At 63.2% G+C, this 135,387-nt stretch overlaps 6 protein-coding genes and 1 long non-coding RNA gene across 19 annotated transcripts; 5 read left to right on the top strand and 2 right to left on the bottom strand.

Annotated features, from left to right (window-relative positions):
* The first annotated feature begins 10,942 nt into the window (after positions 1–10,942).
* On the top strand, positions 10,943–16,874 carry SYT8 (synaptotagmin 8). The gene is made up of 10 exons (XM_072970876.1): positions 10,943–11,671; positions 13,941–14,114; positions 14,563–14,672; positions 14,772–14,941; positions 15,390–15,488; positions 15,623–15,790; positions 15,873–16,040; positions 16,122–16,227; positions 16,325–16,458; positions 16,559–16,874. The coding sequence occupies exons 1-10, from the start codon at positions 11,298–11,300 to the stop codon at positions 16,790–16,792; spliced, it is 1,737 nt and encodes a 578-aa protein (XP_072826977.1). The 5' UTR covers positions 10,943–11,297; the 3' UTR covers positions 16,793–16,874.
* A 1,365-nt stretch (positions 16,875–18,239) lies between these two features.
* Positions 18,240–20,702, top strand: TNNI2 (troponin I2, fast skeletal type; the record flags this gene model as incomplete). The annotated part of the gene is made up of 8 exons (XM_072970738.1): positions 18,240–18,271; positions 18,871–18,900; positions 19,101–19,107; positions 19,564–19,605; positions 19,691–19,819; positions 19,945–20,034; positions 20,134–20,310; positions 20,487–20,702. Coding segments are annotated over 8 exons (603 nt in total), but the record flags the coding sequence as incomplete, so codon positions are not given.
* An 8,952-nt stretch (positions 20,703–29,654) lies between these two features.
* Positions 29,655–64,489, top strand: LSP1 (lymphocyte specific protein 1). 3 transcript variants are annotated; one of them, XM_072970548.1, is made up of 11 exons: positions 29,655–29,843; positions 54,245–54,382; positions 55,467–55,631; positions 57,313–57,412; positions 57,879–57,968; positions 58,180–58,223; positions 58,331–58,412; positions 59,167–59,301; positions 59,628–59,705; positions 59,837–59,939; positions 64,083–64,489. In XM_072970548.1, exons 1-10 carry the CDS (start codon positions 29,776–29,778, stop codon positions 59,924–59,926), a joined length of 990 nt encoding a protein of 329 aa, XP_072826649.1. In that variant the 5' UTR covers positions 29,655–29,775; the 3' UTR covers positions 59,927–59,939; positions 64,083–64,489. The 3 variants fall into 3 exon arrangements, with proteins under 3 accessions (XP_072826649.1, XP_072826646.1, XP_072826648.1); XM_072970545.1 differs by having other exon boundaries at positions 29,660–29,843; positions 57,313–57,508; XM_072970547.1 differs by lacking the exon at positions 29,655–29,843 and adding an exon at positions 40,787–41,315 and having other exon boundaries at positions 57,313–57,508.
* PRR33 (proline rich 33) lies at positions 59,950–63,696 on the bottom strand. The gene has a single exon (XM_072970544.1). It carries the CDS (start codon positions 62,964–62,966, stop codon positions 61,605–61,607), a length of 1,362 nt encoding a protein of 453 aa, XP_072826645.1. The 5' UTR covers positions 62,967–63,696; the 3' UTR covers positions 59,950–61,604.
* A 606-nt stretch (positions 64,490–65,095) lies between the features above and the next one.
* On the top strand, positions 65,096–85,923 carry TNNT3 (troponin T3, fast skeletal type). The gene is made up of 16 exons (XM_072970875.1): positions 65,096–65,124; positions 71,828–71,859; positions 71,993–72,006; positions 72,506–72,523; positions 73,816–73,833; positions 73,994–74,035; positions 77,257–77,280; positions 77,974–77,992; positions 80,554–80,599; positions 81,400–81,516; positions 81,609–81,686; positions 81,934–82,047; positions 82,136–82,245; positions 82,335–82,425; positions 84,101–84,141; positions 85,771–85,923. Exons 2-16 carry the CDS (start codon positions 71,843–71,845, stop codon positions 85,823–85,825), a joined length of 804 nt encoding a protein of 267 aa, XP_072826976.1. The 5' UTR covers positions 65,096–65,124; positions 71,828–71,842; the 3' UTR covers positions 85,826–85,923.
* A 10,892-nt stretch (positions 85,924–96,815) lies between these two features.
* LOC140698856 (uncharacterized) lies at positions 96,816–109,240 on the bottom strand. Of its 11 annotated transcripts, none has more exons than XR_012076868.1 (9): positions 108,962–109,240; positions 108,041–108,172; positions 105,592–105,802; positions 105,288–105,459; positions 104,140–104,288; positions 102,976–103,653; positions 102,307–102,388; positions 101,833–101,930; positions 96,816–97,804 (listed from the first exon to the last, which is right to left on the bottom strand). It is a non-coding gene; the product is annotated as an uncharacterized lncRNA (long non-coding RNA). The 11 variants fall into 11 exon arrangements; XR_012076869.1 differs by having other exon boundaries at positions 104,140–104,283; positions 105,293–105,459; positions 108,962–109,239; XR_012076862.1 differs by having other exon boundaries at positions 102,976–103,076; positions 103,559–103,653; positions 104,118–105,459; positions 108,962–109,238.
* MRPL23 (mitochondrial ribosomal protein L23) lies at positions 109,230–116,216 on the top strand. The gene is made up of 5 exons (XM_072970543.1): positions 109,230–109,330; positions 111,338–111,460; positions 112,385–112,467; positions 113,018–113,091; positions 115,998–116,216. Exons 1-5 carry the CDS (start codon positions 109,314–109,316, stop codon positions 116,163–116,165), a joined length of 465 nt encoding a protein of 154 aa, XP_072826644.1. The 5' UTR covers positions 109,230–109,313; the 3' UTR covers positions 116,166–116,216.
* The last annotated feature ends 19,171 nt before the right edge of the window (positions 116,217–135,387 follow it).

Raw genomic sequence — 135,387 nt, 5'->3', positions numbered from 1 at the left:
ATTCCTTTTAGGTTCTTTGGTTTCTTAAACATCGTAGTCAGAGTTATAGCAAAGTGACGCCTGACAAGTCAGTGTCTGAGGCTTTTCTTGGTCTGTTCCTGCTGCTGCTGTTTCTCTCTGCTCTGGTTCGCACATTTCTCCGCGCTTGCTGACTTCTGACTGCTCAGCAGACCTGTGGTGGGACAGTCCCCGAGCTGGCGGGAGGCGCTGGGTGGTATTAGCGCCCTCCAGAGAGGGTTCCCTTCTGCATCTATGCAGATGTCCACCCACCATGCTCAGAGGATGGTTTTCATTCAGTCGAGGATGAAGTCGATCCAAAATGCATCTGTCTTTTTTTAAAACTTGTATCTGTTTGTTTATTTTTGTTGAAGTACAGTTACAACGTGTCAGTCTCTGGTGTCCAGCACAATGTCCCAGCCATGCACAGACATACACACATGTTAGCTTTCATATTCTTTTTCATTAAAGGTCATCACAAGATACTGAATACAGCTCCCTGTGCAAAGTGGATCAGTCCCGATGGGGACCCTTCCTCCTCGGGTGTGGCGCTCCAGGCCCCCCCAGGATCTCCTGGACATGCTCTGTGCCCCCAGCCACGGGAGACGCCAGCCTCTCCTCGCCTCCCCCAACTTTCAGCTGCAGGAGTTGCTTTAGGGCTGTGTCAGCTTCTGAAGGGAAGAGCAGCCCCAGGCCTGACCTCGCCACTCTTATCTGCCGCCTCCTGCTGCTTCTTGGACACATAAATCCTCGCAGCCACGCCGAGCCTCCCATTGTCTCCAGAACGTCGTCTTATTTTTCCTTCCTTGCTGTTTTCTCCTGCCGCTCTCATCGGGGAGGTCGGCCCTCTGACCCCCTGCCGGAAGCCGGGCCCCTCCGCCCGCTTGTATTATCTGGGAGGGACTGTTGTTTTCTGGAAGGCCCAGCGCACTTGTTCTGAAGGGTCATCGTTCAGCCCGCCGGGCCGCTTGCACAGGGGGAGAGCTGAGGGGCTTGCTGTCCGCGCCGCTGTGAGTTATGTCTCTGCTCACGTCCTCAGTGGCGTCCCAGAAGGGCGAGGGCGCGGCGCTGGCGCAGCGCCGGGCTCCTGGGAGCAGGGGCATCGCAGAGCCGCGTGTCCCTGCTGGTGGCCGGCAGCGCGCGGGTCGGCTGCCCCGGAGCCGCTGGAAGTAAAATCCCCTTCCCGCCTTGACGGGACTGAGTCTGAGCGCGGCCCTGGCCTCTACACCGGGCCCCGGGGCACGTGCGTCCCGCGCCTGGGACCCCCGCCGCGCCCGGGGCCCGCGGCACAGCGGAGGCGGCCGGCTCGGGGTGGCCCCGGGCGGCAGGGCCGGGGGCCCAGGTTTTGGAGCAAGCACCCCCGAGGGCCGAGGCGCCCAGTCCTGCAGCCCCTGGGGCTGGCGTGTCGCCTGCGGGGAAGCCCGCAGCGCGGGCCGAGCCCGCGCCCGCCCAGCTCCCGCTCCCGCTGCTGCGCGCGCCCGTGAGCCGCGCTCTGTGGGACCCGGTCGCTGACGGTGGTGCCCGGGAGAGGTGGCTGTGAGCCAAGCCCGAGAAGGACCCGCTGGTCCAGGCCCCCGTGTCCCCGGCCCGCACCAAGGCCACAAGCGGCTCCCGTGTGACCAGGTGGAAGGAAGGAGGAGGCCCCGCCCAGTGTCCCTGCTCCGCACGCAGGTGCTAGGCGAGGAGGACAGTGGGCCGCTGCACTCATGGCCTCGGGTGGCCTTGAGAGATCTTGGAGCAGGAAACCTCGCAGGTGGGGCCGAGAGCAGCCCAGCCGACCGCGCACCTGTGCGGGAGGAGGAGCGGCCCCCGCGGAGAAAACACGGATTCCTGGGCAGGGACCTGAGGCCGCGCCTCTCCACTCAGGGGCCTGGAAGGAAGGGGATGGAGGACGGGAGATGAGGGTCAGTGGGAGAGGCGTGGGCGGGGCGGGCAGGGGCGGGGCCGGGGGAGGTCCTCGCGTCCCACGTGAGCACCCACTAGAGAGCAGCCCCGGGGGAGCCGTGACCACCCCGCGGACAGGACGCGTGGGGCAGCCTTCCCGGGAGCCGTCCAGGCCAGGCACCGTGCACGTGGACGGAGTGACCACAGATGGGTGGACGCCTGGGAGGCCTTGACCTGCCAAGGTCAGTCCGGCCACTGCTGCCTCTGGAGCCCAAATGTCAGCTACAAAGATCAACGCTGGGTCCCCATTCGGTTTCTCTTGGAGGCACGTCAACTACAGGGAGTCTGCCGTCCTGGAGGGATAGCAGTTCCCTCTTGTGAAGACACCAAGCTCTCCTAAGCATGGGTGTCCTTTCCTGCCTGTAGAGCCCACGGGCACGGGGTCCCACGTGACAGAGCGTCCAGCCAGGGAGCCCCAGGGAGGGTGCGGGGAGTGGGCCCACGAACGCCGGACCCGCTGGTGTGCGCACACCCCGCCGCGTGGAGGGCGGGCACAGCCTTCTGCAGGCGTTGCTGAAGCACCACTTGGAGACAACACCACGCTCAACATTGCTAATTATCAGAGAAACGCAAATCAAAATTACTATGAGGTAGCACCTCACACCGCTCAGGACGGCCATCATCAGAAAGTCTACAAACAACGAATGCTGGAGAGGCTGTGGAGGAAAGGGAGCCCTCCTACACTGCTGGTGGGAACACAGGCTGGTGCAGCCGTTATGGGAAACAGTATGGAGATTCCTCAAAAACCTAAAAATAGACTCACCATATGATCCAGCAATCCCACTTCTGAGTATGTATCTGGAGGGAACTCTAATTCGAAAAGACACCTGCACCGCAGTGTTCACAACAGCACTATCGCAACAGCCAAGGCATGGAAACAGCCCAAATGTCCATCGACAGATGCCTGGATAAGGAAGAGGTGAATATATTTATATAATGGAATACTACGCATCCATAAAAAAGAATGAAAGAATGCCATTTGCAGCAACATGGATGGACCTGGAGATCATCATTCTAAGAGATGTGAGCCAGAAAGAGAAAGAAAAATACCATATGAGATCGCTCACATGTGGAATCTAAAAAAAGACACAAATGAACTTATTTACAAAACAGAAACTGACTCACAGACACAGACAACAAGCTCGTGGTTACTGAGGAGGGGTTGGGGTGGGAAGGGATAAACTGGGATAATAAGGGTGGCGAACTGAAATGCGTAGGGGTGGGCACAGCTGGCGCGGCCCCCGCGAGTCAGGCTGGGATGCAACCAGCGCCCTCCCCTCCGGCGCGGGTGGGGTCTGCGACTTGCTTCTGACCAACATACGGGAGCCAAGGACTTTCGAGGGTAACCGAGGGCTTTTGAGGTCATTGAGGGCAGCATTTCCTGGTGGGCCTGACCTGATCAGGCAAGCCCTTTCTGAGAGGGTCCGGGCTGTCCCTGGAGCTGAGGCTCAGAGACACAGAGGCTCTCCCTGGGGGCAGGCTTTGAGGAAGAGGCCAGCATGGAAACACGCTTTGTCACCAGCTGGGGGTACCTTCTCCAGCCCAGCCTCCCAGCGGCAGCTCCGCCCAGCACACACCTGCACCTCCGCTCCGGGAGGCCCGAGCAGAGGGCTGAGTGGAGTCATGAATTACAGATGGACTTCTGACCCACAGGAGGGCGAGGCGACAAAGGTGTGTGATTTTCAAACCCTGAGGCTTGTGGTGACTGCTGCGCAGCAACAAGAATGGCTACGTGAACAAAACGCATTTAAACAATGTGCTCAAATTCGTGAGTCCCTGGTGAGACGTGAACATAAATGGTGCCTCTGTGTGGGCACGTGCGCCGTGGTTGGCGTCTCCGTGCCTCCTCTGCCTTCCCTGTCCCACGTCCGCGACACACGCGTCCTTAGAGAAGAATTCGCACAAGCAAACGCTGGAGAAATGCCGGCCTTGGAAACCTACTGTGCTGAGTGGGCAGCCTGCCGCCCCCCAGGCTCCAGCCCTTGTGGGAAGGGGCCCGGGCTTGGCACTGGCAGCAGGTGCGGCTAAGGGCTGGCGCGCCACCGCGAGGACGCTGGGGCCTGGGGAGGGCCACCGTGTGCCAACAGCCTGCGGACGGGCTCGTGTGACGGGGACCTGCGGCGCCCCGAGGAGGTGAGGGCCAGCTTCTGAAGCCAGGAGCTGAACTCCACGCACTGGCTCCAGCTCGGAAGTGCCCCCTACAGTCGAAGTTCAGACCCAGCGGCCTGGTCGAGCTGAACCACAAAGTGGGCGAGAGAGCAGCGGTGGGGGCTGTTCTCGGCACTGCACGTCCACACGCACCACGGGGCGTGTGCCTGCCTGAGTCATCGCCTCTGCCAGTTCCACCCTGCTCTCTGGGCCCTGTCAGTCAGTCAGCGCCTACCCTTGTGCATGCGTGTCTGTCCATCCCTCCTCCACCCTCTGCTGATCCCCCATCCCTCCCTCACCCACCCACCCAGCCACCCAGCCATCTACCCAGCCATCCACTCACCCACCCACCCATCCATCCTCCACCCACTCATCCAGCCACCCACCCACCCGCCTGCCCACCTGCCCATCCACCCAGCCACCCGCCCACCTACTCAACCACCCAGCCACCCGCCCATCCGTCCCTCACCTACCCTATCCCTCACCCACCCACCCAGCCACCCACCTACCCAGCCATCCTCCATCTGCCCATTGCCATTCTTCTCTCCTTTCCTCCTTCCCTCTCTCCCTCCCTCCTTCTCTCCTTCTCTCTTCCTCCCTCCCTCCCAACTCTGACCTCATGTTGCTCTGACCCAGGGACTCCCCAGGGCCCACTTCCCGCAGCCAGGGAAGCTGTTGGAGACATTAGGCCTGAGGGACGAGCAAGGGTGCACTTCCCTGAGTCCATCCTGGGGGCGGGCACGGAAGCTCACCCACGAGGACCCTGCCAGTCTGGGGGCTCCCTGTGTAGGTGCAGCCGCCGGGCAGCTCTCATGGGGGCTTCCGCCACCAGGATGCGGCGCCTCAAGCCCCGGGTCCCCCATGACCTTGCTGGGTAAAGATCCCAGGGCCTCGCTGGCTGAAGGTGCAAGAGCACCTTGCTTGCCTGCTGTGGCTGGGGCCCTGCCGTCACCACGCACTGCTGGCACAGGGACCGGCAGGGGTGGCCTCGGAGGGCGCTGGCCGGGTCTCCCGGTGGGGAAGGGGCTGACGCCTCTCCCCTCCCCCTCTTCTCTGTGTCCTGGGGACACAGCCCCGATGGAGTTTCACTTCCTGCCTCCTTGGGTCTGCCGGGGGTGTTGGGGGGGGTGGGCACACGCTGTGCTGGCTGGAGGAGAGTGGTGGAGAGCTAGGCTGCTGGCTGGGTGGGGCTGTGCAGCGGGCGCCCAGGAGAGGAGCGTGCCACCTCTTCCCACCTGCCGCACAAGGCTGTTCTGGACCAGGTGCTGGCCACGTCGGACCCCACATGCCCCGCTTGGGGCCCAGTGATTAGGAGCAGGGGTGGAGGCGGCCCGAGCCCTGCAGGGAAGCCCTGGGCAGCCTGGCCAGGGTCCACTCGTGCCCTGCCTGAGGCTGTCTGCTCCCGGGGCCGAGGCAGGGCCCGCAGGGTCTGTGTGCCTGTCCAGCGGGGCAGTGAGGGTGCGTGGGAGCCGGTGGCTGTTGTGGGACCAAGAGCCCTTTTTCCTCCCACACAGGTGAGGCTGAGACAGTGAGGGGGATGGCGAGGCAGAGGATACGCTGGCCCAGCAGTGTGGCATCAACCGGGAGAGGGAGCGTGCACTTGTGTGTGTGCACGTGTGTGGGTGTGTGCACGGTCCATGCACGCAGATGAGGGGAGTCCCCGCATGTCCTGGAGGAGCCTGCCGTCCCTGAGGCCTCTTGGCTGGGCGCGCTGCTGCCTCATAACCCAGGAGAGGGGCTGCTCAGCATCCTCTGGCCGGGGTCTGCGGGCAGCCTGAGGCCCGCGCTCCCCTCCCACTCGGCCCTTGAGCTGCCCCGCGCCCACCCCTCTGCCTTCATCCCGCCCATCGCCCGTCCTTACAGCTCCGGCCCAGCTGGTCACTCTCCACCTCACCCCCTTCCCTGCTCCCCCAGGGCTGCCACCTCTCCCTCCGCCTTGGAATGGCGGCCTTTGCATCCCACTGGATGGTGCTGGCCGTCCCCAGGCCCTGGGTGGTGCCCCTGTGCCTCCCTGGTTCCCTTATCCTCTGTGCCAGCCGCGTGGGTCACCCCGTCAGTGGCCTTTGATCCCTTGACGGGGGCCCTCTGGGCGGCGTCTGGGAAAGGCTGGAGATCAGGAAACAGCAGCTCTTTCCCGGAAGGCCCAGCTGTCCCGGGGCCCAGTGCGCCCTGCCCACGGCTTGTTCATTGTCGGGTGGGGGGGGCCCAGGGTGCAGAGCTGCGCGGAAGGGGCCTGAGTTCTGAGGTTTCTGCACAGACTGGACCCCCGGGGAGGGGGTCTTTTATCCAGGACGAGGGTCCCATCATGGCAGTTCTTTGGGGAGGACACCAGGGTGGAGAGTTCTGGAAAGTCAGGGGTCCCAGGACCCCCCCACTGGGAGAAGGCGGGTCAGACCTGCGACCGCGCGGACAGGGGCCCAGGGAGAGGCCTGGGTGCAGAAGCGGGCGCCCACACGCCTGCCAGGGCGCGGGGCCAGGGCGGGCAGGCAGCGGGCGGAGCCAGGCCGGGCTGGCGGGGAGGCAGCCCGGGGTCGGGCGGGAGCAGGGGGTTGGGCGACTTCCAGGGGCAGACCCCCCGCGGACAGCAGGGGAGGTTGGGACCTGACTGATTGTGGCCCTGCCAGGGCCACCCGGCCACCTGGGCCCTGGACCCACTGCCCCGGCCTCCTCGGCAGAGGTGCTGATGGGCCGGTTGGTTCTCCCTGGCCCCCGCTGCCATGGGGGCCACCTGGGAGACTGAGAAAGGTCCACAAGAAGGCAGTTGTGGGGACAGATCCCGAGCCATCCAGAGCTCACCTCAGTCACCTTAGACAGAGCAGGGGTCCCAGTCAGGGCCCAGCAGAGACTGGCTGGCTGTTGGTGGCCGGAACCCACGGTGTCCGCTGAGCTGGGTTTGGCATGGCCCGCCCAGCCACCCCCCCAGGCCTGCTTTGAAAGGGCCACTTGCCAGAAACCCAGGTGCACCCACCACAGACCTGGGGCGCCTGGGGAGGGTCAGGGTCAGAAGAGGGCTGGAGGCCAGGCCCTGAGCCCTGGCTGAGCGGCAAGGGGCAGGGCACCGGCAGCCCCAGGTCCCTAGCCAGCAGGACAGGCAAGGACCACGGTGGGGGAGGGGAGCCGGCCCTCCACCCTGGGGAACACTTGGACCTCCAGGTCCTGAGGGGGCCCCCGCTGGGCAGGCCCACCCGGAGAAGACAAAGCAGCCCCCGCCCTGAGAGCCTGGACCAGAGAACCTGCGGGGCCCCCTCCCACCCTCAAGATGGACCAGGCCCTGTGTGCAGGGGCCCTGGAAGGTGAGACTTCCGGGAAGCTGGGGCAGCTCACCGACACCCAGGACCCTCTGGGCAGGCAGGGGTCGTGTGTACCCCCTTCACACTCCTGACAGGAGTGGGGCGGACAGTGGTGCCACCCCCAACCAGAGACCGATGGGGAAGGGGTCCTGGAGCACCGAGGCAGGGAGGTGGCCAGCCAGCCCTTTGGCCTGGGTCGTGGCAGGGGGCAGGGCTCTGCGGCCACCAGAGGCATTGCTCCCCTCCAGCCACCTCTGCTCCCGACTCTGGCCTGGGACCCTGGAACCCCATCCTGCAGCCCGGGACGACGTGGCTCATCTTGCAGCCAGGTCGCCCCCACCCACTTGGCCAGGCGGCCCCGGGGGCGAGGGCGGGCTGCGGGGCAGCCTGGGCAGGACGTGTCTGCACAGAGGAGAGGCCTGGAATGCGCAGCTGCCCCCGCTGGCAGGCCGTCCAGGGACTCACCATGTGGGGAAGGCTTTGACCGCATGCTCCCAAACCAAGGGTCCCCATTCCCCTCCGCGGTCGTCCCAGCCCTGCCCCCCACTCGCTGCTGGTGCCGGCAACACCGGGGTATGTGTTGGCTTCCAGCCAGACCCCAGAGGGCGCCCGCTGGCTGCCCGGCGGCTGTTCCTGGAACTGCCTTGGAGACGCGGGCGGACGGGGTGCAGCCTGCCCAGAGCCACGCATGAATAGGGCACAGAGGCACCGGGACCACGATGAATGGGCTCACAGAGGCCCAGACGCCCATGAATGGGCACCGGGTATCCAAACGCGCAGAGGAGCTTGGAAGCGGCCACCGGGGGCCCGAGACCTGGGATGTGAGCCTATGTGAGAGGCAGGTAGTGAGGGGTTAGGCTGCCCAAGCCCCCGATGAACAGGAGATTCAGGCGACAAATGTGAATGAGGGCACACGTCGCCCAGCACTGCAATGGGTGGGGTGCACCGATGCCCAGATGAAGGCGGTGGACCGCCCGGAGGTCCTGGGAACTGGGGGGCAGGGGACCCGTCAGGTTGACGTTTGAAGTCTTGCCACCGAGATGATCAGAGGAGTGGGGGACAGGCTCAGAAAACCGTGGACCAGCGCCTTGCGACGCGAGCCAGTGGTTTCTGCACCTGGGGCTTCACGTGGAGAGGGTGAGGCTGCAGCCGGCCCCGGAGGGTGGGGCCCGAGGCGCCTGCACCTGCAGCAGAGACTCAGGGTGACAGATGCCTGGCCCCGTCTGTCGAGGGGAACGAGGTTAGGTCCGAAAGCCTCAGGCGAGCAGGGTGCAGAGACAGGGAAAGCTCCGCAGGCCGGCTAGGGATCCAGATACACGTCGCTCAGGACGCGGGTGCGGGCGCCGGCCGCACCTGCCGAGATTCCCAGACTGGGCGCTCAGACCCGCACACGAGTGGCAGGAGGCGGCCAGCCTCAAGGGGTCCAGGGCTGGGATACCAGGTTCCCAGATGCTTGGACTGCTGGGTCCGTGTGGCCCTGGTGCCCCATCCCGGGGGCGCCGGTCCTGGGCCCCTCAGCCTGACCAGTGTCCATCAAGGTGACAGAAAGGCTGAGAGGGATGACATCGAAGCCACCCTGTTCTCCAGAGAGTGGGGTGCAGGCCCCAGGGCCCCAAGAGCAGAGTCTGCAAGGACTCAGTGACCGAGGCGCGTCCAGGCTGTCGATCTTGAGGTGATGTGGGCTGGACAACTCAGCTCTCCCGCAGACTGGGGTCCGGGACCCAGACTCTCCGCTAATGGGAACAGGACCCAGACATGTCTAGGGTGGGGTCCGCTCTCGGGAAGCCTGGGTGCGCGTCCCGGACACTGGCTGTGGGGAGGGCAGGCAGCCCGGCACAGAGGGAGGCACACAGAGCCCGAGACCAGGACGAGCGGGACACATGCAGGCGGAGAGCGCGGACGGGCACAGGGCGCCAGAAGCCCAGGAGCGAGGCCGCTGGCCTGGCCTGGCACTCAGGCTCACGTGAGGCGTGTCGGGGGTGGGGTCCAGGCACCCAGGGGCCCAACAGATGGGCCCAGGCTTTCCAGGAATCAGGCAGCCACAGAGCAGAGAGTCCCCCCAGACTATGGGGAGCTCAGCCCCAGGGTGTCGGGAATGAGGGGAGAAGGCTGCCTGGTGACTCAGATGCGCAGGTGTGTCCCTGGGTGTTCGCAGGGGTTGGGGAAAGATGTTCTGACAGCAGGGGTGCCCTGATGAATAGATACCCCAGGAGAAGGTGAGAGGGGCCCCCCAAAGCTGCAGAGGAACCAGGCTCTGGCCAACAGGGTCCCAGAGACCCGTGCGAGATGCGATCAATGGGGAGGGGGCATAGGCGGCCCCAGGAGAGACCCCGATGCCTGGGTCGCAGAGAAGCCAGGCTCTTTGCCCGGGTGCTTGTGAGTGGATACACACTGTACGTGCAGTCAGGTGACGGGACGTGTGTCCCCTCGGCCCCCAGGCAGACAGGATGTAACTTGCCCAGATACTCCAAGAGTTGGGGTTCCCATCCCATGGAGACCAGACACACAGCACCACGCACAGGCTCCTAGAAGATGGAGATGTTCAAGGAATCAGCTTCACTGTGCCGACACTCAGGGAGGGGCACAGAGTGGGGTGCAGGCTCCCAGGGGAAGTGGGCGGGGTCAGCCTGCGGCCCACACAGGCTGGGAGCCAGTGAATGGGCACGGGGCTCCCCAGCCCACAAGGACAGGGGTGAGCTCGGCGCCCGCTCATCCTTGCCTTGAGCACAGCTGAACAGGGTGCCCAGCCGAGTGGGGTGCCCGCAGCGTGGCAGTGCTGGCAGGGTGCACGTGTGCCGTCCAGGCATGCCTCCCGGTTCCTCGCCAGCAGCGCCCGGCTCCCCGCAGCCAGCGACTGCCGTGAGTTCCGACCTTCTGCATTCCCTAGGCAACCTCAGAGGAAGCGTCTCCATCCAGGAGCCCCACCAGGGCCTCCACGTGGCCCTTGGCTGCCTAGTCGCCGTCTCGGGAGCTGTGGGGCTGGCCTGGGGCTGCCAGCTCTGTTTGGTTTTCTCCTTCCTGCCCTGAACCTCAGACGCCCGTCTTGCCACGGAGGCACCTGGACCCTGGGAAAGGCACAAAGGCCTCACACAGTCAGGCTGCAGAAAGTGTACGCGGGGCAAATGCAATCCGGCTCTGCCGAGTGTGTGCCCACATCCCGTCCACCCACGCATCTTGCCCCTGCAGCCCGGGTGCCTCCCCTGCCCCTCCAGGATGCTGCCGTGGCAGCTCCTGGCCCCCATCACTGGGTGGGCCTGGCAGAGGACCCAGGCTTTGGACAGGAGAACATGGGCCCAAAGGGACATGCACGCCTCATGTGCCCCTGGAGCCACGCGTGACCAGCATGGGCACACATCCCATCTGCCGTGTCCCCAGAGCAGCCTCAGGCCCTGGTCCGGTCTCCCGGAAGTCCTGTGGACTGGCTAAGTATTAACCACCTCTACGTCTGGCGCCGGCCGATAGTGGGTTTGGAGAGACACCCAGACCTGGGAGGGTCCCTCAGAGCTGGGCCCAGGGGAGGGGCCGGACCCGGAGTGGCTGGACCAGATGAACTGGCCAGAGCAGAGAGAAACTCAGATTACAGGCCCTGCTGGCCTGGCTAAAGCAAGAGGTGCTGAGGGTAGACCAGAGCAGGACTTCCACCCATTGGCTCCACCAGCTGCGGGGCTGAGGCATGGACAGAATGACCTCCAGAGGCTTGCCTGGGCTCCAGAAGCTGGGCAGCAGCAAGGCCATGCAGGCCGGGTAGTGGCCCAGGGAGAGTGCCGTGTGGCCGGCCTGCCCATCCCGCGCACGGCAGCTCGCCCTGCCGGGCACAGGCCTCCCTGAGCTCGGTTCTGGCAGCACCGGAAAGCTACCCCCCCTGCAAACCCAGACGTCCCTGTGACTTGGGCACCCTCCTTCGTGGGTAGAACGTTTATGAACCAAGTCCGGCCTGGCCTCCCTCCCGCTGCCCCACCTGAAGGTCACCCCAGATGGGCCAGCACCTCCTCTTGCAAAGCCTCTGGGGGGCCCTTGCAGGTGGCCCCGGGCTCAGATGTCCGGCCTGTGGGTCTCCGGAGGGACCCTTCTCCCAAGGGAGTTCCCCGTCTCCTGAGGACCAGTAGTTCCGGCCCTGAGGTGGGGCTCCCCGAAGCCCTGCCTCCCACACCCCCTCCCCCAAAACCAACAAGAATTTCCCAGTCACTAGAGGCCCAGGAGAGACAGGCTCCGGCCAAAGGCTCAGAACACCACCCTCCAGGGCCCAGGGTCGGAGCGGAGGCGGGGCGGGCCCCAGGAAGCGCAGGTATCAGGTGAGAGCATGCGACACCCGGGGGGCCGCCACCCCCAATGCCGGGGGAGCTTGCTCTTTGGGAGGGGGGCCCACAAAAGCCTGGTCCCATTGAAGCATAAAAAGTTCCAGCCAGACCAAAGGTGGAAGGGGTCAGTTAGCACAGCTTTCATGGGTGCCTGGCCCCAGGCCGGCAGGGAGGGCCCTTCCCCTGGGAGGGCTGGCATTCCCGGCTGGGGGAGGGCACAGGGTGGAACCCACAGCTGCAGGCAGGTCTGAGGGCCAGGAACGACCAGGGAGGGCTTCCTGGAGGAGGTGGGGCTCAAGCCGCAGGACGGGGATGGGCCTGGGAGGGCCTGGGGCAGCGGGAGCAAACATGGCAGCCGCAGGAATGAACTGGCCTGCACCCGTGTGGGGAGGCGGTGAGGAGGAGGCTGTCCCGCGGGGCAGCCCCGGAGGGAGCCCTGAGGAGGTGGCTGGGACCCCGACTCCAATCAAGAAGGGTGCTTGCCTGCCTTTCTGGGGAAAAATAGCCTTAGCGTCTAGAGAGGATGTCCCCCAGCTGGGCCACAGGGGAGGGACCCCAGGAGGAACTCCCTACCTTCTGAGGGAGGCCAAGGAAGGTCCTGCCCAGAGGCAGCCCAGGCAAGGAGGGCTTCCAGAGGCATGACCTGGGGAGAGGGAGAACCAGGCAGCCCCCACAGGGCCTGGAGGGCCACCCCCGGGGCACCTGCCGGTTTGGGGCTCCTGTGAACTTTTCCCAGAAGCCCCCCGCCCCCGCCTGAAGGCAGGACCATGACCAAGCTGGGGCCAGTGGAGCAGATGGTGCCACCTGGTGGCCGTGCACCAGCCTGCAGCTTCCCCACCACGGGGACCCGGCAGTCCCGAGGGGCCTGGCACCTCCCCAGGCCTAGGGTCCCCCGTTGCTTGTGGCTGGTGTGCCCAGGGACTCCGGGTTCTCTTAGGCTGGCTTCCAGGCCCTGCTGTGGTTCTGAGGCTCAGCCTCTTCCAGGCTGGCCAGGCAATCCTGGCGGATTTGCCGAGAACCGAATGCCTGTGACTCAACGCCCACCCTGCCCCAGGCAAGTCGGAGATAAGGGTGCCAGCCGAGCAGGCATGCAGGGAGAGGCACGTGCAAGCACGTGTATGCACGCACACACACCTGCACGCACACGATCATACAGGTGTGCACACGCGTGTAGGCTCTCACACGCACACACAGATGTAAGTTCTGTGCTGACAGCTGACTCCCCGCTTTCAACCATATGAATCTCAAAGGAAGTTGTTTTAATTCCAGAACACACAGAGGCTCTGACATTCCAACAAGTAAAGGTTGGCTTTAAGTCCCACCCCCGGGGCCAGGCCTCTCTGACTCTGCATGGGGACCCTCAGCCCTCGGGCCAGCCCGTGCCATCAGCCACCACCAGGGGCACTCTGCCGGGACCTCCGAGTGTCCCGGCAGGACGTGGAGGCAGGAGGGCGGGCAGCTCCGGGGAAGCCCCGCACTCCACCACGGGGGCCCCAGGCAGGATCCGCTCCTGAGACTGCAGGGCCTGTGCAGGACGTGTGCAGCCTCCTGTTCAAAAATGGCCGAAAACTCAAGTCGGCAGCGGCAGGCATTAAAGCCAGCGTGAGGCCTGGCGCATAGCTGCCTCCACGTTCCCTCCTGGCTGTGACTCCCCGGAGACCTCGCAGGGACAGCATGTGCACAGCCCTGGTGGCGGGGCCCGGGCGCCCCCTGTGAGCTGCAGCCCCTCCTGAGGGCCATGAGGGGGCTGTGACGGGAGGGTGCGCGGCTGCCGTGGGTGTCATCTGCTGAATCACGGCGGACTCCCTTCTGCCTCCCCCCACACTCGGCACCGTGGTGGGCAGGGGTGCAGAGGTGAGGGGATACCAGCCCGGACGCCCCATTACTCCTGGAGAGGGTGGGCTGGGCTTGGTCCCAGAGGCCAGGGAAGTGGCAGCTCTTGTGGACAAAGATGGGGAGGCTCCAGGTTGGAGAGAGGGACTCTTGGCTGCCCGTGCTCCCCAGAGGAGGGGGCACTGGGAGGCAGCGTGCCAGGGAGACTCGCCCATGGGCCTGGGGTCACAGTCCTTGCCATGGGTGGGAAGAGACAGCCCACCGCTGTGTCCTCCTTGGGCCCCTGCAGGTAGGCTGCGCCAGCCCCACCCTCCTTCCCACCCACGAGCCAGCCGCTGAGGGGGGCAGGGCAGGTAGGTGGGCAGGAATGTTCTGGCCGCTCCCAGCTACACCCTGCCTCTGCCTGCCCACACCGCGCCCTCCTCCCCAGGCACCCAGCTGGCCCTGCTCCAGGAATGCACCTTCAGCCCGGACTCGCCCAGACCAGCTCCCACCCTGACTCCTCACGCCACCTGCCTGTCCTCATGACCCTAGCAGAGCCCCAACCCTTCAGAACCCACATCCCCAAGCTCCCCAGCCACTCCAGGGCTGGTGACCCACATGTGTAAATGTGATCTATATGTACTACTGGCAAACTATAGGGGGCCCGAGGTCAAGGGCAGGGATGGGACCCAAAGCAGCAAACCCCAGGAGTGCCCAGGGTCCAGGGAGAAAGGCCATGAAGGAGGGAGCTTCCTGGAGAAGGAGGCTCTGTGGCGAGGACCAGGGAGGGCAGGACCCCGGCTGCCCAGGCCTAGCTTGCTTGGCTAGGCTGGGGGCTGGGAGAGGTGGCCAGGAGGCCGGGCCTGCGACAGCTAAGCCAGCACTTTGCCCAAGGCCCAGCACCTCCCTCCCCTTGGCTCCACTCAGAACCCTTGCCCCTGGCCACCCCAGGCTGCCTCTTTGCTCACACAGACCCACAGCTGGCCGCTGCTGGGCAGATGGGATGGTGGGCAGGGGCCCGAGGGGTCTTCCTCTCAAGTGACCTGGCTGCCCTGGCCATCTGCTCCAAGCCGGCAGGGTGCGGAGATGGGGCACCCCCCAGACCCCCACAGTGTCCCGGCCCCAAGGGGCACCTCGGCTGGCCCTGGACTCGTTCCAGACCTCATCACCAGGATCCCTTGTGAGTTTCAGGGCCTCTGGGAGGGGCACAGAGATGGCCCGGCTGGGTGGGGGTGCCGCTGCCCACAGGGGCATCTCAGGACCCTCTGCGCCCCCGCAGGGCCCCACTGGGCACTCGTTGTCGCCGCCGTCCTGGCTGGCGTCCTCCTGGTTTCTTGCCTTCTCTGTGCCTTCTGCTGCTGCTGCCGCCACGGCCGCCACAGGAAGAAGCCCAGAGACAAGGAGGCCGTGGGTCTGGGCAGGGCCCGTGGCACCACCACCACCCACCTGGTGAGGAGAGCGCACCCAGCTCCCATCTGGGTCAGTCCCAGAGGGCAACTCAAGGTCCAGGCTGGAGGGAGATCTTAGCCCCCAGGATGGTCTGGTCTGCCCAGAGCAGAGACGGGGGGGGGGGGCCCTCCTGCAGGCAGCTCAGACGATGAACAAAGGGGAGGGAGGCAGGACCACGAGGTCCTGGATGGCCAGCCGCAGGGCTGGGGCCGCAGGGCTGGGGCCGCAGGGAGCTGCAGAGGTTCTGAAGGAAGGCGGTGGTGTGCGAGGTGGATCGGGGCAGTTGCAGCCCGTCTTGCAGAGCTGAGCTAAGGCGTGAGCCCTTCTGGTGGCCTGGCCTGGAGGGAGGTGGTTTGACCCATCACAGACCTGCTGCCCGGAGGCCCAGGGGTCTGAGGGGGCCACATTCCCAGCAGCACATGTCACCAGTCCCTGTGACGTGACTCAGGTTCAGCCAGATGTGGATAACGTGGAGTCTGGCCCTGGAGGACCCCAGCAGTGGGGGCGCCTGCAGCTCTCTCTGGAATACGACTTTGGAAGCCAGGAGGTGAGGGGCCCACTTTGTGGGCCCATGGGATCTGTAGGTTTCGGGAGGGTGAGCGGGGCAAGGTGAGCACTGGGTGCTGGGACATGCGGGGCTGAAGAGGGAGAGGCCGTGGATGAAGCACTGCCGGCTCCTAGATCAAGGTGGGCCTCAGGCAAGCGGCTGATCTGAGACCCGGAGGCCTGCGGGCCACAGCGGACCCCTACGCCCGCGTCAGCCTCTCTCCCCCGGCTGGGCACAGCCATGAGACGAAGGTGCACCGCAGCACACTCTGCCCGGAGTTTGACGAGACCTGCTGCTTCCACGTGAGTCTGGGGTCCGCGGGCTGGGGGACCAGGCCGGGGGCCCAGGCCGGGTGGCGGGGCCGGCTCACACCACTGCTCGCAGGTCCCGCCGGATGAGCTGCCCCAGACTGCCCTGCGGGTGCAGGTGCTGGACGGCAGGAGCCTCTCCCAGCACCAGCCGCTGGCCGAGCTCAGCCTGCCGCTGGGCGCCGTGGACCTGCAGCACGTCCTGGAGCTCTGGCTCCAGCTGGGCCCGCCCGGCGCTGCTGAGGTGAGGATGCCGAGCCGGGCTTCAGCCCGGTCCTGCCCAGGGTGCCGGCGGGGAAACTGAGGCCCCTCCTGCCGCCCGCAGCCTGAGCAGGTGGGGGAGCTGTGCTTCTCGCTCCGGTACGTGCCCGGCTCGGGCCGGCTGACCGTGGTCGTGCTGGAGGCCCGAGGCCTGAGCCCCGGGCTGACAGGTGAGAGCCAGAGCGGCCCCTCCACGCAGACGGAGGGAGGAAGCCTGTGCTCGGCCCTCGGACCGGCGACACCCTCTGACCGCTTTCGCTTGCCCAGAGCCCTACGTGAAGGTCCAGCTCCTGCTGAAGCAGAGGAAGTGGAAGAAGAGGAAGACGTCAGCCAGTAAGGGCACGGCCGCCCCTTACTTCAATGAAGCCTTCACCTTCCCCGTGCCCTTCAGCCAGATCCAGGTGGGCTGCCTGGAGAAGGGGGCGGGCGGGACCTCGCTGAGGACCAGACTGACTGCTGCCTCTCTCCTCCTCCGTCACACCTCGGCCTGCCTCTCCCCAGAGCGTGGACCTGGTGCTGGCCGTCTGGGCCCGGGGCCCACAGTCCCGGGCCGAGCCCGTGGGCAAGGTTCTGCTTGGTGCCCGGGCCTCTGGTCAGCCCCTGCAGCACTGGGCGGACATGTTGGCCCACGCCCAGCGGCCCGTCGTGCAGTGGCACCGCCTGCAGCCGGCCAGGGAGGTGGACCGGGCCTTGGCCTTGCAGCCCCGCCGGCGCCTGCCCCTGCCTGGCTCCTGAAAGTAGCCCCGGGCCTCTGTCCCGTGGGCTGGGCCTGGGCCTCTGTGCAGGCTGGGCTGGGGTCCCACAGCAATAAACTCCTCCTCCCGCTGCCATCGTGTGTCTTTCCTGAGCCGGCCGGCATGCTAGGGTCAGGGCTCCCCTGCCATCGCCAAGGACAGGGAGAGGGGCTCTCCAGACTCGGCCAGTCCCTGAGGCCCCTGACCATGCCTGAGTCCCGAGTGAAGGTGAAGGGCCCCTCCCAGTCCCCATGGGGACGATACCGGGAGGGGGGGAGCTGGAGAGTCAGGGGTGGCCCCATGCGGACACTGTGGGCAACTGGGACACTTTGGGGGTGGTGAAAGTGGAAGGAGGGGACCCCAGCCCCCCACAGGCCCCCCAAACCCTTGGGCTGGTGGCTGTGGGGCCTCCCCCTCGCGAGCAGCAGGGGGCAGTAGACGCCTTTTGAAGCCGCACTGGGCCTTTGGGGGCTCAGCCTGGCCCGGAAAGCGGCTCTAATCCCTGCACATCTGGACGGCTTTAGCGCTCCCTGACCCTCCCCAAGGCCCCCGAGAAGCCGGCTGGGCTGGGGCCTTGCACCCCCAGCTTGGAGGACGCCAAGTCATGGTTCTCCGGATGCCTCTGCTGGGCGGGGGCCATGGGCGGGGGGCGCGGGCCCTGGGCCGGGGTGAGAAGGGCAGTGCCGGGCCTGCCCAGGCAGCCAGGCGGGCCCCAGGCCCCCTCGGGTCAGGGAGAGGTTCCCAGGTGGGTGGCGCCGAAATCCTGGGGTTGAAGGACGTGTTCCGAGCCGTGCAGGGAACCGGCCCACGGGCAGGGCGTTCCAGGCAAAACTGCACGTCTGTCCATCCATCTAGGACGCCCCCCATCCTGCTCGGGGCGGGAAGCCGGGATCACACCCGGGGAGGGCAGTCTCCAACACGGAGGCCCCTGGCCGCTGCTGTAGGCTCCAGAGGTTGTGTTTGGGGGTCCTGCCTGGTCCCAGGCCAGCTTGGAGAAGAGGGGGAACGTGGCCAGCTGGTGCCTGAGATGCCCACCAGGCTAAAGGGGACAGTCAGTCCAGTGAGAGGCGCCTGCCGTCCCCAGGGGCCAGGGAGACTGTGGGGAAACCACAGTGTGGACCCTGACTCAGGACAGGTGGGGCCGACTGGAGTGACCTCACACTGTCCTCAAGCTCCTTGCAAGAACCAGGGTGGCATCTCGAAGTCGTCACTGAGCCCTAAATAGAGCAACGAGCAACCCAACCTCGGCACCACCCGCCCCAAGACTTCTTGGCCTGGACAGCAGCACGAGGCTGGGCCGGCAGGCGGCCTGGGCAGGTGGGGAGGTCCCTGCGCCCCCATTGGTCTGAGGAGGGCTCCATGCCCTTTCCGAGCGGGGGCCCAGCCTGGGGGAGGCCTTTTATACCCTCCCCTGGGCCCACCAGCCCAGCTCGCCGCTGCCGGCCTGACCTCGCTCCCAGCACTGCTGCCCAGACGCAAGGTGAGGCCGGCCCGGCTGGCCGAGGCCAGGGACAGGGCCGCAGGACAGCTTGCAGGAGGACTTCCCAGGGCGGGGCCTGGGGAGGGGGCCATCGCCTGCAGCCTCTCTGGGGGATGGCGTCTGCCGAGCAGGGGGCTGGAGGGAGACGCATCCGGAGGCGGGCTGGGGTGGGGCCGGAGTTCCAGGCAGCACCCTGATGGCCAGATCTCGCTGTGGGACACGTGAAGGGGACTTTATGGGTTGAAGGACCCTGGGCCCGACTTGGGGGCAGTTTCTTGTATGCACTTGGGCTCAAAACTGAAGGAGCAGAGCTAAAAATAACTGGTGGCTCTGGCAGCCACCTGTGCTGGCCAGACCCGCCCTCCCTCAGGGACAGCTGCTGTGACTCCAGGCCTGCCGGGGACATTTTGGGAACACTTTCTCCTCTTATGTCCCCCCCTCCCTGGGGGAATTCCAAGACATCACCCTCCAAGGAGGTCGGGCTTGGAGGCGGGGCTGCCGGAGGGCTGGGCTAGCACAAGGCCCTGCAGCCCCTGGACGGCCGGCGTCCAGGGCAGGAGGGCAGCGGCCCTAAGAGCCCTCGCCTCTCTCTCCCACAGGCTCGAAGCCCAGGACCTCACGATGGGGGAGTAAGTGTAGCCCCAAGCCTGGTGCCCCTGCTGCAGCCCACCACTCCCTGACCCCGCCCCTGGGCAAGGGTCACTGCATCTCCCTCCCCCCACCCCCCTGCTCACCTCCTGCCCCTCGCCCGCCTGCCCACCACATGGCCCCATCGCATGGCCCTAACCTCTCTTCTCTCCCCCCTCCACCGCCTGCCCTCCTGGGACAGTGAGGAGGTGAGTACGTGTGCTGGGCGTGGAGCACTGAGGGAAGGGGCCCCCCACTCAGGATAAGTCAGAGGTCAGAGTTTCGAGGCTGCCCCAGGCCTCCCCTCACCCTCGCAGGTGCCCCACCCCGCCCACCGAGACACTTGACAGAGGAAGTGGCGGCCTGGCGCCTCACGAAGCAGCGGAAGCAAGGCTGGTCCCCGGGGAATGGCTTCTTCTTTCTGAAGACCACACCCCCCACCTCCTGGGCCCTGCATCCCCCAGCCCCTCTCTGCCTCTGAAGCACAGCCTCTCCTCCCCACCCGAAGGGCCACCTGCCAAGGGTCAGCACACAGCACCGTGGCTTGGGCCTGGACTCCTCCTTGGGCAGGACCCCCTCGGCGAGGCAGACGAGCGAGAAAGGATGTGGGTGGCTGGGGAGCCCCGGGCTGGCCCTGACTCTGCCTCTTCTCCTCTGCCCTGCAGAAGCGCCACAGGGCCATCACGGCCCGGAGACAGCACCTGAAGGTAGGTGCGGCCCGGGGAGGGCCGCCCGGGGGTCTGCGGGGCGGGCCTGCCACAGCCCCTCACCACCTGCCCCCCCGTCCCCCAGAGCGTCATGCTCCAGATCGCGGCCACGGAGCTGGAGAAGGAGGAGAGCCGCCGGGAGGCAGAGAAGCAGAACTACCTGTCCGAGCACTGCCCTCCGCTGAGCATCCCTGGGCCCATGGCCGAGGTGCAGGTACCGGGTGCGCCCCGCCAGCCGCCCTGGTCAAGAGGGCAAGAGGGGCTCAGGGCGGGTGGAGGCCCCAGTGGGGGTGGGGGGACAGACGCGCGCCCACCCGCCCACCCACCCACGGCCCCCAGGAGCTCTGCAAACAGCTGCACTCCAAGATCGACGCGGCTGAGGAGGAAAAGTATGACATGGAGGTGAAGGTGCAAAAGAGCACCAAGGAGGTGAGGGGGCTGCGGGAGGGCCCAGGTGAGGTGGGGCGGGCCCCCGCTGCCGGGACCAGGGACCCACCAGGGCTGGCCCCTGCCGTCTCCCTCCCGCAGCTGGAGGACATGAACCAGAAGCTGTTCGACCTGAGAGGCAAGTTCAAGAGGCCCCCCCTGAGAAGGGTGCGCATGTCAGCAGACGCCATGCTCAAGGCGCTGCTGGGCTCCAAGCACAAGGTGTGCATGGACCTGCGGGCCAACCTGAAGCAGGTCAAGAAGGAGGACACCGAGAAGGTGGGCGCCCCGCCGCATCGGTCTGGCTCAGGCTCGGGGGTGGGTCTGCAGGGCGGGCGCCCACCTCCCTGGCCGGGCGCTGGGACCCCATTCAGAGGGGAAGCTGAGGCTGGCGGTGGATGGGGCTCTGGCCTCCTGGGGAGGGGGCTGAGCCCTGTCTCCCGGCCCCACTGCAGGAGCGGGACCTGCGCGACGTGGGTGACTGGAGGAAGAACATCGAGGAGAAGTCGGGCATGGAGGGCCGCAAGAAGATGTTCGAGTCGGAGTCCTAGGCCGCTCGCCGCCCCCCTCGCCGCCCCCACGCCTCCTGCACGCCACCCAGGGCTCCCAGCTCCCGGGGCCCCGCCCGGACGCCCAGGCCTGTGGGCAATAAAGAATTCCAACCCCTGTGACTGCTCTGGTCTGGTCTGGTCCAGCCCTGCCCCAGCCTCAGGGCCCACAGGCAGCCCTGGGAAGGCCCCTCGTGGCCGAGCGGGGCAGCCGTGGGGAGGGGCTGGGGGGGCCCGCTCCTGGGCTTGTGGGGGTTCCTTCCAGGGCTGCCTGCTGGTGTCGGTGGTCAGACCCTGCAGGCCTGGACGTGGGTGGCCGGGCCGCGTCAGATGTTCACCTCGGCCATGTTTGTTGTCACAGTCACCATGAAGGTCCCCCCCTAGGCCCAGAGACCCTGTCCTTGGGGCACAGGGTGCCCCCTTTCTCCCAGTCTGCTCCTCCCTGGACCCCAGCCTCCCACAGGCGCATGTGGGGCAGTTCCAGATCAGACGACCCTCCCGGGGTCTTGTGCCCGTGGGACAGGGCACACCGGGCTGGGGTCCAGGGACGGATGGCAGGCCACCCAGGCGGCATGCCGAGCCCAGCAGAGAGGCGGGCTTTGCGTCTCCTTTCTGCTCCGCCCTTGGCCCTGGCCCCCATCAGACATCAAGGGGCAGTGTCCCCGACAGGCCCAGACAGGCTGTCCCAGCAAGCCTTTCCCGTGAGGGATGATGCAGGGGCCCGCCAAGGTCCCGCGCTCAGATCTTTGCTGGGGACCCCGGGGATGCCAGGCCTCGGTGCGTGATGGAGTAGCTGTCTGCCCTGCCCTTGCCCTCCGGAGGGCCTGGCGACTGATGTGCTGGGGCCAGAGACAGGAGGGCAGCCGCCTGCAGCCTTGAGCCTCAAGGGACAGACGTCAGCCTGCGCTGCCGGCCTTGGAGAGAGAGTGCTGCCGCTCCCACCCCAGCTCCAGCCCCAGGATCAGGCTCCCCACAGGCTCCCGGCCACCCTGAAGCTCCTGCGGCCCCAGGCCTGGTGACTTGGCTGTGGGCTCACGCTCCTGTGGGCTGGATGGAGGGGACCGAGGGACGCTCCAGGCCGAGGCTCACCCCGGGCGGAGGCGGAGCCCAGAGCCAGCAGGGAGATGGTGAATTCAGAGAGTGGGATTTGGCGGTCAGGGTGCCCAGTGATAGAGGCGGGACCCTGCCTCGGACCCAGCAAAGTGAACCGGGCCGCCGTGCAGGGACTGTGCCCACCAGGAAAGGGAGCGTGAATCCATCCCGGGGGCCGTGGGGAGTCAGGGACGCCAGGGACGCGGCTCCCACAGGCAGGATGCAACTCCACTGGGCGTGGGAAGCCATCTTCTTTCTAAAAGGCAAGGACTACTGCACAGCACATGGAACTATCCTCAACGTCTTGTAACTGCCTACAGTGAGAAAGAACATGCAGAGGAACATATACGTATTTACAGCTGAATCGCTGTAAATCAGCCATGCTTCAGGTTTTACAAAGGGCAAGGAGATGTCAAGCACAAATCCCAGGCAGCGACTCCCCGGGGTGGGGGCCGAGCGGGGAGCAGGTGGGCTGGAAGCGCCTAGGGGGACGTGGCTGCTGGGGCGCGTTGGTGTTCGTGGGTGGGACGGTGGGTTTACAGCTGCTGGCTACACTTCCCACTGAGTGAAGTGAACCATGCCAACCAAACGCAGCCGGCACTCATCCAGCCAGGGCCGCCCAGCCCGGCTCCACGCCCCTCTGCTGCCCCACCACTGCCCCTGCCGGGTGACCCCATGTCCCCACGTCCACGCGGCTGCGGGGAGTGCCGAACAGGGCGATCCCAGGGAAGCGTGCAGTCCAGCACCTGGCGTGTTTTGAGGACTCTGCATGCTAGAAAGATCTCTGCAGGGTGGAGAAGGGGCGAGGCTGGGGGTGGGAGATGGGGGAGAGGTCGCCGTCACCTCCTGGGAGGTGAAGCCCCCAGGACTCGGTGGACGAGGGAGACGGGGCATCCGGCCTGGGCTGACAGGGGAGGACGGAGGGCTGTCCTCCGGGGAGGGAGCCGGGAGCGGGGGAGGGGCTGGCTCTGGGCCAAGCCTTGGGGATGGGGGTGTAGTTCCCACCCCCAGACAGCTGGGTGTAGGGGCCCAGCTGGAGATGGGGTCTGGGTGCCCTCCCAAGTGCATGCTGGGCGATGGCCCCAAAAATGGGCAAGTAGAAGACAGCACCCTCCGGAGGGCCTGAGCTGGACACTGCCCAGGAAGGACCCCTGGAGGCAAGAGGAGGTCAGCAAAGGCACCTGGAACGCGGCCCACCTGTGGGCGATACCAGCGCTCAGGGAGGGGCTGCAGCCATAGGAAGCCCCAGGGGCCTCACTCGGCGGGGCTGTTGGGGGTGAGGCTGGCGCCCCTGCGGGGGGCGCACACCTGCATGGGGCAGGGCCTGTGCGGGTTTGGGCCCACTGCTGTCTCCCCGCGCTGCTCCTGCGGGGTCAGGCAGCAAGGAGCACCTGGGCTGTGGGCCCTGACGCTCCCCAGGGAGGGACCCGGGCTCCGGGAGGAGCGGCTGAGCATGGGGGCAGCAGGTGCACAGGGAGCCTGGATGGTCTCCGTGAGTCAGAAAGCACACGGGGCAGAGCAGGCAGAAACCGTGTAAAGTCACCGCGGGGAGCTGGTCACAAGCACACAGACTGGAGGGTGAGGTGGACGTGGGTTTCACATTGAGGAGCTGAGGCTGGCGTCCGCACTGTGGCTGGGGGAGAGGACGCGGTCTCCAGGTTTGGGGAACAGACCCTGAGCAGAGAAGGGACGGGGAGAGACCAAGGCGAGCGCCCACGGCAGCAGGTGACGGCGTGAAGGAGGCGCAGGTGCTCTTTGTATTAATCTTGAAACTTTCCTGTACATTTAAAATCTTTTCCGTCAAATTAGACTTTTCTTTAAATGTCAAAACACAACAAACCCTCTTAAGCAACCATAAAATAGAATAAGCAAAATCAACAAAGATGAATCCCCCGAACTTCCAAAGCTGGGGGTGTGGGCAGGAGAGGTCCAGAGAGCTCAGGAGACCGGGTGGGGCCAGGGCTGAGGACCGAGGGAGGGAGCTTGGCGGTGGGAGGGTCGGGGACCCAGGCTGGAATCTGGGGAAGATTCTGGATGCACAATTCTTCAGCAGGCCTGGGTGAGTGCCACGGGCCAAGGAGACAGGGCAGGGCCGGCAGCACCGCCCTCGGGGACCGTGGGGCAGAGGTCAGGGCAGGACCGGGTGAGGGGACAGAGCTGGGGGCCAGCTGGAAGTGGGCAGAGCTGTGAGGACTGGAATGGGGTGCTGTCCCTGGGTTCCCTGCATCTGTGAGACAGGCCTCTTGTCCCCTTCACCTGCACCCCCACGGATTGACCCCGGAGGACACAGGGTTCCACTGTGAGTGTTTTCCTGCCGGCCCACAGTGCCTCCCCCTCTTCTTCGGTACCCAAGCACTGGCTCCTTCTGGGCCCAGACCTGCCTCCTCCACCCCCCACCCCCGCCTCTGACCGACAAGCCAAGGCCTTCTCCATCACCCTCCTTCCTGACCCCCACTGGCTCCTCTTCACGGCACCCTGACAGGCCTCAGTCTACCCAGCTACAAGATGGGTGTGGAGGTGAGCGCACTTGCTTCTCAGGACGGACAGGTGAGGTGGGCCCTCCGGCACCTCCTAGGGGTTGGCCAGGCCCCACTCAGCCTCTCGTGCCCGCCGTGCCCGTCAAGCCCACATCAGCACAGTGTGGAGGGAGGAGGGCCTCAGGTGGGGCAGGGGTCTGAGCCCACTGTGCAGGCTGCTCCCCCACTCCCACCACCAAAGTCTTCTCTGGACCCAAGACTTCGTCCCCCGTCATCTTGCGGAGATGCTCTGGACAGCTTCCCACTGTGCCCACGGCAGGTGGCCATCACAGACTCCCCACTTCTGTATCCTTCCAGGCCAGCCCAGGGGGCCTCCCACCCTGCACCCCTCTCCTTGCAGCTTCTCCTGCTTCCCGGGCCCACCCCAAGCTCCATGGGGGAATTTCTGGCAGCTCCAGGCTTGCTCACCACAGCTGTCCCCTTCCAGGGAGACCCCGCTAGGTGCAGACAGGTCCCAGCCGTCCCCTCTGCCTGACCCCCAGCCCCCACCAGGGGACCCCAGTGTGCATGGCCACTCATCCAGACAGCGCCCCCGTCACCTGCTTACCTGTCTCTTCTGCCCTCACTTGTTCCCTCAGTGGCTCGAGAATCCACCTGCCGCCCCTCGGCTCCCACCTCACGCGGCCTCTCAGGGCATCCTCTGCCTGCCTGCCCATCGCCGTCCTCCCTGGCATCCTCTGCCCGCCCGCCCCTCGCCGTCCTCCCTGGCATCCTCTGCCCGCCGCCCGCCCCTCGCCGTCCTCCCTGGCATCCTCTGCCTGCCTGCCCATCGCCGTCCTCCCTGGCATCCTCTGCCCGCCCCCACTGGTCCCCAGGCTCCTCGGGCTCCCAGGCCAGGACTCCTGGACCCAGATCATCTGACGGGGAGGAGGGATGGACTCACACCAGCAAACTGCGCATCTCCTCCCCATGGCAAAGCGTGGACGGCCCCGACACTCGCCCACGGAGTGACGGCCCCCGGAATCCTTAGTGCAGGAGAGATGGCCAAACTCCCCGGAGACCCGGGGCACCCCTCCAGCTGTCCCGCCCGCCGGGTTCTACCTCCCGGGTCTCCGCGCCCCGCCTGCGTCCCCACCACCACCCCGGTCACCTCTGCCTGGGCTTCCTCTGGCCCAGGGTGCCCACGTCCAGAGCCTCGTGCTCCCCGACCTTCTCCTGCTTCCTGCCTGTGCTGGCTGGTGGCGCATTTGGACCCCTAGAGCATCCTGGGTACCTGGCTTCTCGCTCCCTGGTCCCCGCTCCTCACAGACTGGGGAGGCAGGGACTGGCTGGCTGCCTGCCCATGGGCGTGCCTACCTCTTCCTCCTGGGCACACACCTGAGGATAGGTGAGGCCAGGGACCACCATGCCCCAGCGTCCCTCACGGTCCCCCGCCCCTCCCCTGCTAGCTGGGATTCTGAGGCCCTCTGAAGGGGAAGCCTGGGGTCTCAGAATGAATACAGAGCCCCCTCTCCAGCCACTTGGCTTGGACGCGCGTGAGAATGGCGCGCCCTCAGCGCCTGGGTCGTGTTACAGTAGCGCCTTCTTCTCTGACAGCACGACCCCTGCGCCAGCCGGAGAAAAGCCCTGCAGCCCGGGAGGCTCAGGCAGCAGCGGCACCCGCCCGCCCGGAGGCCAGGCCGGGCCCCCAGGTCCGGGCGTGGGCGGGGCCGGCTCTGCCCGGGGCCTCTCCCCTTGGCGGCGTGGAGACGGCCGTCTTCTCCCGCGTCCTCACGTGGTGTCCCTCTGCGTGTGTCTGCGTCCTGATCTCCTCTTGTAAGGACGCTGGCCCTGTGGGATCAGGACCCACCCAGTGACCTCATCTAACCTGACCGTCTGCAAAGACCTGAATTCTTTATAAGCTCACAGGTGCGGGGGCTCAGGACCAGACGTGCGGGTTTTTAGGGGACACAGCTCAGCCCGCAGCGCTCCCAAGCCCGCCTGTCTCTCCAGCCCACACTGCTGTCTCCAGTCTCAACGTTTCTCTCCTGGATCCTCCAAGCGCCCTCCCTCCTCATCCTCTGTCTGCCTCTCCCCCGACCCGCCCTCCAACCCGCAGAGGCTCCAGCTGCAGCCCAGTGGCTCTGCCGGCAGCCTCGCCGCCCCACCGGCCCTGGAAGCCGCATTCCTGCCCTCTCGCGGCCGCTGGTCTCAGGCTTCGGCTGGTTGACTCGAGCCCTGGGTGCTCCAGCCAAAGCAGACAAGTAGCATCCTCTTCTGGCTTGACCTGCCCGGCTGCCCACTTCCCCATCCCTGACCCCTCCCCTGCGCTGCTTCCTCCCGCTCTCTCCCAGCCCCTCCTGAGCGTCTCGTCCTCGGTGTCTCTTGAGCGTGTGGTCCTGACAGTGCTCTCCCCGGGGACCCACTCCACTTGGGCTCTGCAGGCCACCACGTCCATGGACCCAGCTTCCCCTGGATGGTCCGCCTCAGTGCCCCACAGGCAACAGGGTGTCTGTGTGTCCCGAGTCCCTCTGCCCCTGTCTGCCTTGCACAGAGCACCCCCCAGCGCCCTGGGGCCCCGCACCCGTGACTCAGCGCCTCCAGACCAGAAGCTCCCCTGGTGCCCGCCTCGCCCGCCCGCAGGGCTGGCTCCGTCCTGGCCTCTGACTAGCTCGTCGCTCCCCTTGGTCACTCACCGTGTCGCTGGGCACTGCAGCGGGTTTGGGAAGGGTGGACAAGCAGTGGTCTCCGCTCTTCCCACGGCCCCTCTAGAGTTTGGGTGACTGTGGCCAGGTGGGCAAATAATGGCATATCTCCTCGAGGAGACTTGGCTCTCGGGAGGAGGGCCCCGCCCTGCCTCACCGGCCGCCCAGCAGGGCACAGGCCCTGAATGTGGGCTGCCATTTGCTGGTCGCTGGGCTCCCCAGAGATGTTTCTCGCCTTGTGGGGGTGAAGGATGGAGGCAAAGAGGTGGCTGTGGTGGGGGGTGGGGGTCAGAGAAGGGCCAGCAGCCAGGGCTGAGCGGCTCCAGGGTGTTTCTCTTTGTTTTTAAGATGTTTGAACTTCTGCACATAAAAGCAGAGTAGGTGGAGTTGGGGGAGAGGCTGGAGGGATGGGGAGAGGGGCACCCAGTAGTAAGATGGCCCTGGGATTCGGCCGGAGGAGCTGAGTGCTGGGGAGAGCAGGGTCTCTGAGCAGGAGCGGAGCTCGGGGGAGAGGGAGACGGGGGTCCGGGGGGAGCGAGGACGGTGCGGTCCTCCTGGCTGGTGCTTCCTCTGTGGAGCCGGAGGGTGAGGATGAGAAGGGGAGGCCCTGGGGTGACCCCACGGAGGGCACTGTGTCCGGGCCCCCCCAGCACCCTGTGGGCCCCGGAGCATCTTTGGGTGTGGCCGCCTCGTGCCCCACCTGCTGCTCCCGGAGAACCGGCCCCTCCCAAGCTCGGGCCTCAGTGAGCCCTGGGACTGTCAGCAGGGCGCAAAGAGGGAGGCAGGGATGTCAGTGTCCCGGGGCGGCTGGAACAAAGTCCCACAGATGGGGATCCAGGGGTCATGGGCCGGGCTCTTCCCGAGACTCCGAGCAGGAGTCTGTTTCGGGCCCCTCCCCCAGTTCTGGTGGTTTCCTGGGGATCTTCGGCTCGTAGACGCACCACCCCCATCTCTTCCTTCGCCATCACACGCCCTTCTCCCTGCATGCAAGTCTGTCTCCAAACTTCCGCTTTTTAGAAGGACACCAGTCATAGTGTATGAATGACCTCATCTCAGCCAAGTGCATCTGCAGTGGCCCTGCTTTCATACAAGGTCCCGCTCCGAGGCGCGGGGGTCAGGGCTTGCACGTGAGACGGGGTCTGGTGAGCACTCGCAGGGCTCAGAGGAGACTGAAAAGTTGGGCTGGGGCTGGTCAGCGCAGGCCTCCAAGGCTAGCCCAGGGCCTCTGGAGTTTACCTTTCAGGGAAGGCCTGCTTTGTGGGCCTGGAAGGGTCTCCCTACTGAAATTCTTAATAGCTTCTGAAGCAGAGGACCCCAGCTTTCATCTTGCACTGGACCCCACAAATGAGGGCACCAGTGCAGCCCTCAGGCAGCGAATGGCAGGGCAGGAGGCCACTGGGGGCACCCTCGGCCTCTGCCTGCCCTCCCGCGTCCTGGCAAGGCCTCTAGACATCCCAGCTGTGTTGTTGGAGCTGACCTAACCAAAGGCCAGAGGAAGGACCTGGACAGCAGGTAGACCCCGGGTCGCCCCCGCGGACGAGGTGCCCAGGCATGTGGGGCAGGCGAGCTGAGCGCCTGCTCCTTGGGGATGCAGTCAGCCAGCCAGGGTGCTGAGGCCTGGCCCCCACGCACGTGGGTGTCCAGACAACCCCGCGTCCAAGGTGGACAGCGAGTGACCCCAGGAATCCATGAGGCAGCAACCCTGACTTCGCAGGGACAGCGCCCCAAGGGCCCGCCAGCGGCGCTGAGTCCCACTTGACTCGGGCCCACCCGACATTCTCAAGCGCGGGACCCCTCCTGGAGCCTCCCCTTGCAGGGCGAGCCTTCTTGGTGTCTCCCAGGTTGTCCCTGGGAGGGGCCCGCCCTGGTGGGTGAGTGTCCTGGGCCTCCTGCCTTCCCCAGCCCGGTGCCCTGGGGCCACTCGAAGCCCCTTCCGTCTGGGTTTCTCGGGCCCACCGCTGGCCAGGGCTTGGCAAGCTGCCAGGGCTCCCTCTTCCCTTCTCCCGTGCCCGGGGGTGACCCGGGTCTGCCCACCTCTGTGGCTGTCCCAGCATGGCTTCATGGTGACGGCTGAGTCCCCAGTTGTGGGGTCTGCCCCCCACCACAGTGGCTCACCGCTCACTGATTTCTGAGCCCCTCGTCTGGCCACTCCCAGCGGCCGAGCACAGTGAGGGTGAAGCGGCCCCGATCCATCACCTCTTCCTGCTGGTCCCTCCTGGGAAGTCCCTGAGCACCCCGCCAGCCTAGTGACACTAACCACCCACCCAGTCAGTTCTGAGCTCCCGAAGCTTGGAGGGTGAGGGGAGGCAGGTCAAGGGGACAGCGGGAGGTGCGGTGGAGAGACCAGGGACCCCGACAGTTCGGGAAAGGAAAGCAAGTGCTAAGAGAATGTGTGGGCCAGCAGGTGGGACAGCTCAGGCTGGGCCCAGAAGTCGCCTGGAGAGCTCGGCCCAGGGCCCCGGGCACCAGGCGACGGCCGGAGCCCTGCGGTACCGGAGCATCTGTGCTGGGAACACACCCAGATCTCCACCCTGAGGGTCGCCATGCTGAACGTGGAGGCTTAGGGACCAGGACAGCGCCCTGGTGCCTGGGGACCCAGCCTCGCACAGGTGGGCTCCAAGGCGGGGCTGCTGGGGGCCTAGGGGGATCGTGGGGGCTCATGTGCGGGGGTCCCTGCCCCGTCCCGCCCCTCTCTGCCCTCCAGGCCCCTGCTGCTTGCTTAGCGCTTCCTGACGGCGGTTTTTTTCTCTTCTGCTCTTGCAGCAACAGATTAAAAAACAACACCCCAGCCCAAGCCCACATAGGTTCCAAACCCCAACCTGCTGCCGGAGGGGGAAGTGAAACCCGGCCGGCGGGGGGGCTCCAGGGCCCGCCGCCCCAGGAAGCGCCGAGAGCCACAGCTCGCACACACAGCCCTCAGCGGGACCAGCCCGACACCAGGCGATGGCAGAGGCGCCCAGCCACCCCGGCTCCGAGGAGCAGCAGGAGCTGCTGGGGGTCGAAGACTCAGGGTAAGGCCGGGGCCAGGCCGTGGTCCGCAGGACTCTTTGCCTTTACACGGTGGGGGGGCACCCGGGGATCCGCAGCACCGCGGGGGCTGGGGGCAGCACGCTGGCTGCAGGGCACCTTCCTGGGCCCCCTTCTCACCCGCCGTGGGGAGCTGCCCCTTCCCTCTGCCTCTGCCGCTGGGCCTCACTGGGGGAGGCCGGGTTGCCCCACCAGCTGGCGGGGTGCTAACCTAGGGCAAGGTGGGCTGAACGCCGGATATGGGAACCAGGACTCGGCCTAGACCGCGGGGCGAGAGACCGGGCCTTGGGCAGGCAGGGCCGAGGCTGTGAGGGCTGGAGGAGGTGGCGCCCGGGGCCAGGAAGCCCGGCCAAGCCTGGCCTGGCCTCAGGGCCTCTGAGCCTGTACCCGAGGCCCATCCCCTCCTCCGGGCCGCCCATCCCGGTGGTGATGGAGAAGGGGGTCTATCTCCAGCAGGTTCTATCTGAGTGTCAGGCAGGCGCGGCTGGTTGGGAGTGGACGTGAGGGGATGTGAGCAGAGGCTGTGTGTGGGTTGCCCTGGAAAAGGACTGCCTGTGTGTCCACAGCCAGAGCTGGGCATTGGAACCATGCAGCCCAGGCCTCGTCCGGGGATGCCCGGTCTGCACAGGGGCAGAGGAGGAGGCTTCCCGGCTGGGGCATGGGCTGTGGATGCGCCGGCGAGCAGGCTGAGCCATGCCATGGGGATCCATCTGCCCCAGGGTGCAGGTCCCAGAGAGATGGGAGCAGTCAGGGCTTGGGGACAGTCAGGAGGAGGACAGTGGGGGCTGCTGCCCAGGTGAAGGGAAGGCAAGGGGCCTCGGCGAGGAGGTGAGACACCCAGAGCCACAGGGTGGAGACTGAGCCCCCCGGGGCCATCTCCAGTTTGCCCCAGAGCTACTGCTGTGGGGGCAGTTGGGGAGAAGGCAGAGGAGGGGGGCCCACCATGACCTCCCCTGAGCAGCCACGGGCAGGGGTCCCCACAGCCTCAGGGTTGACTTGCAAAGTGGGTTCTGCCCCCCGCTCTCATGCAGGAGGCTAGAGGTGGAGGTACCACGCCTGTGTGATGCTTCACTGATAACCCGGGGAGGGCGGAAGTGTCTGATGGGGAGTTGAAGGGGATGCGTGTGTGCGCGCATGCGTATCCTTGCTGACTCCCCTGTGGGGGCTCTGGTTCAGGGGCTTGAGGGGGCTGAATCTCAGGGGAAGGGGAGGCTGAGCAGCAGCAGGGCTGCGGGGTCCAGGTGGGGGTCCGGGTGCCCGTGACGGCCAGGGGCTTTGCGGTGAGCTGGAGTGGTGAGGCGGGAGGCAAGGTCCGTGCTGTGTACCCCAGGAGATGTCCGTGCGCTTCCAGAGAGGCAGGCCGTTCTGCACACGCATGCACAGCAGGTGACTGGGGACAGCTGTGTCCCCGCGCAGATGCAGCTCCCCACGTCAGCGCCGTCCGAGCCCTGGGCTCTGCGTGCTCCTCCAGCCACCACATGTCCATAGAAGGGCACAGCTTGAGCCGCCTGGCGGGGGCCTGCCCCTCCTTGGCCCCATCCTTGACCCGCCCCCCAGCTGTCATACATGCGGAGGAGAGGAAGGAGGTAGCAGAGGGCCCAGCCACCAGCCCAAGTCCAGGCGGGGGCTGGGGGGACAGGGCCAGCTCGCTGGTGCCTGTCCAGGGGCCTGAGGCTGCATTTGTGTGGGGTCTGTCAGGAGCTGGGAGGGAGAGCTGACTGGATGCACCCCCAGCCCCGGAGCCAGGGCGCCCCCACGAACGTCACCCCCACCATGGTGTGCGACCGACACTGACCTTTCAGAATGAAACCGAGACCCAGGGTGGGTGGGGCTCTCGTTTCACAAGGTGACTGAGGGAACCGGGGATTTTCCTGTCCAGGATGAGTGAGAAGTCCCCGATGATCAGACCAGGGACATGTGGCCTGGGAAGCCCCTCCCGGGAGCCCCCAGGAGGGCGAGGCTGGGCAGGGTCTGCAGGGGCTGGAACACAGCCGACCAGACCACCCCCCACCCGACCCGCGCTGCCCATGGAGGGGCTGTCAAGGATTCGGGCCCTCGCCTGGCACACCAGGCCCAGGACAGGCCCTGCCCTTTCGACTGGGCAGATGGACCGTCCCCCGGGACCGCCCCAGGGTGGGGCCTCCCTACTCAGACTGTCCCAGTCCCTCAGAGATCCCGTGTCACCCTGACTCTCCCAGGGGCCAGATGGGCCCACGCTGGGTCCTTCTGGTGCCCACGTCCCTGTGGCAGGATTCCACCTGCAGACAGGCTCGCCAGAGCCCTGGCGTCACCCCTGCTGCAGCCCAGCCCGCCCTGGTCCCCAGGCCCCTGCCTTTGCCACGCTTTTTCTCCACAAGGCAGTTGGACCGTGTCCTCCCATGCACAGAACCATCCACCACGGGGCCACAAAGCCCCCCCCGGCAGCCACTCCAGGCCTGCCCTGGCCACGCTGACCACACCTCCCCCCACAGTCTGGCCTTCCCAGTTCTGGAATATGTCAGAATCACTACGACTTTGCACAGGCCCTTCCTCGACCTACCTGTGCAGGGTTCCGAAGGCTTGTCACGTCCCCTACCGCCTCGGGGTGGCCACTCTCCATGTCTGCCATTGCCCGCGGTGGGATCAGCCCCAAAGCCCGGGCCCTGGCCTCCCCCTCGGCTAGGTGGTTCTGGCCCTGGATGATCCTGGCTGGGGCAGGACGGGGTGAGTGGCGGCCCCCCAGGCCTCTGATCCTCACCGCCCGCCCGGCAGGGCGTGATCCCCATTCCCCGGGGATTCATGGATGCTGCCTCCATCACTTCTCCATATGCTGAGCTGAGGGGGGATGGCAGAGCAAGGATCACCTGCAGGGCCACCCTCGGCAGGGTCCCCTTCTGGGCCATCTGTCCCTCTCGGCCTTGCCCTCTGGGCTGCAGGGTCCCCATGGGGCTGCCGGCAGCTGGCAGCTGGAGGCTTGCGTGCCCTGACAAACTTCATCTTTCCACCCCTCTAAGGGAGCGAAGGGTGGGAAGAGCTTGTGGCACGGGACGGGCAGAACCCCAAGGAAGACTGGCAGCCCCCACACAGCCAGGCACCCACTTGCCTTCCTAGCAGGGCCGGCACCACCTGAGGCAGCCAGGCATGCGGCCCCAGAGCAGCGGGCAGTGCCAAAGGCCACTCAGGAGGGAGGGTGGGACAGGCAGAATCAGGCCCCGGTCCCGGCCCCAGATTGATGGGGTGGAGGGATGGGGGCCACACGCTGGGGCTCCTTCAGGGTCCAGACCAGGAGGCGGCAGCCAGAGTTGGGCCAGGACTCAGGACCCCCAGGTGGGTCTCATCTCCTCCCCGCCCAGGTCAGGGGTCTTGGGGAGGAGGGAGGCCGAGCTCAGCCGGGACGATGGACGCCTTCCCCCCGCGCCTCCTCTCGCCTTCTGTCTGGACCCTTCGCACCCCCTCCTCGGGTTGGGGAGAGGGGGAGGACCTCCTCACACGCTTGGGGAAGCCGCTGCAGGGCCCACCCTGCTGACTTGGGAAGTCGGAAACCCTTCCCTGCGTCCCACCCCCGTCCTGGTCTCCATCTGCCTCCTCCTCCAACAATCCTGGAGCCATAGGGGCAGAGCCAGGAGGGTCTCGAGGCCAAAACAGGCGGGCCCAGCCAGGGAGGCACCGTGGGTCTGTGCAGTGCTGCCCTCCCCTTCACGACCCCCACTACTGTCTGCCTCTGCCTCATCCCTCAGAGGGTCCCAGAGCAATGGGCCAGCCCTTGGTCGGGAAGATGAGGTTCCTAGGAGCCCTGGGGTGGGGCCATGAGTGCCGCCTTTGCCCTCCTGGGCTCTGAGCTTCCAGTGCAGGGGGAGGTCGGGGACAGGAACGGCCCCCCGGGGCGCGGGGCACCGGCCACTGTATCTGGGCTAGTGCCTCCCGGAGCGAGGAAGCCCTGCCCCTGAGGCCTCAACTTCTCCATCTGCACGGTGGGAGTCATGGCTACTCAGCACTCACTCCGCTGCGCCAGCCTCACCGAGCTCTTCACACCAAGGGTCTCACTGCCCAGCCTGTGAGGCAGGTGCCAGGGCCCCTACCTCCACCAGCAGAAACCGAGGCTTAAGGGCTGAACGTCCTCCCCGAGGGCCGGCCGCTGGCCACTGGCGTGTAGCGTGTGCTTCCTAACACTGCTTCCCTGGGTGAGTGCAGGCCCCTTGTCACCTGGCAAGGACTCGGGCTCGGGGGGCGGGGCGGGGGTCCGGGGCTCATGGGTTCTGCAGGGTGCCCTGAGGTTCCTATCCGAATGAGGACCGTGCGTCCCAAGGCCCACCCAGAACAGGGCACAGCTCAGGAGACACCACTAGGGACCTCCCCCAAAGCAGAAATGGGACTTGGCATGGCCAGAACGAGACGGTTCTCTCCAGGGGCGTTAGAAAGGAGCCCTTGGCTGCTCTCCCAGGACCCAGCCCCCACTCTTTGCAGCCAGGGATTCCCCACTCCAGGGACTACCAAAGGTCTTTTTGGAGACTGGGGGCTCCAGGCCACAAGGCCACCAGCGAGGGGAGCTCCCAGACCTCTCCAGTACCCGAGCGCCCCGAGGCAGGCAGAGCCAGACGCTCTGCACCGACTATGAGCTTGACTCGGAGGGGAAAGCCCGCGCTCAGGGTGCAGGGCCAGGGACGCTCGGCCAGACCGGGGCCCCGCCCCCGCCCCTTCCCCAACGCCCACGAGCCTGAAGCAGGGGCTGGGGCCGTGCGGGTGTGGTAAGAGGTAAGAGGACTGAGAAAAGCAGTCCGGGGCACGGGACACAGGAGGAGGGGTGGGGTGAGCGGGACCATGGCCCTTCCTGGGGGCCAGGCCAGTCTGCCCAAACTCCATCCGTGGCCTCCGTGTGGGAAGCGGGGAGCCGTTGGGGTGGCAGGAGGAGCACTGTCTGATCCCACTGGCTGTCAGGAGGGGCTGTCTGGGAACCCAGGATCAGTCTGACTCCCCACTCTGCCCCGAGACACTCACCTTGCCCTGCAGGAATGGGGGGACTTGGGATACTGGCCACGGCGGGACGCAGAGGTCAGCAGGGACAGCTGGCAGGGGTAGGGGTGACAGTAACAGGGCGCAGTGGTGGTGGGTTCTGGACCCTCAGCTTTCGCAGGTGTTGCACAGGCTGTGGACTGTGGGTGAGGAGCGAGAGGGTCATCGCCCGGCCCTGCGTCTGGCAGGTGGGGTGGTGGACGCTACTTCTTCCCGCCCCGAGGGAAGGACACAGGCCCCTCCCTCCCTCCGAGGGTGCCCGTGCTGCCCCCCCCACCAGAAGAAGGCGCCTATGCCCCACCCCCCGAACCTGCCCTGCTGACAGCTTCCCTTCCAGGTGACCCGAGGCTGCCTACTCCCCCTCCCGCCTTTCCCGGGTACTCTCTTCAGAAGAGAAGTGGGACTTGGGACAGATGGACCCGGCCAGTCGATTCCAGAGGAATCTGGAAGGAAGCTTTCAGCCTTTCTCCTGGTCCCAGCCCCTCCCTGAAGTCCCAGCTTTACCGCTATACCCCACCCCGTCGTCCTGGCCTCTTTCCCTGGGCTGGACTGAGGCACAGTTAAAACCAATGAGTAATCAGAGACATTTCTCTATTTGAAGCCACCCAGGAGCCACTGAGGCCACCAGCTCTGACCCCTTCTCCCGCAGCCCGCCCCACGTGGGCTCTCACTGGCTGTGTGCATGTGTGTGTCTGTGCATGCTGAGAAAGTCTGAACAAAGGACAGCTCCCTATCTCTCAGCCCTTATTTAGGTTCTGTTGTGGCACTTAGACTCTGGGTCATGAGGGTCTGTTCCTTAATCTTCTTCAACCACAAGCTTATGTACCATGTCTTGGTCACAGAAGAAAGAAAAAAGGAAAATAAAAGATTCAGTGAGAGAGAAAAGTATGAACAAAAGAAAAGGTAGACAAAGAAAGGTAGGAGTTAGGAATAACCGGCTGATGGATGATGAATGGATGGATGGATGGATGGATGGATGGAGAGGTGGGTGACTGGATGGATGAATGGATGGATAGAAGGACATATGTATGTCTGTTTAGATGGTTGGATGGATAGATGACAGAGATGGATGATGGGTGGCTCTATGATGGATCAATGATGAATAGATAAATGATGGATGGAAAAATAATGGATTGATAGTGGGTGGATAGGTGCATGGATGGATGGACTGAAGAACATATGATGTCAATTTGAATGAATGGATAAGTGATGGATAGATGGGTGATGTGTTGATAGATGAGTGGATGGATGGATGGATGGATGGTTGGATGGATGGATGGACGGTTGGATGGATGGATGGATGGATGGATGCTGGATAGATGGATGATGGGTAAATAGATGATGGATTACTGATGAATGGATAGACAAATGATGAGTGGATGGATGGGTGGATGAAAGGATACATGAGTGAGTGAATGGATGGATGATGGGTGGGTGGATTGACGGATGGGTAAACGGATGGATGGATGGATAATAGGTGGATAGATAGGTGGATAAATAGATAAATGTGAGTAGATGGATGGGCGGATGAATGAGTAAAGGGATGGATAGATGGATAATGGGTGGATGGATGGGTGGATTAATAGATAGATAAAGAGAAGGATGGAAGGATGAGTGAATGGATGGATGAGAGAATGGGTGGATGGATAATGAGTAAAAGGATGAGTGAATGGGTAGATAAATGGTGGATAGATGGATGGGTGGGTGGATGGATAGGTGGATGAGTAGATGGATAGATGGAAGGATAAGTGATGGGTAAGTGATGGATAGAAGAATGGTGGGTAGATAGATGAGTGAATAGATGGATAATGGGTGGATGAATGGATGGATGAATGGATGGATGGATGATTGGACAGATGATGGGTGGATGGAAGGGTGGATGGATGGATGAAAGGAGGGATGTGTGGATGGAAATGATGGGTGGATGAATGAGTGGATAAGTAGATAGAGGATGGATGATGGGTGGATCGATGAGTGGATTAATGGATGGGTAGATGGAATGGATGGTTGGATAAATGAATAGAGGAATGAGTGGGTGAATGAATGATGGTTGGATGGATGGATAGATAGATGAGTGGATGAATGGATGGATGATGTGTATATGGATGGGGGTTTGGATGGAAGGGTGGATGGGTGGATGGAAGAGTGGATGGATGGATGATGGGTGGATGAATAGATGGATGAATGAGTGAGTAGATGGATGGATGGATGGGTGAATGAATGAATGAACGGAAGGATGGACGATGGGTGGATGGGCAAGTGGATGGGTGGATGGATTGTGGGAGGATGGGCAAGTGGATGGATGGATGGATGATGATGGACAGGTGAATGGAATGATAGGTAGATGGATGGATGTGTGGATGGACTGGTGGATGGACACATGAAATGGAATTATGGATTGGTGGATAGATAAATGGATAAATATGGATAAATAGAATGTAGACAGATAAATGACAGGACAGATAAGCAGCAGGTTCAGGACAGGTAGGTATAGAAACAGATATAAAGAGTGGATAGAGTTTTAGATTGACAGGTGGGCAATTACAGAAAGAGATGGATGAGTAGAAAGATAGGTAATGAGTAAATAGCTATGTGACTTGATGCTGGATGAACTACTGGAAAGGACTGGTGATGTGACACGCCTAAATCAGGAATTTTGCACTCACTCTTTTCTCTTCCTAGAACATTCTCTTCTGCCAGTGTATACAGCTATCATATCCAAGTCCCTCTCCAGATAAGGAAAGGCTTATTCTTTCCCGTGGGACTTCCTTTTGGCCGCCATACACAGAATGCCTCAGTCCCCTTCAGAACTCCATGTCCCCTTACCCTGAGTTGCATCTCCTGTAGCATTCCGTCATCTGACATCTTACACATGTACTGTTCACTTTTTGTTCCCACTAAAATGCCATCTTTGTGAGAACAGGGACCTTGTTAACACTGAACTCCAACAGAAGTGAATACAGTAGTATTCAATAAATTTTTTGAAAAATATATGGATAAGTGGGCAATCATATAAAGATAAACAGAGAGGTTGAATAGGTGGTTGGTTGGATGAGATATGGATGTGTGAATAGATGGATGAAAATAACAGTAGCTAACATTTATCGACAATTTACTATGCTCCAGTAACTTCTTTAAGTATTAACCCACTTGGATGGCATTATGGGCAAAATGATGGGCAAATATATATATCGCAGGACAAACGTACATACACATGCACAATTGGATGTGTGACTTGCTAGGTAGGAAGATGGGTGGACATGTGGATGGTTGGAGAGGCAGATATATGAATGGATGGAAGGATAAATACTAAAATATTTCAAGAGATGAGTTGATGTAAAGACAGTAGAATATTTGGAGAGAGAGAAGAATGTATTGAAGAATGAATAAATAGTTCACTGGCTGGATAGCTGGGCAAATAGATAAACAAACTGATGGATACGTAGGTAACAGTGAGTAACGTATATTGAGTAGTTATTATGTTTATAATGGATGGATGGCTACTGAGGGCTTCTTGTAAGTGTTTTACAGGTTTTACGTGTGTAAGACATCTAGACAAACGGATGAATGGTGGTTGAATGAGTCAACAGTTGGAAGGATATGTGAGTGAGTAGGTGGTGGATACCCGCTCAATGAAGAAAAGTAAAGAGAAGGGGACGTGCATGGTTATACATGTATTGATGGATGCTTGATGGATTGAATAAATTGATGGAAGGCTATATTGTTTATATGGGTAATTGAATGGATAGGTATATTGAGAAATTGATGCATTGATAAATGATACATAGAAAGACAGATAGCTATATAAAGGGGATGGATGGAAAGATGAATGGATGGAGGATGGATGGATGGGTGCATGGATAGGTGGACACATAACAGTGGAGCTGACATCAGATACTCTGCCCTACTCTTCCTGTTAGAACACACCCTGGTTATAAAACCATGAATCCTGGCCACTTTATCTAGAGATGTGTTCTTGCTGCCTCCCACCCATCAGTTTCTGATAAATAATCCTGCAGTTCTAAGTTCTCAGTGACAGGGAACTCCCGCCATCCCAAGACAGCCCTCTCCCCTGTGAAAATATTTTTCCTTCTTTTGAACCAAAATACGCCTTGGCACACTTCACTCCTGGCTGTCTGCGACCAGGATTCCAGAACTAAGAGCAGGAGGCGAGGAGGGATGGGCAGCTTGAGACGGAAATGAAACACACGCACGTACTTCCCCCCAGGTGATCTGGTTCAGCCTGAGGCCTGGCCCTGCCACCCTCCCTCCTTCCTTGTCCACCAGAATCCTGAGGTCTCTGTAGCTCTGGCTGGGGGCTGGGGTGGGCAGGGGCCACAGCTGTCTCGGCAGCAGACCCCACATTCTCTGCCTCCCCCTGGGTCATGGGGGGGAGCGAGAAGCCATTGGCTCCCCTCCAGACGAGCCGCGGGTCGCAGCCTGAAGTGGGTGGGGGAGGACCCTGAGTCGGACTTCCTGACCCCCACGCCGTCTCCACCAGCCAGCCGCCACCTGAGTGACCGCAGGCCCATGGGCCGTGCGGAAATTTTCCGACTCTTGCCGCCACCTCGGACACACACCGCACTCACACAGGATCCGCCCGCGCGTCCGCCCGCTCGCTGGTCTGACCATTACCTGGCCCTTCCTCTACTCACAAACCCCCAGGTGCTCCCTGGCCCTGGCCCCCCAGCACAGCCAGAGGTCAGACGAGCTGCGGAAGCCAGAGGGCCATTCCTCTGCGGCTGGGGGATGGAGGGTGGCGGGGGTAGGCCGGCCCAGTGCTGGGGTGGCCAGCGGTCGGCAGACCTGGCTGGGTTCTGGCTCTACCAGGCCCCCTCCCAGCTCTCTGACCTCGGGTACCAGTCTGAGCCTTGGTTTCCCCATCCCATCTGGGCCACGGGTACAGTGGCAGCTGCCTCTCCAGGCGGTTGTGAGCGCCGGCGAGCCCGGTGAGCTCCTGGTGTGAGAGGGCCCAGCGCGGGCTGGCCCTTGGTGACGCCCCGTGAGCCTGAGTGCGGGCCCTCCCTCGTCTGGCCACTGGGCCACTCGCCCCAGGGTTGTCAAGTGAGTCACGCACGGTGACTCAGCCCAACCAGAGGAACAGCGGGCTGGGCTGCTCTTCCCGGGCCTTGGCCAGAGCTGGCCGGGGCACCCCTGACCTGGTGCCACCAGCCACTTCTTGGGGGCATGGCTCTCCCCCACCAACAGCGGAGGCTGTGTGCCTCCCTGCCGCTTGGGGCCTTGCTGCTCTGACCCTCCACTGCAGTCTGGCAGGGGGCTGCGGAGGGCGGAAGCCTCCCAGCCTGGGGAGCAGAGAGGATTCTTGGGGTGCCCGGGCCTCCCCCTGGATGTGACAACAGGAGCAGAGGGCTGGGAAGAAACAAAGGGAAAATGGAGAACAGGGAGGGAGGGGAGAGGAGGGGGAGGGGAGGAGGGAGAGGAGGAAGGGAGGGGAGAGGAAGGGAGGGGGAGGGAAGGAAGGAGACAGAGATAGAGACAGAGAGACACCAGAGGGAAAAGAGAGGAGAGAGGGGCCGAGTGTGGGACCAGGGAGGCCGAAGGGCCACAGGGGAAGGCGCAGAGGGCCCTGGACCTGGGGCCAGAGATGAGCTAGGCCAGGAGCAGACGAGGGGAGAGGCAGGCAGGGATGGGAGGCAGAGGTGGGGGCCCGGGCACCCCGCGAGCGGATGGAAGTGGGATGCAGGAGAAGTGGGGCAGGGCGGGGCCGCCAAGGTGGCCAGGGCAGGGGGAGGGGGGCGGGAGGGGCGGAGGCAGGGAGGGAGGCAGCACACTGCCCATCACAGGCCTCCGAGGTCCCGCTGAGCCCCCAGGCTGCTGGGCTCTGAGGGTTTTCTCTCTGACATTTTTACTAGTCTCAGAAGGAGGGGGAGGGGGAGGTGGAGGAGACCGAGGGGGGCGGAGAAGGGGGCTGGGGGGAACGAAAGGCAGGCAGCTGCTAGGCGTCCTGACGGAGGGCCGAGAGCCCCAGAGGCCGCGAGGCCGCAGAGGCGGGACAGAGGGGCACACGGGCAGCCCGAGCACAGCCAGAGGGGAGCCAGCCCAGGAGACCCCCGGGGGCCAGAGGGACCCAGACGGACAGACAGAAGGCCCCAGACAAGCAGACAGAGAGAGGAGACAGGGGAGGGGGTATCAGAACCACAGACCAGACGGCCAGACAGAGGGAGAGACGGCTCGGAGGAGATCGAGGGAAGGAACCGAGTGAGGAGGGAAAGGAAGGGGGAAAGGAGAGAGAGGGGAGGGGGAGAGGGTCCCCGTGGCAGGAGGAGCCGCAGGAGCAGGGCAGCCGCAGAGGGCGGCGGGCAGCAGCCTTTGAAGAAGCAGCCGCAGCGTCCCCAGGGCTGGGGTCAGGCCAGGTCGCCGGCCAGGCGGGCGGCCACCAGCATCATGAGCAGCTCGGAGCGCCTGAGAAGGAATTCTAGCAGACAGGGCCTGGAGAGCCTCCTGAGGTAGGTCCCTCCCGCCCAGGCTGGGGCACGGAGGGCAGGGCAAGGTGCCCGCGCTGGCGCCGCCCAGGGAGGACTGGCACCGCCGAGCAGGGGCCGCCCCGGGCGTGGGGCTCCCCGAGCCTCTACCAGGAGCCGGGCCCCCTCCCGACAGCTCTGCGGCCCCGCCGTCACCGCGGGCAGGGTGAGGGGTAGCCAGGCTGGCGGACTGTGCGCACGTGCGCGGGTGTCTGCATGCAGGCCTGTCTCCCCTGGCCCTCTCCCGCTTGCACCGCAGGGCCTCAGGCAGCGGCCTCGCTCTGCTCGAAGACCCTGTCCCTGGTCCTGGGTGCCTGCCCCGGCTCGTGCTCCTGGGTGAAGAGCACGGCCTCAGCATGGCTTCTGAGGCCTCCTCTGTGGTCCTGCTGGCTCCTGGGGCCCACGTAGTCACCCTTCAGCTCACAGACAATGAGACTGGACCTTGTAGCCACACTCACCACTCCGACTCATCGGGTACCTAGCGTGGAAGCCACCGTGGGGCCACCTGAGTGCTCAGGCCTCGGAGTCGGATCTTCCCTGGCTGGAGTCCTGGCTCCGGCACCCTAAGGCCTTGGGCCAGTGCCCTATCCTCTCTGGGCCTCAGTTTCCTCCTCTGTAAAGTAGGGGTGTGGTAGCACCTGCTTCACAGTGTCACGGAGAGAGAGCAGAGGCAAGGGGTCACAGGTGGGCTCAGAGCCACTACTCTGAGCCATGGGCCTCTCACCACCTTCCTCGGAGCTACCTGCAATGCTCTTCCTCTACCTCCACCCTTCCAGGATCTAAGGCCCAGCTGAAGTGCTGCCTCCTCCGTGCAGCCTGCCTTGGCTTCTCCTGAGCTGGGATGACTGTCTTCTGCCAGGCTCGCAAGTCTGCCCCCGCCTCCTTCGATGGCATGGCACACGCTGAGCAGATAGCCAGCTTCTGGAGGCGAATGGGCCTCCCTCAGCATCCCCAGGTCCACCTCAGCCTGGACTCTGGGAGGGAGGAGGGACAAGGTATGCAGGTGGGCTCAGCAGCCTCTGAGTAGAGCTGAGAGCAGCCCCAGGCCCAGCCAGCTCCAGCTCACAGGGCCCCTGCAGACCTGGAGCAGTGGCCCTCTCCCTGCCCCAGCCTGGCATGGCCCAGGGCCACAACCCCCAGGCCAGGACCCGCAAGAGGGTTGGAGGGGGCCCTGCTGGGCGTGCTACCTGGCAGCCCCACTCTGCCCACTCATGGGCAGACCCCGTCGAGAGTCATCTCCTGGACATCACAGCTCTCCTTCCTGGGCTCTGCCTGGCCTCCCGGGTGCTGCTCACCAGGGGACCCTCGCGTAGGGCCACGTGTCTCAGGTGGGGCTTCTCCTCCCTGCCAGCTGGGACGTGTCCTCCCAAATCACCACTGTCCCCTCTGGGGAGCCTGTGGCCCAGGAACCAGGAAGTGCCTGCTGGGTCAGTCCCGGGGCTCACTAGCACCACTTGACAGATGGGGAAACTGAGGCCATGAGGGGAGGTGCCCGGCCCCCTGGGGAGTGGCGGGGAAAGCCCATGTCACATGCGCCATCCAGGTGTGGCTTCGACGCGGCTCCCAAACCCAGTGCCAGGCCGCTGCCCACCCCGGATGAGCAGGGGGCATGCTGCGGGTGCTGCCAGGGCGGGGGATGCAGCTGGGCTGAGGGCGGGGGAAGGCCCGGTGCAAGCCCGCGAGGACCTGCACAGGGGCAGGCGGGCCTGCGGAGGGCTGGCCAGGGCGGGGGCGGGAGGGGGCGCCCCTTTGGGCTCCCCGGGAAGCCCCGCCCTGAGGGGCAGGGCGGGCGGCAGGGCTGGGTCCCTCACAAAGGGCAGCAGAGCGTGTCTGGCCCCAAGAACAAGCCTGCCTGTAACCGGTGACCAGAGTTCCCAGGTGTGTGCGGACCCGCACACCCTCCGGCTCCCGACCCAGACACGGGAAGCCCTTACACATCCACATGCCACACGCAAACGCCGCATGCCACCGGACTCTCTCCTGCATATCGATGGCTTTTCCGGCCTGCTGGCCTCTGTCCCCGGCTGGCAATGGAAAACCAGCCTCAGAGAGGCTGTGACTCGCCCAGCCCCCAGGGAGTGGGGAGCCCGCCTCCCTTGCCAGCCGCTTCACCCCAGTCCCTCCCCTCAGATGCCTGGGCCCCGGGGTGAAGGGGACAGCAGCGGGGGCACAACCCTCCCTGTGCCAAGCGCCGGAGGAGTGCACTGGCACCAGCAGCAGCTGGAGGGTCCGCGGAGTCCAGTCTGAGTAGATTAGAAACACCCTGCAGGTCAGCAGGGAAGCCGTCCCCCACCCCTCGTATTTCTCGCCTCTGTTCGGCTCACCCTGGGGCTATAGCCCCCCAGGTGCTGGCTCTTCCCTGTGTGTCTGTGCCCAGCAGGAGGCTGCAGGCCAGCAGGGCCAGACCCCAGGCTGCCCCCTCCCCTGCGTGCCTCCGTGCTGAGCTCTGCCCGTTCCCAGGTGGCTGCGATGACTCCCCCGTCCCCTCCTGCCACCGGGGAGAGTCCGTGCTCTCCCTGGGCCTGCCTTGGGCCAGGTCAGTGTTCAGGACAGTCAGGGGCAGCAAGGGGACCCTGGGCCCGCTCGCTTTCTGAGGTGCAGACTCCGGGCCACCTGCCGGGTCATGCAGTCTGAGGGGGCCGGGTTTTGTGAGGTGGGGGCCGAGTTGGCACAGTGTATCCGGGGCCCCCAGGGAAGCTCTGGAGGCCAGAGGAGCCCTCTGCCCACTGGCCTCAGCACATGTCCACCTCGGACACGTTGGTGAGGTCTGTGCCCAGCTCTCCCACCCTGGGCAGCCTGTCCCAGGAGGCCTCAAGGGACCCTGGTGTGGCCAGCAGGGCAAGGGATGAGGCCGGCTGCGTGCTGGGCTGGCCCAAGGGGGCTGGGGGAAGCCGGGCCCACAAACCACAGTGTCCGAGGGGCGTGGCTGCCTCAGGCCCACCCAAGGCCCTGCATCTGGGGGTGGGGTGGCCCCTGCCCTGGCAGGGCCGGGCGTCTGGTGGGTGGTACCGCCATGGAGAAGGGTGGTCTGCCGTGCGGGGCGGATGCTGCCCTGGGAGCCCGGGTGAGCCAGTGGCAGGGGTGCAGGGACCAAGCGGCCCAGCCCCTGGGCAGGGCGTCGGGGCCGGAGCCCAGAGCGCTGAGGTTCAGGCCCGGCTCCAGCCCCAGCCCGCAAACCCGAGTAGGACAGAGCGGCAAGTGAGCAGTGGCCAGGGCGCACCGGGCACCACGGGGCTGGCGCCTCCATCCCCGCCGGGGCCTCGAGAGGGTGCTGGGGCTCCTGGGCCCCGAGGGATGGCTGGAGGAGCTGTGGCCCCTAGGAACACCTCATCGGGCTCAGAGCGGCTCAGCACAGGTTGGGGGCCTGGGGCAGACCCACTGCAGGTGGGGGCTCAGGGATGAGAAGCTGGGCAGCCCCGGGCAGGCACAGGCCCTGGCCCTGGGCTCTGGGCGGGCTCAGGCCTCCGCACCCCAGAAGCTGAGGGCGCTGGGGGCGTAAGGGGCGGCAGCTGCCCGCTGCGGACAGGGAGGTCCTGAGGCTTGTGGGGGTGAGGCTGTGGCCGGGGTGCTGTGTGCTCTCCCTGGAAATGCGTCCTACCCGGTAAGGGGAGGAAGGAGAGGGGAAGACTGAGTGGAGAGGACGAGGGGCAGAGGGACCTCCGTGAAGACAGAAAGAGGGCGTGTGGGGACAGGACGGGATGGGAGGGGATGGGGATAGAACAGTGGTCGAGACGGGGAGAGGCCAACTGAGGGCAACAAAGGAGAGGGGGGTGCCCAAGGGGCAACAGGCGTCTCTGCGGCGGGACCCCCGCGCTGCAGGTGAGGGAGGAGGCCCTGCAGGCCGGGCGGGGCGGGGCTGCACACGGGAGGCAGGGGCGGCACTGTCTCTGGCTCATCCAGATTCTCCTGGGAAGGTGGGAGAGGGCAGGCAGGTAAGAGAAGGAAAGGAGGGGAGAAAAGGGAAGGGACGGAGAGGAAAACCCGGGGCAGGCGAGGAGGGAAGGATGCAGGGGCTGGGGGCTGAGGGGGCATCCCTGCACCTGATCTGGGCCCACCTGGATGGTCCTCCAGCCCCGCTCTCAGGGGCCAGGGGTTTGGAACCCCAGCTGTGCCTCCTCTGAGCCCTGGTTTCCTCCTTGGCAAAGGGTTGAGGGGGGCAGGGGGATGTCAGTGAGGAGCCATGTGCTGGCTGTGGAGGGGTCACTTCACCCCTTTCAATGATGCTGCTCTGGACCTTGGGGACAGGGGACCAGGGCTGGTCCCACCTGCTGGGACTCTCGGGAGAGCAGCAAGTCCCACGGGCCCGCTGAGGCTGGCCCCCTGCCCCTGTTTGTGTAGATATGGAAGCTGAGTTCAGGGAGATTGAGGTCTTGCCCACCGCCCCGGGGGACAGTTGGTGGGGTCCACAGAACGAGAGGACACACAGCCAGGGGCGGCAGAGTGAAGACTGAACAATGGCTGGTCCAGTGACAAAGCCCCTGTGCCTCCAGGATGATTAGTCCCAAGGGGCTGGGGGCCAGGTGGGGTGTCTGGGGCTCCTGTGACAGAGATGGTGAGGAGGTGTCAGGCAGAGGGTCCCACTGCTCCATGCACCTGGGCCCGGGGTTCTCCCGGAGGGCAGAGCCAGGAGCAGATGGACAGGCGGTCGGATACCAAGCTGTGCCTCGTGCTCAGGTGGGCGGCCAAGTTTGAAGGATGTGCAGACCCTGGAACCGACTGGGGATGAGACCCCCTTTGGCCCGACCACGTGCAGAGCTGTGTGTGCGTGGGGCCTTCGGGAGTGGGAGGTGGCCTGGGACACTGCCAGGAGGAGGGGGAGGGCGCAGTAGAGGCTCCCGCCGGTGTCAGCCACCAGTCGCGTGTCCTGGAGCGTGCCAAAGCCTGGCCTCGTGAGCACTCCGAGGACTGTGCCAGGCAGTCCCAGCCGGGCTCGGAGCGACTGGCTCTCCTGGAGGGCCGCCCAGAGCCAGGAGGAGACTGGGCCGGACCAGGAGATGAGGCTGGGGCTGCCACTTGGTGGGGTGCCGTGTGGTCAGCCCCCTTGTCCAGTCCCCCGGGAGGCCGGCCAGGGCGCTGCAGCGTGTAGGCGTAGGGGTAGGCAGGGCGACTCACGGCTGCGAAGGATGGTGTGGGGGCATCCGGGATGTCTCCTGGGCTGCCGTAGATCTTGGCCCAGGCCCTTGCAGCACTGTGGTCAGTGACTTGGAGGAGAAAGGAAAGACCCGTGTGTGTGGTGCACAGGGCAGAGGGAGGAACGGCCAGCACGGGGCCAGCGCCGGCCACAGCCACGCCAGGATCCAATAGGCGGGACAAACTCCGAGGCCTTGACCTCTCACCCACCGAGAGCCTGGACGGGCAGGCTGGTCTGAGCAAACAGTGACAGAGATGTAGAAGAGCCCCGGTGCCGAGGCGAGGCGGCTGACCATGGAGCACATCACAAGAGGTAGGGCACCCAGCCGGAGGGAGGTGATGGGCTGAGCAGAGGGACAGCAGGCTCGAGGCTGGACCCCACTGTGGGGACCCAGCCTCAAGGACCAAGGGGAAGCCTGAGGTGCTGGGGCTCAGGGGCCCAAGTGCCCACTTTCCAGTCTTGGCGGAGTCTTCAAGGACCAAGGTTCGGGGCTCGGTGGGTCCAAGCTGTAAGGGTGGCAAAGCCCCCACGAGGAAGTTTCAGGGTCACAGACTCCATTAAGCTGGGGACGTTCACTGGTGCATGGGCACCTGGGCGGCAGGGACAGCCTCCCATCGCGCTGTTTGGGTGGGTGATGGGGGTTCGCCCCACCAGCCTGGATGCCTCTGGGGCCAGTGGTGTGATAGGCAGGCCTGAGCTGCGATCGTCCTGACCAGCACTGGGAGCCTGGTCTCCCCAGGAGCTGCACGGGTGGAAGGCAGCCACCGCGTCACAGGTCTGGGGTGAAGGGCGCCCCAGGGACCCAGTGCGCAGCGGGCAGCGGCTATCAGGGGAGGGAAAGGGGCTTATCTGGAGTCCAGGGTGTGTTGCTCCTCTGGCATGGGTGGCTCACCCGGGGCAGGGGGGCGGGCAGCAGCTCCAGATGAGGGGGCTGGAGCAGGTCTGGGACTGGGTGGGTCTGGAGCAGGATGTGGGAGACGGAACCCATGGGAACAGAGGCCCCTCCCACACCACTTTCCCCCGAGACTGGGGGGCAAGAGACGACGGTGTGCCCGTGTGGGATATGCTGGGACTGCGGGTCCCCCAGGAGGGGCGGGCTTCACACCCGGGTGAGAGAGGGATCGAGGGAAAGGAGGGGCTGTGGAGGGTGCCTGTTCTGTATGCTGTGCCCCGTCCATTTGCGCCTGCCCTTGGCCACCATCCCCCTGACAGTGTCTCCCAGGCGCCCACCCCCGATCCGAGGACGTCCTCCTGCCACGTCCCCTTGCCCCTCCAGCTGGGTGCAGGCACGAGGGTCCCTCACCCTAGAGGACTTCCTGCCGGCTACTCCCCCCAAAACAAAGCTTGAAATAAGGGTCCTCTATCCCTTGGAAGAGGCCCTCGAGCCACACTGCGGGGTCAGCCTCTCAGATCTGAGGGCAGGGAGGAAGTCTCACCCATCTCTGGGTCCCTAGCACCCGACAAAACGAAGTACTGGTGAAGGCAAGGAGAAGAGGCGGGAGGGCATGAGGCGGGGTGAGGAGGCGGGGGGCGAGGTGGGGGCTGTGGGGGTGGAGGACTGGGGAGGACGGAGGCCATCCCAGGCAGGCTGAGGGGAGCTGGAACACCACCTGGGCTGCTGGGAGGCCAAGGAGCAGGTGGCGGATGCTGGGGTGTCGCCCAGGGGATCCGGCCTGGGGAGGGAGGCTGGGCAGGGATGGGATGGCTGTCATCCCCCAGGGGGAGACCTCGGGCCAGCAGCATCACTGCCCGGCCCCTTTACGGCTACAAAGCGGGGTGCCGAGGCGGAGAGCACCTCCAGGTGGGCAGAGGGGCCTTCCGGGGTGAGCGGGCTCTGGTGCTGGCAGGGCCAGCAGGTGGGGCCCAACTGAGGCAGGCGAGGGCGGGGACTCGACCCCGAGGGATGGCTGGTGGCTGGAGGGCTGAAGCAGAGGCCGCCCTCCCTTGTCCGCCCTTGGGGCCAGCCAGGAAAGTCGTGCAGAAGGCAGTGTTTGCCTTTGGGGGCTCTGGGTGGGACTTCTTGGATCGCCCCAGACAAGATGCCCCCCAATGCTGCCGCACTGTGGGCAGCTGGGTGGGGAGGCCCTGCAGGGACCCCACTGGGATGCAGACCCTGCCTGGGCTGTGGTGGGGGTGGGCAGGCGGCAATGCTGGCCGGTGCCCCGAAACAGGCTGCTCTGGCCTCCTCCCTGAAGCCACCTGCCTAGGTCACAGAGCCCCCTCCCCTCCCTGGGGGCTGGGAGGCAGCTGGAGTCCCGTGTTGGGAAGGGCACCTCAGCCCTTCCTTGGGGCCGCCCTAGGGTGCTGTGGCCTTGGAGCCCTGGTCCGTGGAGCAGACGGCAGCGCTGGCCTCTCTCCTGCCAGCCTTGGGGTCCCGGAGGCTGTGGCTGTGCCCCACTCCCCGAGCTCTGGGCTGGGTGCCCTGGGCCGGCCCCTCAGAGTCCCGTCCCCACACCTCGGAGCGTGCCCGCACCCCCAGCCTGCACCCTCTGGGCTGCCATCCTCTCTGTGGTTGTAGGGGGAGCCAGCTCTGCAGGAGGCCCCCTCACCCAGGGAGGCCTCCCAGATGTGACCTGCCCACGGTGCCAAATGGGATGTGGCGTGGGGTTGGGCCAGGCCTGCCCCCGGTGGGACTTCAGCCTCCTTCTCGGGGAGGCAGGCCTGCCAGCACCGCCAGCCTGCCTGGGGGGAGCCTCAGTTTTCACCCTGCCAAGTGGGTCAGCACCCCTCTGTGCAGCTGCGGAGCTTGAGGCTGGGCCTGGGGTCTTAGTCTGGGAAGGAGGGTCAGAGAGATCAGAGCCACAGCCTCGCTGGGTCCAGGCCTCTCCCCTCCCTGGAGGGGCTGGGCTGCTTCCCAGGCCAGGCGTCTGCCTCTCCCTGCAGCTTGGGCCCTCCCTCCTCCTGGGGTGACTGACAGCCGGCAGGACGCGGCTCTGTCCGCTCTCCTGCCCACCCACATTCCTGGCTCTCCAGGGTGACCACAGGCTTCCCACCTCAGGTCCCCCTCCAATCACCCTGCTCTCCACCCACCTCCCTGCTCGGAACCTTCAGTGGCCCCTGTAACCCCCAACTTGGCCTCTGCCCCGAATCTTCCCAGGTCCCTGGGTCCTGCCCCATGTGGTACCCCTTCTGGGAGTGACAGCCGCAGGAAGGGTCAGGAAGAACCGGCACCCCCGCGCCCCCTGAGGACCCCAGCGGTGGCTGACGGTGCAGGCCAGACCTCAGCTCTGACTGCTGTCTGCAGGCCCTGGAGGTGCCCTGCGGGAGGGCAGGGCCTCCACTGAGGGGGGCAGATGGGAAGGGGCTTCGGGCCTGGGGCCCCCAGGGACTCACTGCCCCAGGCCTTTCCCTCCCCTGGTCCCCGGGGCTTCCTTAGGGGTTCTCCATGCCCAGGTGTGCCGGGGCCCCCCTCCCCTGCAGTCCCTCCCTCCTGATTGTCCCGCTGACATCCCCATGCACCCTGCTCTCCGCACACCCAGGCTCAGTGCACCCCAGGCCTACCCCCTCCCAGGCTCCCACCTCTCCCGTCTCGGGAGTGGGCTGGACACTGGGAGCTCTAGAGGCCTGTCCCTTGGGCCATGGCAGCCTCCCTGGCCTGTCCCTTCTCCCTCCTGACCCCTAGCATCGCCCCCTCCGCCCCGTCCCAGCTGGTCTTCCTTCCCAAATGCTAACGTGGTGGCACCTGCAATGATGTAGGCTCGCCTGGGCCTGCCTGCTACAGGACCCGACTGGGGCACCTCCACACAGCTCCCCTCCCTGGCCACAGCCTCCCTGAGTCTCCCCCATCCACTGACGTTTCTCTAGCCCTCAGCCTCTGGGGTCCAATCCATAGACCCCGGCTCATCTTTCAGACCCAAGTTTAAGATCACCTTGGGACTCCCCTGGGCAGGGGGGGGGTGCTTGCCCAGTGGAGTATCTCCCTGGCCCACTGGGCTGTCTCCCCCGACGCCCAGTAGGGCCCAGACACACCCAGGAAGGTGCGGCTGGAGGGGGTCGGGCCAGGAGAGGGGCGGGCTGAGCGGGGAGCTGGAGCAGCGCCAGGGCAGTAGGGGCGGGGGACCACGTTCCCAGCAGCTGCGGCTCCTGGGCCCACACCCCCGGCCTGGGGCAGCCGCCTGCCACCCCCCCCCCCCACCACCCACCTGCTCGCCTGGGGCCATCTTTGTGCTCCTGGCTCACCCCTCACAGCTGCTTTGCCAGCTGCCTCTGAGAGGGTGAGTGACAGCCAGCGCCCTGCCCCCCGCCACCCTGCAGGCCCCTCCCTGGCCTTGCACACCATTGGGGGCCCCCCTGGAGTCATGGGGCGTGGGTGCTGCCCAGCTACCGCTGGCCTCTGCTGAGCTCCCCATGGGGCCGACTGCTGCCCTCAGGGGCCTTGGGGGCGTGTGGGAAGCAGGCTCAGCGGCCTCTCCGGAGCTCAGGTCTCCCACACTCTGTCCCTGCGCTTACGGGCTCTGCGGTCCCTTGAGGTGCCAGAGCACGGGAAGCGGGGTCCTCAAGGGGACTGGTTTCCTTAGTGGTCATGGGGAGATGGGTGCGCCCTGCTCCTGCTGTGTGCTGTGTGACCAGCCTAGCTCCGCAGGCCTCCTGGCCCGCTCCCACCCGTGATGTCCAGGGCACGGAGGCCTGGCTGTCCTCCCCTGGGCCCGGGACCTGCAGCTCAGCCCCCAGGCTCTTCCCTGGATTCTGAGCCAAGTGTTAGGTACAGAGGCAGGTGGGGCGGCCCAAGAGCTGCCTGCAGGGGGCAGAGTCGAGACGGGACCCGGAGCCGGCCACGTGGTGTGGGGCGGAGTGGGGGGGGGTTAGGACAGCTGGGAGGCCAGACCAGGCCCAGGACTGGCAGCATCAAGCCTTGGGGGAGACGGGCGCTGCGGACGAAGGAGAGGAGGGGGCCGGCATGTTGATCTGGGGGCTGGGAGGCAGTGGATGCAGCCCCGGAACTTGGGGGCCCCCACTCAGAACTGAGAGCCATAGGCCGGCCCGTTGGGGTCTGCGTGGTGTGGCGCACCTGGTGGGGCGAGGCCCTGCGGGGGAGCGGGACACTGGGGGGCAGAGCCCCACTCCGCAGCCCCTCGGGCTGAACCCTGGGCGCGCCTAGAGCCAGAGCAGACGCAGGAAAGAGATAATTGCATTTGTGCAGGAACAGCAAATCCCTCGCAGCTGCACGCCGGCTGAGCCAGGGCCACGGGCGGGCCGGCCGACGCCAGCATCCTGACAGCTCCGCTGAGCGTGCCAAGGGGTCTGGGCCGCTGGCCGGGGGCGCCTTTCCCAGGCCAGAGGCCCCCACCCCACCCCAGGAGAGCCACCCCCTCTCAGTTCCCAGAACGAAACCCAGCTGTGGAACAGTGAGGGGGTGAGGTCATGGGAGGGGGCCAGGAGGAGCCGCATTACTCACATCCTGGGGCAGGCGGGAAGGGAGGAGGCCTGGAGGGAAGGGGCCGAGCGGCTCCTTGTCCTTGGGCCACTGGGTCAGGGGCTGGGGGCCAGCCCGGCTCCTCTCTGCATGGGACTTTGGGGAGACCCCTACCCTGCACCCCCACCTGCCCCTCAGCCCCCCGCCTGTGAGGTTTCAGACGGCAGGGAGCGAGAGTGACCCTCGAAGGGGCCAGCTCCTCGGGAACAGTGTTCTCAGAAAGCACGCCTTGGCCTGGGGCCAGCACGCTTGTCTGGACAATGGCAGAGCAGTGAACAGTGTGCAGGGTGACGCGGACGGAGCCCGGGCCCAGGCCTGCTGCCTTGCCCTCACCCTCTTTCCCTGGTCTGAGTCTGCCAAGCACGCGGACATCCATGTGCACACGTGCGTGCAGCAGTGTGCGTGGCATGGAGTGTTTGCACCAGGTGTGGAGTGTAAGCGCCCGCGTGGGCCTGAGCATGGGGCTCAGGAGGAATGTGTGTGCTCCTGCCGCGTGTGCGTCTGCGTGTGCAGGGGAGGCCGCTGCGGCTTGTGGGCCTGGATCGGGAGTTGAGATCAGGCTTGCGTGGGGCTTTGGTGGCCGGGACACATGGCCCTACAGGCAGGGTGACCAGACACAGGGTGGCCTCTGTGCTCAGCTGTGCCCATGACAGATTCCCGGGAGCCTAGGGAAGGGGTCTGAGGAGCAAGAGCGATTGTCCTGAGCGGCCCCACGGAGGAGGAGCCCCAGGCCAACGGGCACCCCACCTGGGCCCCTCCACACACACCCGGCACCACACCTTGGCCGAAAAGCCCCAAATGCCCCACACGGACACATCCACGCGTGACCACAGCTTGGACATAGGCGTGAGAGGGGCACGGTGCTGGTCTCAACCCCCCAGGGAGCAACCCCAGGGCTGCCCCAGGAGAGCTCTAGTGGCACCTCCTGTCCACCCCGCAGCCAGGACCCAGCCCAAGCACCCCCTGCACCCCTGCTCCGCTCCCACCCTCCACTGGAGGGGCTGTTGGTGTTCATGGCGGGAAGAGCCCTAGACCCCAGGTTCCCGGCAGTCCCAAGATCCCCGGGCCCTTCCTCGCCAGACAGAACATGGCCCCCCGGCCCCCAGCCCCAGGCCCAGAGCAGGAGGCTGGGCCTCACCTGCCACGTGACCTGACAGGCGCCAGGTGTGGGGGATTAAGTGGCTCCCCGGGGCCCAGGGGGTGGGAGTCGAAGGGGCCTGAGCAGGCAGCTTGGTTTGCGTGGATGGAGTCCCCTGTGGCGGCAGCGGGGGGAGCGGGCCTGGAGCCGGGGCTGTGGAGGGGCCTGGCTTTTGTCTGAGAGGCTCCGAGGAGACCTAGGAGAGGTTAGATCATGTGCTGGCAGGACTGCGAGACCGCAGAGCCGGCCCACCCTGGCCAGGGGACAGAGGCCCTGAAGGAGCGGGCTGCGGGGTCAGGCGGCGGACACCGGCAGGAGGAGGCTGAGACCCCGGCTTGGGGAAGACAGCCCTGTAGGAGCAGAGACCCAGGGCCCCTCTCAGGCTGCAGGGGAGCCGGGGGAGGTAGGCCGTGCTGGCCAGCAAGGCCCTAGGTGCCCGCGGGACCCCAGCAGCCTGGTATCTGCTGGGCCAGGGCTGGAGGGGCGAGGCCCTGGACCCCTGATCTTAGACCGACCTGATGTAGCCCTAACCCTAACCCAACCCCGAGAAGCCATGGGGCTCCCCATCTATGGAAGAACCCAGAGAGACCTCACAGAGGGTCTGGGGGATGGTGCTGGGTGAACTGTGGGGTGAGGCCAAGGCTGAGGGCAACCCCTTCTTGGGTCCTCTCGTCCGGACACCCTCTCCTGAGGCTCTGCTCTTGGGGAGCAGAATGGAGCACCCCGGCTGGGGTGGTTGGAGTAGAGGGGTAGCTGCCCTCTGGGCTGCCTCTGGCCTGACCCCAGCCCAGGCCCCCAGTGCCCGGCTGGCAAAGGCCGCAGCCACTTAACTCATGTAGGTCAAGTGACAGCAGCTGTCCTGTCCTCTGCACCCCAAGTCATTGCTCCTGTGCCCTCCGGGGCCCTGCCCGGGGTGACAGCTACACTCGGCAGTGTCTTAGCTCTGGTCAGGCCCAGCGCTGGGCTGCCGGAAGAGGGCGGAGGGTCTGCCCCTCCTTGGGCTTCTCCAGCCCTGTCCGGACCCCGGAGCCCCCATCACCGGGAGGCACACGACTGTCCGACACCCACACAGCCCCAGGATCTCCCTACTGGCCCCAGGGAGCCTTCATGACCATCTCACGTGGCCTCTCTTTAACGATGGGGAGACTGAGGCCTAGAAAGGGCAGTGGCCAAACTGGACGGGAGGAGCAGGGCACGGGCCCCGCTGAGAACTCTCTCTGTGTCCCCCACAGGCTCACCACTCAGTGGAGCGTGGAAGATGAGGAGGAGGCCGCCCGGGAGCGGCGCCGCAGGGAGAGGGACAGGCAGCTTCGAGCCCAGGATGAGGACGAAGGGGACCAGTCCCCGGAGCAGCTGGAGGAGGAGAAGCTGTGAGCTGAGCCTCCCAGCTCACCTGTCCTGCACCCTTGGGCAGAGGGGGTCGCTGGGGCTTAGGCCCTGGGCTGGAGACCCCAGAGTAGAGGAGAAGAGGAGGGCGGGGCCCAGCCCCAGAGCAAGGGGCAGGGGTTGGGGTGTCCTGAGGGTGAGGGTCGTCACAGCCCTGTGGGCCAGTGGGGTCAGCCAGACACCTGGCTGGAGACGCAAGCAGCCGCCCCCTCCCAGCCAGCCTCCCGGGGTCCTGACTCAGGCTTTGGTCACCCTGCATGGTCCCCCTTGCTTGGACCGACTCAGACCACAGCTGCATGGCCCTGGCCCCTGAGCCCCCTGCCCCAGTCCTTGCTGCCAGTGACTCACTGAGGCCACGTCCAACTTGGCGGGCCGAGGGCCGGCGTGTTTCCTCCTGGGGCCCAGGAGGCCGCTGTGTCTGGCTGGGCTGGGCTGTTTTTCCAATAATGCCCCCCTTCCTCCCGGCCCTGTTTTGTTCCATTTTCTCCGAGTCAGCAACTCTGGGTGGAGTGGGGTGCTGTAGAGGTCAAGGCCTCTCAGGCCAGGTCCTCGGCCGCAGGCAGGGACCACTGGGGCCAGGACCACGGCCTGTGGTGTGGGTCAGGGCGCAGGTTCTCACCCTGCTGCCCGCGGAGGGAGCCTGGGGCAGCACTCCAGGGCTCCCCTGGGAGAGCAGAGGGAGACTGTCACTCATATGTGGGGACTCCTGGCCGATGGGGTAGGCACAGCCCAGGCCTCGGGGGACCCTGGGCTGAGGGGGGAGGCACAGCCCAGGCCTCGGGGGACCCTGGGCTGGGGGGGAGGCACAGCCCAGGCCTCGGGGGGCCCTGGACTCATGAAGGTGGCAGTCTCGGCCTCAAGTCGCTCCAGGCTGTGCAGGAGACCCTGTTCTGCCCTCAGGGATGCTTTGACAATGGGGAGCCTCAGCCCAGCCATGGGGCGCTGCCTCTGCGGCAGACAGGGCCTTCCACACTTGGAGCCCGGCTCTGAGCAAGCGGGCATGGGTGGGAGTGGGGCCCCAGCCCGGAGCCAGCCAGCCTGAGACCCTGCCTGCTCTTCTGCCCTCAGCCTGAAGCCCTCGGAGGCCCCTGAACTGGATGAAGATGAGGGTTTCGGCGACTGGTCCCAGAAAGCAGAGCAGCGGCAGCAGCTCTGGGGGGCCAGGGAGAACCCCGACTGCGGGGAGCCCCCTCGGGGCGAGGGTCCGGAGCGGGCGCAGGAGCAGGAGCACAGGCAAGTAGGGGTCAAAGCGGGAGGCTGGGGGCACTCTCTCCAGGGCCCCCCGGCAGCCCCCAGGGCCCCCGTGGCTGTAGGGGGAGAGGGAGGCGGAGAGCAAGGAGGTGGGGCGGGCGGGGTGGGCTCTCACCCCTGGGCTCCCCAGGGCCCCCGGGCCCCATCCAGACCAGCTGTGGCGGCCAGGGTGCTGCTCCGTCAGCACACATCTGCGGCCCGCTGGCGTCAGGGAGGCTGTGCGCCCCGCCGCCCGCCCTTCCTCCCTCGGGGCGGCCGAGCTGCATTCCCACGGAGGGGAGCAGGTATTTCCACATGTGCGGCCTCGGCCGGCCTGGGGCGACCAGCTTTCCAGATGTGCAGATGCTGCAAAGCAGGATGGGCAGGGAGCGGGGGCCCGGGGTGGGGGCTGCTCCCGGGTCCTCACCCCCACCTCACTTCGAGGGTCCGAGCTGCTCCCAGCACCCTACAGGATGTGCCCCAGGACCCCCACTGTGGTCAGGGTCCCAGCTCTGCTCGGGAGCTCCAGGCTTGGGGCCCCAGACCTGGGTCTCTCCCCTCTGGGCCACCTCCCAGCCCTTCCACGTCCCCCAAGCAGCCTCGAGCTCTAGCCAAGACCCCTCTCTGCTTGACCACCCCTCCCACCCTGCAGGCAGGCCCCCAGGCCCCAGAGCCAGCTGCCTGGCCAGGGCCCTGGTGCTAGCCTGGCCCTCCGCCCACACCACCCTTCAGGCCTCAGTTTCCCCGTCTGCCTTGGGGAGCCAGGGCACACTCTGCGTTACTGAGGTGAGGCTGGGGTCAGCAGGGTGGCCCACCTACTGATGCTGGGGTGGCCGCAGCCCGCGGGCCCTGTTCCTTTGTCCCTAGCTGGCCACTCAACAGCAGGGGGCACTGTAGCTCTTCTGTGGACCCTCCCGCTCTCAGCAGCCCTCCTCCCCGCCCCCAGCACCTGCCTGGCCGCGCGAGTGCCCTGCTGCAGCTGAATGGGCCCTCTGTGTGCCTGCTCCTGGCTCGGACCCTGGCCCACCTTGGGTGGTGGGTCTGGGTCTTGGCTGGCAAGTACACCAAGGGGCCTGAAATCATGGAAAATGCGAGAATTTCCCATCTTCTTCTCCAGGTTCAGTCTCGCTCAAATGCAGAGCCGCGCAGACTGCCAGCGGCTGGCCTCTCCTCCCCCTGAGCCAGCGCGGTCAGCCCCTCTCTTCGGGGCTGCGGTCCCCGCCATAACCCCTGGCCTCATCTTGTCCTCTAGCTGACCAGCCCCCAAACCACTCTCAGGCCCACCCACCCACGCACAGAGCAGGGAGCAGGTCAGGAAGAGGGGTCCCAGGCGGCCCCACTGCTGGGGACCAGCCAGCCTAGGCCAGTAGGGTCCACACTGACAAACAAGGCATGGGTGGGGCTTGTCCCGAGAGCCGGGAGGCTTGGGCCGGCCTCGCTGTGTGGGTGGCCATCAGCTGAGAGAGGCCTGCCCGGCAGGGCCGGGCCGGGGGCCCCAGGTCGTTGCTGAGGCCCTTGGGCTCACTTCCCTAAGGGCGCTGGGGTCTCGGGATTCTCGGCGCTCCGCTGGTCTCACTGCCCCATCTTACAGGTGGGGAAGCTGAGGCTTGGAAATAGAAAGGGGCTCAAACCAAACAATCAAATGCCCCTTGGTCAATCGGGTCGCCTCCCTCTTCCCCCACAGACCCCAGCAGCACGTGCACGGGAGCCAGGGCGATGATGAGCTGAGCCCAGGCGGGGTCTGTCTGGAGGAGCTGCGTCTGAGCCCCAGCTCAGAGCCCCAGGTGGGGCTGGGACCAGAGGACACAGAGCCCAGAGGCCCTGAGGGGCCCGTCCAGGGCGGCCCGGGGCTGGCAGAGACTGAGGAGGAGGACAAGCAGGTGCTGGTGGCTCCCCGCGGGGACTGGGCACATCCCAGCTCCCAGGCTGGGTCCGTGTCGGCCGCAGGCGTGCTCTGTGGGCCCCGTGGGCCCCGTGGGCCTGGCCCAGAGGGAGCCGGCACCCCACCTGGGGGCTCTGTATCCCCTGCATTCTCTGCAGGTGGGGGGGGTTGGTGACCCTGCGTGATGGAGCAACACTTCCCGGGACTCTCCAGTCCCTGCTGCAGAGAATCCCAGAGCGTGTCAGGGCTGGATAGGACCTGAGGCCCAGGGAGGGGAGCGTGTTTCCTCCAACAGGCCCCAGGTGGGGCGGGAGGGGTGCGAGGGGGCGACCATTCAGCTTTCGTGACCACAGGTGTTCTATCTTTAGCACCAGGGATGTCAGCAGCCCAGGACACCCAGCCCCTTGGTCTTGGAGGGGACCGCACCGGACTCTCCTCCCCTGAGCCCCAGCACCAAAGTAGGTTAACTGCCAAACTTCGTTCTCTCTCCCAGACTCGAGACCAGTGACGGCCCCAGCCCAGGGCGGGCAGTGTAGCCGGCTCCCAGCAGAGCCTTGAGAAATGCACTCACTGGGCAGTGGGCCTGGCGGGGGTGGGGAGCAGGAGGGGGCACTGGCCTGGGGGCCTTGCTCTGGCTCCCGAGGCTCAGTCCCGGCCCGCCCTCCACAGCTCATCGACAGAACCGAGTCCCTGAACCGCTCCATTGAGAAGAGGTAAGTCTGTCTGCCTCCCAGGCTAGGGCTTGGGGTTCTCCAAGGGGTGGCTGAAGAGGGGACCCACAGGGCAGAGGCACGGGCCGTGACCTTCTCCTGTCCTCCAGTAACAGCGTGAAGAAGTCCCAGCCAGCCCTGCCCATCTCCAAGATTGACGAGCGGCTGGAGCAGTACACCCAGGCCGTCGAGGTGTGTACCGGTCCCCTCGCCTTCTGCTGGGCCCCTCCTCCGTTCATGCACCCAGTCCTCCGTCCAACCAGCTCCTGTCCATCCACCTGCTCTTCCCTCCAGCCAGCACCCATTTATCCAGCCAACACCATCCATCCAACCACTGTCCCTCCATTGATCCTGCATCCTTCTGGCCTCACACCCTTTTATTCAACTAACACTCCTCCATTCAGTCTGCACTCTTCCTTCCAATCACTACCCCCACCCAGCCAGTGTCCCTCCACCCAGCCGACGCCCATTCATGCAACCAGTGACTCTCCGTCTAACCAGTAATCTTCCATCAGACTAGACCCTTCCATTCAACCAATGTTTCTTCATCCAACCAACACCCATTCATTTGAATAATGACCCTCCATCTGACCAACATTCCTCCATCTAACCAATGTCTCTTCGTCCAGCCAATACTCCTCCATCCACCCAGCCCCCGCTCCTCCAGCCCTACACCGTGAGCGGCACGAGGACAGCTCCACACTTTTCTCACATCCCACCGCGTCACCTGTGCTCTGCAGAGCAAGGGGATGTCTCACAGCTGCACCGAATGGTGGAGGCACAGGTTCTCAGAGCGCCCTGCTCTAGCCCTACGTCGGAAAAGCCCTCCTGGGGAACTAGAACAATACAGAGGTTGTCTCTGGGCCAAAGTGTCTCAGCCAGGTCTCTCTGATGTGTTCCACGTGGCTGTCCAGTAAAGCAGTTCTGGGCCCTGTCTCCTCTGCAGACTGCCGGCCGGGTCCCCAAGCTCGCCCGCCAGCCCTCCATCGAGCTGCCCAGCATGGCCGTGGCAAGCACCAAGAGTCGGTGGGAGACGGGAGAGGTGCAGGCTCAGTCCGCTGCCAAGTCCCCCTCCTGCAAGGTAGCACTCCATCCTGGGGCAAGGCTGGGCTCCCATGGGAAGGCGAGTGTTGAGTGTCCAGGCTGAAGTGTGGGCAGACAGAGCGCTGGGGCAGGTGGGGACGGGGCCGTGGCTGGCCCCGGGGGAGGGCTGTACAGGGAAGGATGTGAGGCTACGCGAAGGTGGACGGTGCCCCCCTTCCCTCTCCTGCCTCCCCCACGGGGCTCTCCCCCGAGGAGGCAGGTGGTCAGGCCCTGGGCCCTGTGAGGCCAGGCAGGAGAAGGGCGCAAGTCCTCAAGCCCCAGCCAGGGCTCTGCCCTGTGACACGCCCTTCCTTCTGCCCCCAGGATATTGTAGCTGGAGACATGAGCAAGAAGAGCCTCTGGGAGCAGAAGGGAAGCTCCAAGACCTCATCAACAGTTAAGGTAGAGCCCAGCCGGGCTGATGCCGGGGGTCGGGGGGCGCAGTGAGATGGGGGCTGCCTCCATCTCCAGGGCTCCGGGAGGGCACCCCTCCTGCTACTCTCACGTCTGCTCTCGGCTTCCTCCCCACACAGAGCACCCCGTCTGGAAAGAGATACAAGTTTGTGGCCACTGGACACGGGAAGTATGAGAAAGTGCTTGTGGACGAAGGCTCGGCGCCCTAGGCCGCCCCGCTGGGTGAGTCCAGGGCAGTGGCCAGAGGGCGCTGCGGGGTGGGGAGGTGACGTCTGCCGTGCTGGGCATGTGCCGGCAGGGAGGTTGGCTGCAAGGCGGCCTGAGAGACCTGAACGCCCTGCTTCTGAGCTGGCCAGAGCCCTCCTCCGGGGTCCCCCAATCCTGCCGACTTGCGCTCCTCCTCCCACCCCCATCTCACACTCTGTCTCCGGTTCTAGCCCCAAGTCTGTTCCCCACGGGGAAACTCAAACCTCCCTTTTGGGAGGAGGCCACCGTGTCCCACCTGGACTCCTCAGGCAGGAGAGTTGTCCTGACCCCTGCAGGGTGAGCCTTGGAGGAAGGGGCTGGCGCAAGGACCCAAGAGCTCAGCCCTCTACTCGGTGGTGGGCTGAGGGTCTGACAGGGGTCAGAGCTTCGCTCACCGTCCTGTCCCAGCAGGCAGTGGCTCCCCCCATTTCTACTGCCCACCCCATCACCTGGTGAAGAGTCAGCGAGGTGACCCATTGCCATGGTTACACACACTTTTATTAGTGGCCTGGGTCCCAGGGTCCTCGTACAGCACCCATTGTGTCCTGGGGTGGGGCAGCTGGCTCCCCACCGACTGCTTCCTCTGTTCCCAAGTCCTGCTTCTGGGGACGGGGCCGGAGTTTCCTCTGGTAACTGTTCCCTCTCCCACTGTGGTCCGCCCCATGGTCGGAGCCTCAACCCTTGTCCTGAGTCAGACCCCAGCTGAGCACAGACTGCCTGAGACTTGGGGCCCCCTTCACCGCCCCCTCTGGGCCCCAGCCCCTCCTCACCCAATGTCGAAGCCTGGTCCTGGCTGAAGCTGAGACCCTGTCTCTCCCTCTCCCAGCAATGAGTCCCCCTCAAGCTCTGCCCCCAGGTAGGGGGAGCAGAAGTGGGCAGCGAAAGGGGCAGGGTTGTGGGGCCAGCTCCCACCCAGGCCTGGGCCTGGCTCTCCTGTCAAGGCTCTGTCCTCGGGACACATGGCAGTCACACCGCTGACCCAGCTGATGGTGCCCCACTACTGAGTCCCCCCGACCACACTGCTCTGCGCAGCAGCACAGTCATACCCCGAGTCTTTCACAACAGAAGGGAGGGGCTGCAGCGCCGGGCCCCAGCGTCCTCTCCCTACTGTCAGGCATCAGGGCCCCTCACCCAGCGCATCCGGGGCTCAGCCAGCCCTGCTCCCCGTCTGCCACTTCCCTGGCCCTGGGCAGGCCCTCCTGTGCATTGCACAGGCCAGAGCCAAGTGGCCAGGGGACCGCCTCGTGCAACCCCTGCCCCAAGCCCTGTGCAGACTCAGGCTGGCCCTGCCCAGCGAGGGCAGTCACACAGTCCCTCCCTCAGAGCAGACCCATTTACTTTCTGTCCCCCAAAAGTTTCGCCCTGTAAGGCCCCATACTCTACCCCGACGCAGACTCCTCTCTGCCCCTCCTCACCCACCACCTACTTAACCCCATCTGCTCCCAGCCACGTCCAACCTCCCATCTCCCACCACAGTCCTTCGTGCTCCCGTCCACCTGACCTGGCCCTCCTGACTGCCCAGCCACCCCCGTGCTCCCCTCAGCATCCGTCTGGCCCTCATGCACTCTTCGGTGGCCCAGCTGGACCCTCAGCTCCCCTTCTGTCCGCCCCACGGTCCTGGGCTGGGGTCTTCCTGGCCGTTCACTGGAGCCTCCAGCCGGCTGCCGTCCGGTTGAAGTTTCTGGGCTGGGGGCTCAGGTCCAGGATGGGATGGATCACAGAAGGGGGCCGGGCGGCTGCCTCCTGCAGCTTCCGGGCGTTAAAGCGAGGCCGATAAAGGAAGGGCAGGCGGCTGAGGCCAGTCACGGTGCGTGCCCCAACCCCGGGCCCAGCCTGGCCACCACGGGACTCAGCCACCGACATGCGGTACAGCACTGCGTCCCACATCCTGGAGGCCCGGGAAGCGGGGGGCCGGGCGGCCGGGCCAGCAGGGGCTGTCACCCCCCGCCCTGTGTGCCCTGGGTGCTGCTCAGGCCCCGGGGAGGCGGGCTCCTCCTCCTCTTCCAGCAGCTGCTTCTTGAGGCGGGTCCAGCCGCTGAGCTGGGGTTTGGGTGCGACTTTGGGGACAGGGCATAGGTGGGGGCCTGATAGTGGGGCAGTAGGCGAGGCCCCACGGGGGCTGGAGACCCGCTCGGCTTCAGCAGCAGGGCCAGCAGTGGGGGCCTCCTCCAGGCGCAGGGCCTCAGGGGCCACAGAGGCGGGCCTGTAAGGTGAGGGTCCCGGCGAGTGGTAGGTGGGGGCAATAGGGACCACCGCCCGGAGGCTGGCCCCTCTGGGCAGTGAGGCCTGGAAGCCAGGGGGTGGCCTGGGTACAGGGGGCACCTCAGGCCGGGGACTGGCAGCCTGGGCCCCGGTGGGCAGCGGGCGGATGTGGGCCACTGGGATCAAGGGCTGAGCTCCTGGAGGGCACGGGGCTGGGTGTCGGTCCTGGACACCAGGCCCCTCATCCAGGGCTGCCCGGGGGGTTTCTGGGGTCCCGGCCTGCGGGGACGGAGATAGCCGGATGTGCACCTGGCTGATATGCATGCCCCTCGCTGTGGGGGCCGAGACCTGGGCGTAGCTGCTGGGGGACTCGGCAGGCTCTGGGACTGGGGCAGCGAGCTGGGGCCCCGTGGCCTTGAAGTGAGAAGCCAGGCTCCTGCACTGGGTGAGGCTAAAGGAGAACGTGGACCTCTGTGGAGGCGATGCCACGTGGTGGATGACGGGGGTGTGGGGCGAGCGGGGCAGGGGGGCCATCACTCGCGGGACCTCGGCGGGGCGGGGGCCTGGGGCCTCCTGGTCGTGGCTGGCCTCGCTGACGGGAGACAGGGAGGTGCGGAAAGCCCCAGGTTGGGGAGGGGGCCCGTCCCCGCCCATCTTCTTCCGGGCTGCCTTCCTCAGGAGCTTCTGCAGCCGCAGGTTGTCCTTCCCCGGCTTGGGCAGCAGGGGTGGTGGGGGTCCTGGGGGCCCCTGGGGGCACGGCCCAGCCGTCTCAGGGGCCATGGAGGCTGCCGAGATGAGCATCCTGGGGAGAGGGGGACGGCCGTGAGCACAGCCCTCCTCACCCAGGTCCTGTCCCCACCGAGGGCACGCAGCCCCCTGGTTGTGCGGGAGGACCGAGGCTTGCAGGGGCCACAGTCTGACCCCCAGAAGCTCTGTTCCCTGAGCATCTGGCCCCTTCCCGACGTGCTCCAGGTACAAACCCTCGCCTCGGCAACTCTCTGAGGCAGCTCTGCCATCACTCCACTTTAGGAAAGAGCCCACAGGGGCCCGAGGTGCCCTCTGGGTGCCAAATGAGGGCTGGTACCCGGTTCCAGGTGCCGCAGCCCGTGTGCACAGCCTGGGCCGGAGACCCACGGGCGAGCTCCAAGTGGGAGGCACGTGCTGGGCCGGCCGCCCGCGAGGGCAGGAAGGGTGCCTGCCCGCAAACGTGAGGGCCGCCTTGCCGTCGCCGGCCTGACCACAGGCGCGTCCGCTGCGAGCCAGCGGCGAGGTGGCGGCCAGAGGCTCCGGAAAGCAAAGGCTGCGTCACCGGAGGTAGACTGGCCGGGAGGTGGGAGCGGTCTCTGCTGAGCTGCGCTAAATGGGATGTTCCCACAGACATCCTGGCTGGGGTGGTCCTGGCCAAGCCACCCGCCCTGGCTTCTGGGCTCCACGTGCTTGCAAGGACGTTGACAAATGGCGGCTGGGCCAAGCCAGGGCCTCCAGGCCGAGAGAGGAGGGAGGCCAGGGGGCTGCTGCCGAGGGGCCGGCTCTGCCAGCCGGAGCAGATCTGCCTGGGGAGGGCCCAGGGGCCTGCTGGGGCTCACTCTCCACTGCAGCCCACTGCTGGGGGGCTGGGGCCCAGGAACGGCGGGAAGCCAGTTCTAGCCTCAGGGAGGGGCCGGGCCAGCAGGCAGACAGGCGGGGGGCGGCGTCCCTCGACCCCAAGTCCCGAGCAGGGCCCAGGGCACCGGAGCACGGCATCGGGAGCAGGTTTCCAGGCTGGAGGTGGGCATGGGGTTTCGGCGGCTGGAGCGGTGGCCTGGGCCGGCCAGGCAGCCATGAGGGAGGGGCTGCAGGGGTGGGCTGCAGGGTTGGACGGCAGGGCTGCGGCCCTCTTCGGACTGTGGCCTAACAGCCCCCGTGCCTGTGTTTCAGCTTTCCTGAGACTGCGGCATGGACTGGTGGCACCTCCTGGTTCCCGACCCACATGCCCTGGACAGAGGCCGGCCCGACTAGCCACCAGCTCGGCCAAAGAAGCCGCTTCTCACTGCCGGCCCCACCCACCCTCGGCCTCCAGCACCCGCTGCCTCTGCAGCCTCTTGCTCCTGGACCCTCCAGCCTCTCCCTCTGACCCCGGGCTCTGCCCCTCACAGTTGGGTTGTTGGCTCAGGGACCACCCCCCAAGAAGCCATGAGCTCCCAAAGCAGGCGCAGCTGTCGCAGAGAGAGGCCACGTGCCAGGCCCTCTCGGTCAGGAGCCACCAACACCGGCACAGCCCTGCTCCCACTCCTGCCCCCCACTTGCTGCCCCTCCACCATGTGCAGTAAACCTCCCCATGTGTTCCCATGCAATGGCTCTCTGGTTCTCACTAATGGGACTGACAGGAAGCAGGGATGGCTGGTTGGAAAGGCTACCCTCTGGCACAAGGGTGGGACCCAGGCCTCTAGCCTTCAGATTTGGACACTCTGTCCTGTCCTGTGGCCTTCTGCTGGGTTAGACTCTGGGGTCTGAAGTGTGTGGCGGCCAAAGTCAGGGTGCACGTGGTGCTCAGGGTCCAGTCCTCCTCCTCCAGGACTTCTGTGACACTTGCTTCCTTGACTGGCCCGTCCGAAACTTTCCAGCAGCTACAACAGTGTGCACTTCTGGACTGTGCCCCTAGACTGTACACCCTCTGAGGATAACACCAACCTTGAGGTCATCCCCCAGCCTAGCACCCAGGAGGTGCTCAGTGAAGATTTGGTGGATGCACAGCTGAGCGGATGATGGATGATGGAAGAATGGAGGGAGGGCAGGACCAGTAGGTGGATGGACTGGTGTGTAAATAGGAAGACAGGTGATGAATCATTGGATAATGGATGGTTGATAAAGAATAGGGGGGTGGGTGGATGGGTGGATTTACAGAAGATTTGGGAGGCAGATGGGTGGAAAAAACAGTTGTGTAGAGAGCAGATGGGAGAAGAGATGGAGAGGCAGTCAGGTAAGTGTACACTGTGCAGGACAGTGGGTGGACGGCTGATGTGTGTGTGGATCTGTGAGTGGATGGATGGGTGATAAATGGATGGACGGATGGGTGGATGATGGATGGGTGGATGGTGGATGGGTGTCTGGATGATGGATAGACAGACGGATGGATGGATGGATGGTGGATGGATGATGGGTGGATGGATGAGTGGAAGGGAGGACGGAGGGAAACAGTGAATGTGAGGATGTAGGTATGAAAATGAATGGGTGGGTGAGTGAATGGACAATTGTGTGAAGTGGGAGACAGGGTGTGGCCATCCTCCCGAGCCCAGCCCCCTTCTCCTGGTTTCTAACTCAGGGCCCTGCTGCCCTTGGTGTCAGGGAGCCCCCTTGAATACCATGCCCTCAGACCTCAGACTTTCCAGGCCTGGCTCTGTTCAGAACCTGTTTTCTAGTGTCTTCGTGGTCAAACTCAGCTTGCCTCCCGACAGGGGGGCAAATGTGGGCAGCTCAAAAGCGCTAAACTCAGCAGAGTCACAGCTACCTTCTCTCACCGGAGGCCCACCTCTGAGGCCGCACCCAGGGCCATGCTCCGCCAGCTAGGGAGCGTCTCCCAGGGGACACCCAGCTGGCTGGGACATTAGCTGAGGGCAGCCGGCAGAGGCAGCTACGTAGGACTGGGCGGCGGGCCGGGGCCAGCGCAGGCAGCACTGAGGGCGGGAGGGAGCGCTGGGAAAGCAGGCGGTCACACAGCCCCGACCTGCCCCAGTCCCTCTTGGGGTCCTTGGCACCCAGCCCGGCCTTGGGGACAAGGACCCAGGGTCTGTCTCCTCTGCTGCGGGGACATTCAGCCCCTGGGTCTCACAGAACCTGAGGGGTCAGGCTGTGCCCACCGCAGATGTCTAGAGGCTGAGGGACCACTGCCTGGGCCCCGGTCCTCTGCTATCCGTCCTGCCCGCCTGAGGGCCCCGCAGACATTCTGTTGCTCCCCTGCTCCGGACGCTGCACGCCAGCCCCGCACAGAGCAAACCGGGGACCCACAGACCCCGCAGAGGCTCGCAGGGCGTGCGGGGCGGCAGCCTGCAGGGCTGGAAGGGCTCATCCCCCGGGTGCTGTGTCAGCAGCTCCTATCTGGGGCTTGGCGGGGCCTGAGCCCGAGGGCTGGGCCGACCTGCAGCTCAGGTTGGCACCAGCGTGGGTGCCCAGGTCACTCAGGGCGACTAGGCTCCAGTCAAGGTCCCTCGGGGCCAGGACCCAGACTGAGGGCTTCTGCCCTCCTCCACCACCCTGGGGGTTGCCCTTGCAGAGACCTGGAGCCAGGGCTCTGGGAGGGCTGTCCCCCACGGCCTCCTCCCCGCTCCCCGGCAGCAGCCCACCTCCCAGCCCCAGTGCCGCTGGGTGGAGGCCCCGAGCCGTCAGTCCTCAGACTCTTCCTGGGGCTGAGGTCAGTCCCCCACCCCAGCCCAGGCTGGGTCACCCGGTCCTGTACCTCCACGCCCAGTGTCCAGTCCCCCTCCAGCCCCTAAGGGAGGCCCCCGCCCTGCCGCCCTCGCCTCCCGCCCGAGCTCAGCCAGGCCAGGGGTACCGGGTGTGGATTACCTGCCGCAGGCCCTCGGCAGCCGGCGGCCCGTCCAGCAGTGCCCGCTCAATGCTGTCCTGCTGCGCCACGGGCCGGGCGCCCTGAGGAAGAGGTCGCTGATACCCAAAATAAAACCTGCCTGTCCCGCCGACCTCAGCGCCCGCTCTCTGGCTCAGCCCGCTCACGGGAGAGCACCGCCAGAGGCCAAGGCCACTGAGTGGGCCGCCACCCTCCTCTGCTGGCCGAGCAGGGCCACTGCAGGGCCGTGGCGGGCCCACCTGCGGGTGCAGCCCCCAAGAACATCCCTGGCCCGGACAAAGTGCGCCCAGCAGCTCCCAGGAGCAGAGCATCCAGTCCGGGCGGGGCTGGACGCGCATGGGGCTTTGCAGGACATGCTCCAACCTGGCCTCAGACAAGGCCAAGTGTCCCTCCAGTGTTTCCTCCACATGCGAACCTGCATCTCTGTGTTTTCCGGGGGGTCTGTCCGCTGAGGGGGGATATCAGCGGCCACTGCAGGGAGGAGACAGCAGGGTGGCCCCCAGGCTACTCGGGCCTTTTCTGGACGTGGCTCTACAGGTGACCCTCGTGGACGGAAAGTTGGTCAGAGTTGGCCAAGGGCCAGGTCTGAGTGTGGCCCACCAAACCCTCACCCGCAGAAGACCGGACAGGAGGAGGGGTCAGCGTTCTGAGCAGGGAGGCAGGAACGACACCAGCAGCTCTGGCCTTGGGGGGCTTCCCACCCCCAGGAGCCCTTGGGGGGCGGGAAGGAGAGGGGCTCCGTCCCGCCAGCCGGCAGCCCCGGGCTCTGCCTCCCCTTGCTGTGGGAATGTGGGCGTGCCTTGCTGATCTTGGGTCCCTGTGGCCTTATCTTCAACTTCCAGAAATTGGCTGAGATGCCAATGGAGGTCTTCCAGAAGCCTCTGAGGGCCCAGAGCAGGGCACCAAGCCAGAGGGAGCTGGGCTGCGGTGTGTGAGCCCACCATCCTGACATCCCTGGCTTAGGCCTCCCGAGGGCTGGGGGCTCGTCTGAGTCTCCACAGGATTCACCTCTGTCCTGGGTCCCGGCCATCAACCATTGGTCTGGACCAGGCCGTTCCATGGACCCACCGTCCGTGCTTGGCCAGCCCCTTGCCTGGAGGCTTCCGGGTCTGGAAGGAGGTGCCAGGCTGCCCTTGCCCAACCCTGTGCCTCGGTTTCCCTAATCCCAGGCCGGGCTGTAGGAGCGCGTGGCCTCACTGGCACGCACGGGGACCATGGAAGGCCCCGGCCGAGATGTCTGCTGGTTGGATGGTGCCACCTGGAGTCCTGAGGAAAGAAAGACTGGGCTCACGGGCACACGGCGGAGCCTGGCCGTGGTGGGAGAGAGGTCTGCGGGGTCTGGAGCCCCAAACGGGGAGCTCTCGGGCTGACTGTAGAGGTGTGGCCCTGGCATTGGGAGCGACCAGCCGCTGCAGGAGATGCCAGACCCCCAGCAGTGCCGCTCGCATTGTTATTGTTTTTTCCCCTTTTCTGCTGTACGTCCCGGTGGCCTCACCCAGAGAACCAGATCTGGCCCCTTGGTGGGGCCCAGATGTGGTGGGGTCCTGACTGAGGACCGACAGGGTCCTTCCTTCCACGGGGGTTCTTGGGCCCTCGGGCCTCTCCCTCTGACAGCGGGGCGGGGGCCTGGGGTGTGTAATGCAGCCTGGCTGGGCAGACCCCTTCCTGGGCAGCACTTGGGAAGGAGTGGGCAGCTGAGCGGGGGCGGCTGGGACCCCAGCTCCAGGGACCCCACACCAGCCTGGCCCAAGGAGAGCCCTTGGCAGTGACCCCAGGGCCACCCAACACCTTCCTTCACCCTCCTCAGTCCATCAAGAGTGTGCCTGCTGTCGAGGGAGTAAAAATAGAAGCTGACACTTCCTGGGGGAGGAGGGTGGACCTCGCCTCCTTCTCCAGACACGTTCCCCCCCGTCCTTGCCTCCTTGGGTTTCCTCCCCTGCTATTCCTATACTTGGTAAGGGGCCTCACAGCACGGCCCCTTCCCACCTGCCCGCCCCACGCGCCCGGCCACCCAGCCCCTGGCCAATGGGCTGCTGGGAAAGATCAAATGTCACTATAACATGAGGGTGTGAGGCCGAGCGGGCAGTGCCTGAGCCGGTCCTGTCCACAGGGAGCTCCTGCCTGTCTCTCTAGACCCAGCCGCAGGTCAGTACAGCTGAGAGCGGCCGCCCAGGGCTGGGAGGGGCCTGCTGGGTGCTGGCTGGCCTCGGCCCCTTCTGGGCCCCAGGGTGCAGCTCTTCCAGGACGCCATCATTCCCATCCCCTCAGCTCCAACCACTGTGTCTCAGAGAACCCAGGAAGGCCCCACAGGGTGCCGAGGTCTGGGGTGCTGGCGTTGTGGGGCGATGTTCTCTGAACATCGGATGTGGAAGAAGCCATTCCAGACCAGAGCACAGGGGCAGGGAGGCTGGAGGGGAGGCAGAACGGGGCTCCTGGGAGGCCCAGGGGTGAGGGGGGTCCCCCAGGCAGACGGCTGGAGAGAGGTGAGGATGTGAGACAAGGAGCCCTGCTAGCGGCGCGGCCCAGGCTTCGGGGCCTCCTGCGGTGCGGGAGCTGCCGTGCCCGGCCGTCCCGGCCTGTCTGGGCCCATCCACAGGGCTCTGCTAAGCTGAGGGGCACCCGGCTAGCTCCTCCCAGGAGGCTGGGGCTCTCCGTCCAGTGGCCACTGCCTCCAATGCCGCCATCTGCAAAGACAGAACCTAAGATGGGGCTGGGGTGACTCACCCCGTGAGCGGCCTGTGGGGAGGGGTGGCTGGGACCCTGCAGCCTGGCGGCAGTGCCTAGGGCTCAGGCACAGGAGTGGGCAGCGCCCGGGCTGGGGCAGGCCAGAGGGAGGCGTGAGGAGCTGGGCGTCGGTGCTGCCGGCCTGAGAAGATGGGCCCTCCTCCTGAGCCGGAGGAGCACGTGCTCCCAAGAGGCCCTGCCTGAGCTCCTGGCCCCCTGGGATCAGGGCTCCGCTGCCCCTCCTGACATCACGGGGTGGGGCGCCCTCACTGGGTGGCTCCTTTTGAGTGCCCTCGATCATTCTGGGAGGAGACGGGCCAGGAGCCACTGCCAAGCGGTCAGGGCCCACAGCTAGTGAGTGGCAGGGCTCCTGCCTCCCTGCCCCCATCTTGTCACTTGGGAAGGGAGGACGGGGTGTCCTCAAGGAGTGGTGACGTCAGAGGCTGTTTTGACAACGGCCCCTCTGTGGGCAGAATGCTAACTGGACAACTGGTTTCCTTCTCAGCTGTCGAATGCCACCCTGCCCCCAGGCACACCCCACCCTGGGCCTCTCCCTGACAGAGCAGGGTTGGGGTGGGGGCGGGGGACACATAGCAACCCCACCTGGGGCTGCGGGAGCCCACCTGTGTGTCGCCTTCGGGTGCAGAAGACAGGAGGCCGAGATGGGGGGCCAGGGCCTGAGAGACCTGCAGGGTCACTGGAGGGGCTGTCAGGGAGGCCAGGCCAAGACCTGAGCAGGCGGCCGCCTTCCCAGTCCCCCTCCCGCCGTCTTGGGTTTCTGGGCAGAGGTGTCTTGGCTATTTTGGGTGCCTATTTCTGGACACCTCAGCTGTCACTTGCTCCTTAAAAATAACCCAGCCCTGGACTCAGGCCATGACCGCCCCTCTCAAGGAGGCTGACAGGTGCTGGGCCGCTCCAGCGTGCAAGGTGGGCACAGCACGGGGAGGGCCGGGCTCCTGAGAGAGGAGCCTGGGCAGGGGCAGGGCCACCACGAGGGTCTGGGCCAAGGAGCAGGGAGACCCCAGCTGTAGACAGGGCCGGAGGCTGTCACCTGAGGGGGCAGCAGAGTCTCAGGAAGAGGCTTTGGGATGGGAAAGGGATGCCTGGCTTCCTGGAGGGGTTAGCCGAAATCCACTGGCTGATTTTGCATGGAGCTTAAATTGCTCTGGGAAAATCAACATTCTTGCCCGGGGCTCTGGAACGCTGCTCCCGCCTTAGCAACGCGCTGTGGACACGTGTTTAGATGATGAACTTGTGTTTTTCTCGCACGGAGCCCCCAGGGGTGGGGGGCCACAGCTATTGTCTTCAAGTAAGCCTTAGCATGCTGTCGTGAACTCTGGTTCTCAAAACCCTGGGCCAACATTCTGCTGCAGCTGCTCGGAGCGCTCCCAGGCCCCGGCCGCCTCAGGCGTGCGCGGTGGCCAGCTCATGGACAGACAGTCCCCGAGCGCGCTGGCCTGGCGCCGGCTGCACCTGGACGTGTGCAGCCAGGCCCGGGCACAGAGCTTCCCTGCAGACGCTGACAAATCCAAGAGCACCCACGCGGCCTGGGAAAGCGGGCTGTGGGAGGGTCAGGGCGTCCACGCAGGCTTGACGGGCACAAGGCTGGGGACACACGGAGAAGCAGCCTGGACCCCGTGGCCGTGATCTCGGGGGGCCGGGGGTGCGGAACGGCTCGTGCTTCTTGTGACTCAGGGAAGAGGGCTCTGCACAGGGCCGTGAGGGACCCCAGGGGGGGTCCCAGGCCCTCCCAGGAGAGGACATGGGGCCCTTGCAGGAAGCCTTCAGCCAGAGGCAGGAGGGCGGGAAGGCCAGGGAAGGCCCGGGAAGGCCCGGGTGCCCCTCTGGGAGAGTGGGGCTCTGTGATCCAGGGTCTCCCTGGGAGCCCCACACAGAGGCCCGAGGGCAGATACCCCAAGAGGCAGGTTGGAAGGCAACGTGAGCGGGACCTCTCCACGACCCAGAGCAGCTGGCAGGGCCCTCCCCAGCCTGGATGAGCACCATGCCTTCTGAACAGCCCTTCTCGGGAAATGCTGGGGAGAGGAGGCCTGCCCTGCCACGACCTTTCAGCATCCCGTCCAAGCTTGGGATTCCAATCTCCAGGCTGGAGCCAGGGCAGGAAGGGGGGCGGAGTGGGATCAGATCTGGGGCGAGGAAGGCTGAGGGGTGGGGGGCCTGGGGCCTTGGAAGAAGCCAGACGGCCTGATGAGGAGGCCCCGAGAGCAGGAGTGGGCCCGCCCGAGGCCGGAGAGCTGGCCCTCGGCCCTTGTCCACGGCGGTCCCTCCCAGCCCAGCGCCAAGAGGCCATCCCCCCACTGCATTACTTCTAGGCCAAGACAACTTCTAACTCTTGTCCTGGCCTCCCCTCCCCCTGCAGAAACACCCTCCCACCATGTCGGACGAGGAAGTGTGAGTACCTGCCCGCCTCGGGGCCCCTGGACCTCGGCTGTGCCCGGCGGCCGGAGGCCCCTCTGGTGTTTGTCACACCCCCGCTGAAAGAAGCCCCCTGACCCCTTTCCCTCTCCCCCTCTCTCCCCCACAGTGAGCACGTCGAGGGTAAGTGTGAAAGCTACTTCCCGTCTCTGCGTCAGCCTCTAGGCAGAAAACCCGGTTGGGGATGGGCTCTCCAAATGCTGACGGCGCTTCCCGCACCCCCGGCTGGAAGCCCCAGATCTGCCGTGTCTAGATCGACTCCTCACTGTAAATGGGGTTCCCACTTCTGCCCCGAGCCTTGCGCCTCCCTTCTCTAAAGGCAGGTCCCCAAGTGCAGTCCCGCCTGTCTGCACACCGTGCTCCGCACTGCAAAGCTGTCCAGGCCGACCCCAGGCCTGGCCAGTCACTGCCATGGTCCCCACCGTAGGACCACAGCACCCGTGGCTCACACCCGTCCTCAAGAGCTGCTGGCTTGGCCAGAGCCTCCTCCTCCTCCCTGTCCCCATCTCTAGGGTCCCCATCCCTGACGGTCGGGGATGGGTCATACCGCCCCCCCCCCCTTCGAGGCTGGCCCCCGGGTCGCCCTCTAACTGGCTCCTCTCCTTTGTTCTACCCCCTGCAGAAGAGTACGAGGAGGAAGGTAACTCGGGCAGTCCCAGATGTGCCCCACCCGCCCCAGACCTCCCTGACCCAGCCTCCTCCTGTCCTGTTCTGTATTCCCAGCCTCATCTCCACAGGGCCTCTGGCCTCCCAGCTCACCAATTAACCATCCACCTTCCTCATCCTTAATTCCTATCTGCCATCACCCCTAACCGTCTGCCTCGAGAATACTCATTAATCGTTCATTAACACTTTGTATGTTACTATGTATTCTGTATACATAATAATCTCACGTGTCCCTGGTGTGTGCAGTTAGCTGGGATTTGGTTGTTCAGACTCTCACCTCATTAATACCAAGTGTGGGTGTGGAGGTCCTGCCTGCCTCTCAGCATCTCTGTCTCTCTCTCCATCTTTGTCTCTGCCTCTTTGTATCTCTCTTCCTGTCTATGTCTCCATCTCCGTCTCCATCTCTGTCTCTGTCTCTCTCAGCATGCCTCCCCTCCCCTCCCGGAGCAATGACCTCCAGGCCGAGCTGGAGAGCCCTCCCTGCGCCTGGCGTCTGCGCCTGGCGTCTGCGGGAGCCTCCCAGTGGTGCCCAGACAGGCGTGGGAGCGAGGGAGCCTCTGCACCTGGGGAGAGTGCACACGGGCAGTTCTCAGGCCAGACGGGAGCCTGAGTGCGGCCCCTGGCACCCACTCAGGCGCAGGAAGGCTCTCACGAACTTCACCAGGCAGGGCTCTCCTGCGGGGTATGCTGGGCACTAGGTTTTGAAAAGATTTGAAAACACTTGGATGCCCTAACAACGTGAGCAAAACAGTTCTTTTTACGCTGAAGAGGTGGAAAGATGCCTTTGAGAGGGAGCCATGATCCTGGGAGCCGCCCTTCCCTGGGGAAGGTGACCGGGCTGACGGGCAGGGTCCTCCGAGGCCGGCCTTCAGGCCCATGTGGGGACGCCCCTGCATCTCCTGGGGGTCTCCCCTAACATGACTTCCTCCCTGTCCGCACTTCCGTCCCCTTTGGAGTCAGACTTAGCTAGACCCTTCCATGCACAGATGTCGCAGTCCAGGGCAAGCTCCCCGACGAGGGGTACGGGACTCAGAGACCCCCAGGGCCAGGGAGGAGGTCACGCTTGGCAGAGACGGGGCCAAGGCCCTGAGGTCTCCGAGGCCCCGCAGGCTTGCCACCTGGCTGGGGTGCAGGACCCAGCCTTGCCTGGCCCCTGGAGCTCCGGCTGCACCTCCCCCCAGGGCTGCCTCCTTCCCTGCCGCCCGGGTGTGGCCCTCTAACACCTTGTTTCCTCTTTCCCTCCTGTCTCTCCGGCTCCCACCTCAGAAGAGGCCCAGGAGGAAGGTAAGAGGGGTCCAGGACGCCGGCCCCTGCAAGCACACTCCAGCCCTTCTGCCCCACTGACCCTCGTGGTGACCCCTGCGTGCTCCCCACCCCCTCTGAGGACGTGCCGTGTGCTCCTGGCATAACCTGTCCTCTCTCCTCCCGCCACCTGCACGCCCAGCGCCCCCTCCACCTGCAGAAGTCCATGAAGTCCATGAGGAAGGTATGAGGACCCAGGACTTCTGGTCCCCATGTGGGGCCCAGGGCTGGCTGGGAGCCAGGGTGGGGGAGGGCGAGGACAGCGGGGGGCCAGCCAGCCGAAGGGCCCCCACATGTGGCCTCCACCTAACCCACTAACCAAGGCCAATGCTTGACCAGAGAGGGGGGCCCCTCAAGGTCCAGCACCACCAACATGGGCTGGGCTGCAGACAGAGGTCACCCATCCCTGGCACCGGGAGGGTAGGTAAACGTGGGGGACGGCTGGACCAGATGTAGACCTAGCGGTCCCGGGACGTCCCTGAACCCAGCCTCCCACCCCAGGGAGGGTAACTGAGAGCTCCCTGGCCACCTCTCCAGCCTGCCCCAGTGGGCTCCCTCCTCGGGGTCCGGGTGGACCATGTAAGGTTCAGGAGCCCCGTGCTTGGATCAGCAGACGGAGCAGCCGACGTCTGGGGCCACGCGGACCTTCTCGCAGGCTAGGAGAGAGAAGGGAGTGTGTCCCGCTGTTGGGCTACTAGAAGCAGGGCGTCCTCCAGGCTTCCTAGGCGGCAGGCCCTGCCCTTCTGGGCCCAGGTGTCACCCCACCAGCTGCAGCCCTACGTGTGGACCTCCAGGCTTCCGCGTGGAGTCCTTCCTAGGGGCCTGCGGGAGGCGGGAAGGGGGAGGCGGCAGAGGAAGCCACGGAGCTGACGTCCCCAGGACAGCAGTGATGTCACAGCAGAAGCAAGAGCCTCAGTTTCCCCAGTGTGAGGCAGGGACAGGACGGGGGGACAGCGGCCCCGGCCAGCACTGACTGTGTCTTGCTCACTCCCCGCATGCTCCCCACCCCTCGGCCTCTGCCACCGACCCCTCTGGGGTGACCGGCTGTTTCCTTTAACCTCGGATCCTTTCTCCTTTGACCTCTGACCCGCGTGTTGCCTTGCTCCATGGCGCTCCTTAGCCCATGAAGTTCATGAAGTTCATGAAGTTCATGAACCAGGTATGTGCCATGTCTTCCGTCCTGTAAGGGCGCGTGTGCACATGTGGCCGTGTGTGGGTGTGAGCTGGCAGCCTGGCCCAGAAGGAAAAAGAGGGGCTGTGTAACCCACTCACATGTGGTTCTGCTCGCCTGCTGCCCCCCCTACCCCCATCTCTGCCCCGAGGTTCACACTGGTTCTCTCTTCCCCCCTCCCCCTCCATGGCACTGCTTCTGCAGAGGAAGTCCAAGAAGGTACACTCGCTGCCCCCGGTCCCCCGCCAATTCCTGAGCCCTGCCGCCTCTTCCCACCCTGCATGACTCTCGCCACCGTTCCCATGGGGTAGGGACAGGCTGGGGACAGGGTAGGCCTGGGGTGCTGGGGTGCGGGTCTCCTGCCCCCATCATGCAGGCGAGCTTTCAGGGATGAGGGGACAAGGCCCTTCCCGGACCACCAGCAGGAAGGTGGGGGGTGACCAGACTTAAGACCAAGTACGGAGCTGAGTGTAGGGCCTGAGAGGGGTGCAGGCCTCTGGAGGATGGTGCTGGGGTCCACTAGGACCCTCTGGGTTCACCGGGGTGGGATGGAGAAAAGCCGAGGGGGAGAGGCAAGGCAGGTGGCCCCTGCCCTGCCCCAGACAGCAAGCCAGAGAGAAGGAAGGAGGGGGTGCTGCAGGAAGGGTGGAGAGGTAAGTGGGGTGAAACAGAAGGTCAGGCTGAGGTGGAGGGGGGGACGTGGGGGACCTGGAACAGCAGGGAGCCTTGTGTGCAAACGAGCAGTCAGGCCCAGCATCCCCCCCATCTCCTGGGCGGGAGCCAGACACACTTGGCGTGAGGAGGCTCCTGGGTGGGCCTGGCTTTCCTGCAGCGGGGCTGGCCGTGCTCTGGGGTGGAGGTCAGGGCTCAAGCCGGGGAGTCACACGATTCCTCAAGGGGCCGCAGGCGGCCTCCCAGCTGGGCCTGAACCCCTAGCACGACCCCAAAGTGTTTCCCCTTCTCTGACCTTAGCAAGGCTCCCTGTGGAACGGGATGTGCCGGGCCCCAGGGCTGGGTGGCGGGTGCGGGGCCTCACAGGAACAAGGAATGAGGGTCCAGGGAGGGACGGCGCCGGCTGCAAAGTCACCAGGTCACCCTGGAGCCAGCCCTGAGGCCCACAGACAGGCAGACAGACAGGCAGACAGAGGGGCTGTGGAGAGACGAGGCCGCTGTCTGCTTGCCCTCTGCCTAGGGGAGCGTAGCCATGGGGTCCCATCATCCCGCAGCGTTTGGCTCCCCACCACTCCCTCCCCAAGCATCAGTTCCCAGAGTCCCCTGTGTCCCTCAGCCCCCCAGGTGCAGGGGATGTTGGTGGGAGTGGTGTGCAGCCGAGGGGGCGCGAGGGGAGGCGCTGCCCAGAGCATGGCTGAGGGCTGGGGATGCCACCCTCCCTCCCCACTTGGGGCAAGCCTGGTGCAAGGCCAGACAGGCTGAGGGTCTTCCATGTGGACTGCCCTGCCATCACCACCGAGGGTCCTAGAGCAGGGGCTGGGGGCGGGGGGCAGGAGGTTAGGCACAGCCGGTCCTGCTGCAGACCCTGGGCCAGCCAGGACTTCCCCAGAGCCCAGGGAAGGCCAGGAGGCTCAAAGGACGTAGCCCCTACGTGAGGGCAGCCAGGTTACCCCAGGCAGGTGGGGTCTCAGGTCTGAAGGCTACAGTCCAGACAGGCCTCTGGTCATAAGGCCAGCCCCATGGGGTGGCGGCGGGAGAGGCAGAGGAGGCCTGTGCAGCCTCCAGGAGAGAACCCTCTTTAGTGTCAGGGCAGGCTCCCTCGGGCGGCTGGGAGCCGGGCCTCAGGGCTCAGCCTGAGGGCTCCCTGCACCCCCCACGGCCTGTGACCGGGACTAGCAAGACTTCATGAACCTAACTGTCCCAGATCCGCTGGGTTCCAACTCAGCAAAACCCAGGTGTCAGGTCCCCAGGACCGCCTGCCCCCCGCAGAAAGATTCAAAGAAGCCAGGGGCCAGCGCTCACAGACCCCTGCGCCCTCCAGCCAGCACCAGGCCTCCCGGGTGGGGCGGGCTCTCCCAGGCCCTCCTGGGCCCACGGCCCCTCCAGACCCTCCCCAGACAGAGATTCTCTGGCTCTCAGCTGGGGCCGCAAACGGGGCCGGGTCAACGCACACCCAGGCAAGAGGGGGTCTGGGCGTGTCCCCTGGCTGGGCCCCCGCTCGTGCCCCTGACGCTCCCTGCGGCCTCGCGCTCTTCTCTTGCATGTGCGCTTACGCCCCGAAGATGCAGAGGAGGAGGAGGAGGAAGGTAAGGGGTCCCTTGGCGGCAGCGCTCAGGCTGTGTCCTGACAGGCCCTGAGACGAGAGGCCCTGCCTGCCCAGGGCCGTCCTGCGGGCTCTCCATCCCTCTCCCTCGCCCGCCTGTCCACCTGTCTGTCCTCCTCTTCTCTGGGCACCGGGGCCCCGAGGGCTGGGCCTTGCTGCTTCGCGCTGCGTCCGCCGTGGGCTTGGCTGCCAGGGCCTCACAGGCACTGCCTGTTTCCAAGCTTCTGCCCGACACCAGGGTGGGATGGTCAGTGGAGACCAGCCAGCGGACAGGGAGCCTGGGCTGGGGGTGCTCCTCCCTCCCCCCATCTCCGCTCCCCCTCCCTCCGCACCTTCTCTCTTGCCTTCCTGCCCCCAGGACGCTGCTTGGAGCTTCCATCTCTTCCTCCTTAGAGCCCTCCCTCTCGCTCCAGCGTCCTGGGCCCCTCACCCAGCACTGCTCTGTAGACTCCACCAGGACTTCCATTGGCCCTGGGGTGGGGACAAGACCCACTGGCTCCTGGAGGGTGGGGAAAGGGGGTGAGGGGCTCAGCTGGAGAGGCAGGTCGCCCTGCTGGCCAAGCCCAGGAAGCCCCCCGCTAGGTGCCCCCAGGGGACTGCAGACAGGAGCTGGCTCCCATCTCACCTGGTCTCTCTCCCCATCCCGCTCTCCCCGCGCCGGCGCTGTGCTGACCAGAGGAGAAGCCGAGACCCAGGTGAGTGTGGGCTGGACGCCGGGCGGGCCGGGCAGGCTGGGCGGGCCTGGAGCCGGTGCTTGGAGGAGAGGCCCGAGTGAGCAGGCTGGATGGGGCCGAGGTCACTGGGGAGCCAGCAGCCCCAAGGCTGGGCCCCTGGCACCTCAAGGAAAGCAGCGTCCTAGGCTCTGGGGACCCAGCCCCTGAGAGACAGAGCTGCTCCTCGGCTCCTTGATGTGGTGGCTGAGGCTGTGGAGTTCTGAGAGGCACACGATGAGAATGTGATTACTGGGGGCAGCTGGTGCCCCCCCTACAGGCGGGGATCAGAAGTCACCTGGTACTTCCCCTGGGGACTCTGGAGGTCTCGTCGGGCAAGGCGCTGCCCCAGTTCATCCAGTTCATCCAAGGAAGGCTTCCTGCAGGAGGAGGCTGCGGGCGGAGGAAGGAAGCCGGGGGAGGTGGGGCAGAGAGAGGGAGGCCCACGGAGCTCTCCCCTGCCCTCTCCGGCTGTGCTGTCCCTCCGGATGTGAACCAGGCGTGGAAGCGGGGTGCTGGAGGGTGCCTCCGAACAGAAAATGGGCAGGAGCCACGTCGCCCTCTGGGGGGCACCATCCTTGCTCAGAGGCTCTTTCTTTCCCTCGTTTTTACCCACTTGGGTGTTGTTCGGAGGTTTCTGGTTTTGATCCGACTATCCTGGCTTTTCTGTTTCTGATAAACACTCATAAGCCCACAGTGCGTCGCGCACGATCCCCCCCTCACCCCGTCCCGTGGGGCATCCGGGTCTGTGTTCGCGCCCCACGGGACGGAACCCGAGTGCGAGCCCGCCCACGCCCCGGGCCCACTCCCACCTGGGGGAAGCCCGGCCCTCCCGAGGGGACCCGGGCGATGCGACGGTGTGGCCGGCACATTTCCAGCCGTCGCCCTTTAGTTTTCAGCAATCTTAAAGAAAGCTGCCAGGTCACAAGATATTTTCTAGTTTAAAAAAAAAAACTGTTTGTGTTTTCATTATGAAAATAAAACACCTCATTAAAGAAAATTTGGAAAATACGTGAAAGTCCAATGAAAAAAAAAATCATCCATAACTCTCCACCCCGCCAGCCAGACCGCGGAAAGGAGTAGAAAGAAGTAAAAAGACTTATTTCTTCCTACTCTTTTTCCATGCACAGGGCTTGGGAAAAAAAGACTGAAACTCTGAGCTGTTTTTCAAACATGGGACTGTCTATACAGCCTTGAATTCTGCTTTTTTTTTCCTAATGCAGCGCTGTTCCTAAGTATTTTTCCATGTTTTTACATAGTCTTCTTAAATATTTTGAATGGCCACATAATATTCCATCAATTGGACAAACCATAATTTTCCTAACCATTCCTCTATTGCAGGATATTAAGGCTCTCCCCCATATTTTACTATCATAAATAACGCTGGATGGAAAGCATTTTCTGTCTTTCGGGTTATTTCCCTAGGCCGCATTCCCAGAACTGGAATTACTGGGTCAAAGAGGAGGAGTGTTCTTAACGCTTTTGACATCCAAATGGCTTCGGCGAGGGCGGCCAGCGCGGTCTGCGCGCCGCGCTGCCGGCCCGCTCGTGCCTGCACCGCGCGGCCCCTGACGGCTGGATGAGAAACGGCCTCTCCGGCTGTTTTCCTTTGCATTCCTGCGCCGCTGCGCGGGCCTCTCCCGCGCCTGCTGACTGGCGCTCTTTCTTCTGGGGGAGCTGCTAGCTTATGCCCTCGGCCCATTTATCTGACAGCGGAGGCGTCTCAGGGTTTTCTTAATCATCGGTTTGCATAAGGATATAAGTCTTCTCTGTGTTTGCTGAAAATATTTTTCTAGTCTGGTTTTTTTTTCCTCTCTCTCTCTCCCCGCTTCAAGTTTTGCCTGTTTCCACATCCATCAGCTTTTCGTTTGCCTGGGGTCACCTGGCCACCTCTCCCTGTGCAGGACGTTCTGGTCCACATTCGGCTCCCCTTTCCCCTACGGCTTGTCTTAAGAAATTGTTGTGTCGCTGTTTGAGCTCCTTGCTCATCTGGAATGTTCTGGTGGGAGGGCGCCGGGCGCCGGGCGCCATGGCTGCAGCAGCTGGACTCGGGGGGCCAGATCTGGGGGTGTGAGTCTTATTTCTTCTCCAAGGTGCTTCCTGCCCAAAGCCCCTTCCTTTGGGTCCCCAGAAATAAACTTCAGAGAGGAGCCAAAGAAATGCACAGGATCACTTGAGACGGCTGCTCCTGACGCAGAGGCCAAAGGCCCTGAGAGGCTGCGGTGCCCACCCTGCCTCCCAGGCAGGCCCTAGCTGCATTTGTTTATTTGTTTGAGAAAGAAACCAAGGCTGCCCTTCCTGGACAGACAGGGGTGACACAGCCCTTGCGAGGTCCAAAAGTTGGCAAAATAGAGGGATGCTAAGAGGTTGAAAACTTCTCTAAGGGCCGAGCCACTCTGGGGACAGTGAGTTACCCCTCTGATAAGAGCAAAGGTCAGGCCTAGTGCCAGGGGAGAGCGTGGGGGGCCAGGCCGGTGGGGGCCAGGCCCACTGTCCTAGTGGGGTCCCCTCTTGTCTCCATTCACGAGTCTCTCGCTCTTTTCCAGACTCACTGCTCCTAAGATCCCAGAAGGGGAGAAAGTAGACTTCGATGTAAGTTTATGGAGCCCAGATCAACATGGTGTCCCCTCCAACCAGCCCCCAGCCTTCAGGCTCCAGGCTAATCCTGAGCAGGCCGTCTCCTCTAGAGCAGGGCTTCCGGGTACTATGCAGTTCTGCCTTAGTTCATCTCTGGACCGGAGGAAACTCCCCCAGTGATAGATGCCACTCTTCCCTCCTCCTCCTTCAGCCTTCCATCCATCCTCCATCCACTGATCGGTCCTTTCCTCCACCCATCCACCCACCCACCCACCCACCCATCCAACCATTCATCCATCCATCCACCCACCCACCCATCCAACCACTCATACATCCACTTATCCATCCGTCCATCCAACCACCCAGCCAACCACTCACCCACCCATCCATCATCATCCATCCGTCTGCCCAGTCACCCATCCATCCACCCACTTCTCCGTTTGTGTATCCCACAGACTGCCCCACTCCCCAGCTTCCTCTCTGCCTGGTCCATTCAGGGCATCTCTGAGCACAATAGCAAGGCCAAGTCGGAGACCGCCCATCCCAGGGGCTGACAAACGACCTCAGGGCTGTGCAGGGCCCAGACTCACTCACAGGGAGGGCACCATTCCTACCCTGTGGCTAAGGGATCAGGCAGCCCCTAGCCCCCAGGAGGGAACTGCAGGGACAAGGCAAGGCCAGAAGGTCCCTTGCCACTCTCAGCTGTCCTGGCATCCAGGTGGGTCAGGGCTCCCGGCTGGAGCACAGAAAGGTGCCACCAGGAGGGCCAGGGCCTCCAGAGGAGGCGTGGGGATGACGCGGCTCTCCCGCCACAGGACATCCAGAAGAAGCGTCAGAACAAAGACCTCATGGAGCTGCAGGCGCTCATTGACAGCCACTTCGAGGCGCGGAAGAAGGAGGAGGAGGAGCTGGTCGCACTCAAGGAGAGAATTGTGAGTGGGCAGCTCCGGGCCGAGGCGGGGCAGGCGGACCCCCGATGGGGTGGGCGTCGGCAGGGCTGGCTGACCTGCTCCTCCGGCCGCAGGAGAAGCGCCGTGCGGAGAGAGCAGAGCAGCAGAGGATCCGGGCTGAGAAGGAGCGGGAGCGCCAGAACCGGCTGGCGGTGAGGCTGGGCACCCCCCCACCCCGCCCCAGACCCCGAGCCCCAGAAGCACCAGGTGCTCTGTCTGCCCGCCCTTCTCCAAGCTTCCCCTTGAGCTGGGCCAGGGGCCAGAGGCCCCGGCTGAGCCCCTGCAAGAGGGCAGACCCAGGCCAGGACCTGGAGCTTCTGGAAGCTTCCAAGGCCAGGCGGGTCCTCAACACCTGCCCAGTGAGGGCAGCCCTGAGGTCTGGGGCCGGGGTCTCCTCAGGAGGAGAAGGCCCGTCGGGAGGAGGAGGAGGCCAAGAGGAGGGCGGAGGACGACCTGAAGAAGAAGAAGGCTCTGTCCTCCATGGGCGCCAACTACAGCAGCTACCTGGCCAAGGTGCGGCGGCGCGGGGCGCGGGGCGCGGGGCGCCAGGCTGCGGCCCCTCCCCCGGCCGCCGCATCACGCCCTGCGCGGTGCCCCTCAGGCTGACCAGAAGAGAGGCAAGAAGCAGACGGCCCGGGAGATGAAGAAGAAGGTCCTGGCGGAGCGGCGGAAGCCCCTCAACATCGATCACCTGGGCGACGACAAACTGAGGTGAGGCCCCGCCCGAGGGCTCCCCCCCCCCGCCTCCCCGCCTCCCGGCCAAGCCCGCGAGCCTGCCCTTTGCCACTCCTGCTCCCCAGGGACAAGGCCAGGGAGCTCTGGGACTCCCTGCACAAGCTGGAGACCGAGAAGTTCGAGTTGGGGGAGAAGCTGAAACGCCAGAAATACGATGTGAGTGCGGCGCCCCAGCCTCACCGCACTGGCGGCCATCCCCGGGCCCGGACCCCGGCTCAGGCCCCTGTCCTGTGGGGGCCGTGGCTGGGCATCCCGCAAGCCGCCATCAGCCCCTGCTCCCAGGGCTGGCGGGAGGGGAGGCGGGGCAGAGCGTCGCCGGGGCTGGCAGGACACCTGCATCCCACGCCCACCCGGGGTGGCACTGAGCATCCCTCGGGTGGGGTGTCCTCCCCTCACAGTCCCCTCTGCAAACCAAGTCCAGTCCCTAACCGCCCGGAGGGCCCCGCGCGCGGAGCAGACTGAGGGCACTGTCCGACCCCACTGGCAGCTGTGGGGGTCGGCGTGCGGACTGTGCACCCTGGGGGTGGACGCCAGGAGTCCCTGAGCGGGGCTCACAACTCAGGAGAGCAGCCCTGCGCAGACACGGTCCCTCAGCGTCCACATGGGCTTGGGGAGAGGGCAGCAGTCCTGGGGACTCTCCTGCCGCTGCGTGAAACACGGGCACCTCCAGCCTGGCCATCAAAGGCGTGGTGCCCACCCCTCACACTCCTCCAGGTGCCCAGGAGGCCCCTGCACACTGGGCGCCTCTCCCAGCTTCCCCTACCAGCCACTGAGGCAGAGGGTGCCGGCGACCAGTACTGGCAGCCGAGCTCTGTGCCCTTGGGCACATTTCCTGGTCCTCTGTGCCTCAATTTCCTCCCCGAAGGAGGACTGTACCCTCCAGGGCCACCCACGGGGCACGTGCATCACTGCAGGCCGCTGGGCCAGGCGTGGGGAACAGCACTGGTCTCTGCTGATGCTGCCCTCAGAAGTGGCCTCCCGTTCACAGAGCCCGGACTGGCCCGGCTCGTGTCCACAGGGCTGAGCCAGGGGCGCGAGGCCTCCTGACACTCCCGTGCGTGGCCCACGGTGGGTCCCCGGGAGCTAGAGGAACCACAAGGGCCCTGGCCCAGGCTAGCCCAGTGCCCGGCAGGGCCCCGAGGACTCCACCACCAGCCACCCAGCCCCATAACCATCTTGGTCTTTCTAGATCATGAACGTCCGGGCCAGAGTGGAGATGCTGGCCAAGTTGTAAGTAGCCGGAGTCCACCCTGGACCAGACTCTCGTGTTCATGCACGGGCCGCCTCACGCATGGCGAAAACCCAGGTCGTTGCGAGTGTTGGCGGCAGGGGGCACGGGGACCCTGGAGGCCTTCCTCCTGCTCCTCCTGCCCCGCCTCCTCCCCCCTGCCTGCAACCTGGGGGCTTCTGAGGCTGACCTGCTGTCCTCGTTGGTGGCAGGGGAGAGGCCTCGCCTCCCCCGCCTCCCCCCGGGTCATCAGCAGGAGGGAGCGGCTGGGCCACGAGGCGCAGGAGGGCCGCAGGGCTCTGAGCTTGGCGGCCACCAGAGGCAGGGCTTCTGTTTGCAAGCCCACCTCGTCCCCTGCCCCCGGCTCCACACTGCACGCAGGCTGGAAGGTAAGTGGCCAGCTCCGGGCTGCTGTGTGTCATAGGCCAGATCTCCAGCTCAGGCCACCAAGAGCAAGTCAGAGGCACAGGTCCTGAGGGCCAAGGGACAGTGTCCTCCAAACAGAGGAGCCAGGACCCAGTAAGAGCACCGAGGCCTGCGAGGGCCGGCGCCCGGCCCGGCCTTGCTCGGACGCGGCAGGTAAGCCATCTGTGTTGTTCGCAGATCATCAACCTCAGGAGCCGCATCGACCAGGCCCAGAAGCAGTGAGTAGCCCCGCCGCCCGGCTCTGCGCAGGGCACACGGCCCCCGGGAAAGCCACCACCACCCACCAGGGGCCCGGTGGTTTCGGCCTGGGCGGCGGCCAGAGCCCTCAGCAGAGCAGTAACAAGACTAACTGGCCGGTGCCCTGAGCCAGCATGTCGGGGCCCCGCACCCCTGGACCGCAGCCTCCTTTCTCCCCTCACCCCACAGGGCCCAGGAGGACCAGAGATTTGGGGGAGGGCTGGCAGAAGGCCCCCAGTGCGGGGAGGTTCTGGGTGGGCCCAGAGTGGCCCAGCAAAGCCAGACTGGGCTCCTGGACATCGCAGCAACATGTCACCTCAAAGGTGGCCTGGGACAGGGAAGCTGGAGGCCTGGGCTTTGTCACCAGCTCCTCCGAGAGCGCCTGGGTGAAATCACTGGTTCCTCGAGACGGGGAGCCCTCTGCCATACGATCACCCCTGGGGTGTGGGGCGCCCATCACAGCAGTTGCTGGGAAGGGCTGGGACAGCCTGTGCTCAGGTGGTGCCCACTCTGAGGCTCTGTCTCCGAGCCTAGGGGCTGAGCGGGTGCAGGCACCAAGGAGTGCCGTGGCCCCAGGGCTGCTCGCAGTTGGAAAGTTTAATGGGGTTTTTCCCTCTTTTCCGCTGGCCCCTGCGTCATTGCTGCTCCAGGGATGGGCTCCTCTTGCCTGGGGAGCAGGGAGGGGCTGGCAAAAGTGACACGCCCTCCTCCTGGGCCCCGATGCGTGGGGCTGGAGTCTTTGCAGGTTCCTTTGAGAACCTGATATTCGGCAAAGGGTGTGCGTGCATGTGCATGTGTGTGTGTGCATGTGTGTGTGTGTGTGCATGCATGTTTGGGTTCTCAGGCTGGCTCCTGCTGAAGGAGCCGGGCTGTGGGCACGGCCGCCAGCGTCAGGCCTTCTCCTGGAGCCAGTCTTGAGAGCTGCAGGGCCCATTCCAGCCCAAAGTTGTCCCAAAAGAGCTCTGACCCTCCCATCACTCCACCCTAACCCACCACCCAGCTCCCCCTTGGCTCGCTGCTGTGCAGAGAGAATTAGACAGATGGGGTGGGAACCTCCTGACCCCAGGGTCCAATTCTAACTGGTGGCCGAAGGGCCAAGACTCTGAGGCAAGACGGAGGCCTCCTAGGACCCGAGTCCATCGGGCTGAGACTGCTGGCCTGGAGCAAAGGACCACAGCCGCCCGTGGCCTCAGCCCCTCTGCCCCCGGCGGCTGTGACCCGCAGGGCGCAGGCTCTTTTCAGACCAGAGTGACTGGGAAGATGGTCACCTCCAGCAGGGACAGCTTTCCGAGTGGGCTCAGACCTGCCCGGAGTGGGGCCCCTGCAGTCTCAGGGCCGCGTGTGCCCCAGGCCCTGCATGTGGGGAAGGGATGGGGAGGTGGACCAGGCTCGGGCCGCCACCCCCTTAACCTCAGTAACTGCCTCAGCACAAAGGCGCCCAGGCCCGGCCGGGCAGGCCCAGGTGAGTGGCGGCGGCTGGGCTGGCGCTCAGCCTCCTGCTCCGGCAGAGCGCTGCGGTCAGGGGCCTGCGGACTGGGGGAGGCTGGGGAAGGGGCTGGCCAGGCCCCAGGCACCCTAGTGCTCAATGCCAACTTGCTTCCCAACTGCAGCAGCAAGAAGGCCGGGACCACGCCCAAGGGCAAAGTCGGTGGGCGCTGGAAGTAAAGCCGCAGAGACTGCCCCGGGCAGAGACCATCAGCCGGAGCAGCCCACATGGCGGTGTCCAGCCCCCACCCCCCAGCACCCGAGTCTCTGTCCTCGCTGCCCTCACCCCCTGGGGTCTGTGAATAAAGCTGGCAGATCCCCCTCCACCAGGTGTGCGCTGGCTCGTGGATGGGGTCACGGGGGGTGGGGGACAGATGGGGGAGGGGCGGGGCGTCTCTGCAGCGCGGGGCCGAGGGGCACTGGGTGCTCGTCTCAGGGGTCGGCTCGGGAGAGCAGCAGGCCACGGGTGCTGGGCCTGGACGCCCGCCGGCCCGGCCAGCCCCTCCACTTCTGCCGATGGGCTTTCACGCCTAGAGCCCCCTTCTGTCCTCACCCCACGAGCCCACACAAAACTGGGGTCTCTACCTCCGCTGGGGTCCAGGCTCCCCTGAGAAGCCCCCAGCCCCCTGAGTCAGCTCTGAAGCGAGGTTGGGGCAGAAGAGCCCGGCCTTTGCAGAGGGTCCGGGAGCAGGGCCCGGGGCTCCGCGGGGCCCTTTCCACATGTCCCCCAGAAATGGGGCAGGAGGCACCCAAGGCCCCGGGAGAGAGGCAGCGCGCACGCTGCAGTCGACGCCACGGCCAGCACAGCCTTCTTTCTATATTGCACGAGAACACAGTGCTCACTGTGTAAGGAGTCTGAAAGTCCTGACCGGAGAGAATTACGGAAAATATAAATCACAGAAATTGGATCAAGACATAGAGCCTTGCACAGCCAAGTATTCACGGAGGAAGCTGCCAGAGTCCGGAACCGCCCCCCCGCCCCCCACCACCCTGGGAAGGCTCTGCAGAACGGCGGGGGGTGGGAAGTAGGGAGCATCCTGTCCAGTCTGCCATGGGGTGCTGGGACCCCAGAAGGCATGTGCACACGCTCGGTGCGCACTCAGCACCCACCTGTCCTCTCAGGGACCCATCCCCCAACATCCATAAACATGTGTGCGTCCCCACCCCCACATGACAGGGCTATTTGCAGTCGGTGGCTCAGCCAACCTGCTTCCCCGCAGTGATTCGAAGATGAGCCCCTTCATGTAATAAACGGGGCGGGGGGGATGTCCACCCACCCCTAGCACCGTCCCTCCACATCGCACAGAAGTGACAGGACAAAGGCTGCCCTGGGGAGGGGCGGTCAGCACACGTGGATGGGGACAGAGCGCCAGGACTGTGCAGACGCAAAGTGAATGGGCTGAGTCACGGATGGTGGAAGCACCGGGGGGCGAACGACCCCGGATGCCCGTGGGAGAGTCTGAGGCACAAGTCACCGTCGCGGGTGGGTCGGGAGGCGTCAGGAGGGTGGAAGTCGCCGCAGCGAGATTCAGAGAGTTAGGCTTGACTGATGGGCGTGGACGGAACGCCGTTTCTCCAAACTGGAGCCGGCGTGTGGAATGCTTCAGGAGCGGGTGTAGATGAGGATGTGGGCTAATTTCAAGCTCTAACAGGAGGGTCTCCACCAAACGATCACCCCTCCGCAGCCAAGCCAGAAAAGCTCAGGTGGTTCATTGGCCGTACGTTCAGAAATGCAGGGACTCACTTCTGGGCAGTTGATGGGTCACGGAGGAAACCGAGGTGCAGCGTGGCGGGAGAAGGCAGGGCGGAAGGTGGGCAGCGGCCGCGGGGCCCACGGTGGGGGTGCCTGGGGGCTTTATTGTAGGGAAGGGTGTGGAAGACCCAGACTTGTGATCAGATTCAAGAAGTCAGGAAAGGGGCAAAAAAGTAGAACCGAGGCAAGGACAAGAAGAACATAAAATACGAGTGGGGAAGACCTTGGTTTCTCGAGAGAACTGCTAAGGCAGTCCAGCATCGGGCATGAAAATTGGGTGGGAAGGGGAGGGACACCAGCCACGCCGAAGCGAAGAGAGGGCACGCGAGCAAGATGAACTGGTGGTAAGAGCCCGCCGCAGCGGCCCCACGCCTGCGTCTTTGAAAACTGCAGGAAGACGGCCAGTCCCCAGGGGAAACAGACTTACTGTGTTAAGTATGAGGCTTCACTATAGTGTGACTTCATTTTAAAGTTGTTGGACCAGCCGTTGAACATCTCCCCACCAAAAAAAAAAAAAAAAAAAAAGCTAAGATTTTAAAAGATACATCGTGACCAAGGGGTCCTTTCTACTGCAAAGATAGTTTTATATCAGAAAACTGAGAGATGGGACAATCTATGACACACACACAGTTTAAAGGCCAGGAAAAAAGGGTAGATGACACAGAGCACAGCTCATGAAGGCTCTCAGCCGACTAAGAGTGGAAGGCGCTTCCCCAGCCTGAGAGACGCTCCCTCCAAAGCCTGGTGGGAGCACGGCCTTCGCAGCGACCCCTTACGGTGGGGCGCGGGCAGCAGTGCCAGCTTCTTCTTGTCTGCCAGCCCCTGACAGGGACAAGCACTAGAACTGTCTGCAAGGACACTCCAGAAACTCCGCAACCCTGAACGTTAGCATCAGGACACGTTCAGGATGGGTGCACGTGGACACAAGACTGAAAAATCAGAAGCAAAGAGACAGGTTCCAAGATGCCATTGACAACAGGAACATGAAAAGCACCCGACTGCTAAGAATAAATCTAACAAAAAGTGCGCACGGTGCTTAGAGAATAAAACGCCGTTCTGGGAGAGAATCCCAGAGCGACCCCTGCCCCTGGAGGTGCGGCCGCTCCGCCAGAGGGGAGGGCGCAGTGCCTTCAAAATGCTGCCTCCCCCTAAAGGAATCCGTGGCTTCAGGGCGACTCCACCACCTTCTACCAGGGATTCACGCAGGAACTGACACTGAGTCAGAATCCTGATGGGAGGAAACAGGGCTGGGCTTAGGCACCCACCCCACGTGAAGCTGGGCTCTCCAAGCCCCTGGGACACAGAAAGGGAGTGGAGCCCCTCCCCAAACACACACAAGGGAGCCTGACTGGTCAGGGTTGGGGGGGCAGGCGCGGCGCCAGGAGAACACAGGCAGAGGGTGGGCTGTGTGCACAGCAATGAGAAGCACCACGCGAGAGCTGCAGTTCAGCTGTGTTCGGGGGTCTTGCTCAGAACTTTGGCCAGGGAGACAGCCTCCCAGCCAGCTCTGAGGACCGTCCGGGAGGGGTGGGCTGCGGGGGGCCGGGGCACATGTGATTTGGGGGGAGGGGAACGTGCCGTCGCGCGCGCACCTCACCGGGAGGCTGCTGCTGGTCACGAGGGACAGGTCTCAGTTAATGACATTGGTGCTTTTCTAAGTGTGGAAAGAAGATGCGAGAACCCGGGTTCATAAACTGCCTCCTGAAAACACCTCACTCTCTGAGGGCCTGTTCGGCCTGTTTTCCCAGCTCACGGAGCGCCTCGTTCCTGATCTCCGCCCTGGATTCCTTTCGGGGTGCACTGTGGGCAGAACCGGGTGGTGGGCAGCGTTCCTTTACAGCAGGAACAGCTGCACATCCCCGGAGAGTAAGTGAATGTAAGCACGGTCCTCCCTCCGCCCGCCACCGGGGGCCGGCTCTGCCCGTTGGAAGACCTCCGTCTGGGAAAGAAGACATTTGCGCTTGCAGGAAAAAGACCACAGGAGACTGATCAGAAAGCTATCTTGTCAGGGACCGTTACGCAGTAAATGAGACGCAAACCCCACAAACCACAAAACAAGAGACTGATAAAGTCAACAAGAACAAAGCAAAACAAAACCAAAAAACCTCTCTACGTCAAAAGAAGTCGTGAGTGAAAATTCAAGCCGTGTCTCGGGAGCAGAGATTTGCAGCACACATCACTGATGAAGAGTCAGCAGTCAGCCCTCCGCGTCTCGGGGTTCGACCAACCTCGGGTTGAAAATACTCAGAAAAAAAATCCCAGGAAGTTCCCCAAAGCCAAGCTTGTGTTTGCTGCAAGCCAGCAACTTGTGAAGTAGCATTTACATTTATTTACAACTCCTTTCACAGCATTTGCATTGTGTCAGGTATTGTGAGAGGTCCTCAGGATGATCTGAAGTACATGGGAGCAGGTGTGAAGGTTATCTGCAAAGACTTTCATGGAGGGGATGTCAGCGTCCCGGGATCTGGGGGTCTGCGGGCCCCTGGAGCCAGCGCCCCGCGGGTCCTGAGTCGGGCTCTGTAAGGAACTGTTGGGTAGCACGAGGAAGGCAAGCAACTGAACAGAAAAAGGGCCAAGCTGGGAGCAAACGGCACCCAGAGGAGAGAGCCCGAGGGGTCACGGCCGGGGGGAGATCCAGTTTAAACCAGCACAGAGCCAGTTCCGACCGAATCGAGGGACCGAACCCAGATGTCAGGGGGGGAAGGAACGTTCGTCCCCACGGAAGAATGCAGCTAATAAACACAGGGGGTGGGGGGCAGAACCGGAAGAACTCCATCTGCAACCATGACAGTGATCCTTGACGGAGGCCAGGGTCATCGCTGGCTGCCGACGCGACGGGGTGGAAAGCCGGCGGAGCACCGGAGACGCCGTCTCCAGGTCCCCCGGCCCATGGCGCCGGCCGGCAGAACGCGCGGCCCGCACAGGAGGAGAGGGGCGCTGCTCCAGCCGGGCCCGGCCAGCCCCTCGCGGCTCCGAGGGGCCGCGCCGGAGAAGCCGGGCTCTGAGCACAGTTGTATGTCTTGTCAGAACAAAGGACATCAAACAAGTCAGGCGTACATTCCTTCAGAGTTTCAAGAAGAAACAGGCCAGCACGTACGCAGTGAGTCAGCGCGGCCTTGGTGCCTGGGAAGGGCGTTTCATCAACAGAGGACCCGCACTGGGGCCCCGGGAAGGGAGGCGCTTCGTCTTTATTTTTAACACGGACAACATAGTCAACATACTCTTCTCTTTAATGATTAAAGCAGATGGACAGTGTGTGTCTGTTGGGCCACAAACAGGCTGTTTCAGCATAAACTTCACGTCCCCTCACGTACGGGCCAGACTGCCTGCCCCACGCCTGGGTACGTGCAAACGCCTTCCCTCAGTTTCCCCTCTGATTATAAAGGTTTCGATAGGAAGCACTGATGATCCAAAAATCTGCCCCACGGAGGCCACCACGTCCCTCAGTGCCAGGCCTCCCGATTTGGGTCGCTCCTTTATGTGGGTGCAGACATTCGCCTGGTTCCCCGTGTTGCGGGGAGCTGGGGGCGGGTCTGTTCAGACACAGCGAACGAGCACGGGGGCGGGGGGAGACGTTCTGCAGACGACACACTTCATCAGTTACCCTGAATGTTCCACACAAACTTGTACACGTGTTTTTAGCAGTAGGCTTAAAGCAAGCGGTGGACACGCCGTGAGTAGGCTGATAGGAGAAGAATGATAAGTACCTGTTATGAAAATAGCAATCACCTGTGAAGCAGGTGGAACAAATGCTTATTCCAGGAGGGAGCCACCTGAACAGCTCCCTGCTCCTCTTACAGCTTGTAACCAGCTTGCCTCGGGGGTAACTCTTCCTAGGGCTATCTCAGCTTCCCTAGAGGTTCTGCTCCACGTGCCGCAGGCAGTGTGGGCAGCGGCACAAACGCCTCGTCGTCTGGCGGGGAGGAAGCCCAGGGCAGCCGTGTGCTCGCCCAGCACCTGGGCCGAGGGGCTTGGGGACGTGTCGCGCCGCAATCCACGGTGCGGCCCCTCCGGCGGTCGGACCAGTGGTGGCCGACACACGTCGGAGCGCCTCCCTGTTTACAGACACTCCTGCCCCAGGAATTAAGACTCCCGAAAGACCTGGCCGCCAGGTCTCCTGGAGTCCTGCTAACCTGGGCCTCCTGACTTGGTGACAAAGAGAGAAAGGAGGTTCACCTGCTTCCTGGTGTCCTGACGAAGGGGCAGTGGAATGTCCCAGTAAGCATAAATCCATCTGCCCGCTGTGAAGACACCGGCGCGCCCGCCCTTGGGGAGGTGGACCATTTCCAGCACCACACGTGACGACAGGACCCGGGGGAGGGAGGCGGTCCCTCCCACAGCATTCCCATGGACGGCCTCATTAATTGGAAGTTTTGCTGACATGGTGTTAAACTACGGGTCATTTCTCTTGTAGTCTTGCCAAAAGCCATCTGTCCGGTATTTGACACAAGGGGGCTGCTGACATAATTTACTTGTGTTTTTCTCTTTAAGACATTTGTTAATTAAGTAGGGGACAGAGTGCGTGGGGGCTGTCCCTCGGGTAACTTTCCTCCATCCCCGAGGACCGAGGGTCGTATCGGATGAGGGGTGGACACTTTCATCTGCTGAAGAATTTGAACCTGAAAGGTCAGGCCAGGGGCGGCCAGTCGAGGTGAGCGGCGATGTTAGGAACGGCTGAGAAGCCGGTGTGGGTGTCATGAGGGGTCTGTATCAGTCTTGTACTGACCAAGGAATCTGATGACAGGCCCCAGGAGCTATGCTTGGTGATGACTTTACCAAAAAACATTTTTTTCCACACTCACATTGGGGCGAAAGTGTAGCTAAAACAGTAACTTTCAGTTTTGATAAGGAGACCAACTTTTAGTAAACAGCACAACTGAATTAGTAGGTTGGGTCTGACAGGCCTGGTCCAGATTCCAGGGCCAACTGGCCACCATGTTGGCGTCTACTCCTCACATGGGCCTGACGGCCGTGCTGGGGAGACTCTGAGGTCGGCAGTACCCACAGCAGGTCCGTCCGATGCAGAGGCCCCTTTTAAGTGGGACACATGAACCCCAAGGCTGATTCCCTGGAGCGCCCCTGTGCGTGAGCTGGTAACAGCGCCTGACAAGGGTCCTCCGCCCCGGCTGGAGAGCCTCTTAGATGAGGCCTTCTCCAGCGCGCAGCCTCCCGGGTGCCGGTGCCTGAGCTCCTGATCTTCATCCAGAGATGGCTCACTGGGGTCAGATTCAGAAACAAGCATGGAACGGCCTCCTAACAATTCACTTAAACTTTATAATGATGTAACATAGTAACGAGGTGTCATCTGGGAAGAGAATCTTAGGCAGAAAATACCAAACCACAAAGACCCATAAAGCTATATTGCGGAAACATAATTTTTCCTCTTTAAAATTATCCTTATTTCTATCAAATACAGTCAAATTAAGACTCATTTTTTTTGCAAAATAAATCCAGTTTCAATAAACTCGGCCTGATTATTTACGTAAGTGTAGCTGAACACACAGGGTCTTCCATGGCACTTTCACTGAAGCGTAGTTGATTTACAATATTATGTTAATTTCAGGTATGCAACATAATGAGTCAATATTTTTATTGATTATTTATTGATTATACTCCATTTAGAGTTATCACAAAATACCTCCCTGTGCTGTGCGATGTATCCTTGCTGCTTATCTACTTTTAGCATAGTACTTTGTGTCTAAAATTTTATACCCCGTCTCACCCCTCCCCGCAGCCCTCTCCCCACTGGGAACCACTAGTTTGTTCTCTGTACCTGTGGGTCTGTTTCTATTGTGCTCTACACAATCATTTGTTTTATTTTCAGATTCCACACATGAACGATAACACAGAGTATTTGTCTTTCTCTGTCTGACTCCTTTCACTAAGCATAATGCTCTCTAGGTCCTTCCACATTGCTGCAAATGGCAGAATTCCATCCTTTTTGATGGCTGAGTAGTATTCCACTGTGTGCATAGACCACATCTTCTTTGCCCATTCATCCACTGATGAACACTTGGGTTGCTTCCATATCCTGGCTGTTGTAAATAACGCTGCTGTGAACACTGGGATGCAGGTGTCGTTTCGAATTAGTTTTTCAGTATTCTTGGGGTATACACCCAGAGGTGGGTTTGCTGGATTGTGTGGGAGCTCTACTTTGAGTGTTCTGAGGAACCTCCACACTGTTTTCCATGGCAGCTGCACAATGAGCGGCAGGTGAGGGCTCCCTTTCCTCCACATCCTTACCAGCATCTGACATTTGTATCCTTTTGGATGACAGCCGTTCTGACAGGTGTGAGGCGGTATCTCTTATCTGGTTTGGATCTGCACCTCCCTGGTGAGCAGTGATGTTGAGCGTGTTTTCATGTGCCTGTTGGCCATCTGTGTGTGTTCTCTGGAGCTACAGTCTCTTTTAAATTGGCTTTGCTGAAGGAACTCAAATTGAACTATTTATGAAGGATCTCAAACTGAACCTCTAAAAGACCACTCAAGGCCAGGAAAGCCACACCAAGGACTTGCCATTCGATTCCACCTGCGACACTTACAGAGGTAGGCGGCTTTCTCTCTTCTCGGGGTCCAGAACATCGTCTCGAGATTCTTGCATCTGCCAGAAAGTGACCCTCCTTATTCACCTGGAAAGGCTGCTGGGAACCCAAGTTTCCAAATTCTAGAGGGTTTGGGTAGAGAGAAAAGATAAATGCCTCAATACTGTATACAAATGTGTAATTTACCAAGTTGCTGTAAGTCATGGTTAGCTGAAGGAGATTCTCTTACGTCTGGAAAACACAGAGTAAAAGCCAGTGATATTTCAGACAAAAAGTCATAAAAATTATAATCCTGTTTGTTAGTTCATTCAATGCCATGTGATTAATTTTTGTTCTGAGTCCAGGTTTTCTATTAGTTCCGTCGACCTTGCCCAATGATTGAGGACGGTGGTGACTGATAATTCCAAGAAGTTTGCGAGGTTTTTGTTAAGGCTCGTCTGATTTGCCCAGCGAAGTGGGTGCCTTGATCACTGGAGAGTGTGGAAGGCAAACCCCAAGCAGAAAACACATTTTCTGACAGCTTCTTTGTTGTCGTGAGGGCGGCAGCCTTGCAGCACCGGAAGTCTTTAGCCCATCAGACAGAACAAACAAACAAAGTGGGATTTTTCCAGGGAGCCAGCAAAAGCCAAACGGCCATCTTGGGTTTCCCACAGACCCAGCTGTTCACTGAATTTACAGCCCCCGTTTACCCAACGTCACTTCTCTGACTTAGGAGCAGACACTTGCCATGTTACGAGGACATCAGGGCGGCAAGTCTGACAGTGACGGGCTAATTTTTGGTAGGAGCAGAATGGCCTTTGTCCACAGGGCCCAGGATCCTGACCGACCCCGTGGGTGCTGCTTGTGCACGAGCCGGCAGGCCCTTGCCTCACGCTGGAGCTCAGCCCCTCGGAGCGAGGCTCGGGGCTGCGGGCGGCAATGCGTTAGGTCGGCGCATGGGAGACGTTCAGAAACTGCGTGTGACTTCTGGAACACTTACAATACATATTCATACAGACATGACATACAGAAGGCTTAACGGCGCTTTGCAGTTTACAATGGTACCCATGTAACTTAACACGCCCAGTAAACCAGAAAGAGAGAGAGAGGAATCTCTCTCTTTAGAACGCTCTCCTTTCCCGTAACAAAATGCATTTCCATTTCTCATACCTGTTTTTAATTGAAAACATACATCCTACTTCCCTTGTATAATGAAATGATTCTTATTTTTTTTAGTAGCTTTGATTACAGATACGATATAATTCGAACCCTTGAAAAAAACCTGAACTTCTAGCAAAAACCAAGAAGCAAGCAGCTGTGAACTGTTTCTCGTGTCAGCATTTCCTGGTCGGCAGACTTATGAACGTATTTCATAACTTCCAGAAACATACGTTTTCTTCATAGTGTAATTTCTTCCCTCGATGTGGTGTAAGACCTGTGTCCAATAAATTCAAACATCTTTAGTTTTTCTCTAATAAGAAAGCAAAGTAGAGAAACGCCGACTTGCGTAGCAATGAATGTTTTAGCGTTTTCTCTTAATAGGAAATAACCTAGGTTTTCAGTCACTTCTTGTCGTTTCGTTTGATTTAGCAACACTAACGTTTCAAGTTACCAAAGCCTGGAGAAAGTGCCTTTAGGTAGACAGACCATAAGACGTAATTACTCTTCAAGAGTGTCCCTAAAAACGTGTATCCCGTTTCTCTCTCTTTCATTACTTGTGGAAATGCCATCATATCAAGGTAGATTTCTTGTTGACAAATTTCCTAACAGGGAGAGAACATTTTGTAGCACGAGCTTATTGGCTTTCAGCAGAGCGAGGCACAGTGAGAGCACTGTCCCCCGCGGCGGGCTGCGCGGACGCGTGAGAACCACACCGGCAGCGTGAGCGTGTTTGTACCGTAAAGGATTAACCCTAGAGGATGTGACTCTTCTAAAACTTGGGGTTAGATTTTTGTTACATTTAGAAGTATCTGGCTCTAAGTCAAACAATAGAGCTCTTTTGATACCGTCACCCGCAGGTAGAGCCAGCCTGCGTTTCTGACAGACACCCCAGCACGTACACATCCAGAGACACAGAGATCTCACAGTTGCCCTGCTTGAGCTCTGAAAGTTTCCCCTTTCTTATTTTGTTTTTCAGTTTTAGGTCCCACACGTTGAGCCAAGGCTGGAGTCTCCGGCAGTGGGGGCTGTGTTTGCATTTCAAGGACAGAAAAGGATTTACAGCTTCAGGCTTTCTCCTAGGAGCTCTTTTGTTCTCTCGGGGTCAGGATTGTGAAAAGATGTTTTATCAAGCTAGCGTTCTGTAACTGCACGTGCAAAAAATCCACTTGGGAACAGCGTCAAGAGCCCTTCCGGGCTGTTTCGGGGACAGACACGGGTCAGCGTCGCGCCCGCCGTGGAGGCAGCCGGGGTGGCGGCGGGTGCTGCCCACCTGGGAACCGCGAGGCTCTGGAAGCACAAGTTTCCACTTTTTTTTTCTAAGTTTCATTTTACTATAAAGTACAAGTCCTCTTAATTTTAAGCCACATTCCAAAAAAAAAAAAAAAAAAAGCCAGCCAACTCAGTCCACTCCAGAGTTCCTTCTAGACCTTTCCCGCCTAGAAACCCCCCCAGGCCCTCTGCCCAGGAAAGGGCCAGCACCCGCTCCGGACGCCGCGTCTTAAGGTAACAGTCCAAATCAAAGCTGGGCGCCAGCGCCTCACACGAGGAGATCCAGCATTTCAGGCAAGACTCCCCGCACACCTGGAGGCTGCTGTAAAGCGGGGTGGCGGGGGGCGGGGGGCGCCCAAGGGGCCTGCGCCTGGTCCAGAAGGCTGGTCCCAGGGAGACACCAGGTGACCTCAGGTGGGATTTTCGAGAGCCCTCCCAACTACACCGGGCAATGATGACAGAAGTAGTCAGTAAACAGTCTATAAAGGAATAAAAAAGAGTTTTATTTGGGCCAGACAGACTAGCCCCGAAGCCAGCCTCTCAGATGACCCTGAGGAGCTGCCCCAGAGCAGCACGGGTTTCGGCACAGTTTAATATCCCGTCAGAACACAGAACCTCAGACAAGTCAGGGCTGCTCTCCTTCAGGTTTCGGAAAACACAGACCTGCACGTCCACAGCGAGTCGGAGCGACCTTGCTGCCTGGGAAGGGGGCTTGTCGTCGAAGGAGGACCAGCACTGGTGTCCCAGGAGGGGCGGCGTCTCATCTATATTTTTAGCGCGGACGTTCTTTACTTCTGATCAGTGTGCCCTTTCCTTTAATAATTAAAGCGGGTGTACCAGGCTGTTTTATTTAGCATAAAATTCAAGTTCAATCAGAATGACTTCCCCAGACCCCGATATGCGAAAACGTCTTCCATTATTTGCAAAGTTCAAAGGGTGCCTTGGAAAGAGAGGAAACTGGTGGACCACAGCCGCGCCTAGGGGTCCTTCCTCGCGTCACCAACAGCGAGATAAGCAGGCATGCGCCCCTGGCGTGACGCGCACTGAGGGCGCGGCACCACGGAAGCCACGTTCTGGCCCCAAAATTCAACCCGCGTCTGATCGTGAAGACACAGCCCCACAAACCCGACTGCAGGACCCGCTTCCAGACAAGCAGCCTAGACTCTTCAAAGCTGCTGCGGCTCTAAAAGCCAAGGGGAAACCAGTGGTGGCCTGATCCGGGTGAAACGAGAAAGGCGCAGGAGCGCTAAGCGCAGTGCGCTGCCCCGATGCCAGGAGGCCCCGCATCCGTGGTGCTGGGCCGGCGCGAGGTCGGGGGGCGTCCTTGTCCCCGATGTCTCTGCACCTTCCTCTCGAGGCTCAGCAGGGAGGCGCTGCTCACACGTCCCTGGAGGAGGCACATGGGGGTGGCGTCTGGGAGGAACTCGGCCGCATCTGGGCAGCTAATCCAGGTCCCTGCGGGGGATCACAGAAAATCAGAGCCACCCCAAACCTTCGCCCAGGGGAGCCACGTGGAGGTGCATCTGTGGCCGGAGTGGACACAGTCAAAACCGTGACCACAGCTGCACGTGCCCCTGGCAGAGTCTCCCAGACACAGCGCGGGCAGCGGCGAGAAAGGTGAGAAAGGGGAACACAGGGTGATGTTGCTTCCATAACACGTTTCAACACATGGAAACAAGTTCTGTGCCCCCGGGTGCGAGGCGTCCCCGTCTCAGATGGACAGTCCCCTGAGGCGGGGGAGGGGCTCTTCCGTGAGGGGAGCACAGCCTGGTCGGGTGTCGGGTTTCTTAGGCCAACGGCTGGGTGGGTAGGTGCAGGTTTTTCCGATTTTTATTTATGTTGCTGGTGTGTCTTAAACGGTTCATGATTGTTAAACGTCAGGGGAAGGACATTTGCTGGAAGGCAACGCTTATGTCTGAGAACAAAACATAACAAAAGCTCAATAAACTATAGGAAGTTATAAATAAGCACTTCCTTTATCTACCCGTGATGGTGGAACACCAAGGCACTGCAGCCCGAGGCAGGAACCAAACAAGGATGCCTGCTTTTACCATTACTGTGCGGCCCTGGCCTATAAACTGAAGACAATGCAAAAGCTGTAGCATGGAAATCAGACGTGCAGCTTCTGGAAAGGAGGGAACCAAAACACCGCATTCCTGGGGGCCCCCAGAGAGCCAGCGGAAGAGCCTTCAGAATGAATGAGAGAGTTCAGGAAAAGTGGCCAGATGCAAAATACATATTTTAAATCAATATGTTTTCTAGTATTTTCTAGCAACCACGGGTTAGGAGATAAAGTCGAATTTTCTTAAAAATTTCATTCTCAGACAGAAGGGAAAAAAACAAACATAAAAATACTGACTCAGAAATGTTCAGAGTCTGTCAGAGGAAAACGAGAAACTTTGCTGAGAAATATAGAACTGAAATTTGAGAAACAAAGAAACAAAGGGGAAAAAAACACATCACGTTCTTGGGGAGGCAGTTTGCACACCTCAGATGTTCCCAAATTAGCATAACGCACAGGTCTGTCAGATTTTCAGCCAGAATTCTGATAGGGCTTATTTGGGGGTGAGGGGTGAGCCAAGGGCGGGGGGTTTGGCAAGACGCAGCTAAAACTCATACAGGAGGAGAAGCAGGCAGGGACAGCTACGACACTGTTGAAAATTAAGCGCAGATTTCAGAAGTGGAGGCAGGAGCACGGGCGCACACAGAGCGCTCCCGCAGACCTGCGGGCTGGCAGAGCTGCTGTCCCTTTGTCTTCTGTCGTTGTCACAGCAGCCCAAGGAGGTAAGTGCCCTCCTCACTTGCGTTTCCAGAAGCGCAACCCGAAGCTCAGAGTGGGCGAAGCCGAGGCCCAAGGCCGCACAGCTACTAAGAGTGACCTCTGCTGTCGGCCATAAATTGTAACCCCCGTCGCCCGCTGTTGACTGCTGTACACGTTGTTCCAGCTACAACGTTTATCAGCACGATGCCACGGAACCGGAAGGGTCTGGGAGCAGCACGGTCCAAGGTGGGCGGCGGCAGGGCACCTCACAGAGGAGGCCGAGAAAATCAGAAATGTGCATATGAAGGGAGAAAAAGACAGTGAGATTTTCACCCCACGCCGAACACCAAGACACATGCTAGGAGAATCAGAGGTCAATATGTTAAAAAAAATTGTTAAAAATAAAACTGGAGAAGGGGGAGGATATAGCTCAGGGGTGGAGTGCGTGCTTAGCACGCACGAGGTCCTGGGTTCAGTCCCCAGCACCTCCATTAAAAAAAAAAACAACTAGAGAGAGACGCAGGCGCCCGTTTGCCCGCTTTCCCGCCGGGGAGCACTCCTCTGAGCTCACGGGCGGCGCAAGCTCACAGAACAGAGGGAAATGCTCAGGAAGTTCGTTCCTTACTCCTGTGAAGTTTCTGTACAGCAAAGAGAGTTCACCAAGATTAAAAGGCGGGATCTGCTTCTGGCCGAGATGGAGAAACAGAAACCAGATTTATCCTCCTGCCTGAAACAACCTAAAAAAAAATCAAAAAAACACAACAACAAACATGTAAATACATAAAACCACGTATTTTCCCAGACAGTGGACACCGGGCAGTGAACTGCAACAGTCCCCAGGAGACGAGCCCTGTCATGGTCCGACTTGCTTCCTCGAGAGAATTTCCAGGGCTCAGTGCAGGACGGGGGAATTGAGGGGGAGCCCAACAGAATCCCTGAGCTAATGAGAAGGAGCTGAGGGTCTAGGGGGACCAAGGCAACAAGAGGTCATAGGTCACAGAATCGGAGAGGGGTGCGTGCACAGGCGGCCCTGCAGAGGGAGCGCTCGAGCGCTCAGCTGTGTGAGGACCAGCATGTACCTGTGGGGAAGCTGTTCAAGGTCAGAAGAGAACCGTTCCCTGCAAGGGCTGGAGGGACCAGCACCCGCTGCTCACGCAGGGCTGGGAATGGGGTCTGTTCCTCCCATCAGGCAGACTGGAAAAGTGGACAATGCACGGGGCCCAGGGTGCTCGGAGAGGTCTTGCCTCCGCAGTGGGAACACAATCCCGGAATGGGGCCCTGGGTCAGACCCGCCTTACCAGTCAGAAAAACAAGACCAGAAAGAACAAAGCCGTGCCCAGGTGACCTAACTGCAGCCCAGAACGAAGCCCCAGCGTGTCTGTAGGAACATAACGATACCCTGCACCTACTAAGGGAAAGCCCACAGTGCCTGGCATCTGATCAAAAGTCATCGAACAGACAAAGAAGCAGGAAAAAGCCGTAATGAGGAGGAAGGCCAGCCCGTCAGGACCAGCGCTGACGCGCTGACGCCGTAAACCAGAGCCTCATGAAACACCCACCAAGTGACAAAGCAGGGTCAGAGCCGGAAGGCCAGCTAAGAAGACACAATGGGCTACAAAGGAACCTTGCTGAGGCGAAAGGAGACCGAGGAAGAGGAAGCAGAGGAGAAAGCGCCTGAGCGCCTGCGTGTGGCTGGTCTACCCCCCCCCCCCCCGCAGGAGGCAGAGGTGGTCAGACACGGCTGAGAAAGCAGAACTTGACTAGGTGCTGCCTACAAGAAACACATTTTAAATGTGTAACCACACGTAGGTTAAACGGAACGACGGCCTTTGAAACACACGTGAAGCCAAACGCGGTGAAACTCAAGGGAGACGATGCCGTTCGCAGCAGCACGGATGGACCTGGAGACCGTCGTACTGAGTGACGCCAGTCAGACAGAGACAAAAGTCACGTAATGCCACTCATACACGGAACCTAAAGAAAGTGGCCCAGATGAACTTCCTCACAAAACAACAAGAGGCTCTCACACGTAGAGAACCACCTCACGGTCGCCAGGGTGGAAAGGGGCGGCCTGGGAGTTTGGGACGGGCATGTACGGAAGGGACAGACAACAGGCCCCGCCGCACGGCAGGGGACTCTAGTCAACGGCTTGTGACGACCTGGGATGGAAAGGAAGACACAGACACGGCACAGACCTGAGTCACTGTGCTGTGCACCGGGAACTACCGCAGCACTGCGCATCGGCCCCGCTTTGGTTTAAAAGGAGTTTTACAAAACTGAAAGGAGAAACAGACAGGCTACAGCGGCAGTCAGAGAGTTCAACAGCCCTCTCCCCGTAATTGATGGGACAAGCAGGCAGAAAGTCAGCAAGAATGCGGGAGACGTGAGCAGTGCTGCCAAGCGGCTTGACTTGATTGACGTCTATAGAACACGCCACGCAAAGACACATTCTTTCCAAGTGCACGTGGAACATTTACCAATACAGACCACGTTCTGGGCCATAAAACAGGGCTTAATAGGCTGAGAAGGATTCAAGTTACATAAATTATATTCTTTGACCATAATGGAATTAAATTTTAACTCAGCAACAGCAAGATCCTTGGGAAATTCTCAAGTATTTGCAATTTAAATAACACCCTTCTGAGTCGAGGAAAAATCAAAAAGGAAGCCAGGAAGCGTCCTCAACAGAATGAAAATAAAAACACAACACACGGGGACTCACCGAAAGCTGCTACGGCAGGACGCAGGGCGAAATTTCTGCCGCCAAGTGCCTGTACTGGGCGACGAGAAGGAACTCAGATCCGTGACCCTGGCTTCCAGCTTAAGAAAAATAGGAAAAGAAATGCAAATTAAGCCTAAAGAAAGCGTGAGAAAGGGAACAAGAAAGACGGAGTAAAAGCCTGTGCAACAGAAACAGAACAGCAATAAAAAAATTAGGAAAGTCCACCCAAAGCTTGTTTCTTTGAGAATAGCAATAAAAATGGATAAATCACTAACCAACCTGAGCAGGAAAGAGCAAACTAAAACCAGCGCTGTCGGGAACGAGGACGGCGACACGCTGCAGGTTCTAGAGCGAGCACGAGAGCAACGCAGAGTGTGGTGACTTTATGACAGCCACTTTGACAGGTGAGCCGAAACGGATGAGTTTCTTAAGGGGCACGAAGTGCCAAAGCCCACTCAAAAGCAAACAGCTCACCTGAGTAACCCTGTGTCTACCGAGGAGTTGAAAGTGTTCTTTAGAAAGAAAAATACCATATGAGATCGCTCATATGTGGAATCTAAACAACAAAAACAAACAAAAACAAAGCATAAATACAGGACAGAAATAGACTCATGGACAGAGAATACAGACTTGTGGTTACCAGGGGGGTGGAGGGTGGGAAGGGAAAGACTGGGATTTCAAAATTGTAGAATAGATAAACAAGATTACACTGTATGGCACAGGGAAATACACACAAAATGTTATGATAACTCACAGAGAAAAAAATGTGACAATGAGTGTGTATATGTCCATGAATGACTGAAAAATTGTGCTGAACACTGGAATTTGACACAACATTGTAAAATGATTATAAATCAATAAAAAACAAAAAAAAAAAAAAGGAAAGTGTTCTTTGAAGCCTTCCCAACAAGAAACCTTCAGGCCCAAGATGGTTTCACTGGTGGATTTGACCCAAGAGTTAAAGAAAGACTAGCAACTGTATACAAATTCCACACACACACACACACACATACACAAACCTCTTTCTAGGAGGTCCACACTACCTTGATGCAAAAACCAAAGAAAACCACAGACCACTATTCCTCATCACCACAGACGCAAAAATTCTGAAGGAAAGTTTGCAAACAGAATTCAGCAACGTACAACACGGGTAGCACACCATGACCAAGTGTGCTTTATCCCAGGGGCACGGGGTTGGTCACAACACTGGACAATCAATCAGAGTAATTCACCGTATTGACAAACTGAAAAAGAAAACCCATGTGATCACCTCAGTAGATGCAGGGAAAAAACGGTCTCACAAAATTCAACACGCAGCCCTGACTAAACAGTTTGTGCACGGCTCTCAGCAACAGGGCCGGGGGGGCTTCCTCAGACCAACGAAGGGCACCCAAGCCTGAGCGTTTCCTCAGTTAAAGTGGGAGCAAGGCAAGGGTGCCTGCTCTCACCACTCCCACCCAGCACCGTCTCGGGGCGTGCTAGCGCGGTGAGGCGAGGAAAAGCCACAGGGACTGGACAGCGAAGGAAACTGCCTTCCTCGTGGTCGCAGGACCATCCAGAGGCAATCTGGGGCACAAGCGATAGCGTTTCATAAATCACGCCGGAACAAACTGGATATCCACATGCCTGGAAAGGGGGAAAACAGAGAAGGGAGGAGCGGGAGGAGGGGAACCTGGATTTATATTTCAAACTATACCCACAAATCAACTCAAAGTGGATCACAGACCTAAATGTAAAAGGAGAGCCATACAAACACAGGAGGACCCAGGGGAGTGCGGGCATGGCAGAGCTCCCCGGCGCTTAGTGCTGGAGCCACAGGCCCTGGAAAACACAAGCCAGTCAGTTGAAATCCATCAAAATTTTTTTTTTAAATTTGCTCTTCAAAAGGCATCATCAAGAGAGTGGAAAGATAAGCCACTGGAAGGAAAAATCTTGGCAGGGCACAGACTTCATCCAAGACTGACCCAGACTACCTAAAGAACCCTCAAGGCTCCATAACAAGAACACCGGCACCCCAAGTTTTGAAAATGGGTAACAGGGTGGGACAGGCACGTGACTAACCCGGATGGCAGACGAGCAGGTGGAAGGTGCAGGACCCGCCAGTCCCAGGGGAGCGGCACTGCGGGCTCCACTCTCAAAGGGCAGCCAGAATGAAAAAGCCTGACCGTCCCAAATGGGTAGAATGCGGAGGAACCCTAGCATCTCTGGGGTACACACTTGAGTGTGTACCCGCCCCCCCCCGCATGACCCGGCAAGTCCACAAGAAAGAACGCGTTTGTCCTTACAAAGACTTTCACATGAACGCACAGAGCAGCTTTCTTTTTAACTGGCAAAACCTGCAAACATCCCAAATGTCCACCAGCAGATGGATGGACAGGCAAACTCTCGCGTATCCACGCCGCGGCCGTGAGGAGGAGCGTTCCACCGAGGCACGGGTGCGTCTCAGAGTAGCTGCGCTGAGAGAAAGAGGCCAGATTAAAAAGAGGAGTGCGCGCTCCGTGCGGTCTTCCACTCGCAGACAACTCTGGAAGATGCAAACGGACCAGGTCACCGGCTGCCTGAGCATTCAGGGTGGGGGGAGGGGCAGAAGGCACGGGGGGCCGGGGAAGGGACCTCAGTGGCCAGAGGACACTTTTCAGGGGGATGGGTGTGCTCACTACCCTGCTGGCTGGGGATGGCTCCGTGGGTCTCACGTGGGCCGGGACTTCCCGCCTTGTGCGCTGCATGCCAGCTCCACGTCAGTGGAGGGCTGTTTTTAAAAATTAGAAGGCAAATAGCAAAACCGGGAAAACACTCTGAGTCAGAAATGGCAGGCGAGGGGGCAACATAATTAATACATCAAGTGCACGTGGAAGTCCACAGGAAAAACAAGGACACCCTAATTAGTCTGCTGGTGACCAAAACCAAGGCCCACGGGTGAAACCACAGACATTGACTGTCCCCCGTCCTGGAGGCGGGAGTCCGAGGCCCAGGCGTGGGCAGGGCTGGCCCCTCCTGGGGCCTCTGTCCTCAGCCTGGAGACAGCCGTCTTCTCCTGCATCCTCACGTGGTCGTCCCTCTGCGTGTCTGTGTCCTGATCACCTCTTCTTACAAGGACACCAGTCAGACTGGATTAAGACCCAGCCTAGAGATCTCATTTTACCTTAATCTCCTTTTTAAAGGCCCAGCTCCAGATACAGCCACATTCGGAGGGGATGGGGTTCAGGACTTCAGTATCTGAATTTGGGGGGACACAGCTCAGCCCATAACACACCCTCATAGGAAAAGAAATTGAGCCAAAGATGTAAACAGACAAGTCACAGAATCAGAAGCACAAATGAGCAACAAATGAACCAAGAAGTCGTGTCACCAAGTAAGCATAAATGCAAATCCACGGGACACCATGTCTCCAAACCCCCTCCTCCCTCCGTCTGCAAGGCTTCCCCCGGCACTGAGGACCCTTGGTTACTGTGTACCAGACCCTGGCTAGAGGTGACCGCTACGCTCCAGGAAGCCGGACATATAGATCCCACGAAGGTGCACGGAGCCCCTGGGGAGGGACCCGCTGGGGCTCTGGGGGCCTCCTCCAGCCGGGCCACGAGGGTGGCCAGATCTCATGGTGCTTGGCCTGGACATGGATGGAAACACCTGATGGAAAAAAACTTCAAATTTTAAAAAACATGACATTTTTTCTCTGCCCTTTGGCCTCGCTCCTCCCCTGCGGTATGCACTGTATATCTGCATTATGCATTAACCAGACCTCCCCCACGAAAGGAATACCTGCTCAACCATAAAAATCTATTTTTCTTCCCTTGACGTCAGCCATGTAGCTCTTTGGAAGATAACATTCCTTTCTCGGTCCTGTGAGAGGTCGCGATGACCCACCGCTGCCCTTGGACGTGCAGACATCTTTCGAGAACTTTACGAGTAACGGCGATACACCATTTCCCTTAAAGATAGAGCCCGGAACACGACAGCCCGGCCAGATGACCTGCGGAGATACGGGCCTCGCCTAATGGCAGCTCTTGGCTTCGGCACTCACCCCTGACCTTCTGAACGTTACTGGCTGGACTGCTTATATTCCGTGGGTTTTACAAGATTATTGTTTCTTGCAGTGCTAACTGTGTGACGGAGTCTCAAAGAAAATTAACGCTGATTAGGTGCCTTAAAACCTAAAACGCTGATCAAACATACACTTCTATAAGATGAGCGGTTGGAATGGTGTGACCCTGGATGTGAGAAGACGCAACAGGAGGGTGCCGGTGGCTGGACCACGACGGCTAGTGAGACGGGAGCCCGGGGGCCCGTGGTCCCGGTTAACGGGGCACAGTCTGGGGGAGCGGCACACTGAGTGGCCTGTCCTGGGGATCCTCGCCTGACTTGGGAGTGTGCATTCTTGCGCCTTGGGACAAACCGGTCGCAGGATGCCTCCCAGGCTTTGGCTGCAGTTAAGACGGAAAGGGAAGGGGATGTAAAATAAAGAATGTCGCCCGCCACCCAGTTTTGCAAGGACGAAGTCATCCTCAGCGCTGTTGCTGACCCGCAGAGCACGGGGAACGGGGCTCGGGACCGAGATCAGGACGAGCCGCTCCGGGAAAACTAGCGGAACAAGCCCTCAGATGGGTTTTTAGGAGAAAATTTTATGGACCCAGTTTCCTGCACCTTCCCATACTTAGGAAAACACGAAAACCATTGAAAACATCTCCTACCAAGATGCGTGCGAGGCCGCACGTATCCCTTCAGCAGAACCCCGTACTCACTGGTGCATAATTCACAGGTTAACTCTTTGGAACAGCCCTCAGAGATCTCAGGAAGACTGCCTCCCGGTTACAAACCCCAGGCCGGCCCGGACCGAGCTGCCCGTTCCCTTCCTGGGTGGACTACCGATTAATTTCTTTGTGGACACAGCCCTTCAGTGTGTCTGGCCCCTTTGCCCCCAGTGTACCCGCAGGTGCCTTTGGCTCGGGGGCCGGGGGTGTGGCCTGCTTCGAGACTCCAAGCTGGACAGGGACCTGGTCGGGGTGCTGGGGAGGCGCGAGCCTGGGCCATCTCGCCTGTGCCAGTGACCAGTCTGACCACCAACCATATGCAGGGTCACCTCCGAATCAGAAGGAACCATCCCACCCACACAGGAGGCACTGAAGCATGATTGCCACCAGCAAAATTTAGGGGCACAGGGGACCCCGGGCAGGACTCCCAGAAACCCAGGGTGCCCACCGTATGAAGGGGCAGCTGGCGGGGGCAGCCAGGCCAGTGGAGTCAGGAAGAGAGGCGGAGGGGGGCGCAGGGGTGGGACACCCGCCCCTCCGCAGGCCAGGTAGGCTCTAGGCAGAGGTGGGGGGGGGTGCCAGCCTGGCTGGGGGTCCCACGCCCCTCCCCCAGACCCCACCCTACACGTTTTTTCCATCTGACTGTTCCTTAGTCTCTTCATGATAAACTTTTTATAACAAATAAGTGAAACATTTCTCTGAGTTCTCTGAGCCACGCTAGCAAATGAATCAAGCCCGAGGAGGCAACCGTGGGGACCCCTGATTTATAGCTACGCGGTCAGAAGCACAGGTGACGACCTAGCCTTGTGACTGGGGCCTGAAGTCATGGGTGGGGAGGGTGTGGGAACAGTCTCGGGGGCCTGAGTCGATCCCCTGTGGGGCCAGGACTGAGCCGAACTGTCGGACACCCAGCTGGGTGGGAGAACGGCTCGGTGTGGAAACCACTCCCACACTCTGGAATCTGATGATCAGAACCCTCATACGGGCCAGGAAATGCCCTGACCCCTTCTAGAAGGGTCTCTGTGGTGACGTGAGCCTCTGCAGCCAGGGCCACCCAGTGACAGCAGGGAGGGAGTCACTGTGCTTTTACAGAGCAGCTCAGAATTAGCTGCAGTTATCAAAAAAGTCACCCCAATCCCCTCCCTCTTCCCTTTCCAAACTGCACCCCTTGCTTCCCAGGGTCACCTCTGGCTGGTCAGTGGGTACTCCCCTGCCCAGCACCCTGCTCCTGTGGGCCCAATCCCAGGGCCCATCCACCACTCCTGTCCTCGGGGTAGCCCTTCCGTGAAGCGGGGGTGGCGAGGGGGTCCCTGAGGGCCAAGGGCTTATGTGTTCTACCATAGGGGCTTTGCACATACTATCCCAGTGCACTCAAAATGCTGTCTTCTCAGTAAGGCTCCTCTGACAGCCTCATTTAAAATCACAGCCCCATCCCACGTCTGTTACTCTCCCCCACATACATTTCCAAAGGAATCCAGTGTGTCTCACTCTTTGATTTGAGTGCTGTCTGTCTGTCTGTCTCACTCAGGGAATGTGTGTTCCACGCAGGAATTTGCTGGTGTGGTTCTTGGGGCACTGCTGTGTCCTCAGCCCTGAAAGAACATACCAGCAGAATGAGTTAGGGTGTGAATGAGTGTCTCCTGTCCTCAGCTGTGGCCTGAAGGCACCGCCAAGCACTCCTGTCCCTCCCTTGGAGCCCTTCGGGGGCACCCACTGCTCTCTGAAAGAGGCCTCAACTCCCCAGCCTGACTGGCAAAGCTCCTTCTGTTCTTGGCCTTCTTGCTGTCCTCCCTGGGGTCCCATCCGCACCCTGGGGGCCTGCTCCCCGGCCTCCCCCTGCTTCCCGGGGGCCCCACTCTCCCTGCATCCTGCAATACTCCCCCTCGTGACCTCCTGGCTCAGAAAGGCAGTTGAGGTGCTGTGGGTGCACAGCAGAAGACAGTCTGGTGGGAGAGGCAGAGAAAGGGATGGAGGGTTTCGTGGGGAGTTGGGCCAGGGGGCCAGGAAAAGGAGCAGCCCCTCCTCCTCGCAGCTCTGCCTGCTGCCTGCTCTGTGCCTGAGTCTGGGGGGAAGGTGGGCCTGGATTCAGCCCTATGGAGGAGGGTCCCCGCTGAGGGCTGTGTGGGAGACTGGGAGTGGAGTGGGCCAGCATCAGGCCAGGAGAGGCCAGTGGGCTCACCGCGGAGGGTAGCTGGGGGCGCCTGGGAGGGGTCGCAGGGATGCAAGAGTGGCCAAGCGCAGGGGCCCCAACTGGGCTGGCCAGAAAGGCTGGGGAGGGGACAGTGGGGTTCCAGACTAGGAAGGGAGGACACCACCGCGGCCCAGGAAAGCGGGGAGGCCTCAGATGCACGCACCCCTTCCCCACTCCCCCAGCCCCCCACCTTGGGCAGCAGGGGCCAGGGTGGCAGGCTCGTGGGCAGGCGACCGGCCGTGGGGTAGACGGGGTGCGGACCGCCGGTGTGCTGGGCCCCGGGGCGGAGAGCGGCTGTGGGACTGCGGGTGGGACTGCGGGTGGGACTGCGGGTGGGACTGCGGCTGCGCTGCGGCACGAGCGGGGCAGGCGGTGGGCGCTGGGCGCGCGGGCGGAGGGCTCCGGCGCTGCCCAGGTGCGGCCCAGGTGCGGCCCAGGTGCGCGGGCGGCGCGCGTCTTCCCGGTCGCCAGGGGGCGCTGCGGCGAGGGCGGGCCCGGGCCGTGCGCGCCCCTCCTTCCGGCCGCGGCCCCGGAAGCCGGCGATGGCGCGGAACGTGCTGTGAGTGGGGGTCCCGGGGCGCGGGGCCGGGGGCGTGGCCGCGCCCGGGACCTGGCGGCGAGGGCCGGGCCGGGGTCCCTGCGCGCCCCCCGGAGGCCCGGGTGGCCGGGGCGGGCGTCGCCGGGGGACCGCGCCCCGCTCCGCTCTCCCCTGCGGGCCGGCCCGTCGCGCCCGTCTGAGCGGGAAGCGCGCGCCCGCGGCGAGCACGAGCGGCGAGCACGAGCGCGGCCCCGGCCAGGGGGTGGGCGGGGCTGCGGCGCTTGGGCCCCGCGCGGACCGCGGGGAGTCCCGGCGCCCTGGGGGGCGGGGCGGGCGGCCGCGAGGGCGGTTCCGGAGCTGGAAGGCCCGCGCCGCGCCTTGTGCTCAGCGTCGGGGAGCAGGGTCCCCCCTGGGTCTCGGGCCTCTGCCCCACTCCAGCTGAGCGCACCCCTGTCCCCACCGTTACCCAGGGGACCCCCTTGCAGTGCCCGCCGCTGGTCCCCGGAGGGGACGTGCGGATCTGAACTCCCATGAGGGTAGAACAAAGCAGGGTCCTGGAGGGCAGCCCTGCGCTTCCAGAACCTCCCTTCCATCCTCTCACCGTCCCCGGCCTGCAGCGAAGGCTGTGCCCCCACGAGGTTCTGCGGGGCCAGTGGCCACGCGCTGACTCGGCCGCCCAGAGACCTCGCAGACGTTCCCCAGGCACTCAGCTCAGCACTGGTTCTGCCGCAGGTGCCCTGCCCGGGCCAGAGTGCCCGAGCCCTGTCCTCCTCCGGGGTGCCCCACCCAGGACCTCTGCCGTGACCCCCACTTCCCCAGACTTGTGAGGTCGTGAGCAGCATGGGGTTTGGCTTCACTAAGCCCCTTCCGTGGTGCTGGGGCTCCCCAGGTTCAGGGCCAGGTGCCGCGCTTAGGCTCGTGAATTGACCTGCAGCTAAACCGGGATGTGTTTGTGTGAAACTTGCATTTTGAGAGCTGTATTGAGAGTTTTAACTGAAAAGGTGCATCATAATGGAAGATGCTGACTTTTCTGAAGGGGATGGAAAGAAATTTACCATGAGTCAGGTCTGTGGACCATGTGCTAGAAAGGAATAGGCTCAGCTCTCAAAGGATGAGTCATCAGGGGAGAGGGTGGGAGTGGGACCCTCCATGCCATCCTCTGCCCGTGTGCCCATCCTGCACCAAGCCTCGTCCCCTGGGCCCCCAGTGGACCCCTTGCCCCTTGTAGACTCTGCAGACCACCTTCTCGCCCCAGTCCTGGGGCCCATTTGGGTTCAGTTGGCAGTATGGCCTCCTGGCTCACCACGTTCAGCCCTGGGCTCGGGTCCAGTTAGCAGTGGCAAGTTGGTTGGAGCCGCAGGTGGTGGCCCCCACACCTTCTAGATGTCTCTGCTCACTTTAGGGGGTTTGGGGGCCTGGGGAGGAGGGCGGTCAGCTTGCATGTAGCTGGGGAACTGCACACACTGCCTCCGCCAACCCCCTTCTATCTTTTGATCTTCACACTTGTCAAGGAGCTGTTGCTCCCAGCACCAGAGATGTGGAGGTGACCCTGTCCCTGTCCCCGCCTCGGGGGCTGAGCCAGTGCAGAGCAAGCTGGTTCTGACCGATTGCACCTCACCTGAGCAGCAGGGAGCTGGTGGGCAAGGCCAGCCCCTTGTGGGGCCCGGTCCCGGGGGCCACAGCCATGCCGGGGCCGCGTGCGTGTCAGAAGGGCACTTTGAACAAACACGTGTCTCAGAGACTGTTTACGGGGGCGGGGTGGGCATGCTCTTTGCTGGCCTCTTTATGAATCATTCACTGGCCCTTTCCAAAGGCCGGCCTTGGGGGTCAACAGCCCACACCGCCCCGGGCACTGGGGAACCGGCTGCCCACATCAGGTGATCCAAGGGGTCACAGAGGTGGGGTAGGGGCGCGGGGAGCTGCTCCGTTTACTTCCGAACTCGCTGGCAAGGTGATCTGTGGACCCTGCTGGGGCGTCCTTGGGAGCCTTGTGTTCTGAGTTTTTGACACGACCCTCTTCCCTCCCAGGTACCCCCTGTACCAGCTGGGCAACCCCCAGCTCCGCGTCTTTCGCACCAACTTCTTCATTCGGCTGGTGCGGCCTGGCACAGCCCAGCCCGAGGATACTGTGCAGTTCCGGATCCCCATGGAGTAAGCCTCCTTCCCCTCTGAGGGGTGCAGGCTGGGGAGCACCAGGGGTCCTGGAGGTGCCCCCGACCCCGGTTCACAAACTCCCTGTGAAAAGGCAGCCTTGTGTGGTCGGTCTGAGGCCTGGTGTTTGCAGAGCCTCGGGCCAGGCTTCCCACACCCGGAAGCTGGGCCCAGAGCTTGGGACTCCACTTCTCGCATCGAGCCTGTTGCCCTTCCCAGGGGACTGGCCTGTGGCCCCTGCGCCTGCTCGCCAGGCCTCCAGAGCCTTCATGCTCAGCATTTCCTTCACCAAGGCCCAGTGACTGAAGGGACACAGCCTCCCTGTCCTCCGTGCTGAAGCCTTAGGATGTGACCATCTAGGCCAGGCGCCCCGGGGTCGGCGCGAGCTCCTGTGTGAGCTGAGGAGTCGTGTTCTCAGCCTTCAGAGGCAAGGGCAGGAGAGGCTGAAGAGGGGAGGGGACCTAGTCCACTGTGCCCTCATTTCTGGGACGTGCCTGTTAGGACAGGGTGGCTGGTGGCAACTGCAGATGGGGCCTGCCTGGCACTGTGGCCTGGTGTTGTGGCCTGGCTCCTGGCAGCCAGGGGGCACTCGAGACTGTCCCTTCTCTCAGGGACCTACTCCTGGCAGCTTGGCCCCCAGTGAGTGTGGCCAGCGGGAGGGTGAGTGGAAGTGACTGTGTCCCCGGGGGCTGGTCCCCCACCCCACTGTCACCGCAGACTGCCACATTGGGGGTGGGAGGGTGCCAGGTGGGGACCAGTGGCTGCACCTCTGGGGTCAGCCCCGGCTTCTCCCAGGTGCAAGGGGTGAGACTGGGTCCCCAGCTGGCCCCCACCTGTGGCCTGCAGTCAGCAGCTCATCCTGTCGGCCAGGCTGCTTTTTCCCTTGGCCCAGTTCAGACTTCCCTTCTTTCTCTTTTATCCCAGGATGACCAGAGTGGACCTCAGGAACTATCTCGAGCGCATTTACAACGTGCCGGTGGCAGCCGTGCGGACCAGGATACAGCACGGTGAGCCTGGGTGGTGGAGGCTCTCCCCCATGGGCCAGGCTGTCCATGCCACTGGCCTGCAGCCCCCTTGCAGCCTCCCTGGAATCTGAAGAAACTGAGGCACGGGCCTGGAACTTGGGTGGGCTGGCCCCAAACTCGACCACCCACCTCCCCCTCTGCCCCCGAGGTCAGTTCAGCAAAGCCCTCTTTTTATCACCGCCCCCCCACCGCCCCAGCCCTTTCTTGTTCCTTCCTGTTGACCCCTGTCCCCCGCCCCACAGTTGCTCAGTTGTAAATATGACGACCTTCATTCTGAGCTGAGGTCAGCCTGCGAGAGCCTCTGTGCTGACAAAGGAGAAATTAGTTTCTTGAGTTATTTTAGACACATTTGGGTTTTTAGAGTGTAGGCTGAGGCCTGTGCGTGTGAGCCAGCCTGTCGGCCCAGGGCGTGCCAGGCTGCCTGCTGCGGACCATAGGTCCCTGTTTGCCTCCTTGCAGAAAGTGGGTTCCTGGATTAGTGGGACTGAAAACTGTGCTGAGGGGGACGTTTTTTCTCCCCACTTTCCGACAGGTTCCAACAGGAAGAGGGATCACAGAAACATCAGGGTGAAGAAACCAGACTACAAGGTGGCCTACGTGCAGCTGGTGAGTGGCTGCGGAGGCCCGAGTCCTGGCGAGGCTCACCCCCACCGCAGCCTGGGGGCGGGGACAGGGCCCCGGGGCCCTGGGCTGCCGCTTTGTTCTAGTCCATGTGGAACCCCCGGGGAGCTGGGGCTTGGAGCACAGAACCCCTGGTGGGGGCAGGCCCTGGGGAGCTCCTCCGGGACCAGCCATGCTGTGCTTTGAGCCGCCCTGAACATGCCGTGGGCGAAGGCAGGCCCGCTGGGCCCTGGGTGTGGGGTTGGGACAGAAAGCAGAGGCGGTCAGTGCCTCGATGCCGTGGGGGCGGAAGTTGCTGCAGGGGCCTTGGTCTCAGCCCGGACCGGCGAGGGTGTCCTGGGCCCTGGCTGACCTCCCCGCCGGACGGGAGTTTGGGGCACAGCACAGCCAGTAGGTCCTCTTGACCGTGTGCCCTGCCTGGCGGTCGGCACCTGGCCTGAGCCTTTGCTGACCAAACTCAGAGCTGTCTAGAGTAAGACCCGGTTTCAAAGCCCCTTTTCCGGGCTCCTCCTTTCCAGCCCCGGGTGACCCCTAACACGCTCTCTCTGCTGTGCTCTTGACCCAGAGTCGACGGCCTGGCCCCAGCACTGAGGCCCTGTGGGCTCCAGGCGGGCTTCCGCTGATGGGGCAGGTGACCTTGGGCCTCAGGCGTCGCCAGGAGTCTAGCCGGGTTGGGGGTGGGGAGGATTTGCTCTAGTTTCGGGTAAACAGCCCGAGCCCGAGCCGGCCGGCCGCTAGATGGCAGTAGAGCTATTGCAAACCGGCCGGCATGGCGGGCTGGCCCTGGGGCTGGGGAGGCAGTTTGCTGGGAGCCCAAGTTCACATGACAGTTTTTCTGGAAAACAGTCACAGTTGTTCTCAACTGGGCCCCCCCCCAATTATTTGGCCTAATATTTGCTGCACATAGAGTCGGCCAATCCAGGCCGAGAGCACGGCCGTTCGCCTTATAAAGACGCCTGTGTCCCTCGTGCCGGCAGGCCATCTGTCTTTGTCGCGGCATTCGCCACCAGCCCTTCGGCAGGAGCTATAGTTACCGGTGGCTTTTGAGTCATCTGAGTCCTGGCGTTTCCCGGGCCCCACCCCGCCCTGGAAGCCGAGCTCTGGGCCTGGGATCTAGTGTCTGCAGCTGCCACTCGGCTGCCCCCCCTGTGAAATCGACGCGGCACAACTGGGGCACACAGCGTCCCTGCCGGGCATGCTTCCCTCCGCTTCGAAATTAAATTTGTAACGGACCCCCCCCACTTCCCGCCTGGCTGCAGCAGACCTTTGCCTGGAAACCAGCCGGGAGGTTAGGCCCTTGCCCCCGAAGGGGCCCCTTCTCTGTGCCCCATCTCAACACACCTCTCTGTGTGCCCCTCGGGGCCCCGTTCCGTTCCGGACTTCTGATCACAGAGGTGATCGTAAAGCCCTCGGAGGGTCGATGGGAAAGACAGTTAAATTCCCCAAGCTGTCTGGGGCAGGCAGCGCACGCGGTGGGGGTGCCCGGCTCCCGCCGCCCAGAGTCTCGCCAGCCTCAGTCACCCACACTGCCGAGATCCTCGGGTCGCGGGCTGCACGGAGCCTGCTGGTGACCCAGGTCCGCTGTCCCTGGGGCTGGGCTCTCCACTTTCCATCGTGACACTGTCCTCCCTTCCCGTCCTTTTCTTTTTCTGATCAGCTTTGGGAGGATGAGGGTTTTGTTTTCGAAAGCAAGAGGTGCAGGTCTCCAGAGAGGGAGCCTTGGAGGCCCCCGCCCGCACCTGCACGTGGCCCTCGCCTCCGTAAGAAGCGAGGGGTTTCGCCAGCGTCCTCCGTTTTTGTGGATCGCCATCTTTGTATTTGTATCTCAGAGTGTCGCTTCGGGTCTCCCCCACCTCAGAAGACTAGCAGAATCACCTCAGTACATAAAACATAACCCCCCATTCTGGGCAGTCAGCCCTGCATGTAAACTATTGCCCTTTGGTGTTTTGAAAAAGGAGGAAAAAAAGTTTTGAAGCGTGTGAGCAAGTCCTCCCGCAGGCCGGCTACCGAGCACACAGCCGCTGCCTTTCATCACGCGGGGCCTGCGCGCCGCGCCACGTGACCAGGATTTATAAGCCTTCCACTCAGGGCGGAGTATGTGGGCTGCTTCAGGTCATACTTGGCCGCCTGCCCAAATCCAAATTTCTTTACAAAACAAGGGTCTCTGAGAACCAAGCGCCCTTCACTGACTTTGCTTATTAAAACTTTCCAGGTCGGGGTGCTGTCCTCCGCCCCGCCCGTCTGAGCACAGGGGCTGTGTCCCCCACCCCAGCCCCCCATCTCTGGGACTGTTCGGGATGTGATGTGTCACACGTGGAGGTGGGACTTCACCTCGTGTTCGGGCCCCGGGAAGGAGCGTGGGCCTGGCGGGGACCCCGGCCACGCATGGGGCCGGCGCTGGCGCTTGGCCGACACTCGCATTCTGAGCTTTGAGCGAGAGATGTAAGCAAAGCTGGTCTTGATTTATAGACTGCTGCACACGCATGTTTCTCTGTGCGTTACATGAGTTTTATTTGCCGAGCTCTGAGCCAGGGGGAGGGGTGGTCTTTAATGTAGGCAGAGGCCGTTAGGTATTTTGGGTGGAGAGGGTTCCAGCGAGGCACCAGACGTCATTTGTGCCACGTTTCCTCGCGCCTGCCCCAGTCCGGCCGGGCTGCTCCCCGCCGCCCCGTGTGAAGTGCTGACCTCGGTGAGGGGGGCATTGTCACCGCCGCTGGCGTTCCCACTGCACCTGGGCTGCTGGCCGGGCGCCCTCCCTGCAGGCGAGGGGCAGGAGGATCCTGTCTGTCCTTGCTCCTCTTGGGAAGTGTGGCTCCACGTGGCGGCCCGTGGATGTACCCGCGGGAGCCCCAGGCCACCCTCTGGGCTGAGCCTTCATCCTTCCTCCCCAGGCGCATGGACAGACCTTCACGTTCCCAGATCTGTTTCCTGAGAAGAAGAGCCCTGAGGGCAGTTCTGGGGACCATGATGACATCAGGGACCAGCTCCTGGAGGACCAGCGGCAGAGGCAGATCCCCGACCCCCGGCGCGGGGGCGTCCCCAGCTGGTTCGGCCTGTGACGGGCAACCGTGACATGTGAAAGTTTGAATAAAAATGCCGCTTATGCAGAACTGGCCCCGGCTGTGTGTGCTCGCCCCCGTGCCCTGCCGCCCACGACGGCTGCCTCTACTGAAGCCACTGTGCACCGTGCAGGGGCCCGAGTGGACCGTGGGGGCCGATGGGCCTGCAAGGCAGGCAGGCCGGAGCCCCCTTGCAGTGGGGCAGGGAGACAGGCCTGTGCAAGGCCCCCAGGAGGTGACCCTGAGCAGTTCCGCTTAAAGGCTTGAGTTGGGGTGGCAAGTTGAGGGGGTTAGAGTGACGCTGAGAACAGGGGCCCTGGGAGCCCATCCAGGCTGAGGGTCCACTTTGGCACAGTTGGTGGTCTGGAGGGGGAGGGATCCAAAGGAAATGGTATTCAGGAGACTAATCCAGGGGGAGGCTGTGGAGCAGGAGGCAGGAAACAGACCAGATCTGGAAAGACTGCTGGTCTGAAGTCTTGAAGATAGGAAACAGAGGGTGGTCAGGGGGCATCAGCGCTGGGGGAGGGCCGTCGGAAGGGAGGGCGTCTGGTGGCGGGGGTGGAGGTGGCCGCGGCCCCAGGGGTCGTCTCTGAGTCAGGCTCTGCACTAAAGGTCCCCCAGTCCCCAAGAAGCTGGCGCAGCGTGGACCCAGCCCAGCCCATCTCTGTGTCTGCGAGGGGTCCTGATACTGAGAGCTCGGGCCCGAGATCGGGAGCACCAAGAGGGCCTGGTCGGCGTGCTCGATGGCCTAGGCCACGGTGATCCTGGGCTGGGATGCAGCACCGCAGGGAGCCTGGGGACTCCCAGGCCCTGAACGCCGTTCTGGAGCCTTGGCACTGAGGGCCGCCTCCGGGGCCTCACGAGGGGCGCCAGAGCGTGGAGCTGGCTGGGCCACCCCCTCCACCCGAGGGGCCCAACACCAGGCCTGTGGGCCTTTGAAGCTCCCTTGGCCTGGAGGGTGACGGTTCGGGCAGACTCCACCCCACAGCCTTGATTTAAGTGACGGGGAGTTTCGGGAAGGAGGTGGGAGTGGGGCCAGTGGTATTTTCCTTAGAGAAATAATTCATGGGGCCCGCGGCCCCGAGGACCCCGACTCAAGGCCAGGAGAGAGATCTCACTGTTCATCTGCCACACGTCCCCCAGACTCCCCCAGACGGCCCCCGTGCCTCTGCCGGCCTCGGCCTTCGGACCCTCCCCGCCCACTGGCCCTCCACTGCCCTGCCTGGGCCCCCAGCGCCCCCACAGCAAGGGTGTCTGCTGGTCACTGCTGGGGAGGAGGGGGCCAGTGGCAGCATCCTGACCCCTCAGCCCCCCAGGGCTGTGGTCTCAGAGAAGCTCCAAGACAGGGCTGGTGGGAGGGGAGGCAGAGCCGGGAGCACAGGGCAGGGGAAGGGTTGTCTTGCAGGACGCCCAGGAGCAGGCAGTGGGCCTGCGGCTGGGGGACTGCCACCCCCACCCCAAGGCACGGAGCTGCTTGACACCCCTAATGCCCAGAAGGCCTCTGCCCCCACAGCTGTCTTCCCTGAGACTTCGACTCCCCCTCCATGGACGTCTGGGAGGTGGCGGTCCTGGCTTCCAGTCCCAGCAGCCTCGTCCCCGCTGCACCCCGGGGCATGGGGACCGGAGAAGGGCGCTCCATCCTCCCCACTGAAGCCTGGCCAGCACCTCCTCTCCACCCCACAGCCTGTCCTCTCCTGCAGGGACAGGGATTGCCCATGGGCCTGGCTTTGCTGGGCAGCCTCACGTGGGGCTGGGCACAGGGGAGGGTCCTGACCCAGTGGGCTTGCGGCTCCCTTCCCTGCAGGGACAGTCCTGTGGGGAAGCCCCCGGGCCAGTGCTCAAGGGAAAGTAAATGGCCCAAGGGGGCAAGTCAGAGGCCACAGCACTGCCCCCTGGAGCCCCCGTCATCCGTATGGTCACGAGTCAAGGCGCGGGGGAACGTGAGGCCCAGGGTGCAGCCGGCGGAGCCTGTGAGGGGAAGGGCTGGGGGCTGGGGCCAGCCAGCCGCCTTCCCGGCCCCTTGGGGTTGCGCCCAGCCCTGCTTGGAGCCGGCGGGCCTGTGCCGGTGAGTTATAACTGCAGCAGGCCTGGCCTGTGGCCCCTGGGGACACATCCCAGACCCCCCAGCAGCCCCAGGTGAGGCCTCGCCGCCAGGGCCTCCGGGATGGAGCGGAAACCCATCTGGCCAAAGCCTCTCCATCCGCGTCTGGTTTTCCTCTTCAAGGGCCAGAAAGTCTCCCCGGGGCTGCATCGCGCTGTCATCTCTACTCCAAGCCATTGCTTAAGTAACTGACTGCAGGTGCCCCACCGCCTGGCCGGGCCCCTCTGCTGGGGGAGACCCACTCGTTTCTGTGGCCGGGACCGACCCCCGGCTGAGTTGGAGGTCACTGCCTACTGGGGGCCCCTGTCTTCTGGCCTCTGCACACCCTCCCCGGCAGCCCTAGCAGGGGGCCTGGGCCCAGGGACACAGTGCTTCCTCCCACCCCCCCACCCAGGTCTTAAAACACAGAGGAACCTGAAGAAATCAGGGATCCCTGCCCCACTCCAGACTCTCATGGGACCCTAACCCTGGGAGTGAACGAGCGAGCGAGCGTGAGGATAACCGGTGACCCCGAAGCCCGGCTCGTCAGCTGGGCCACACAGGAGCCCCCCGCCGTCCTGTCCCGGGAGTTTGAGGCGGGGAGGGGGGGTCCGGGTGAGGCCCAGGCACCTCTGGCACCAGCCGCTGCTCTCGCTGGAGCTGGCGGCCGCCGGTCCTGACTTCACACAGGGCAGAAGAGCTGGTCGAGGGGCATTCTTTCCTGTTTTCAGACAGCTTTATTGGGATACAGTTCACATGGCCGACCATCCCCATTGCACACGTGCCTTTCGGTGTGTCAGTATTTCTGAGGTTGTCTATCTCTACAGTCAATCTTAGAGCGTGTCCTTGTCCCCCGTACGGCCCCCGCACCTGACTGCCAGCACTCGCCACCCCTGCTCCCCGCCCTGCCCCCGCCACCCCCAGGCTGCTTTCCGGCTCTGGATCTGCCTGCTCTGGGCACGCCGCGGTGCTGGGGCCTGCAGCGTGTGGCAGTCGGTGCCTGGCTTCTGTCACTCAGCGTCATGCCCTCCAGGTCCACCCGGGCTGCAGCCCGTATCAGGATGTCCTTCCTTTTTAAGGTTGAGTAATACTCCATTGCGTGCACGGGCCGCATGCTGTGTATCTGTCTGTCTGTGGACAATGCTTGGCATGTGTGTTATCATCGCTTGGGGAGGCCCGGTGCTTAGTCTGGAATGTCTCATGTGCGGCCGGTGCTGCCTCATCACCACAAGGGTGTTTATCAGTCCCTGAAAGTCCCTGAAGGCTCTGGAGAGATGGAGCCATGTCCACAGACCGTCCCCACTTCTGGGGCCCCAGTGGGGACGCCACCCGTGTTTGGCTCCTGCAGGGCCCCGGGAGCTCTGCTGGAGTCAGTGTCAGGCTGGGGTTGGGGGCTTCTCTTCTGTGAGGCTGGCACAGGAAGGAGGCCTTCAGCCCCAGGAACCCCCTCACCTTCCCTAGATGCTGCACCCCAGGTCCCAAGGAGACTCAGCTCTGTCCCTGGGACATCCTCTTCCCAGACGTGGGGGCCAGCACGCATGTACACGGCTCCCCAAGTCGCCGTGTGTGTGGGTGCCTGTCCCATCTTTGTCACTGACTCTGAGTCCTGTCAGGACAAAGGTCTCCGTCCCTCCCAGAGCTGGGGGGGTGCCCCCACCTCAGGGAAGCCCTTGCATTTCAACCAGCGCCCTGCTCTGGCCTCCCCGGCCCAGCCTAGAGCCATGGTCTCCCTCCCAGGTTCTGACCCATCCAGCCCGGAGGAAGCTGCGCCCCTCCAGGGCTTGGCCTGGCTACCCCGAGGCAGACTCAGGGACCCCAGGGCTTCTAGCCCAGGAAGCATCAGCCAGGACCGCTCCCCTGTGGGCCAGCACCTGCCCTGCTCCTTCCCGACTGAGACTGTCCCCAGCACCAGTCCCCACAAATCACTTCATTCTTTCTTTGTAAATAGGGCTTTGCCTAGTCAAAATAAGCAGCGTTTTTTTTGACTGGTCCCACATCTGGCTTTGATCAGCCGCCGCCTCCTGGTTTTGGGGGGGGGGTGCAGCCCTGATGCTATGGCGCTATGGCGAGGAGACCCCTGTCCTCACTGGGCACAGTGCACTCCTGTCTGGGCCTGGCTCTGTAGGCTGCATCCCTGGTTCTGCCTTTGCAGGGTTGGGTCCTAGGGGCTCCCCCCATGGCTAGATACTTCCCCCCGCCAGGCTCCCCTAGCCTCCACAGGGGCCCGGCAGACACAGGGCGTGAGAGTCACCTGGCTGGTGTTCCTCCCCCTCCCATGGGGGCACTCACATCTCCATCAGGGGCCAGAACCCAGTGTCTTCCCACAGCCCTCAGGGCTCTCCCAAGAGTGTCCCGGAGCACAGTCCTGGTTGGGGTCCCCAGCGGGCCGCCTGCAGGCCGAGGTCAGCCCCTCCTTCCTCCGGCCCGCTCCGCTGGGTGTCCTGTCCCTCTGAGTCCTGGAAGGCCGCTTCCCTGCCCCCGACCCTCTGGCCTAAAGCTGGGGTCCTGGGCCGGGTCCTTGGGCACTAAAGCCAGAGCAGAGAGGGAGGCGCTGCCCCGGTGCCCAGGGCTCTGCTATTTGGACAGGTTTGGAAGGGCTCCAGTGCGCCCACGATCAGCACCCAGCATGTCTGTGAGTTTGTGCCAGTGCGTGGGGGGCGCCTCCCGCCGCCCCCTCCAGATGGGCACATGTGAGCAGCTTTCCAGGACACGGAGGCGGGTGCCCTGGGCTGTCCACCGCGCTGTTCCTGTGACATTCTTTCTGGCCACTGGGTGACAAACATCGGGACAGTGGGCGCAGGGAAGACCCCCGCCGGCAGAAGTGTGCCCGCTTATGGCTGAGGGGGGCCTGAGGGTACTCCTGAGGGACCTCGGGAGACCACTGAGAGGGGCTGGGCCTCTGAGTCCCCTCGCGGCGGGACGGCGCCTCCCAGTAGCCTGCGGGTGGGGACAGGGCAGGGGAGCCACGTCCCCATAAGCAGCACAAGGAGCTGGCCTTCTCACGCCTTGTCACACCTTCCCTCTGGGGGGTGTTTGGGATTCCGACAGCCCCAAGAGCTGATGTTCGCTGCCAGGTCCTCCCTGGGACTTCCCCGGCAGCCAGGGCCCTAAATAATTCTTATAAAAACCATGTCAGCCCCAAACTGTGTGGTACCTGATTTGTAGCCCTAATAAAACCCCATGCCTGCTGGTCAGAAGGGCGGGGGTGTGAGCTGGGCACTGCAGAGCCTCACGTCCGGCTGGTGCACGTGCACACGTGTGTGTATGTGTGAGTGTGTGAGCGGTGCCCGGAGGGAGCTGGGGTCCCGCAGCTCTAGGGACCCCCACCTCGGTTCGTGGCTCCACCGGCCCCCGCCATAGGCACCCTCCACCCTGCTCCCTGCAGCCAGAGGTGTCACAGGCCTCAGCGGCAGGTCATCCTCGCCGTACAGAGCGGCTGGCGGCGGGGTGCAGCCCCTTCCTGCCGGGCGACCATGGGAGGGACCTGGCGGCTGGGAGACCAGGTTCTGCTGACCAGCGTGCCTGCCGAGCGGAAGGCCGGGGTGCCCGGAGAGGGACGCCTTGGGCCACCTGAGCACACGCAGCCCAGCCGTGCTCAGGATCTGGCCCCTCAGCCGAGTGGCAGGGTCAGTGCCCCTGGCCCTCAGGGTGGGGCCACAGCTTGTCCTTCTCTGGGGGCTCCAAGCTGGCCCCACTGATGAGCAGTAGGGGGCCCCCCTTTGAACATCAGTCCTGGGAGGTGCCCAGGAGACCCCGGGACGTCTGGCCTGGCCACATCGAGCCCTGACACCCCTAAGAACACCCTCCTGCCCCCTGAGCGTGACCGTGAGCCCACAGCACCCAGCTCAGTGTGTCCAGGGGCACTGGGTGGGGCGTGGCCACTGACAAGCTGGTCATTGAAGGCCAGATTCAAGGGCCTGCAAAACACGCTCATTAGATCTAGAGGCCGGCTGGAGCGGGCAAGGGGTGCAGGTGGGCGCCGGGGCCCAGGCCATGGCAGGCAGGGTGGCAGGTGGCCTTCCGAGGCTGTCCCGCAGTGTTTTCTGAAGCCAGAGCACCGAGTGATGGCAGGCCATGGGGACCTCAGACATGAGAGGCCCATCTGGGGATTTAGGGGGACACAGGCACCCCACTACCCCGCTCTTAGTGGCCAGCAGACAATGGCCAGCACCTGGGCAGGGGGCTTCTCACTGCTCTGGGGTGTCGTGAAAGGCCTGGAGCCCCCCTGCCCAGCCCAGGTCTCTGTCCCCATGGCTGTCTGTGACCACGCCCTGCCACCTGTGCGGCCTGCCACAGCCTGTGTCCCTGCTGGGCGTGGCGCCCTGGTCCAGGGTGAGCTCCCTCACACACCAGGGTGGAAAGTCTCATGGGACGTCTAGCCCATGGGACTGTCCAGGCCGGAGGGCATTGCCGGAAGTGGGCCCCTCGTCACTGCCAGGTGTGTCATGTCGACCCACATCCTTGGAAGTGCCTCCAGTCCTGCTGGTCTAGGTTAGAAACCTTCCCTCATCCGGCCCCCGACCCTTGAGGGGACAGTGGCAAGGCCAGCAGGTGGCCAGCAATTCCAGGGAGTCTCTGCTCATCCAGACCCTGGGCAGGCGTAGCTGAGTGTGTGAGTCCCGAGCCCTGAGGCTCTGGCCTCTTGTCCCCAGGGCCCAGGAACAGGAGGTCCCCCTGCCAGGACCCTGGGGCGCCCTGGGGCGTGGCCACACTGGGCTGGTCCCGGGCCCCCTGGAAGAGGCAGCACAGTTCCAGAAAGCGCCTCCCCCAAATAAGAACGAGGCCCAAGGCCTGGGGGCCCGTCCTGAAGGAGGCCAGTGGTGTCAGGACCAGCGGCCGCTCCCATCCTGGCCTGTCCTCACCTCCAGAACATCCCCTGCTTGTCCCGGCCCCCAGGCTCACCCCGGCTAAATCCGCCTGGGCCCCTCGGCTGGTACAAGACAGGAAAACTGTGTGTTCCGAGCCTCCTTTGGGGCTTAGAGAGTGAGGGGAGCCGGCAGCTGCCCAGGGAGAGTGATGAGCGATGTCCTTTATCTGAAAATATCGTGTTGCCCGCCTGGAAGCCGGGGGGCCCGCGTGCCAGCCCTCCTGACTCCTGCTAAAACCGAAATAGCTTTGGGAGGTGGGACACAGCTGTGCGCATCGGTCACAATGGCCCCAGCCAGAGCGGCGAGGCCCAGTTCCCCTGACCTCGGGCTCTTCCAGGGCTGCTGACCAGGGGTCTCCAGACCCCAGGGCCAGGGAGGATGAGAGGCCCCCAGGAGAGGGGTGAAGAGTAGCCACTCAAAAGCCATTGCTGCGGCCCTGGCCTCCGTTCCTCACATTGGCCTGGACTCTCCTCCCCACCCAGGGCCCCTCTGCAGGCTGGAAGTCGCCGGTCAGCCGCTTGTTCCCTGAGAAGCAGGACAGACTGTGGGGGCGGCTGGGGGACCAGGACCATGAGGGACCCATGGAGTGTGGGGCGCATTGCAGGGCAGGCGGGACACAGCATAGGAAGAGTGACCAAGGGTCTCTCTGCAGGGACACAAAGGAAGGCAGGGGACGCGGAAGGTCCTTGTACCAGGAAGACAGCAGCAAGGAGGCTCCAGACGGGCAGGGTGGCCGCAGCCGGAAATCTCTGGGCCTGGTGGTGACCCTGGGGCCGGAGGGGAGCAGGCGCCGGCCGGGCGTGCTTGGCCTGGCATGCTGGGCCACATGCTTGCCCACGGGGCTCATGGAACATTCTTGCGGGGGGCCAGGTCCGGGGCCCGAGGTGTGTGAGTCCCGGGGGGGCGCCGGGCACTATAACGCGGCACACGGCACACTTAGTCACCTCTGAGGTATGGCTCCCCGGCCTCGCCCCATATTGCCATGACAACGCCGGGAGGGGCCCACAAACAGCCCAAAACAGAGTGGCCCCCTGACTCCTGGTTGTCCCCTCGAGGGGGTGGGACAGGCTTGGAGAGACACTGCCAAGTTTGGGAGAAGGAGCTTGCAGGCTGGCCTGGCTCCAGCCCTGCCCCGGGACGTGTGCACCCCGTCCCATCCCTGCCCCGCCGGGGCCCGAGCCAGGACGCCATGCAGGAACCTGTGCACGGGGGCTAGGGGGCTGGGGTGAGGCAGCCAGGTCCCCCGGGCTTGGGGGACCCCAGAATGTTGGGGTTTGTCACAAGAGGGGCTTGGACATCTTGAAACCATGTTCTGGGGGCTCTGGGGCTGTCTGCTCATAGACGGACGCCCCCTCCCAGCAGGCCTTCATCTCCTTCTGCTAAAATGGGGACCCAGGGACCCTGCCGCAACTCCCCTGCCCCTCAGGCTGGCAGGGTACCCGGACCCCCCAGAGCAGGGCTGGGGGAGGCCACCGGGATGGAGCCCCGAGGGTGGCCGCCTGACGGGGGCAGTAGCGTCACATGGTGAGAAGGCCGTCTGCTGACGGTCTGCAAGGGCCCCTGCCCCCAGGAAAGGCACCCTCCCGCCACCCCCTCCCCAGGAACGCAGGCCCAGACTCGGGCCTGGCGCCCTGCAGGCTCCAGGGGCACCCATCTTCGTTTCGGGGTGCCTGTCCAGTTTGAGCCATGCTGGGCAGGCAAGGCCTGGGCGTGGGGGTCCGGGTGTTCCCTAAGGGCCCGGGGGAGGCTCCATTCCAGGTGGAGACCCCTGGGGACCACCTAGAGGAGTTTTGTCTGTATCACCAGGGGGAAGCCCAGGCAAGCTTCAGTCTGGGGTCTTTTGTGCACCTCCCCCCAAACCAGGCTAACGTGGGGGCCAACCAGGGCAGTCCCAGACTGCCAGCACCCGCCCCCAGGCCCAGCCCCTGGGGGCTGGCAGCTGGTGTGGACCCAGTGCCAGAGCCTTGGACGGGACAGTGTCCCCCACAGCCTCGGGCTTAGGAGCACCCACGTGCACCCCTCATGTCCCTCAGGGGCGGCGCTGCTGGCCAGGATGGGGTCCGGGTGTGGCTTGGAAAGGTCGTGTGCGGTGATGGCCGCACTGTCCTTCCCGGCTCAGCTGTCGGCAACCCGAAACCTCTGTGCTGGCCGGGAGCCTTGGGGCCAAAATTAGGGTCTGAGGAAGAGGCTATGGCATCACCGGGACATCTGAGCCTCCAGGGCAGCAGAAATATCCGACCCTGATGCCAGAGAGGCCAGTGCCACCCAGAAGGGCAGCTGGTGACAAGTTTTCAGAGAGCTCCAGGTGCCCCCAGGGAGGACGCCCGGGGAAGGGGAGGGGCCCGGGTCTCAGCTGCCCCTCCTCCGCCAAGGCGGCCCCCAGGCCCTGCCTTCCGGCTGAGTCTGCTCTCTGGGTTAGAGACCGTCCCCATGGGGTTGTGTCTTATCTCTGGGAAAGAAATTATGCGGTTTCTGACATTAAATTTTCATGCTGAAGTTTTCAGCATGCAGTTTGAAAAGTATTTTTCTTTTCCAAATAACACCTGGAGGGGAGGACTAAAGGGATGTTAAGTCGCTTGCACAAGACTTTGAACGTGGGGGTGGGAGGGACTCTCCATCCCTCAAGCAACACCCCCCCAAAACCAGCAACGCTGGGGGTGCCTCCCCCTCCCAGACGTGAGTTACGGATCCCGGCCACGCGAGCCTCCTCACTGGGGCTCGGCTCTGGCCAGACCCTCTCCAGCTACCAAATCCTGCCAGCTGCCCTAGCCCCTGGACCCCGTGGCGGGTGCCGAGGGTGGCATGGGGCCACACTGCATTTAGCACTCCAGCATACATTGTTCTTTGTCTCGCATGCCGGCTCCAGGCAGCCCTGCTCACATCTGCGGGGACACGGGTGGCCAGCGGTCCTAGCCTCCTGTCCAGGAGCGGTGAGCCAAGGGAGCAGAGGGCTGGGGACGGCTCTGTGCGTGCCCCGGTGGTCCTGGGGCCCCAGCTGCGTTGCCGTCCGCAGGCCGCGGTGATGGAAAGGGCCTGTCCACTTGTGCTTTTGGTGACTGAAGGGACCCGCTTGGAAAATCTAGTCTCAAGCTTGTCTGTTGGGTCGTTTTGACTTGGGGATTTCCAAACCGCGGGGCCACAAGAGGTCACCCCGCCAACCCCGGCCTGCCTCATTATGTCACAGCCAGATTGCTGTGACACCTGATGGAGTCCAGAAGGCTCCCAAGTGGGCAGCGGGCCGGAGGTGGGGGGGGGCGGCTGGGCGGGGGGCTGCGTGCTGCCGGCTCACTCACTCCAGTCCCACCGCACTCTGGGCAAAACCGGTTTCTCTCATCCCCCGCTGCCCCAGCACGCAGCCTGGGCCTCCGCACTGACTCCAGCCTGCTCCACGTCCTGCTGACTGCTAACGCCAGCCGGGCCCACGTGTCCACCCTCAGAGGCCTGATTCCACGCCAGACACTGCCCCCCACTCCCCACCCCCCGCGACAATGTGGCCACTCCCTGTTGCCAGCCTCATGTCACCCCCTCTTGCCCAGCCCCACTGTGCCCCACGTGCCCCCCATCCTGGCAAGACCGAGTGGGTTCCTGATGCTGCCAGGGCCCTGTGTCCTCCCTCCTTCTTCACGGCCGGGGACCCCCTTGGGCCCTTCCCTCTGCCTCACGTTGCATCTTCCTTGGGGAATGGAATTATTAGGCTCAGGTCCGAGACCCCAGCCCCTTTGTGATCTCCCCGGGGCCCGGAACGAGGCCAGCGCTCATTTGGAGCGCCCCTGGGGTACAGCTCTCAGCCCCACACCAAGTTCCCTGGCCTGCCTCTGGCCCCATGCTTCTCCCAGCCCGTCTGCTCTTTCTCCCTCAGGGTCCCTGTCCGGCCCCTGCGCGCACCGGGCAGACAGGCCCTGGCTCACTCTTCTTCATCTCAGCATTGCCCACTCGTGTCCCCTGGGACCCACAGAGTGACCACAGGGTCAGAGACCACAGAGATGGCACACCTGGGTCCTCCCTGGGCCCTCCAGGCCTCTTCCTTCTAGGAGGCTGCTGGGTTTCCCTCAGCACTGCTCTCCGAGACCCCTCCCTGCAGCCTGGGGCCCCCCAGGAGCGGGCAAGAGCTAGTTAGCCTGGAGGTCAAGCCTTCCTCCATCAGGAGTTGGGCCCCGTGAGAACTGGGGGCAGAGGGCATGCAGGCGGGGTGGGGGCACGTGGGAAGGTGCCCGCAGGGGCCGGCAGGGTCACTGCCTCCATCCGCCTTCTCCTCCTCCTCCCTCTGCTCCCAGGGGAAAGGTGGGCGGTCCAGGGTCTTGGAGAAGGCACTGGGTGGGGGGTGGGCAGGAGCCTTGGTTGACGGGTGGATGTTTAACCCTCTCCCTGGTGATGGCCAACAGCCCGGCCTTGAGTGGCCAGACAAGCCCGTCCATGGGCACAGAGCCGACAGATTTGGTGGCTCCGGTGCCCTGGAAACGGGAGCTGGGTCGGCAGTGCCCAAGGCCGGGCAGCAAGCTCCCTCCTGTCCCCTCTGAGCCTGGCCTGTGGGCTCAGCCGGTCAGCACTTTCTGCAAACCCTGCACGCAGCAAGCAGAGCCTAGCCAGGCGGCCCGAGGCACGCCCCCGGAGGGACGGGCGGCCAGGCCCCACTGTGAGCCAGGGCACGGCCATTTTCCCCAGCGCGCACCCCACCACACTGCTGCCTCCTTGAGCCAACTCCTCTGGGGTCTCTCGTCTCCCCAGCCCTTCCTGCCTGCCCCGAGACCCTCCTCAACTTCCAGGGGCAGCATCGTGGCCTGGGAACCCTCTTCTCCCGGCCCAGGGGGCCGTGCGTCCTCTTCCTGCTGCAGAGAGAGGCGGGTGAGCCCCAGACAAGGGCACCCCGGACCCGCGTGGGCAGCCACGGCCCCAGGGGGCTGGAGCCGGATAACTGGCCAGCATGTCTCTCAGGACAGGAAGCGAGAGAGCAAGTAAGGTGTGGGCTATCTTGGTCTGGCTGTTGGGTCGCTTCTGGATCCCCAATCCCCCAAACCCCATATTTCTAATGGCTCCAAGTTCAGTCCCGCTGGGGTTCTGTGGGGCCTGGGCAAGGTCCAGATTGGCCTGAGGGTGGCATCGGGGATCCCACGGTCACACCGTACGGTGAGCAGCAACACGCATGGGTCCAGCGCTATAAGGTGGTGGCCCCCAGCTGAGGCTGTGCGTGGTCCCCGCAGCAACCGGTGTCCCACCACTCCATGCCAGGCCAGGACACACAGACACCGAAGGGGTGACCACAGAGTCACCAGGCCAGACCTCCCCCAGGCCCAGGATGGACTCCAGCTGCCCCTGGACTGGCTCCTCCAGCTGTTCCTGCAGAGACTGCAGAGAGACACCCTGACCCCCGCCCTCCAGCCCACCAACCCACCCACTCACCCGCGTGGCTTCCTTGGGAGCCACGGGCCACCATCCCACAGCCCGAAGTCCCTCTGAGCCCGGCCCCTCTGAAGCGGGAGCAGGAAGCAGATGGACGTTTCTGAGGGTCAGGAGCAGGAGAGAGGAGTTCGTGGGGAGGATGGGGCGAGACCTGAACACACGTGAGAGAGAACGCAAGAGGGGTGGGCGGTCTCCAGTGGGGACAGGGTGGACATTCCGAGAAAGAGGCAGGACTTGGGGGAGGGAGTGAGGAAGACGGTCAGGTGGGGGCCCTGGGGAAGGGGCCAAAACACGAGACTGGAGGATGGAAACTGGGGGTTGTAGCCCCTGGGGCCGGAGGGAAGGGGCCCTGATGGCCGCTCCTGGAGATAGAAGAGTGCGCGAAGCCGGCAGGGGCTGGAGGCAGAGTGAGCGGTGCCCGAGGCCCAGGAGCAGCATCTTCCCTTCTTGCTGAGGGGGGCGAGACGGGTGCCATTTTGTGCGGCCCTGTGTGCCTGGCGGGCGCCCCGGGTCTGCGTGCCCGAGAGCGAGAGCACCCTCCAGCGGTGGACGCAAAGCCAGAAGGACGAGCGTCTGCGTCTTGGAGGCTGTCGGGCTGGGAGGGCCTGGGGGGCGCTGGGGCTCCCGGGCCACATTCTGCCCCTGGGGCAGCCCCACCGAGAGGCCAGGCATCTTCACCGGGAACAGGGAGAAGGGGGTCTGGAGAGACAGTTGTCCCAGAGCAGGCTAAGTGCCCCCGCACCAGCTGAGGGCTGGGCGCTGGGCACTGGGGTCCAAGGCAGGTGCTCTGCCCAGACGAAGCGGCCCTCGTCTGCTCACCCCTGCTCCTTTCCCGCACGCTCCACTTGAGCAGGATGGTGGTCACTCCCCACTCGGGGACCCCTGCTGTCCACTGTGGACCCCAGCGGCCCACTCTGTCCTCTCTGGGCTTCTGTTCCTTGCATGTTGGGATCACAGCCCCATTGCCCCAGCTCCATGAGGCCGGGGCTGGAGGGTGTCTGGGGAAAGCCCCCTAGTATGCAAAGCCCCGTGGAGTTCAAGGCCTGCGCAGTGGGAGGGCAGTGGGAGGGGAGGGTGAGGACCAGACTCCTGGTGCGTGATTTAGCTGGTGCACATTATTTGCTTAAGTCAAAACTCCCAGCCCAGTGGGGTTGGGGGCTGGGGAATTAGGGTGAAGGACACAGGGGCCTTTTCCTGATGGGGTCTGCTTATCCCAAAGGCCCCTTAGGCTGCAAGCATGGCCCCCACAGCAACTCACTTAGTGTGACACCTGCTCAGAGGACTCCCTTCTGGGACTCGGGGAGCCTCCTGAGGGGCCGGCTCTGCTCCTACCTCCTGGGAAGCCAGGATGCAAGGGAACGGGCTGAAATCAGATGGGATCAGGGACACTTCCTGATTTGGGGTCGGGAGTAGCTCCTCCCAGGAGCCACGGCCACTTGGGCACCAGGGTCCTGGCCGGGTGGCTGGCAGAAGGGGCGGCCGTCTCCAGGTGGGACTCGGTACCCTGCAGCCCACGGAGCTGGACTCCGGGAACCTCCTTTGGTGAATGGTTGCCAAGGGGAGGCATCGCCCCCCACTCCAGCTCAGGCGCCCCCGCCAGCCCCTGGTCGCATCCTTACAGCCCACACCGGGCCCTCACCGGGCCCTCCTGTGCCAGGCTGGACCCTGAGGCTCTTCAAGGACTAGCTCCAGCCCGGACGTCCGGGAACTGACCTGTCCCAAGCTGCACGGCCGAGGTGCGGAGGCGGCCGTGCTGGGCTCCGGCCCAGGGTGGTCTCCGGGTTGGTGCCTGGGGCTCGGGGGAGAGGGTTGCTTTTCATAGTTTGGCTGAGGGGACGGCAAAGATGTGCTCCGTCCCGATCTGCGTGCCTCCTTCACCCACGGACATGGCCGCACGCCGGTCTCCATCACGGCTCCATCCTTGGCCATCTCACCGAGACTCGGGGACCCACGGTGGCTGCTCCCCCGCTGGTCAGCTGAGAGACGGCCCTTGACGCAGGGCGCACGCCAAGGAGGCCAGGGGTTGGTCACTGCCTGAATGTCCCCGGACTGATGCCCGTGTGCCCTTGGGCAGCCTTCCCCTCCGACAGGCTGTCCAGGCCGGGAAACCCTAAGCCAAAGGGATTAAGAAGAAAGGACAGAATCGGCCGTTCCTGTGGCTGTGCCCGTCTGAGCTCCATTTAGTGTATATTTGCTCAGTGGGTAAAAACACAGAGGTGATGACGCCAAGAGCCCGGACGTGCTCCCGTCCCTCAGGTCAGCCTGTGCGGAGGCCCCCCCACCGCATCCCGCCCCGCCCCGCCCCGCCCTGCCCGGCCTCCCGGGCAGCCATCTTGCACATTCCTGTGGTCAGCAAGGAGGGCTCTGGGATAAAGGGATGGGGATGAGTGTGGAGCCCTCAGCGTGGGCACCCCAGCCAGTCCCTTGGACCCCAGGGCCCTGCCCAGCCGCCCAGCCTCCAGGCCGGCCTTGCCCCACCCCGGCCCTGAGGGTCCTCCCCCGAGGCCTCTGCTCCACGTGGGCAGGAGCTGCAGGCCCCACTCTGGCCTAGGCGGGGGGCCCCTCCCTGGACCCCGCCCCGGTCCCACCTGGGGCCAGGCGTCTGCTGTCAGGTAAAATGCACCTTGAGCAGGGCCTGGGCGCCTGGAGCCCCTGTGCCCACAGGGCTGGGATCTTGGGCTCCCTGGGTGGCTGCTCCAGGGTCCCCTCGGCACCCTCCTGGCTCCATCACCGTCTGGAGACTTCCTGGGGTGTTGGGAGGGGGTGGAGACCCAGGAGGGTCCTTCCCAGGGTGGGGCTGGTAGGGGAGGCACTCCGACCCTCCCACCTGTCAGAAACGGCGTTGACAGTGACCTTAACTGCAGGTAATCCAGGTCATCTTCAGGGAGGGCAGAGGGACCCCGAGGGGATGGAGAAGGACCAAGATCTGAACCCCGTCCTCCCGAGTCCTCCCCGGCCCCCCTCTGGTCTCCTCCCCGGCTGGGCTCAGAGACGTCCCTTCCGGGCTCTGGAGTGGGCCCAGCTCAGTCCCACTCTGTCGCGGAGCCCCCGAAGTGCGGGTCTGGAGGGGGGGGGCAGGCCTTTCCTTCCCCCAGCCCTGCACTCGCAGACCCGACCACTTGAGTAACGAGGTCCAGGTGGCCCCTCGCGAGGATCCTGGCGGGCTGCAGGGCCCACCTCGCGCCTGGGAGCAGCTAATGACAACCAGAGGCTGGAAGGTGAGCCCTCTCCTTTGCTGTCAGGGCGGTGCCGCTGACCCTCCAGCCGGCAGGTGGGCAGCAGGGCCTGGCCCTGCCGGCGATGGCTGATTTGGCCGCCACCTTGGGGCGCAGGCCCTCTGCCGCTTCTCTGTCTCTCCGCCCAGGGCCCTGCTGCCATGAGCCTTCCATGGGACCGGAGGGGGGCCCGCCGACGTTTCTGTGTCTCGGGTGGCCCCTTGAGGAGAGGGGTGTCACGGAGCGGCCTCCTTGTCCACCTGCCTCCAGGGTGAGGGCCAAGGAGGCCAGGCGAGCCAAGGGGCTTCCGTTCCGGAGGAGGAAGCGTTACAGAGAGGCGGCGAAGGCTCGCAGCAGTGGCAGGTGCTTGCCATCCCTGCCCTGTTCCCCAGTGGAGGGGTCCAATGGCGGTTCCTATGTCACATGTATTTTACCACAATAAAGCAAAAACTGCCCAAGGGACTGGAAAACTCTGAGCTCCGGACTGCCTGCACGTGCCAGATGGCAGCGTCCTACTCGCCGTCCCTCTCCCGGTGGGCCTGCCAGCCTGGCTCTGGCGCCCCGCACCCACTGACACCCCCCTCACAACCAGGAGACTGTGTCCTCTGACCCACCCCTGACCCCCGGCTCCCCTAGCCCTGCCCTGCACTTCACAGAGTAGTGGAGGCTGGACCTGAGCCAGCTGTGGCCGCTGGTGGGGAGCTGTGGGGACAGCAGTGTGGGAAGGAACACAGGCCCCAGGCACCCTCAGCATGTCCCCAGGGAAGTGCCAAATTCATCCCCAGGAAGGTGGCCAGGCACACCAGCCCGGTCTGCAGGGTGGACGCCAGCGGGGTGGGCAGCGTGGGAGGCAGGGGGCACTTAGAGACTGGGAAGCTTGAGAAAGGTGGTGGGGAGAGGGCCCCCGCACACGAGGGCACTAGGGAGGAATCATGGGTGCACGTCTTCAGGTGGCCGGCCGCAGGGAGAAGGCTGCAGTCAACCCACATGGACCCGGGGCCAAGTGCCTTGGGGTCCTGTCGCAGTGGGTAGGAGACAGAACTCTGATTTTTATTACAGAAAAGAAAAGGGGGAACTGTTGCTGAAAAGGGTGGAGTTGGAGCTATAGGAGGGCGGGACCCGAGCTGCGTGCACGCTGGCCAGCTTGGGGGAAGGTCCAGGTTCAAGGCCCTCGAAGGGACCGCTGACCACAGCCCTGAGACCTGAGCATTGGTGCAGACCACCCCAGGCCGCCGTCCAGCGCAGACGTGCTGGCTGTGCACTTTTGGAGTGACTGAGACCATTGTGCAACTCTGGTCTGATGGAGAACAGGGTGGCCTGAGGGGTGTGCTGGGCGAGGCCCAGGGTCTATGGTTGGGACCCCCCACCATCAGCATCAGGGAGCCCACCAGCTGTGCCCGCGAGAGTCTGTTCTCTGGGCTCCTGGACCTGTGGGGGTCACAGCCCCTGCTGACATCTGCCCTGTGCACACCTGGCTGGGGCGGCCCCTGCCTCTCTCCTGGCCCAGCCCACACTCTCGCCCCTTCCAGGAGGGAGCTTTGCCCTTTGGGAAGCCCCCAACCCCAGCTCGCTATGGTCATCTCGGGCCCCATCTGAGGAGCCTGCCCGCCCGCCCAGCGGGTGTGCTGGGGTTGGCCGGCCCATCACAGGGAGCAGGTGTCGGTGGGTGAGCTGGTCCCCGAGCTCTGAGCCAGGTAACTGGGCCCAGGCAGATGGACATTCCTGGCAGAGCCTGTGGCCCGCAGGACACAGTGGTCCCTGTTGGAGCCCTGTCTGCCTCCCTCCAGGGCCACTTGGAGCCCAGAACTCCAGACGGGGAGCGGAACGGGACGCCGGCAGGGGGGGCTCTGGGTAGCGTCTCCTCACAGCTTTCCCATGACGCCCCCGTAATCTGGGCTCTGCTCCTTGGCACCCCCGGACCTCACAGCTGCTGGGCCCGGCCAGCTGCTCCTCCCCCCGCCCAGCCCGGGACCGAGCAAGTGTCGGGGCATCACTGCCTTTTCCCATGGCGAGGCTGGGGCCGGGGGGCAAGGAATTTGAGGAGGAAGCAGCAGCGACCGAGAATTTGGAAAATGCATCCCACTGCTGGGAGCACTGGGCAGATGCCGGCAGGGGGATTAGGGGAAAGAAAGTGTGGACACACAGTCCTGGGTGGGCCGTGACGGATGGGGCAGCCGGGGGCTCTCCTGCCCATGCGGGTGAGGCTGCGGGAGCAGCTGTTCCCATCCGTCAGCCTGCCCCTCCTTCCAGTGTCTCATCGAAGACCTTCGACCCCAGGCCGGGGGAAACTGGATTGGAGACCCTGCCTACACCCCCAGCCTGTATCACCAGCCTGCACCCCCAACCTGCACGGGGACCTGAGACAGACGATGGGGGTTCAGGGTGCAGGGCTCCCCTGATGTCAAAGTCTGGGCCTGGAGGACCACCTCTTCCGCTGGCTCCATCCTCTGTCTCTTGCCCTCGCCTCTGGGGGCCTGAGTCCCTCAGTTTGGGCCCTCAACGGGGGTGCCCCTAGGGAAAGAGGGGTTAAGGCTGCTGTCTGGTGGGTCTGGCCCCTGGGAACCCTCCGGAATAGCAGCTGTCCCTGCCGCTTGGAGCCGGCTGACAGGTCTGCTTGGCCCCCTGGGCTAAGGCCTCTGTGATTGATTGTGGTGGCTATTCACACCGGGGCAGTGAGCCCTGCAGCTGCTCGGAGGGGCCGAGGGGGCCGAGGGGCGCCTCCTCCACCCCCACACCGCCCCTCCTTCCCCCCTGCCTGCTTGGGCTGGCTTCACCTGCCTGGCTGGCCTGGCTCCTTCCTCTCCCGGGGTCTCAGGAAGGCAGCCCCCACCCCCACCTCCCCAAACCCCGGCAAAGCGACCCAAGCGTGGCGGCCAAGGCTTTTGGTGACCTTAGAGAAACCAGGTCGCCTCTGGCCCAGCGGAGGCATGATTGGGGACGATGAGATTACAGCTGCCCCCTACCAGGTCCAAGTCAATTTGCAGCACCAGAGAAGCAGAAAATTATGCTGCCCACGCAGGGGAGGGCTCGGCTCGAGGCAGGGGGTGGGGGGACTCAGGGACACTGCAGGGGGAGCCGTCCCCAGGGGAAGAAGGGCTGGGCCTCAGCACCGGATACCCGGGGTGGGACGTGGATGGGGCTGCTGGGACCACCGCCGGGCCTCCTGGAACATCAGTCCCAAAGGGGGTGGATCATGAGTTGGAGTTTGACCTGAAAAACAAGGCTTGGGGGAGGTGGGCGGAAAGGGGGCCGTGGGGGCCCCGCCAGTCACGTCTCCCTGACACTCGGCGTTTGCTCAGCCAACTTTGCAGAGACCCGGGCCGACAATCCCCTGGGTCATTGACTCCTGGGCCCCCTTCCTGTGGCCTCCTCACTGGCCTCGTCTCTCTGCCCACCCCCAGCCCCCCGCCCCCTCCCTCTGCACTGTTGCCTCACTCCCTCTGGGGCCTCCAGGGTGCATGGGAAATGACACTGCCCACCCGGCCGAGGAGGCGAGCAGGAGGGGTCTGTGTGGCGGCCTGGGGCTCCCACAGCTGCACCCACCCCCCACTCCCCACCTAGCAGGACTTCAGGGGCAGAGTGCCCAGGGGCCGGTGCTCCTGCTCTGTCTCCGGGGCGTGCGTGCTGGCCACTGCCCTCAGACCAGGGTAGAGAACGCCACG

Source organism: Vicugna pacos, chromosome 10 (genome assembly GCF_048564905.1).
Source record: "Vicugna pacos chromosome 10, VicPac4, whole genome shotgun sequence".
Taxonomy (NCBI): domain Eukaryota; kingdom Metazoa; phylum Chordata; class Mammalia; order Artiodactyla; family Camelidae; genus Vicugna; species Vicugna pacos.
The sequence above is the reverse complement of the archived record's forward strand: the minus strand, read 5'-3'. Positions and strand labels throughout refer to the sequence as shown.

What these genes read in the sequence shown, in the direction of transcription:
- SYT8 (XM_072970876.1), top strand. Translation starts at nt 11,298, where the DNA reads ATGAACCAAGTCCGGCCTGGCCTCCCTCCCGCTGCCCCACCTGAAGGT. An exon ending in GCACCACCACCACCCACCTG is followed by an intron (nt 14,942 to 15,389) that starts GTGAGGAGAGCG and finishes GACGTGACTCAG; the next exon opens with GTTCAGCCAGATGTGGATAA. An exon ending in CCTGAGCCCCGGGCTGACAG is followed by an intron (nt 16,228 to 16,324) that starts GTGAGAGCCAGA and finishes TCGCTTGCCCAG; the next exon opens with AGCCCTACGTGAAGGTCCAG.
- TNNT3 (XM_072970875.1), top strand. An exon ending in CCATGAAGTCCATGAGGAAG is followed by an intron (nt 74,036 to 77,256) that starts GTATGAGGACCC and finishes TACGCCCCGAAG; the next exon opens with ATGCAGAGGAGGAGGAGGAG. An exon ending in ATCGACCAGGCCCAGAAGCA is followed by an intron (nt 84,142 to 85,770) that starts GTGAGTAGCCCC and finishes TCCCAACTGCAG; the next exon opens with CAGCAAGAAGGCCGGGACCA.
- LSP1 (XM_072970545.1), top strand. Translation starts at nt 29,776, where the DNA reads ATGGCAGAGGCGCCCAGCCACCCCGGCTCCGAGGAGCAGCAGGAGCTG. An exon ending in CTGGGGGTCGAAGACTCAGG is followed by an intron (nt 29,844 to 54,244) that starts GTAAGGCCGGGG and finishes TGTCCCCCACAG; the next exon opens with GCTCACCACTCAGTGGAGCG. An exon ending in AGTACACCCAGGCCGTCGAG is followed by an intron (nt 58,413 to 59,166) that starts GTGTGTACCGGT and finishes TCTCCTCTGCAG; the next exon opens with ACTGCCGGCCGGGTCCCCAA.
- MRPL23 (XM_072970543.1), top strand. An exon ending in CAGTTCCGGATCCCCATGGA is followed by an intron (nt 111,461 to 112,384) that starts GTAAGCCTCCTT and finishes CTTTTATCCCAG; the next exon opens with GATGACCAGAGTGGACCTCA. An exon ending in GCGGACCAGGATACAGCACG is followed by an intron (nt 112,468 to 113,017) that starts GTGAGCCTGGGT and finishes ACTTTCCGACAG; the next exon opens with GTTCCAACAGGAAGAGGGAT.
- PRR33 (XM_072970544.1), bottom strand. Translation starts at nt 62,966, where the DNA reads ATGCTCATCTCGGCAGCCTCCATGGCCCCTGAGACGGCTGGGCCGTGC.